This window comes from Pseudorasbora parva, chromosome 15, assembly GCF_024679245.1.
Source record: "Pseudorasbora parva isolate DD20220531a chromosome 15, ASM2467924v1, whole genome shotgun sequence".
Lineage (NCBI taxonomy): Eukaryota > Metazoa > Chordata > Actinopteri > Cypriniformes > Gobionidae > Pseudorasbora > Pseudorasbora parva.
In genome coordinates this window covers 30,108,431-30,252,609 of record NC_090186.1, presented here as the reverse complement: position 1 = coordinate 30,252,609, position 144,179 = coordinate 30,108,431, and the positions used below count along the sequence as shown (strand labels likewise).

Here is a 144,179-nt window from a genome sequence, read left to right as displayed (position 1 = left end):
CGTATGGCCCATACAAGGACCTTCCGCTCTATCGACGTCAAGCCGACCCATACTCGAAAAAAAACTCTCCGAAACTTGTGAGAAACCGGAAGGAGTATTTTTGATACAGAAATACTCCATCAAACGTCCAACATTAGTTTTTGAAACTTTGTCTATGTTTAGGATGGGAATCCAAGTCTTTAACAGTGTAAAAAGCTCAGTATGCATGAAACAGCATTTCACCCCCCTTTAAACTTTCATTAACTTGGAAAGTGAAAAAGTATTTTACATCATCTTTATGAAAATATAGTCAGAAAAAAAAGCACAACATTATAATATATACACACTGATTAGGCATAACATTATGACAGATGAAGTAAATAACACTGATTATGTCTTCATCATGGCACCTGTTAATGGGTGGGATATATTTGGCAGCAAATGAACATATTGTCCTCAAAGTTGATGTGTTAGAAGCAGGAAGAATGGGCAAGCGTAACGATTTGAGCAAGTTTGACAAGCAACAAATTGCAATTGCTAGACGACTGGTTCAGAGCATCTCCAAACCTGCAGCTCTTGTGGGGTGTTCCCGGTCTGTAGTGGTCAGTATCTATCAAAAGTGGTCCAAGGGAGGAACACTGGTGGCCCGGCGACAGGGTCATGGCTCATTTGTGGAGAGCAAAGGCTGGCCTGTGTGGTTCGATCAAACAGACGAGCTACTGTAGCTCAAATTGCTTAAGAAGTTAATGCTGGTTCTGATTGAAAGGTGTCAGAATACATAGCCGCAAACCAGTCAGGGTGCCCATGCTGACCCCTGTCCACCGACAAAAGCACCAACAGTGGGCACGTGAGCATCAGAACTGGACCACGGAGCAATGAAAGAAGGTGGCCTGGTCTGATGAATCATGTTTTCTATTACATCACGTGGATGGCCGTGTGTGTGTTCATTGCTTACCTGGGGAACACATGGCATCAGGAGGCACTATGGTAAGAATTCAGTTTTAATAATAATAATAATTTATTACATTTATATAGCGCTGAACTGCAGAAAACCTAAACAATACCTTAAAACCAATAGTATTTCAACATATTTCATCATAATATTAAGTCAAGAACCCTGTACAGGTGAATACAGTTTTTTTAATTTATAAAATGCATTAATAATGTTTGTTTAGTTTTTTTTGATAGCCATGATAGTTTGTTTGTTCATAATTATACATTCTTGGAAATCAAAACAGTTAAAAAACTTAACAGTTATAAAATCTTAAATTATATATAACTGAAAAATTATTAGTCAGTAAGAGAAGCTATATGTCTATGTTAAAATATGCTGCATTGATTCCAAAAGGTTATTTTGTATAGCTTTCAAAACTGCCCGTCAGGGTGGGTTTTTTCTTTCAGTAATTAAATAATTAAGCCCAGGCTGCTGTGGTGAGAGATAAGTGCTAGAGGGAAAGTTTTAGCATATTAATTAGCAATGATTTAGTATCCGCTCCTGCTCCAATAAAGACCTGAAATCAATCGCCCCTCACAGAGGACATACTTAGTGCTGGTCCTCCCTATACGCAAACTACCGTACGTGCCCCAAACCACTAGGGGACCACCTTGCTCTCAAAGAATAAGTAGCCTGTCACTATAAAATGTAAACAGATTTTTTATGACATGCAAATATAAATGCAGATTCAACTTTTATTTTTCTCTAATACTTAATTATTTATATTTAATAGCTGTTTTGGACTAGAATCATGCAGTGTGACAGATACTGATAAAAAAAATAAGAAAAAAGAAAGAGTATGTGCCTAAGTAGATAGCATATGTATTTTTGTAACATTTTAAATTCTCATTTAGCCTTGACAAACCAATAAATAAATAAACAATACCCCAGACATTACAGGTCTCCGGGTTCAATATTAGTGTTTGGTTAGAAAGGCTCCATGCTGACATGTAATTTTCAGATGTGTCAGTATACATCAATAATCAAAATGTTCTTGAGCATGGTTTAATGAAATAAATTCCTGCATAATAATCGGGGAACTTTGCTGCCTACCATGTGTGAGGCGGCGCAATGATATTACGCAGCCCTTGAAAACAGGCTAAATTCAGTCAACGTGATGACCTGCTTGCATGACGGGGACTATTTTCAGGCGCTGCTGTAATATCATTCTTTACTCGCTTTCACCCCAGACTCTCTTATTAAATGTTGTTTTTCTGCTATGCGGAGCATCTTAATTAATATCCCTGATACAGAGAATTTGTTTAAGCATTTAATTACTCATCAAAACATATGTAAATGACTGTTATTCTAATGCATGCTTAGGCCAGAGTGCCTATTAGCACTCTGCCCCCAAAGCAATGCTTTATCTAAAAAGCCAAGTGTGATGGCTGTTTTGTACTCGCATGATATGAATGGAGCATATGTTTCTAACGGAGGCCTGATTGTCTAAGAACACTCATGTTGAAGTTAACAACTTCTACGGTTCCCTGCTTTTCACAGAGAGTGAGACTTAGTTGGCCCTTTACACATTCACAGATCACAAAGCTTCACGAGTCTGTTTAGCCTGGCTCACACTGCATAAGCACTCCACTTGCCAGGTACAATTTTTGGGGAGGACGCAGCAAGGAGTATAGTACAATTTTAGGCTTTTTTTTAAAACCCTGAATCCCTTGCAATTACGCCTAATCAGCCATTCGCAGTGTGAGAGTGAGCTCTGTCCCATGGTAATCAATCTGAAAAATACCTCACTGCTGGCATGCTGCTTAGCTTGGGACTCATGCCGTCTCTCCCCCTCTCTTTTGTGAAATTGTATTTATCATTTTCTATAGCGTTCCTCCCAACCACTTTGTTGCTATCCATCTCTCCACTACAGCACGACACCTCTCTTAATTTGAATTTTCCATGCTGTTTTCTGGCTCTCCGCATCCTTTTTCCTCGCTCTGCATCATCATGTCCTTCTCTCTCTCTTTTGCTATCAGAGCTGTCATCTCTCTTTGTCTCCAAACGCACTGATAGTGTTCCCAGTATGTTTCCTCAAGCCCATTACACAGTGTATGTGTGGGTGTGTGGAGAGATGTGATATGAGAATGCAGTTGCCCTGTTTGGAGGGTCTAACAGCTGAGACGCTGTTAGATAGGCCATTTGGGGAGGGCGATGAGAGCTAACTGGTGTTCATAAGATGTGGCTGTCAGACAGGATGTTGATGAATGAGTGTCTACAAGAGGTGGCTGAGCAGGATAGGTTTTAGGCAGTTGATAGAGAATGTTTGATGCTTGCTAAGATTGAGTGCAGTTGTTTCAAGACGATTGTTGATCGGTAATGGGTTGGGTGGGCTGATATGACTCAAGCAGACAGAGTTTAAAGATAGAGAAAGGCCCAGCGGAGTTATTTGCAGTGTGAAAAGGGCAATAATGAATGTGAAACCGGACCGATAACTAGTCGGGTGAAACCTCACTAACAAAACGGCGTGCATGGAAATGCTATGAATACTGAAGAAGGTAAATCGATCAACACTTATTGATGGGGGAATTAGGCCTATATTTAAACCAATTTAATGTGCACAACTTTATCAGGATTTAAAGAATACAAATTAAGAGAAACTTTTGAATTCTAAAACAATTGGACAGTCCAACCATCGAATAGAAGAAAACAGAATGTTCTCTCTCTCTATTAGAGTTCGGTGTGTGTGTGCGTGTGTGCGTGTGCGTGTGCGTGTGCGTGTGCGTGTGTTTCTCTTCATCAACAGATCCGGAAAAATATGTATCATGGTTTCCACACAAATATTATGAAATATTTTTTTTAATTGTGATTATAATAATAAGAAATGTTTCTTGAGCACCAAATCAGCACATACAGGTGCTGGTCATATAATTATATAAGTCATATAATATCAAAAGTGCATTTATTTCACTAATTCCATTCAGAAAGTGAAATGTGTATATTATATTCATTGATTGCACACAGACTGATATATTTCAAATGTTCATTTATTTTAAATTCCCAAATTCAGTGTCTAGGAAAATTAGAATATATTGTGAAAAGGCTCAATATTGAAGACACCTGGTGCCACACTCTAATCAGCTAATTAACTCAAAACACCTAAAAATGTCTTTAAATTGTCGTTCAGTAGTTCTGTAGGCTACATAATAATGGGGAAGACTAGTAACTTGACAGTTGTCCAAACAACAACCATTACCTTGCACAGGGAGGGCTAGACACAAAAGATCATTGCAAAAGAGGCTGGCTGTTCACAGAGCTCTGTGTCCAAGGGAAGGAAAAGATGTGGTAGAAAAAATTGTACAAGCAATAGGGATAACCTCACCCTGGAGAGGATTGTGAAACAAAACCCATTCAAAAATGTGGGGGAGATTCACAAAAGGTGGACTGCAGCTGGAGTCAGTGCTTCAAGAACCACTACGCACAGATGTATGAAAGACATGGGTTTCAGCTGTCACATTCCATGTGTTAAGCCACTCTTGAACAACAGACAGTGTCAGAAGCGTCTTGCCTGGGCAAAAGACAAAAAGGACTGGACTGCTGCTAAGTGGTCCAAAGTTATGTTCTCTGAAGAAAGTACATTTTGCATTGCCTTTGGATATCAGGGTCCCAGTGTCTGGAGGAAGAGAGGAGAAGCACACAATCCATGTTGCTTGAGGTCCAGTGTAAAATTTTCACAGTCAGTGATGGTTTGGGGTCCCATCTCATCTGGTCCACTTTGTTTTCTGAGGTCCAAGGTCAATGCAGCCGTATACCAGACCCAACAATGCATGAAGACCACTATCAGAGCAACCTGGGCTCTCATAACGCCTTTGCAGTGCCACAGACTGATCATGCCACATTGCTGCAGTAATTCAGGCAAAAGGAGCCCCAACTAAGAAATGAGTGCTCATACTTTTCATGTTCATACTTTTCAGTTGGCCAAGATTTCTAAAAATCCCTTCTTTGTATTGGTCTTACGTAATATTCTAATTTTCTGAGACACTAAATTTGGGATTTTACTTAGTTGTCAGTTATAATCATCAAAATTTAAATTAAAAATATCAGTCTGTGAATTAATATAACAAGTTTTACCTTTTGAATGGAATTAGTGAAATAAATCAACCTTTTGATGATATTCTAATTGTATGACCAGCACCTGTACAAATTGATGTGATCATGTGACACTAAAGACTGGAGTATCACACGAAATCACATTTTAAAATAAATTCAAAGAGAAAATAGTTATTTAAAAATGTGTACGTTTTTACTCTGTCTGACCAAATTATTGCAGCCTTGATGAGCATAAAACTTTTCAATATTCTTACCAACATTTTAACGGCAGTTTATTTTTAAATGACTGTTACAAGGCTGACATTTCAGACCAAATTGCTTATAGCATTAGCAGACGTTTAACTAGTCTGTTCTAAATGCTTCTGTCTCTCACCTTTGTTCTCACAGTTGATCATGGGTTAGAGTTACTGCAATGGGAAAGGTGTGTTATGGCGAGTGCTCAACCTAAACAGCACACATTACTAGCCGTTGTATGCCAGCATAGCACATTTTTCACAGCTTGCGTATCAAGGGCCTTTTAAGCTGTCAGAGCACTTTTTCTGTCCAGCAGCACAAATCTGCAGAAAGGCTGAATTCTAACCTCAGTTTGACATGTCTAGTGTGCTAAAAGAGATTTAAACAAGCCCTATTGGCCCTATGGCCTCTCTCTCTAGCGCACAAAGGCGCAGACTTCTCGAGCAACCAAATATACCTGCCTTCTTCCTTCCTCCAGATATTTTCTCATCAAATGCCTATTTGGTAGCATGGATTACTCAGTTCCTCTCAGGTGTGTGTATGTGGTCACACACTCGCAAGCAGTTGGGTGTGTGTGCATCCTTTTGAAGTGTCATGTCTTTTTGCGAAAGATTTGTGAGAGGAGGTGAAGATATTTAGCAGGGTCATATGTAAAGGGGAATGGTGCTCCAGAGAGACACTTGGCAGGCAATTGTAAGTCAATGGGCCATGGCAAGACATTGCAGAAATTCACAGACTTGGCTACACACACACACACACACACACACACACACACACACACACACACACACACACACAATCTTCATTACAATATCTAAAAAAGGCACAGAAAATCTGAGATACACAATATGGTGTATGGTCAAAGGTATGTGAACACCTTATTCTAATTACCGAGTTTGGCTAGTTCAGATATAAGGTGCAAAAATCAGGCATACAGCCATACAGTCTCCTTAAACAAACATTTATAGTAGAATGGGGGACTTTACTTCTCTTCTGTGAATGAAACCAGGTCCTTAAAGAAATGCTTTACTGGGTCTGGTGTGGAGACCACATCTAAACCTCACTGAACACTTTTGCAATGAATTGGAGCGGTCAACTGTGAGCCAGACCCCATCAACAAACATCAATGCCTGACCTCAGTGATGCTCTTGTGTCTGAAAAGAAGTAAATGCCAAGCCATGTGAAACTGGAGGCTGTTATAGCAGCAAATGGATGACCAACTTTCCTCTTCATGCCCATGGTTTTGACATGAAATATTCAAGAAGCATGGGTGTGTTCAGGTTTACACATTCTTTTGAATATATTGCAATATATTAAAATTCCCATATCAGCCAATGGTTTTCAGCTCAAGAGTGTTTAATGTTACAAACATAAATTATACTAAAGGAAATGAATGATCAATTAAAGCATTACAAGTGCTAGAACTTTAATAATCCATATACTCCCTGAACTGAAGCATGGGGCTGTTATTGGTTAAACTGTACTTTACTGTACAGTTTTATTATACATAAAATGGAATGGATTGCAATTGAACAATGGTACAATATTTCTTGTTCGAATTCAGATTAAGATTAAATGCAGCTGGCAATACTTGGAGTAAATTTAGCTCTCTTAAACCCTAATGTTCAAAATACTTAAATACCCTCTTGGGACTTCTCAGTAGTTTTAAGTGCACTGCAGAGGGCCCCATTTGAGCCTTTGCGATCAGTAGATGTTAAGTTCTTGTCAATGAAGACAGCGCTCCTGACCGCACTGGCCTCCATCAAGAGGGTAGGGGACCTGCAGGCATTTTCGGTTGACGAAGCGCGCCTGGAATTCGGGCCGGGCGACTCTCACGTCATCCTGAGACCCCAGCCTGGATATGTGCCCAAGGTTCCCACCACTCTGTTCAGAGACCAGGTGGTCAACCTGCAAGCGCTGCCCTTGGAGGAGGCAGACCCAGCCTTGGCACTGCTCTGTCCAGTACGCGCCCTCCGCGCTTACGTAGACAGGACGCAGTGTTTCAGGACCTCAGACCAGCTCTTTGTCTGTTATGGTGGGAAGCTGAAAGGGAAGGCTCTCTCAAAGCAAAGGTTATCTCACTGGATAGTGGACACCATTGTTTTTGCATACCAGCAGCAGGGACGCCCATGCCCCCTTGGGGTCAGGGCACACGCCACTCGGAGCGTGGCCTCCTCTTGGGCTTTAGCGCATGGCGCTCCGCTAACAGACATCTGCAGAGCTGCAGGCTGGGCGACACCAAACACATTCGCCAGATTTTACAATCTCTGAGTGGAGCCTGTATCCAACTATGTACTCGCCTCTACTAGTGGCCGGTAATGGATTGGCTCAGGTGTCCTCGCTTGCTCGCCATTCCACTCCACGGACTGGATACGTGCGATATTCTTCTCAGGTGAGCTTCTCCGAAAGCCCTGAGCTCCTCCAGCACTGGCGACGCCGACGCCAGTAAGTCTGCCCTTAGCCCAGACACTCGTGTCCGGCCAGGTGCCCCATGTGCATGGTTCACCTCTGGTGACCCCCACATGTGTATTTCCACCGTAAGCCTCCCTGAGCGGGTGTCTTCCCTTGGCAAGTTTGCCACCTCCTGGGGTTAAAAATCCACCTGCGGCTGGTACCCCAGTGATCTTCTGTATGCAGCCCTTAGCGGGTCATATGTGTATTCTTAAGTCCTCCCTACAGGTAGGCACTATGGCGCATATCTCCAGCTGGAATATGCCTCCCAGTGTACCTTGGTATTCCTGCGTTAAGTGGAGGCCTTTGACCGTCCTATCTTGCATCAGGGCACTCAGGCTTGCACAGAGCACAGGAAGACAGCTGAGTGGCGTGATTACATTGGGACCCCCATTCGTCATTCACTGACGTTACGTCAGAGTGACTGAACGAAAGGGAACATCTCAGTTACGTATGTAACCCTCGTTCCCTGAGGAGGGAACGGAGACGTAACATCCCGCTGCCACATCCGCTGTACCGCTGGAACGGCCGAGAGTTCAGTCTTGGCTCCTCAGCAGGTAAACATAATGCGATCATGCCAGCAACTTCCTTATATACCCATGTGGGTAGGCGGAGTTACGCATGCAAATCTCGCATGCCCATGGCATTGGCATTGCCATTGGGCGTTTTCTAAGATCTCGAAGATAATTGGCTTCTAGGTGAAACCCCCATTCGTCAGTCACTGACGGTACGTCAGAGACGTTTCTGTTCCTCTCAATTCCGATTTCGTTTGAACTCCTAGCTGGCCGATTTAGTCCAAGATTAACACGACAATCCCCCTTTTCACATTTGACACGGTGGCATCGAGTCTTAAAACGCGAAAGGCGAAGCTTGAATTAACGGGTATGTCCCTCTTAAAAGAAGCTTTAAAGTTAGGAACAATTAACATGCATGAGTACTACAAACTCAAAAAACTGTAAAAACTGTAACTGATTACCTCACACTTTTTGAGTTAGTCCAACTTATTTGTGTTTACAGTGCGTTAATTGTGCATATAAAATAAATAATGCTAAATATATTGGCCAGTTATGTTTTAATATGACCTTTTATAAAATACACTTAACTGAACTTGACACACAATGTGGTTGAGTAAATCAAACTGAACTAAAAATTACAATCATAATTTAATTACAGAAGCCTTCATAAGCACTGTACATTATTTTAGCCTTGTATTCCAGCAAAAATATAGTATCATCCTTAGAATTACCTTTTCTAAAAAAAAATGTACAGGCTTAACCTTTCAGAAAAAGACCCTACACCGCACAACTAACATAATTTCCCAAAAGTGCACACCATCCTGATCATGTCCTCGTTTTCATATGTAAATTTGACACTAAAAAGCTGACAGCCAACACAGTGTTTTAAGCTCAAATCTTAATGTCCTTTAAGTAACTCCCAGACCACAGAACAAGAATACTAATTTTATGACTTGGAAATTCATTGGGGTTATTTCATCCATGATCCCAAACTCCCAGCCCAGGGATCGGCTGTTGGGAATAAAATGAGGCCTACCTCAGCCACCACCACTGCATCACTCCCGCAGGCGCAAAAGGCAAAAATTGGAGGCTTAAAAATTGTACCTGTCATTCTCACACATGTAGAACACCTCTTTTTTGGCATTTCAATTAAGCTGGAGATGGGGAATCTCACCTAAGCTGTCGGTGTGATCGTCGCTTGGTCTCCGGGAGGATTTCAGCACTATCGCTCAGTAGTTGGACATTCCTCGCAGACTTCATTATTGAACTGCTGCTCTGTGGCTTACAGTCAGAGCATATACATAATGACAACCCACAGCTGAATCTTGCCCTCTATAGAGATGGTATTAAAATGTCATATCTGTTTGATGAAATAATGACAACATCATATTTTAATGCTTGTTGCACTGATAGAGTTGGCTTCATTCCCTATGCAGCTGTGAGACTAAAGTGAAACACTGTGCTATATTTTAATAATGTAATGTAGTCAGTATCTTCTGTACACAAATACATTTTGAGAGGTTTTTATTCAAACAAGTACATGCATTTAATATACAGATAAATACAGAAGAATAGCAGTGTAAAGACATCTATTGCCTCTATTGCTCTATCACAATTATGCATTAAATACCAAAGACACATTATAATAATGCAAGTTCCATTTTTATGTGCATCATGTAAATTTTGTCCCTCTAAGCGGTTCAAAAAAGACAAAACTGCATAATTTTTTTGTGGAAGAACATTGTTTTGATTGTGCTTTGTGATGGTGTGGATGAATATGGTTATCCTAGTGCGGTATAAAAAAATAATAATTCAGGTCTCTAATTGAAATTTTCTAGTGACTGATCACATCTAAATTTTTCAGTTGGCCAAATTGATTTTCTGTTAATTAAATTGTATCAATTCACAGAAATTAAATTTGGCCAACTAAAAAAATTAGATGCGATCAGTCACTAGAACATTTGCAATTGGAGACTTTTTTTTTTTTTTTTTTTTTTTTACAGTGAAGACATTACTGTAGCTATTCCGCAATATGTACAATAACCCAGTAGACATGGTACTTCCATGAAAATAAATCCCTGCATAGCACTACAACAACAATAATGAAAGAAAAAACATCGCCATGTCGCTTTTACAACATTTCAAAATCAGTTCTTGCCATCTCCAAGAAGCCAAGCCCATGTTGATTCTCATTTTATTATGAGCTCAGTCGCATTCTTTTTTTCTTTTCTTTTTTTGTCAGCAGACTGACTGTCACGCTTGGGTCCAAGGAAGAAAACGAGGATCAGGTAAAGGTAAATACAAGGTTTATTTACAAAGAAGAAGGCAAGGTGCGAAACAGTGTGCACTTAAGCACAGACAATACCAGACACTGGACAGAAAACAGGCAGGAACTAAATACATAGATGAATTCATTCAAATGACAAACAGCTGATGAATGTGTCCATGGTGACTGACTGTGGCGGGAAAGCAGAACAAAAGGAAGACATGTGACTAATGATAACAGGCATAATGTCCAAGAAGATGAAACCAAACTGAACATGATTGTGACACTGATATTTAGCAGCTCCCTATCAACCTTTCTCACTCATTGTGAGAACTAACCTATGCCACTCCCACACCATACATGCGCCAGTAGTAGCCAGAGCAACTTTTCCAGAGATGGACTTATTATTGGGAGATATGACCACTGGAAAAAAAACCATAACGGCTTACTTGGATCACGTGTGCCTTGTTGACCAATCACATTACAGCCTTGATGTCAATGAGTTGTGCGACTGTCAATCACTATTTGTGGATTGAATCATACCTGTCATGCAATTGTTCATGTTATTTATCTTATAAAACGGTATTTTTTTGGCGTGAACGCTAAAACTAGATCAATCAAAAACAAATGTTTAAGAGGCAAAATATTTTTATGGGCTGTCAATTAATTAAATGATAAGCTATGTCCTCACAAAAGTGGTTTATTTCACACAAAAGTGAAAATTGGAAAGAACTTCCCAATTTTCAAGGACTTTGCAAGACGGCAAGCCATTCTAAGGTGATCCCTGCAACATCCGGTTGTCCAGATGAAGGCCAAAGGGATGACCCTTTCAGCTACTGCAAGAGAAGTTGGTCATTCCAAATCTCAACCCATTCTCACTTCTAAGGGGTCAAAATCCAAAGCATGGTCAAGTGCCTTCCGCGTCTCAATGAAGACACCCTAGCCGTCATTTTTCGATGCGATGAGTGCTCCATTCATTTCAATGAGAAACCTTTGGCGTCATACACAGACGCATTTAATACTTTGCATTTATAAAAGCAGACATGATTTTATTAATATTTAAAGGCCACTTTAATATTTTGGATCAACCTCCTAAAACCTACACCTACCCACTTCTCAACAATATAAAACACATAACAGGCAAATAAAAGTACAGGTCACAGGTATTTATTGCAAAAACTGACCAAAAAAAGTATAAAACTATTAACTCATGTTGCATTCCAAGTCTTCTGAAGTCATACAATGTCTTCACGTAAAGAACAGAGTTGATCTTAATGGTTAAATCATTGAAATGATGATCCCGCTGCTCCATAAATGTACTCATTCTTATCTCATTCAAATGATACACACGATTCTTGAGCATGACGCACTCAGTCACAAGACACACGAGAGCCAATGACATTTTACAATGAAAGCTGACGTCATGGTGCAGTTGGTCATGAGACATACGAAAGCCAATGCAATTTGAGCGATATATGAATGAGTTCGTTCACGGGGCAGCGGGATCATCATTTCAGCAATTAAAACATCAAGATCAACTCTGTTCTTCACATGAAGACATCGTATGACTTCAGAAGACTTGGAATGCAACATGAGTTAATACTTTTATACAGTTTTGGTCAGTTTTTGCAATAAATACTTGTGACTGTACATTTATTTGCCTGTTAGGCCTATGTGTTTTATATAGTTAAGATGTGGGTAGGTTTAGGGTAGGAGTTGGGTTAGTTGCTCCAAAATATAAAAGTAGCCTTTAAATATTAATAAAATCATGTCTGCTTTTACAAACACAAAGAATTAAATGCGTCTCTGTATGACTCCAAAGGTTTCTCATTGAAATGAATGGAGCACCCAGCGCGTCGAAAAATGACGCTTAGGGGCACCTTTAGCGTCTTTATTGTGACGCTGAAGGCACTTGACCATGCTTCGGATTTTGACGCCTCGGGAGTGAGAACGGGTTGCAAATGACGTAACGGGCGGCAATATTTGAAATTAGATATGCATGATCTTCTGCGGATGGAGACGCTGATCGCTTTTGGTCTTTTGGTCTTTTGATCTTAAAACTTGTCTAAATAGCGTAAATAAAATAAATGTAAATCAAATTATGCTTGCTGATTAAATTGAGAATCAAACTCCAACATGTCCTAATGGCAAAATCATAAACCAATAAAATTTCATCATGACGATAATATTGCCATACCCAGTGCGTCTGTGTATGACACTAAAGGTTTCTCATCGAAATGAATTGAGCAGCGCGTTGTGCTTCACATGCTTCGGATTTTGACACCTTGGGAGTGAGAATGGGTTGCAAATCAGTCATTTCTAGGATATTGAAGCTTTACAAAGACACTCATTCATTCAAGTCACCCAAAAAGGCTGGTCGTCCACGTAAGACCAATGCAAAAGAGGACAGGACAATGCTGAGACTTTCAATGGGAAATCGGTTCAACACTGCAGCTGGAATTGCTCTCCAGTTCAGAGCTGCACAGTAAGGATCTTTCTCGGCATAGTGTCTCGTTGTTTAAAGGGTTACTTCACCGCTTTTTCATATTAAACTATGTTATTCCCTTAACTAAAACGAGTTGATACATACCTCTCTCGTCTCAGTGCGTGCACTTAATCTCTCTGACGGGCAGTGACGATCTGATAGCATTTAGCTTAGCTCCCTAAGCCCAGTTCATTCACTATGGAACCAAACAGAGATCAAGTTAGAAGTACCAAACACCTCCACGTTTCCCCTATTTAAATACACTTACACGAGTAGTTGAACGATCAAGTATGGTGACAAAATAAAACGTGGCACGTTTCTAATCGGATTAAAAAGGAGAACTATAATGTATGGCGGAATAGCACTTCTGAGAGTACTTCGGCTCGGCGCAGTAAAAAGTCCCGCCTGAAACATCTTTCCTCACACCTCCCCCTCACTCTCTCATTTCTGTCAATAGGGAGATGTGAGGGAAGATGTTTTGGCATACAGCTAAATGGCAGGGTGAATGCAAATGTTTATCAGAACCTCCGTCGGCAACGTACAGTTCCTTCACTGCGAGCATCTCCCAACACAATGCCCCCTGTCACACTGCAAAACGGGTAAAGCAGTTCCTTGAATCTGAGAACATTGAAATAACGAAATGCCCAGCCCAGAGTCCTGATATAAAACCCGACTGAAAATAAATTGAAAGTCCTTGGCGACAAACGTATGATTAAGAAACCCACTACAGTTACAGAACTGGAAGAGACTGGAAAGAAGTGTGGATCAAGATCACACAAGAGCAGTATGAGAATCAGTGTAACAGTACACAAATCTGACAGTTCGGTACATAGCTGCTGCTATTTAGGGTTGTGACATTCCTCCATGTTAAAAAATTCTGAGATTGTGAGAAAAGAGATTTTGTGAAAATTGTGAATTTGTGCTGGGCAAACTCCATATGCCTCCAAAAATGATAGGTAGTTTAGTGAGATTATGATTACTATTTCAATACAATGTCTGGATATTTGCCAGTTTAGAGTAACAGATTTTAAAATTAATAAGAAATTTAAATCTGAAGTGAACAAAAAACTGTTCAGACATCTGAACTTTTAGCATTATGAGAGAATAATTATCATTTTAAAATTAAGCCAAAGCGATTGCGAAACTGTAGTTAGTTTACAGTAACTGTAAATGTTTAAGTAAAGCGTTAACTGAACTAAAGGGTGCATATTAGTATTTTATTGTAAAAGGGACAGATTACTAAGGGTCTTTTTTTAATCTACCCTCATGTTGTATTCTGAAGAATATTTTTACACATATAAATACAGTCAATAGGGTCCAGACAAACACTGGTCCACCAACATTTATTGTATGGACAAAAATACCCTTTTACCCTTTAGAGTCAAATTTTGGTACAAAAGTGTACCTTTGAGTATGCCTCCTTAGTGACAAGCTGAAGGTCACATTTTTGCACATTTGTCTTCCTTACAGTGTACCTTACCAAGCTTCCATAAGTATCTTTAGTAGTATCAAACATCCGTGTGTTTCCAATTCCTTTGGGCTTCTGGTCCTACCAGTGGTGAGCGAATTTGCTTTCCGGTTCAACCTGATGAGACATTTGAATGCGTGGGAGTGCAGAAAGTGTAGATGTATCTGTCAGGCCTGGAGCAGCTGTAATGTAATGTTAATGTTAGAAGAAAACTGTGCAGCCATCAGTCAAACCCTGGTAACATCATAATTTCAGCCCAACAGACGGCACAGTTTCATGCCAAATCTGAAGGAACAGACACACAGAAGTTCTCCTGCCCCTTTCTCACTCACTTCACCTGCCATCTTCTTTGTAATCACGTCTCGATTTGGTTGTTTCCATCATTTGGTCCTTGGTGCATGTAATCACAACAAAAAGCCAGGCTCTGGTGAATAGAAACATATTGTGCATACATGGACTGATCTCAAAGCAAATAGGCAAATCACAATCCATCAATTTTTTTACATCCCAACTCTTCCCTGAGCCTTTCTTTTTTTCATATCACATTGTTGCATGTTCTTCTGCAATTGTCGAGAGAGAGAAAGAGAGAGAGAGAGAGAGAGAGAGAGAGAGAGAGAGAGAGAGAGAGAGAGAGAGAGAATGATGAAGCAGCAGCAAATAAAAGTGATCTATCTTTATTTCCTGAGGCAAAAGGGATGTCTTACAAACTATTTCAGAATAAAATGATTAATCAAACAGGATTTAGAGGAACCCACAGGGAGGGCACGACATATCCCACTCTCCTTCTGTCAAATCCAATCAGCGACTTCCTTTTTTCTCATCTGCTGCTGTCCCCCCATTTAAAAACATCTCCAGAAACCTTCTACTCCAAACGGATGGGGGGAGATGAGAGCTCGTTATGGTTTTCGAGGCAGACGGAGATGTTTCAGTATCTTTATGTGACATATTTGTGCCAAAGTACAGCTTATCTCCTCTCGCCCTAGAGAGATAAGCTGTATGTACATGAGGCACGTCTTCAGTCGGTCTTCTGACACTCTGCCATCATTGAGATGAGCTCATTTGAGTCGGCAGATAAGACTACAGCACTCTTCTAAAAGAAGCCTGTACTGCTGTTGGCATGTTTTTCTCAAGACGTTTCTTTCATGTGTTAAGACAAACAGCGAGGTTCAACAGTCAGAAACTACACTGATTATCAGGTTTTAAAATTAATCTAAAACTGGACATTAAACGTACGTAGGCTATACTAGGCCTACGCCATAAAGTGCATCATGTGCACGCGAAAAACCGCGTACCATATGCACTCAAAAACTTATTTGCACACTCGTACTATTTATAAGTGCCAAAAAAAAGTGCCATTTATTTTTTTCTACAATATTCTATAAAAAAGTATTTTTTTCCATGCCTTTGGGGTGGATATTTTTATATTTTCAACATTGATTTAAGAGCTTCTCCAGTATTTGGTTTTCCGTTCAGAAACACTTGGCCAGAGGCTTTTTGTTGTTGTTGTTGTTGTTCTTTGTGTGTGGGGGGTGGGGCTGATGGTGTTGTTGTTTGGTGTTCTACTGTTCCATGTTGAGAAGCTTCTGAGTGCTTCCCCTTTAGCACACACATTCATTTAAGTTGCATCTGTTCCAAAAAGAATTGAGCGCGCCTGACCTAACCTCCCTGATTCGTGTAATCTTGTGCGTGGGTGCTCTTTGATGCCATCAAAGTAACAGCCTCAAAATAAACAGACAATAATAAAAAATAATAATGTGAAAAAATAACAACTGCACTCTTGATGTGCATTCTTTATAACTTGCGGTCAGGTTAAACCCACCCTGCCATGAAACAGGCAGTGAATATCAACTCATATCTATTGTACTCTCTCCTCCAGAAAGAAAGAAAGAAAGAAAGAAAGAAAGAAAGAAAGAAAGAAAGAAAGAAAGAAAGAAAGAAAGAAAGAAAGAAAGAAAGAAAGAAAGAAAGAAAGAAAGAAAGAAAGAAAGAAAGAAAGAAAGAAAGAAAGAAAGAAAGAAAGAAAGAAAGAAAGAAAGAAAGAAAAAAGAAAGAAAAAATAACCACAGCTGAAAGCTTTATGATTATCATCAGGTATGGATTGATTTAAATTGCAAAATAATTACAAAAAATATGATTGCATATATTCAGCTTACCACACTTATCAACCACTGGGTGGTCCTTTTTTATTATAGTTCCAAAACACACCGGGGGAGTTTTGTGTAATTTGTGAATTTATAAATTGGAGGCGTATGATATTCGCCCATGTTTTGTTATTGTTTTAACATACAGCACATTTAAGATGCAATAGTGCCACCTACATGTAGAGGACAGTCAGCACAGCACAGCACAACACGACAGGTAATAAAAGGCAGTATTTTAATTTTCAAGGTGTAACATAAGTTTTGTTTTACGGAGGAATATGATTGCCACAAACCAATGTATTAATTCAAAAATTTAATACAAAAATATAATTGTTTATAGTCAAACATGTATCTAAACTGCATTTATTAATTTATTATTTTGCTGTTACATTTAACTACCTATATTTTCTAAATATTTAATAAATACTTTAAAATAATTTTTTGAAAACATTAGATGTTTATTTGTTCACTGCAAAATGTGTCACTTGTTCAATCAATAAAATGCACATTTGTTCCCTCAGCGTTAAGATATAGCCTGTTTTTAGTACCTTTCATATCTTCCTCTCTTTTTATCATGAACATCACAATAATTTTAATTTGCCAGTTGATGGCAATATTAGGTGGCTGAGATGGTCATCTTTTCCTTGAATACAAAATGTACATTTGTGCAGGATATGAGATAAGTATTTTGTAAAATGAAAACTGTAAAAGAAATCTGAAATTACCTTGAATATGGATAAATGAATGGCTATTATGACGATGTATGAAGTTGAGGAGGTGTCGGCACATTCTACATTCTCTCAAGTCTATAAAAAAAGGCTTAATTTGGAAAAGTTTAAGAATGGCTAGAACATGGAGCAACATTTGTAGCCTATGTATATAGGGGCAGCGCGTGTCATAAATACGCCATAAAGTGCGTATCATATGCACGCGAAAAACAGCGTATCATATGCACGCCAAAATGAGTTTTGGCGTATACATTCCACGACATTGCACACTCGTACTATTTATACGCATTTATGTGTGATCGGGTTGAGTGGGGTAAGATGAGCCATTTTAAACTTATGTGGTCTTCAAGTTAAGCTAAAATAAGGCAGAAGTACAATGAAAGTATCTAAAGTAATTTTTTAATTTAAATGATCAGAATACATCTATGACAAAGGGTTCAAAAAATATGGCTTCTTATAAAAAAAAGTGTTCCTGTGGCTCAGTTTACCTCAGGTTAGGGGTAAGTTGATCCAAGTCAGTGGGTGAGTTGCATCATTTGGGTGTAAACAGACCACCTGAATCTGAATCAAACCTATGTTAAATTGTAAAGATAATGTAACATCTTATAAGCACATTTTCTTTTACAAATAGTCATATTTCTTTTCTTGTTGTAATCTTCCCCAAAACAGCCTAAACAGTAGCCTGACAAGCCAGACCCACATCAAGATGTTTGGTCTGGAAACTCACCATAGACAGGGCTCAATCCGAGGGGCGGATAAACGGTTGTCTTTCAAACTCCCTCTGCACGCGATAGGATAGCGCTACACCAACCAGAGCAACGAAGGTGAAACAGAGCTCGTTAAACATTCGCCGGTCAGCAAAACTCCGAACACATCTTCCATTTTTAAGAATGACTTCAGTGCCGTTCTTTGTTCTTTTCTCAGAGAAAAGCTTAACTCCAAGTCTTCCAGAGTCGCGGTCAAAGCTGTTTTGAAAGACCGCCGTTCGCCAGTTTCTGTGTTTACTAGAAGCACACAAACGCAACTCGGCCGTTGTCATTATGTCCCCGCCCACCGATTTATACACGATGTGATTGGCCCGACAAGAGTTTGGCGTTAACAGCTCAGAAGTGTATTGAGAGTTGCTAAATGACACTCGCAGGCAGATTAGATTTGCTGCCGCTAGGGTGCGTCTAGATTTCTAGCTACCTAAACAGAGTTTGTTGTTTAAAATTAAATAAAAATGTAATAAAATGAAACTCAAACAAAAATCAATCGTATGTCTTTGTTTTTTACTCATAGTGGCTCTCATAAAAAAAAAAAAAACATTGACATGCATTATACGAGCAACGGTTGGAGTTAAAAATCTTCAATTTTGTTCTACTGAAGAAACATACACACGTACATTTTGGATCCCCTGGGGGAAAGCAGATAAACATCACATTTTCATTTTTGGGTGAACTATCCCTTAAAAATGCTGGTTCAATTTACACCACAGCATTTGGCTTAGCCCATATAGCTGCCGTTGATGAATGACAGTAACGTTTATACCGGACTTTCAAACTGTCTAAATATGTCAATTTCTATACAATAAGGAGTATTAACTATATAGTTGCTAGACTGCAACAGTTGCTAGACTGGTTCCTCTAACAATTCTGAAGGATGCAGCCTCTGAATTGGGACGCAGCTATAGAGTGGTGCAGGATGAAATATATCTTAGCACTTCCGGTTCCATCATTTTGGTAAAAATTCTGAAATAAGGTCTGTGGTGTACACAAGCTCAAGATATTTCAACATTTTATTGTATGACATAAAACACACTCTGGAATATCAGCCTGGATGCCAGCCGAACTTAGCCCCGCCCACACATTTTTTAGGTCGGGCAGTTCGGTCTGGCCTTGCTCCATAGAGGAGTAATTATCTCCGAACACAAAGAAATCATCAGGACGGGCTTTAGATGATGACGGACAGATGATCAACAGTAACGTAATCATGCACGTCATCAAAGGGGCTTGGATTATATTTTTTCGAATCCTAAACGAAGAGCTTGTTTGTATGCATTCACCTTCGCAATTTCTCTCAGAAATGATGATCATGTTGGGTAAGTACTCTGTGTATCATTAAATTATTTTATTTTTTTACAACACCGGCTAAGATCGTGTATTCCAGCCTGATTCCAGCGCGTGTGCATACAGGGTTGGCAAGTTTTTGCAACAAAACCCTAAACTTAGGGTGCGTTCACACTTGTCATGTTTGGTTCGATTAAAACGAACCCTGGTGCGGTTGCTCGGTTAGTGCGGTTCATTTGAACATATGTGAACGCTGCCATCGGAACCCTGGTGCGCACCAAACAAGCGGACCGAGGCCGCTAAAAAGATGGGTCTCGGTCCGCTTCCAAAAAAAATCTGGTGCGGTTCGATTGATATATGAACGCAACACGGACCAAAGACATGTAAACGAACCAAAAACCGGACGTATAATGTCACAAGATGCGACGCATAATGCAGCTGATTTGACGACGCGGAAAGAACGGTGTATCCAAAATGAGTAACTTTAACGTTAGAGGACAAACGTGGAGCAACGAGGAAGTGCCTAATCAATATTTGGTCGGACGAGCATGTTTCGAAAATGCTAGAAAAAACACACAAAAAGCATACCTTCTTCTCATCAAAGTTCCTGTGTTGCCCATTATTAGCAGGTACAGACGACAGAACGGCCGTCTCTGTTCTGCACAACGGTGGAAATCCTGCTGCTGTTTTGAATGTTTTGAACATTTTATGAGCTCTTCATGAGTTCTCAGCGGGTAAAAATAATGCCACATGTACACACATAAAATGATCGCGTTTAATCCGCACACAGCGTTGTTTTGAGCATTTCATGAGTTCTCTGGTAAAAAATAATGCCATATGTACACGCATAAAATGATCGCGTTTAATCCAGCACACAGCATTGTTTTAAATGTTTTGAACATTTCATGAGCTCTTCATGAGTTCTCTGGTAAAAAATAATGCCATATGTACATGCATAAAATGCCTGCGCGTGTAATCCGCACACAGCATTGTTTTGAATGATCGGTAAGCGAGCTCCTACGTCATATAAGCCGACCAATCAGGTTGTTACCGTCTCCCTATGCCTTTGGAAAACAACCCGCGGGGGGGAAAACGCGGACTTGGCAACAACGTGCAGTTAAACTCTGTTGACATTTGGCAATGCACCGCTTCGTTGCTCTGATTGGTTGTAGGTCTATCCAATTGATGTCTTTCCTGGTTCGGTTGAAACACACCCCATAATCACAGTCCAATGGAGCTAGCCTGAGTGGTCATACTCAATTATAGTCAGAATATGAGTCTGATACTGCTCCATTGGGCTGTGATTATGGGGCGTGTTTAATAAAAATATAATCCAAGCCCCTTTGATGACGTGCATGATTACGATACTGTTGATCATCTGTCCATCATCGTCTAAAGCCCGTCCTGATGATTTTATTGGTCCGAACAGTTTATGTTCGGAGATAATTACTCCTCTATGGAGCAAGGCCAGACCCGAACTGCCCGACCTAAAACATTTGTGGGCGGGGCTAAATTCGGCTGGATTCCAGGCTACACAAATGTATTTACATGTGGATTTATGTTTTGAATCTTTCTTAACAGATGACAGCTTTACAGCTAGTTCCAGCTTTGGAAGCACACTTTGTCCCCTCAGGATTAATCCTCACTAAAAACTTGTTGAGCGAATCAGACAACAGCCATTTCAGAAATGGAGTAACAAATCAAACAGTTCAGAAAAAACATACTACGAAACAATATAAATAAAAAATAAAATGCACAACTGTGGCAAACTCATTTTACATTATTGCACATGTACCTTTCAATGAGTTCTAATGTGGCACTGGCTGACTCTTATTGGTATTCAATGTTAAATACATAGAAGACACTGAAAAACACATGCAGTGCCACTGAGAAATCCAACTGCTCATCAATGCAATGTGTGTCACTTTCATCCACTTAGATGAATTTAGAAGGCTCTCTCGTGAAATTTGTTCTCACCATAAAAACTACCAGAACACATTAATTATTTACCATATATTTTATACTTACCAAGCAAGATGAGCCTTGGTGTAGATCATTTTCCATTCCGGTTGAAGTTTTCTTAGGGAAAATTTCTTTCCAATGTTGGTGTTGTTTTGTATAAAAAAGCTAGTTGGTGAAAAGGCAAATTGCAAAGTTTGCATCTGTACCCTGTGGCAAATCCTGACTAACTAAGAAAAACGAAAGCAATGATAAAACAAGTTGTTAATCTTCATTGAACAAGAGTTCAATTGCTGATAAATGCAGTTACTCCAGGAAAAAAAATTCTACACAAAGGGATATTACTTAGTGAGGAGTTGCGAGGAGAGGAAAAAAAAACTTGCTAATCAGGAAGCTATTTCAACCCATGCAAACCATCTAACTTTACATTATGTATTTTAAAAACACAGATATCTGAATTGTTTACTTGTAGCTGTGCGATTCGTTTTCAGTCTAAAACATATAAATCTACTGTTGGAGTTCTCAACACAGCACATAGCAGTAGCAAACAAACTCCAAATGGGTGACACCTGCTCGTTTAGGCTCAAACATCCAGCCCTTGTGTGTGTATTTGTGTGCTCAGCTCACATGCATGCGTATGTGTGTGTTAATGCATTAATCCTTGTTTTCTGACTGAAGTTGTAAACATTTTGAAATAAACGGTGACGTAATGCATCATGGGAATGTAGACCAGTAATTTACCAGTAAATGTTACAGTTATTTCCCTTCATGGGCGCTGAAAGTAATGTACTGTAGTTTATTATTAGTGCAGCAAAACCTCACCTCATATTACAGTAAAATACCTTCCAATGATATTAAAGCGAAATACTGGCGATTTTACAGTTATTTACCCAGAAATCTACAGCAAGTTTTAACAGTGCAGGTTTGCACACACTGAAGGAGGGATTTTGGCCCACTCCTCCACACAGATCTTCTCTAGATCAGTCAGGTTTCTGGCCTGTCGCTGAGAAACACAGAGTTTGAGCTCCCTTCAAAGATTATCTATTGGGTTTAGGTCTGGAGACTGGCTAGGCCACACCAGAACCTTGATATGCTTCTTACAGAGCCACTCCTCAGGTATCCTGGCTGTGTGCTTTGGGTCATTGTCATATTGGAAGACCCAGCCTCAACCCATCTTCAATGCTCTAACTGAGGGAAGGACGTTGTTCCCCAAAATTTTGCAATACATACCCCGGTCATCCTCTCCTTAATACAGTGCAGTCGCCCTGTCCCATGTGCAGAAAAACACCCCCAAGGCATGATGCTACCATCCCCTTGCTTCACAGTAGGGATGGTGTTCTTGGGATGGTGCTCATCATTCTTCTTCCTCCAAAAACGTTTATTGGAATTATGACCAAAAAGTTCTATTTTGTTCTCATCTGACTACATGACTTTCTCCCATGACTCCTCTGGATCATTCAAATTGTCATTGGCAAACTTAAGACGGGCCTGGACATGTGCTGGTTTAAGCAGGGGAACCTTCTGTACCATGCATGATTTCAAACAATGACGTCTTAGTGTATTACAAACAGTAACCTTGGAAATGGTGGTCCCAGCTCTTATCAGGTCATTGACCAGCTCCTCCTGTGTAGTTCTGGGCTGATTTCTCACCTTTCTTAGGATCATTGAGACCCCACGAGGTGAGATCTTGCATGGAGCCCCAGTCCGAGGGAGATTGACAGTCATGTTTAGCTTCTTCCATTTTCTAATGATTGCTCCAACAGTGGACCTTTTTTCTAGCCTAGAAATCTAGACACACCCTAGCGGCAGCAAATCTAATCTGCCGCAAGTGTCATCTAGCAACTCTCAAACACTTCTGAGCTGTAAACGCCAAACTCTGGTCAGGCCAATCACATCGCGTACAGAGTCGGTTGGCGGGGCTTAACATAATGACGGCCAGGTTGCGCTTGTGTGCTATTAGTAAATGCAGAAGCTGGCGAACGGCGGCCTTTCGAATCAGCTTTGACCGCGACTCTGGAAGACTTGAAGTTAAGCTTTTCTGGAAGACTCTGGAAGACTTGGAGTTAAGCTTTTCTCTTAGAAAAGAACAACAGTTGCCACGACTGATTACGTTTCTGATTATACACTCACCTAAAGGATAATTAGGAACAACTGTTCAATTTCTCATTAATGCAATTACGTAATCAACCAATCACATGGCAGTTGCTTCAATGAATTTAGGGGTGTGGTTCTGGTCAAGACAATCTCTTGAACTCCAAACTCAGTCAGAATGGGAAGTCAGAATGGGAAAGAAAGGTGATTTAAGCAATTTTGAGCGCAGTATGGTTGTTGGTGCCAGACGGGCCGGTCTGAGTAAAATCTGCTCAGTTACTGGGATTTTCACACACAACCATTTCTAGGGTTTACAAAGAATGCTGTGATAAGGGGGAAACATCCAGTATGCAGCAGTCCTGTGGGCGCAAATGCCTTGTTGATGCTAGAAGTCAGAGGAGAGTGGGCCGACTAATTCAAGCTGATAGAAGAGCAACTTTGACTGAAATAACTACTCGTTACAACCGAGGTATGCAGCAAAGCATTTGTGAAGCCACAACATGCACAACCTTGAGGCGGATAGGCTACAACAGCAAAAGACCTCACCGGGTACCTCTCATCTCCACTACAAATAGGAAAAAGATGCAACAATTTGCACAAGCTCACCGAAATTGGACAGTTGAAGACTGGAAACTTTACGCCTGGTCTGATGAGTCTCGATTTCTGTTGAGACATTCAGATGGTAGAGTCAGAATTTGTTGTAAACAGAATGAGAACATGGATCCATCATGTCTTGTTACCACTGTGCAGGCTGGTGGTGGTGTAATGGTGTGGGGGGAGTTTTATTGGCACACTTTAGGCCCCTTAGTGCCAATTGGGCATTGTTTAAATGCCACGGCCTACCTGAGCATTGTTTCTGACCATGCCAATCCCTTTATGACACCATGTACCCATCCTCTGATGGCTACTTCCAGCAGGATAATGCACCATGTCACACACTTGCAGGGAAGACGTTTTTAATAAAGACTGAAAGAGTTGTCAGAAGCTTAAAGGTGCACTGTGTAAATTTTAGCACCATCTAGTGGTGAGGTTGCGAATTGCAACCGCTAACTCCTACCTTTCGAAGCACATTAAGACACTATAGTGGCCAACACAGGATAAAGAAGCAGAGAATAGCTAGTGCTCTAGAGCAGTTTGTCCGTTTAGGGCTACTGTAGAAACATGGCGCCGCAAAATGATGACCTCGCTGTAAGGGGACCCGCGGTGTATGTACACAGAAATGGCTTATTCTAAGATAATAAAAACATAACAGTTCATTACATAAGGTCATACATCACTGAAAACATGTATATCATATTGCATTTCTGTCAATAGATCCTCATAAATATTACACACTGCACCTTTAATTGTGGTTGATTGTATTTAGGCTTCATAATTGTTCTTGCCAATGAATTCATAAAAGTTGTATTCATTTGTGAAAATTATCTTGATGGACAAAACATAAGTATCATAAACTTTTTTTAATCACAGAGCTTATTTCTTTGTGATAATGCAAAAAAAGATCATTTAAAAAGTAATCCCTGGACCACTCTATAGCCACATATAGATTTACAAATGGAGTTCAGTATAGGGTGTTCATAATGCTTTATTCTGACTCTTTCATAATGCTCTATTAACCTCACAAACAGACACGCAATGCAGAGCCTGTCGTCAGTCACGAGAGTTCACAACACTGAAGCCTATCTGAAGAAATAAAGCAAACCAAACATAAAATCGTATGCATAAAATCATTATTCGTTAAATACAGTCATATTATAGCACCAACATGAATGGTCCGTGTTGAAGTCCCCCTTTTTCCATTAAAACTCTTTAGTGAGCTGACAAATCTGTCTTACATGGGACGATCATCAAGAGCAGCATTCATAAATGTACACTTACATTTTCCATTATATCAAAAATGACAAGGAATGACATGATGCGGAGGCAAACGCAAACCTGAGCACACAAAAAATGATCCAGAACTGAACTAAATAACATATTATCCCTAAAAGCCCACTCATATTCCTGACACAAACATTGGTAATATCTAGCCAGGAACATCGGAGCCTGTCAATGTCAGCAGAATATCTGTGCGAGGTCATAAACAGTCCAAAACCTTATTAAAGATTGTTATGAAAGTGTCAAAGCTTCCTACCTGAAGTAGGATTTAGTTAAGTGCAGCCATAGAAAAGAGTGCTTGCAAACATATTTAAAAGCTCAGTGTTGCCGTTACTCAGTTAAAGGGCTTTTAAAACTAACAAGATATTCCCACTGTTTGAGTACACAAGTGGCAATCAAAACTGTCTGCTTTTAAAGCTAATACAAGAGTTTGAACATCAGACATGGGTAATATATTTCTATAATCTTGGGTCTCTGTGTAAAAAACATCACATGACTCAAACCCAAACCCTTTTGTTTATACTTTTTTCCAACCAATTCAAAGAGACGGTTCATGAAAAAAAAAATTACACTACTTTTTCAAATCAGTAGATTCACTTATAAAGAACCCAACCTCTTAATGCAGGGCCAGATTTAAGAGCTCACTGATCAATTCCCTTTATTACTTTCTGGTGCCAACATTTTTTACGATTCTCCTCTCACACTTTTCATTGAGAAAGCTATTACCCAGGTATTACTGGTGCTACATGAAAACATTTTTTTGAAAAAAAAAGATTAAAAGGGAAAAAACAGACCACTCAAAAAGCCTCCCTGTTGCAAGATAATAGACAATGATTCTGTACAGATGCTTAAGTTAGCATAGCAGTCGCTTTAAGAGGCAGATCGTACAACAGTGAGGTCTAGCACAGCAAAGCTGGTAGCTGATTACATGTTAAAGCTCTATGTGTTCATCAGATGATTGAATCTAAACTGTTTTACTTCATTTTGCTCTTTAACTTATGAAACTGTAGATTTCATCTGTGACTACTACATAAATTATCATATTTACACATGATTGCAGATACGGAAATGTTGTACACTTGGGTGTAATCCACTTTGGGGGATGTATGACATCATCAGAGCAGATTTAAAGGGATAGTTTATACAAAAATTTTAATTCTGTCATTAATTACTTTATTTTTTGTCAGTCATAAATAACTGGAATGACACCACGTTTAGAAAATTATGACAGAACGCTAATTTTTCATGAACTAACCCTTTATGTTCACCTAAAAAACAATACAGTAATTTTGAATGCCTTTTGTGCAACAACAACAAAACCAAAAAATAAAATAAAATGATTTCCTGAAATACCTCAGGAGACTAAAATTACTCTTTTCACACTTTTTCACACATGAAAGCAAACTGTAGTAATTGTTTGAAACCTAGCTAAAATGTATCTGTTAAAATAACATAAGATCAGAGAAGTACCTCTAAAGTACCTCAGCTTGTGTTTACATATACACTGTACATTTATGAAAGAAAATCCACGTCTAATCCACACAGTCAAAATGTTAGTGAAATCAAGAAAATTTACACAAGTTAAAAAAATGGGTTGAAACATGTCTACAAAATTTGTGACGACGCTACGATAAAGTTCAATTTGTTTACATTTGTTAATGCATTAGGTATCCTGAACTAATATTTTTTTTACAGCATTTATTAATCTAGGTTAATGGTATGTTCACCAAGGTTGCATTTATTTGATAGCATTGAAAAAGTAATGTTGTAAAATATTAAAATGTAAAATAACTGTTTTTTTATTTTAATACATTTTAGTGTAATTTATTCCTGCGATGGTAAAGCTGAATTTTTTTCAGCTTCATTACTCCAGTCACATGATCCTTCAGAAATAATTCTAATATGTTGGTTTGCTGCTCAAGAAACACTTTTTTTATCACCAATGTTGAAAAAAAGTTCTGTGTAATACTTTTGTGGAAACAGTGACCATTTTTCAGGATTATTTGATGAGTAGAAAGTTACTAGAATGTATATATATATATATATATATATATATATATATATATATATATATATATATATATATATATATATATAAAAAATATTTGTGTAACAATGCAAGTCTTTACTATCACAGTGTACTGTTGGATCAAATAAATGCATCATGTAAAAATTATCATTAATCTAGATAAAAGTATAGTTGATACCCAATGTGTTGAATCAATTGAACCTTATTGTAAAGTGCTACATATTTTGTAAGTAAATCACAAGCTGACATTTGTGTAGTATCAGAGCAGATTTTAAATGAGGCCTCTGCTCCGAAAATACATTTTGGGACTGATGAGATTTTTCAGTGTATTTGGTCCACAGTATGAAACATATAATACCAGTATATTTGTGTTTAGTTAAACTTGACTTGCTGGTTGAGAAACAGCACCTGGTGTGCATTACTATGTTAGTAACGCACCATTTTTTACTGTTGCAGTAACTGCCTTATAGTGCGTCCTGTGTTGTTCTGACTCTGGTTGGCTGGGAGGTTTTCCAAAGACATGACTGGTCCATTGCTGAATTGAGTTGCATTTGTGCCTGTTGTTTGCTGGTTGCAAAGTCTATTCAAAACTGTTCGTAGTTGTACCCTGCCAAGACTGTGTGCGAAATGTATTTGTTCAGTCAAAAGCACAATTCTGTTAGCAACTGATCTCCCAGTTTATCGGCCTTCGAAGTAGCGCTCTGAAAATAAAAAAATCAATAGTTCCTGGTTACAACGATGGTTAAGTGTCACAGAGTTGCAGTGACTCCACTTCACCAGCAGGTGGCTGAAGTTCACAGGGTTTTCGCCATCGTCCATGGCTCTGTAAAACAGTTTGTGACCTAATCCGTTTTTTACAACTGTCCATTTGAAGAAGCATGATTTACAGTTATAATTCATCTGCATTCTCGCTTGAGGACAAAAAACTCAAATCCTAGAAAGCAGCTGAGATGACTTGCCTTTTGATTAGTGCAGTGTTCATATAACAAGTAATCATTAAAAGCTTTTACACTTAAAATTAGAACAAGGAAATGTTCTGGTCAGTGAAATGTCCCACTATACAGGCAGACAAACCACACAAGTAAAAAAATGGTCTGGTGCTTATCCTTGAATGACCAAAAATGCGGAATAAAAACATCCTGTACACCAAATAAGAGTGAGAGTAAATACTGTGAGTGATTCCATCTGCGTGTGTGTGTGTTTGTAAGGTGCAGGGACCGGTCAAAACTTGTTCTGTTTTAGCTTGTCGATGTGGTAGCAGAGCTTGAGAGCCGGGCCCAGTTTGAGTCCCAGGTACTTCATGATCATGTCACTCTTCAGGAGAAGAAGAGCGTCCCCATCAATCTCCTGAAGAAGTAATCACAAAGTCCACAACAGAATGCTTACTGTACACATGAGACAATGTTTTACAATGTTTTAATTTTTAAAGATATTAGAATATTCTGAGTTGGAAGAACATGTACACAAAAATCTGGCCCAAAAATGACAGATTTATTTGAAGAAATATTCCAATAGCAGAAACGGAGTGAGCGGTCCAGTGCGGAAACAGCTTAAAAACAAATATATTGATGAACTTTGCAGTGAAGTAGTAATGGTACAAATGGTGATTACAGAACTACTTACACTGTCCCTTCTACTTGGATAATATTATAACATTCTCTATTTCTATTATAATAATAATCTCTATTATCTCCCCCACTATTTTTTCACTTGTAGCAAACGTGGCGAATTGCATAATGTGAAGCTAAAGTGAACCTGCTGTGCTTTCCAATTACAAATCACATGATAAACCATGCAACCACCAAACTCAGAGCCCCAAAAGAGATGGACTTATTTCCATAATTAATTAAATCACAGCCTTTTTTGCATTTTAATAACGGACAAGGCCTTAATACGTTTCCAATTTGACTAATTGTGTGGCCCTATTTATAAGAGTAAAATTTCTATTTCATTATAGAGTCTTAAATTGTACTATGCTTTAGTTCTGTTTTAAATGAGCAATGTACAAAGATTTGAAATATTTTCCATTGAACATTTAGTGCAGGTGGTTATATCAACGGTTATGGGAACTTGAACTGATTCTGATTCTGGAGTTGTGAAGCACACAGCTGATCATTTCAAAACTGAACTAACCTTATCTAAACAGGTATTTGTTATCTGACAACATGTTCAACACATGGTGTTTGTTTGCCACTCGTAAATAAATGTGTCAGTCAAACTCACGTGTTTTCTGAAGAGATCCACATGAGGGCCCAGCGCTTGAGGGTCTGCATCTTTGATAAACCACACCACCTCATCTACGCTCCACCTGGAGGGATCCTTGCTGGGTGGGGGCTTTGCCTCCCCTGCCTCTGGGGATGGACTGTAGGCTAGATAGAGAGAAATCAGGTTCAGACAAGGTAAGGATTATATTCTTGGTTGAAACTAGAAACCTCATATATGCAACACTATATGTGCAAAACCAGTGTACACAAATGAGCATCACATTTTGGACACATTTATGTGCAGTATGTTAGCTGGGTAAAAAAAGTAAAAATAGTAAAAAGTTTTAGTAGTGTTCTCAACGGTTTTAACTCCAAGGCCCTCAGTGACCACTTTTCCAGTTATTTGTGACTTACTACATCAAGATTAAGGAGAAAACATTTTTTTAAATATGTTTTCTCACATTTTCATATTGATGCCCCCTAGCAGGCTCCAGAGAACCACTGGTACTTTATATTCCATTTCGTTTTACATTTTTTATTATCTCTTCTCGCATACATCTCATTTGTGAACCTGGACCACAAAGCGTTATATGGGTCTTTTTTTTTTTTTTTTTATTGAGATTTATACATATTTGGCTGAAATACAATTATTCCATGAAAATCTGGAATCTAAAGGGTGCAAAAAAGTCTACATATTGAGAAAATCGCCTTTAAAAATTGTCCAAATTAACTCCTTAGCAACGCATATTAATACTAATAATACATTTTTTATATATTTACCTTAGAAAATTTACAAAATATCTTCATGGAACATGATCTTTACTTAATATCCTAATGATTTTGGCATAAAAGAAAAATCAGTAATTTTGACCCATAAAATGTACTGTTTGCCATTGCCACAAATATACCCGTGTGACTTATATGACTGGTTGTGCGGTCCAAAGTCACATTTGATTAATATAGTTTTAAAATAGTGAGGAAACTCTATTGCTGCTTTAGTGAATAAGTGGAAATTTCCTGTTTCTTACCACTTCTGTTTCCTTCCTGGAATGTGCTGGGACTGGCTGCCTGCCTGCACACACCTCCAGAGTAGGCAGGGCCAGAACGAAAACCATATGCAGGTTTACTTGCCGTGTACGGTGAGGACATCACTCCAAAGGCAGAGTCGCTGGGGTCAACAGAATAGCGCTTTGGGTCCATTGACTCGGCATGGTAATCATCCACCATCGAGTCTGCAGCACAAAAAGAATCAATTTACGCAAAATAATGCATGTAAAGCATGCATGTCATTTGGCTCAGCATTATATATATATATATATACACACACACACACACTCACCTAAAGGCTTATTAGGAACACCATACTAATACTGTGTTTGCCATCAGAACTGCCTTAATTCTATGTGGCATTGATTCAACAAGCTACTGAAAGCATTCTTTAGAAATGTTTTCCCATATTGATAGGATAGCATCTTGCAGTTGATGGAGATTTGTGGGATGCACATCCAGGGCACGAAGCTCCCGTTCCACCACATCCCAAAAATGCTCTATTGGGTTGAGATCTGGTGACTGTGGGGGCCATTTTAGTACAGTGAACTCATTATCGTGTTCAAGAAACCAATTTGAAATGATTCGAGCTTTGTGACATGGTGCATTATCCTGCTGAAAGTAGCCATCAGAGGATGGGTATATTGTGGTCATAAAGGGATGGACATGGTCAGAAACAATGCTAGGGTAGGCCGTGGCATTTAAATGATGCCCAATTGGCACTAAGGGGCCTAAAGTGTGCCAAGAAAACATCCCCCACACCATTACACCACCACCACCAACCTGCACAGAGGTAACAAGGCATGATGGATACATGTTCTCATTCTGTTTACGCCAAATTCTGACTCTACCATCTGAATGTCTCAACAATAATCGAGACTCATCAGACCAGGCAACATTTTTCCAGTCTTCAACTGTCTAATTTTGGTGAGCTTGTGCAAATTGTAGCCTCTTTTTCCTATTTGTAGTGGAGATGAGAGGTACCCGGTGGGGTCTTCTGCTGTTGTAGCCCATCCGCCTCAAGGTTGTGCGTGTTGTGGCTTCACAAATGCTTTGCTGCATCCCTCGGTTGTAACGTGTGGTTATTTCAGTCAAAGTTGCTCTTCTATCAGCTTGATTCAGTCGGCCCATTCTCCTCTGACCTCTGGCATCAACAAGGCATTTTCGACCACAGGACTGCCGCATACTGGATGTTTTTCCCTTTTCACACCATTCTTTGTAAACCCTAGAAATGGTTGTGTGTGAAAATCCCTGTAACTGAGCAGATTGTGAAATACTCAGACCGGCCCGTCTGGCACCAACAACCATGCCACACTCAAAATCACTAAAATCACCTTTCTTTCCCATTCGGACATTCAGTTTGGAGTTCAGGAGATTGTCTTGACCAGTACCATACCCCTTAATGCATTGAAGCAACTGCCATGTGATTGGTTGATTAGATCATTGCTTTAATGGGAAATTGAACAGGTGTTCCTAATAATCATTTAGGTGAGTGTGTGTATATATAAAATGCTAAGCAAACACATCTTTCTACGTTTTTCTGCATTCAAAAGCAAACATTTAGCAGAAAGACTAGTGTCTTAAAAAAATCTTAAAAGCCAGTTTTTTTAGTGAATTACATAAATGCAGTTAAGAGATTGAATCTGTCTGATGAATTCTTCATTGACTCTCAGAACAAACTCTCAGAATACTTTGTCATGTCTGACACAAAATATTATGAAAAACTACATTTTTTTTAATAAAATAAAAAACAATAAATTAAAAATGATATTACGAAATAGCACTGTTTTTATATTTATGTAGTTAGAATAAATTACAGAAAGCTGTTAGACACTGCAAACACTGCCGTCTGTAGGAAACACTGATATACATAGTAACGTAGCCTCCCTCTGAAGAAGGTTTTCCTCACTTAACCGCGTTAACCATTGACATGGGATTAAGTCATAACACAACATTTGCCTGTGTAGCTGAGCGGTATGATATTGTGTCATACTGAAGTTAATGCTCTAATCTCTAGCGCTCCCAGACCACATTCACAGGGGAAAAAGAGAGGGGGAGGAGGGAGAGAGAGAGAAGGAGACAGAGAGACAGAGAGAGAGCGGCGGAGCCAACAGAACTCAAAACACTCAAAACACAGGCCACTCACAGAGGCACTCAACCTTTCACTGCCACTTAAACAGCTCAGCTTGGCCTCCTCTGCATTTTCAGAAGGGCAAATTGGACAGCAACAGAAAAGAGTGTAGATCCAATCAAACAGCAAAATTACAAAACATCCAAACCAAAAAGAGACAAAAACAAAAATGGCCTACTATAGAAAAGTTTACTGTGCAGGCTGTATAGATAGATGGACATACAGCTCTAGAATTTTTAAAAAGGGTAGAATAACAGAACTTGATGAGCACGCACTTGACTTGGGCTGTCCGTCTGAGTGCTTTTCATTGTGGAATGAGGAAGAGGAGGAGGGGGACGATGAAGGAGCGATTGGCTGGTCACTGAAGAGGTTCTCACACATCAGGCTTCGGCACAACTTCTTGAGGAAGCGCAAAACATAACCTACACTGTTGACCACTGGCAAACTCAACAGATGCTGTTTACCATCAAAGGTGGCTGATGAGGAGAAAGAAAGACGTGTTTAAATTCAAGTAAATTGCACATTATTGTAAATACCGTTACAGTAAGACTTTATTTTGCACAATTACAAGTAGCTTCACAAAATAATTATATGGCAAGTACATGTAATTCAGTAATATGTCTCAGTGTTCACTTATATACATACATTCATACCTTTACAGTATATACAAATATATAATATATAAAAATATAAAATATAATATGTACAATTTCCAAGTCACATTTCAGTCACATCAATTCAAATTAAACAATTAAATCAATTAAACATTTTTATTTTAAAATATGATTTATTCCTCTGATGGCAAAGCTGAATTTTAAGCAGCCATTACCCCAGTCTTGAGTGTCACATGATCCTTCAGAAATCATTCTTGTATTGCATTGATGTTGAAAACAGTTGTGCTGTTCAATATTCTAATACATTGCTATTTATTTCAAATATAAATCTTAAAATGTCACTTAATGCCACTTTTGATCAATTTAATGCATCCTTGCAGAATAAAAGTATTAATTTCTTTCAAATAGTCGTACTGGCTTTACAATGGTACACTGTAAAAAATTATTTAGAAAAAAAGTTGAGTTCATTGAAATTAAAATTTTGAGTCAATACAATGAACATTTTTTGAGATTCGACAACCTTTATTAAAATATTATTTAAAGATTTTGTAAGCATATTGGGTAATTGTGTGTTTTTTATTTCTGATTAAAAAAATGATTTATCAAATTTTTTATGTGGTTCAGATACAATAATATTTTGAGTGTCTGTTTATTAAACAAATTTTCTTCATTATATCAACTCAAATGTTTTATTTCAATAAACTCAAAATTTTAAGGCAACCAGGTTACTTACTTTTTAAAAATTAAACCAACAAAAAAAAATTACAGTGTAGTGCACATAAAGTATACAATGTCCACATACAATGGACTGCAGAATGCAGAATGAGAATCAAAATGGTGGCACGTTAATTTGAGAATGAACCTGAGATCTTTTCTCCTCCATAGCCTTCGGTGAGTAAGGTGAAGACGGCTTTCTGTTGAAACGCGCTGTCGATGCATCCCTGCACCGCCTGCTGCAGCACCACAGAGGGTCTGGCGGGACCCAAGTGATCCGGCAGCTGCAGCACCTTCTGCCTGTCCAGATTAGGACCCGTGTTCACCTGCTTATTCACGTAGATACACACTAGAAAAAGATGGACAGAGAGAGAAAGAGAGATTTAACACCAAAATGTGTCAAATTAGCACACTCTGCTTTAAGCATGCATTATAATGGAATAAGCTCAATATGGAACTGCTGTGTTTGCAAATTGTATTATCAGTTCATGTTAAGGTCATTGTCTGACTATCTTAGAGAAACAAAAAATTAGCAAACCAACAATCAACAAGACAGTTTAATTGCAATGATATTGTGAGTATATTGTTGGTTTTGTTCTGCTCTTGCTTTTAATAGTTTTTGTATTAAGTTTATACTGTTTGCTTAAAGGGATAGTTCACCCAAAAATGAAAAGTATGTCATAATTTACAAGTTGTTCCAAATCTGTATGAGTTTCTTTGTTCTGCTTTACACAAAAAATATATATTTTAAAGTATGTTTGTAACAAAGAAGAGAGAACAACCATTCACTACCATAGTATTTTCCCCTACTATGGTAGTGAATGGTTGTTCTCTCTGCTTTATTACAAACTTTTTCCAAATGAATATTTTTGTGTTTAGCAGAACAAAGAAACTCATACAGATTTGGAACAACTTGAAGGGGAGTAACTGATGACAGAATTTTTATTTTTGGGTGAACTATCCCTTTAAGTGTAACAATCAGTAACTTTAAAAGCAAATGCAGAAAACGTACATGCAGCAAAATAAATAGCAACAACGTTTCACCATAATAATCCAAAATTAAACCCTGATCTTTAAAGACAATGGCACGGTTTCACAGACAGGGCTTAGATTAAGCCAGGATTAGGCCTTAGTTCAATTAGGACATGTAAGTAGCTTTTATAAATGTCACTGACATATTTTAAGATACATCCATGCAAGTTGCTTTCAGTTAAAACAGCTCAAACATGCAGTTTAATCTGGAACTGGGGAAGAAACATACACATAGGCAGTGCACACAGTACTTCATCCTCAAATATTTGTCAAGGAAACATTTGAGGCCACATTTACAATATAGATCATTTCCAGAGGCCAGGAAGGGAGAAATTAATTTAATATCTAAGAAATACCCAAACAGACAATTATACACCATCTCCTTATCTTAAAATAATGTCTTTAAACGAAATCAGACTGTAAATCACACCTAAAAGCATCTGCGGTTTTATGAGCCAACCGGAGCCAATCAATTTTTGATTACCCTAAATAAAACAAACCCCCTTCAATAGAAAACATTTCTGTGCATTTATTTATCCCAAGTGACTTACAAACGAGGAAAAATACTAGCATGAACGATTTATCTTAACAAAAACAATACAGGTTACAGAAACATAGAAGAAATAAACAGAGAGCAGGAAAAAGAGCGAGAGAGCAGTGTGTGCAGGAATCCACCAATCACTCGCCCCCCTCCCACTTCCTCCCACACAATCTGTCCCCACTGACTTCCCTCGCTCGTCTGCAGCATGCGGATGCTTTAATCTGACAGATTGCCATGCTGAGGGATTTCCTTCGTCGTCTGTCATCTAAAAGCACCATGACCAGGAGTCAGACACACACACTGAATGCACACAAACACTCCCCTAAAATAATTGCAAGAAGTAGCCTGTTTGAGAATGAGTAACGGGATAAAGTCAATGAACAGCAAGTATGTGAGATGACACACAAAGTTTAAAATAGATAACTGATAGCAAGATCACTGACATGACATGTAGGCTTACAGATTTAGCACACTCAGGAAAGGCAATATAATTGAATTGCAAGTATGCACATACGAACACATTTCAGGATAAAACAAAACACCAAAGCTGTTGACAATGACCTCGGGTCATTAAGGTCATGACCTGTACAACAACTCCCTCGGTAACACCCACAACATACATCACTCACATCGGAACGCAGGTTTGCGAGCACTTAGATGCTTTGTCAAAAAATGTTTTTAAAAGAATCAAAGGCAAAATGCTGGTGTCAAACATATGAAGGCATGAATCTGGACAAAATGAACATGGTTTTTGAAATACAGGAGAGGGACCAAAAGAGAGCATGACTTTTCCACTGCACAAAGAATTAAAGTCTAGAAACCTGGTGGGCAGACAAAAGCCTCTTGTTCAGCAACTGCTCCCTACAGCAAACGGATTAAGCTTTGAGAACTCAAGATAGAGTTCAGCCATACCGTCACAACTTCTCATGTTTAAAGTAGACCATGAATAGCATTGAGATGCAGTCTCCATTCATTTTGAAAGGCAGAATTGAATTTACGCATTGCTATAGTTGTGATCTGAAGCTCGTATTTTTTAAATAGCACGATTTATTTCACTAAGAAGGCAATATACCAGAACAGAACTGATCTCACCATTGTAATGAAGAGATAAATTGGATAATAATGCCTCTAAGGCTAGAGCAGTCAGGTCCCTCAATAATGTCCCTTGAGAATTTCACATCTATTAACCTTTAAAATAAGAGCTGTAACTACTTTCTCTCTTCCCTTTCCTTCCCATGGATGTTATTACCAAATTGGTGGGCAGATCTTATGGACTTAAGGGTCCTGACCCCAAAGATTGAGTGTGTCTGTGCCGTATGAAATCTTTACAGGCTACATTCATACGTATTGAGTTTAGGCCTGACAGATCTATGACTGAAGTCTTATCACAACTAACACAACAATATTTGCATGCTTAATTTCTACTTGCACAGACAAGCAGCTGATCAAAAGTATATTGGAAAAAAATGCATGACAATTTGCACAAAAATATTAAACAGCGGTTTTCAACATTGATAATGATAAGAAATGTTTCTTGAGACAAATAGCATATTCAGCTCAGTAATAACAGGAAGAAACACATTTTAAAATACATTCAAATACAAACAGTGTTAAATTATAATACTAATTTACAATATTACTGTATTGTGAATCTAATAAAAGCAGCTTTGGTGTGAATAATAGACTTCTTCAAAAACTTTTTTAAAAATCATACAGAATCGTACTTAAACTTTTGACTGGTATTGTATACTGTGGAAATACATTTCTTCAATAAATTTAAAGGGAGTATTGAATTTTAAAGAACTTTCTGTAAGATAAGAAAAGCACGGCGAATGAGTAAAAACGAAACCAAAAAGTCAACAACAAAAAAAATTAGAATAGATAGTTCACCCAAAAATGAAAATTCTGTCCTTACTATGTTCCAAACCTGTATGAATTTCTTTCTCCTGCTGAAAACAAAAGAAGATATTTTGAAAACTGTTGGAAACCAAATAGCTGATGAACCTCATTGACCTCCATCATTTTTTCAACTATTTGGTTAACCATACTCTTCAAAATATCTTGTTTTGTTCTCAGCAGAAGAAATAAATTCACACAGGTTTGGAACAACTTGATGGAGAGTAAATTAATGTTAATTTTTTGGGTGAACTAACCCTTTAAATAATAGATAAGGAAAAATATCTGGTCTTGTTATTAGAAAGAAAGTGTTCGTTGACTTCTCTCACCCATGAGACATCCCATCATATAATTTAGATAAAAAATAAACAGTTATCATAATTCTGATATATGGGTACATTTACAGTCCCTACTGGCTACTAAAAGAGAATAAGACGGCACTGAGTCATAATGTGACTCCTCTGAGGACAGTGATTTTTCTTATGCTCACATTTTATTATTCCCTTAATACTTAGACCTGGTTACTAGTTTCTGGGAACCGCATGGCTGCACTTCAGACTGCAGATAGTAAAACTGGATGAAAAGGATGTGTGTGTTCATTACCTGTGAGGACCTGTGGGGTGGCAGAGTGGGGGATAGTAGCAGCGTCCTGGGGGATTGAGCTCATGTCTGGCTCTGGGGTGCTGCTGGGAGGAGAGATAGCCAGGGGCGTCATCAAGCGAGACTTCAGCTGGGAAAAAAATAATATTTTATTATTATTATTATATATTTAACTAATAAAAGTATTTTAAGATATGTATCATTTTTGTATTATTATTAAAAGGGGTCATATTATGCTCTTTTATGAAATCTTGATTTTGTTTTTGGGGGGTATTAGAAAATGTTTTTGTGACAAGCAGGATGGGCAAGAGCCATGAGAGGGTTCAAGCCCGGTGTGAGGTCCAGGTGAAGCTCATCTGCAATCATGCCACCAGGCTCGCCCTGCTTGTCACAGTTTTCATGCTTGATTGTTCACAAAGCACATTATTTGTCACATATTTTACATTATAAAAGCAGCTATCTACTTAGTGCAGTGAAGCCCCTTCTTACGAAATATGAAATGTGCTGTGATTGGTTAGCTGGTGTTGTGATGGCCACCACTTAGCGCGTGTTCCGGAAATATCCAACTGAGAGTTAATCTAAATTTCTCTAATGTAATAACTGATAATATCGATTTCAAACTAATTCAAGCCCAAGACCCTGACAGCACATATTTTAGAGTGGATTGTTTTTTTGTAATCATACATATAGATACAATGTTATCCTAGCCTAGAAATCTAGACGCACCCTAGCGGCAGCAAATTTAATCTGCCCGCAAGTGTCGTCTAGGAAATCTCAATACCCTTCTGAGCTGTATTCCTCACAATCTGGACGGGCCAATCACATTGTGTATAGAGTCGGAGGGCGGGGCCATAATGACGACGGCCGAGTTGCGTTTGCGTGCTTATAGTAAACACAGAAACTGGCGAACGGCGGCGGTCTTTCGAATCAGCTTTGACCGCGACTCTGGAAGACTTGGAGTTAAGCTTTTCTCTGAGAAAAGAACAAAGAACGGCACTGAAGTCATTCTTAAAAAGGGAAGATGTGTTCGGAGTTTTGCCGACCAGATACGGTGAATGTTTAATCTGTCAACGAGCTCTGCTTCACCTTCGTTGCTCTGGTTGGTGGTAGCGCTATCCTATCGCGTGCAGAGGGAGTTTGAAAGACAACCGTTTATCCCACCCCTCGGATTGAGCCCTGTCTATGGTGAGTTTCCAGACCAAACATCTTGATGTGGGTCTGGCTTGTCAGGCTAATGTTATCCACCATTTAATCATGATATTTGTGGAAAAACTAATACTGGTAATACAAACATGAATTGATCACAAAACCATGTTTAATTTTTCTAAAGAGCGATGAACCGCCTTACAAAAGTGAGAAAACAAGCTGTTCTCCATAAAATGTGCAGCGCACAGATCAACATCGGGGTTATGATTTTCAGGAACAGTGCTTCAGGAACTTTAACCACTCTCTATAGCCTTAAGAAGAGTTTGGAGTTTTGGAAACGTTTGGAAAAAATAGTGTCTCTTTGACAAAGCATCAACTGTCTGCTTCTAATGCAGCTCAACCGTAAGATTGTGTGGTAGTCCAAACAAATCAATCAATAAATCAATCAATCAATCAATCAATCAAGATTTATTGCTATAGCACTTTAAAAAACAACATTACCAAAAAGACAAATACAAATTAACAATACACCCAATACAGATCACTACTCAGACTCCAAACCCCTAAGGGCAGTTGTAAGCAATAGAGTAGAGTAAAACATTCAGACGAGTCACAGGATCTAAAATGTAGAGGAAGACTATTCCAGAGGCATGGCGCTGCCACAGAGTGGGCATGATCTCCTTTTGTGTTCAACCGTGATTTAGGAACATTAAGAAGGGGACTTAAAGGTCTAGCAGCACAGTGATGTAACAGGCTTGAAATATACTCTGGAGCAAGTCCATGCAAACCTTTACAAACCATTAACAAGACCTTATATTGCACTCTAAAATCAACAGGAAGCCAGTGCAGAGAAGCCAGCACCGGAGATACACTAGAGCATTTCCTTGTGCCAGTCAGCAGTCTGGCTGCTGCGTTTTGCAGCAATTGCAACAAAGCAAGCACATTTTTAGACAGCCCCAGACATAAAGATTTGCAATAATCCAGTCTGGATGAAATAAAAGTATGAATCACAGTCTCCATATCTTTATAATTCATAAAGCTCTTTAATTTGGCAATGCCTCTCAGTTGAAAAAAAACTACCTTTAATCACAGCATTAATTTGTCTATCAAATTTCAGCTCTGAATCAAATATCACCCCAAGTTTCCTCGCTTGCATGTTGACATTAGTGGCTAGAGGGCCATGGGGAAGTGCAAGCTTTTTGGTCACCTTCGATAGACAGAAGATTACCACTTTCCATTCTGATTCTGAACCCATTAAGCTGCAAAAAAACTAGAGCCATCCAAACATTTATTTTATCCAGGCAATCAAGTAATAATGTTAGTTTGGAGTCCTCATCACATTTCAGAAGTAGATACAGCTGGGTGTCATCTGCATAACAATGATATGCCAGATTAATCCCAGTGGGAGCATATATAAGGAAAACAGGACTGGGCAAAGTCATGAACCCTGAAGAACCCCTGATTGGACAGGCTGAGAGGATGATATAGAGTTCTCTAGTTCCACTTACTTTCATGTAAGTAGGAAGACAACCACTTTAGAGCATGCTCCCTGATATCCCCCACTGATTCAAGCGGTCCTGTGATCAAGAATCCTGTGATCCACCGTATCAAATGCTGCGCTTAGATCAAGAAGTTCCCTTCATCTACATATCAACAAATCATTTGTTATTTTGAGATGGGCAGTTTCAGTGCTGTGCAGAGACCTAAAACTAGATTGAAATGTATTTTTTTTGTTAATAACATCACAAGAGCAGAAGGCTGGTTTCAGGTGATGAATAAATTCTAACAGATAAAATGATGTAACAGACTCAGGCATAGCTAGTTGGCCAGCAGTAAGTAAATCAGGAGGGGCTAAAGGATAGCCAGGATCCAGGACAGGATTAGAGATACACTAGCTCTAATAGTAGTAAATTTATCCATAAAAACATTCAAAAGTTTTTACAAGCCCTCCCAGAATTATCAAACAACAGTGTGTTATACAGGATTTAAGACTATTATTACACAGAATAAGACTTTTGGACTATGATGGTTCTTTGAGATTAGATTAGAAAAAAACTGCGTTTTAGCGCGATTTAATAAAATGTTCTTCGTTGTAGTTCTTGGAAAGTGGATTGTGTTAAATAAAATATCTCTCTTTGGAGTGAACTTTGAGCTTTGTAACCTTGCAGATGTTTTTTTTTTCCTGCAAACAGCAACATTACACACTAACTAAAGTAGAAAAAGTGGAAAATCATAAAAGTGTTTTTTTGACATTTTCAAAAATTCTCTATAAAAAAAAAAAATTCTAAATGATGTATGTTTTTTTTTTCAATCTAACAAAAAATGACCGAGCTATTACCAGCATAGTACATTTTGAGAACATTTTCTGGAGTTTCCCAAAACAAAAATCACCTATTGAGCATCTGTGGGATGTGCTGGACACCTGACAACCAACATGACCTGAAGAATCTTGGTGCCAGATACCACAGGACAACTTCAGGGGTCTTGCAGAGTCCATAACTGCATCTCCACTGTCGGGCCAGTTTAAGCCAGGGCTTTCATCGGGTCGGGCTGGGCTAATAATCAAGCCCCGGGAGTGATAGTGGAAACGCGGCTCATGCCTCGGTGGGTCGGGACTGTTTTGGCAGCACACGGAGGACCAACAGCATATCAGGCGGGTGGTCATAATGGTTTGGCTCATCAGTGTACATTCGATAGCAAATTTGTCTTTTTTATTTCAAAGTTTTGCAAGGATGTTTACTGCAAATCTCCTAACATGTACACACATTGTGGCAGTGTGTGTAGCTGCTCAGCAGCAGAGACATCATGAGGCCTGTGCTCAGGCACATGGCTAAAAATAACTCAGCAGCAGCAGACTGCAGATACATCAGTCAAAGAACAACTACCTTCTCCCCTCCTTCTCGCATACAGTCAACATCAGACGAGCCTACCTATATACAAACACACACAAGACATTACTCTGCTCCTCTAGCTAAACAATCATACAAATAAATGCTACACACGTACCAGTATGTATTCAAATGCACCACTTGATGACATTTATGCAGACACTTTTAAACAATGGAAAGGCCTACAAGCGCATACTCATATTTTAAAAAACACACATTACTCTGATATTTACTGACCTTAAAGCCAGGCTTCCTCCCTCTTTTCTTAGGCACTTTAATGGGTGGAAGGGATTCTGGATAGCGACTCTGATATTCCGGGTGCCTCTTCAGGGGTGGGCGACCCCTCTTGCGACCAGGAATTTTTCCACTTGGGGGCGGGAGGAAGGAAGGGCTAATGGCCCCAGGTGATTGCATATCTCCACCCCCTGACTGAACTGATGCAGGAGCAGGAATACTCATCAGACCTGAGAGAGAACACCACAATGTCAATGTCAGAATGTTGAACTGCATTAACAGTGATATTTAATCATTTTTAAAACTATACGGTGATTGTTTCTTTTGACTGTATGTAAAACATACTGACATGTATACTGTCAACTGCATCATGTGAGTACACATGTCTACTATGTGAACTTTCTGGTTTGGGTTTCATTTGATAATTCACAGTTATTAACAGCAACAAAGACGCAAACCACAACTCTTGTTACTCCCAACCATCAATTCATTATTTAACTCTCCAACGCACTCACCAACTACAACACGCACACACACAAATCTGTGTAGTCAGTAAGAAATTTTGGGTTCCCAGACCTTTCGACCAATGAATTTCCATGATTTTTCACTCGTCAGTCATTCGTGATTACTGGATAATTTTAGTAATCTGAAAGAAAAAAAAATAATATAATATAGCAATTTTACCTGATGAAATTTTTTAAAAAGAATAGAAATTAACAAATAGTACAAGATGATGAAAAAATAGAATCATTTTATTTTACAGTCCTGTTCCTTAGGTACTATTACAGTATTTATAATAACTGTTTAAAGTACTAACCCTGAGCCAACCCCTAAACCTAACCTTAAACTAAGTAGTTACCTTGTATTGCCCACTTTCTAAAGTAAACATATACTCTCAAATAAAAGGCAACTGAAAAATGTATACAAATATAACAATTTTAGCTAATGAAAATTTTAACTTAGCATAAATACAGCAATTGATAAATAGAAAATATAATATATCATTATTATAAGCTGCTAAAATAGTTTAGAAATGGGCATAACTAGAAAATAATAAATTCATTTCAATGGCTTTTCCATGTCTAATTTTAAGATTCCCTGATATTTAAAGTATAGGCTTTCCATGACCACTGGAACCCTGCAATTTCAATTTAATTTAATTCACTGAAAATAAAAATCAAACCAAGCAAAATAAAACAGTATGAATTCAAATTACAGTCGATGCCTTCACATGTTCATTTTGAGAAAACAAAACTAACAACACTAGAAGTTTAACTCAAACATATGACCATGACACTGCAACCTGCAAACTAGCTGCTGTTCTAGGAAAAAATACTAATATAAATAAACAATGCAAAAAATATATAAAACATTTCCATATTTACACAAAGGAACTTCTATATTTATTTAATTAAAACCATTCTCAAACCATACAGATATGAAATTGTCAACGAACTGGGCTGGAATTATTTGAAGAACAAAAGCTGTGAGGTGGCTTACGCTGTGCAGACTGTGGAAGGAAGAAACAGACACTGTGCCACATAAAAGCATCTTCACTATCCTCTGCTCTTCCAACTCTCTCTCTCTCTCTCTCTCTCTCTCTCTCTCTCTCTCTCTCTCTCTCTCTCTCTCTCTCTCTCTCTCTCTCTCTCTCTCTCTCTCTCTCTCTCTCTCTCTCTCTCTCTGTGTCAGTCCCCCTCCCCCAGCCCTCATTCACTCTCATCCCCTCCCCCTCCAGCTGTGGCGCCTGGCCTCAAGATCAGCCCTGACAGACGGCTTCCCCTGCTCTCCTCCTCTCTCATCCTTCCTTTTTAACTAAGTATTCCCTGGAACTCCGCAGAACCTAGACCTTTTGAGGTGAAATAAAAAAAATTGGATTTATTTATGATAATAAAAATAGTAGGACACATTTTTATCTCATAACTACAATTATAATAATAACAACAATAAATTACGTTGATTCAATTTTGTTGATTTTACTTTATTTTAATGTTATTTATATATATATATATATATATATATATATATATATATATATATATATATATATATATATATATATATCATGGTACATTATAATCTTCTGAAATTGAATACACATAGCATGCTACTTTCATTATCAGTTTTTTTAAAGGGGTGCAGTAAATATGCCATGCAATATGCGAAGTGTGTACAGACAAAAGACATTCTGAAGCTCGGCTGTGAAATTAAGAGGTAATAAGAAAGGCATGAATCTGCTTTTCCAGACAAACATTCATAAAACTAAAGAGCAAATAGTAAGAATACATAAAGTTATTTACCCAAACATCACATAACATATGCTATGTGACATATTATGCCGAAATATAAAGAAATTCATCTTTTAATTATAATTTGTCTACAAGATAAATAGGCATGACCCTAATTCTAAGTTATTTTCCTATGCACTTTCTAAACATCAGATTATTTCCGCTCACCTGCGCGCTCTCTCTCTCTCTCTCTCTCTCTCTCTCTCTCTCTCTCTCTCTCTCTCTCTCTCTCTCTCTCTCTCTCTCTCTCATATGCATCAGCCAGGCGCATTTACATTAATCTATTTCTCAAGCACTGTGTTGTGTTTCCTACAGCTACATACATCTATTCTTATTCCGATGAATTTATGAACAGGTGCACGGCAAACCGTTCAAAAAGCAGCCTGAGAGAGAGAGAGAGCGCGCGCGCGCGCCATTAAAAATAGAGCGTCAAAAATAGAGCACCGTTCCTCGTGTGCGAGTTCATGTTTACGAGCAGTGTTGCATTGCGCGAGGTCTTCCGTTCTTATCTTCTAATCTCACCGCGAAATCAGCGGCACGCAAACGCATTTTCAATGTATGAGCACTCACCGACCACTCGGCTCTGGAGCGGATTCGTTATCAGCAATGTCAAGAATAGCGTATCACACGCGCTTCCGTGCCTCTGTCGCTCCACAGACCGGCCGCTTCTGAAACCCCCGCCAGCCCTGAGAGCCTCCACCGCGCGCTCTCGATACCACCGCGCGCTCCGCAGTCGCTACATCGTCCCCTTTCTGTCGTCATGGCAACTGGGCGCCTAACATCCTCCCTTTGCCATAGTCATATGCTGATGCAGAGCCTGCGGAATAATTTACACTACAGCAGCGTTTATAGCAGCCAAGAAGACTCCCAAAACGCAGTGCCCACTGCCAAGAGCTAATGGACTGTCTGAAATTTGTTTGCCGATTTAAAAAATATTAAGCTTATTAATAATAGATATATTACTAATTACATATGTACTCATTAATATACTGCATAATTAATAAATAAATAAGTGATTTTAAAGAGCTGGTGAATGGTTTTACAAAAAAATTTTTTAAATGAATTGGGGCAATAACGTTTTAAATGCATAAAACTTACTTTTTAGATTCTCCCTGTATGTTAAAATCCACATGCTAAACGATAATAAATAGTATAGTGAGGCATTAATATAACATGTAAAAAACCTTAAAAATTGACACAAATTTGCATGCGTTGTTCTCATATAATTTAGACAGGAATGTTTTTTTTCTCTCTCTCTCTGTTTAAACAATTTCAGATATAATTAACCTTGCAAAAATGCATATATATATATATATATATATATATATATATATATATATATATATATATATATATATATATATATACAGACAACGTGTTATTTTATTTATATTTAAAATACTGTAAAAAAAAACAATTAGACTGTAATAAAGAACATTTCATCATTTAACAAAGCAATATATATATTGATACTGATAATTACAAGATTTTTTTGAATTAGCATACAAATCGTAATTTCAACTATATATATATATATATATATATATATATATATATATATATATATATATATATATATATATATATATAGTTGAAATTACGATTTGTATGCTAATTCAAAAAAAATCTTGTAATTATCAGTAGGCTACATTTTGCACAGACATGTTTTAATAGCTTATAGGGTGGCATTATATTATTTAGTGACCCTTTTCAGTAATAAAATCATTATGCAAAGTGTTTGTTTGCATTTTAGAGGCTAACAAACAAACAATAAATAAACAAATATACATAGTCTCCAGCTCTTAAATGTTTAGTCCATTTCAGGTTAATTAATAATCTTATTCAAAAGGACGTCAGACCCACTTTATATTAGGTGGCCTTAACTACTATGCACTAACATTTGAATGAATCATTTGATACAATATACTTATTGTGTACATACATGTTTTTATATTGTACTTACATTTGATAAATAATCTGCAATCTAAAAATCTAATTTCTGTAGTTACATTTATAATTATACTGTTGACACATACACCTTTTTCAATACAATATGAACACAGAAAGTACATTGCACTTATTTTTTTATGTAAGTAGTAGTTAATGCCATTTAATATAAAGTGGGACCTGGATTTCAAATTTGATAGTTTAACTGTTTCCCTGACAGCATTTTCTTTTTAAGTTACCAGCCACTGCCAGCATTTTTTATCTTTTCACAAAATTTTCATGGTCCCAGAATATTTTGTTGTATGAATTTCGGAACATGCAATATATCAAAAGAACAGACCCTCTGCTTAGTTCTAGCTTAAACAAACATGCTAGTTTCATAAAAAAAGCAACATTTTAAGAAAAATCACATTTTTGTCAAAGACTACATCCAGATTCAGAAAGATGATCAAAACATAGATGAAGTAGATCGAGACAATCAACACCCCCCAAAGTTTCACAGTCCTAGACCTCATCCTGGGTCGATATTTCATTCAGTAACAATAGGCAGCTTTGATTTATATGCTGTTTAATGTTGATGATCACGTTATTTTTAATAATGATTTAATAATAAATATTTCACAGAAAGCTGGAAATTTCCGTCAATGGTGTGGAAGCGTTGTTTCATAAATGACAGAAATTTCCGTCAATGGTGTGGAAGCGTTGTTTCATAAATGACAGAAATTTCCGTCAATGGCAGGGAAAGAGTTAAACACACTCTTTTAAAATTTAGATTGTTTAAAAATGTAAAATTCATTAAAAATGAAGGTGATTTATTGTAAATCACTAGCCTGGGAAAACCCAGACAACTTCTGACAAATTTAAATTTGCTCAGTAGTCTGAGCAGTAATCAATCCGAGAAGTTTCAGTCGGTCTGAGATGGTATTTAGGTTTTCCAAATTTTGCAAAATTGTTGATGGAGTGGGGGTGGAAACTAGCTATTATCATATTTCTTTTACAACAACGGCAAAAGTCATCGGAAGCCATTGCATAATCTTCCTCGAAATCACAAACAGAATTGCTGTCAGAGTTTCAGATGCTTCTCCATCACTCTGCAATCGTCATTTCTTTCATAGCTCTGATTGGTTATAGGTCTATCCAAAGGCATTTGAGCAACATCTGTTGGTGACGCCCCTTTGGAAATTATTTTTCTATGAAGCTTTGCCAGACCAGACCATAACTCAGTTACTACTGAGGATGGTCTGGTTTTAACCAGGCTAGTGAATCACAAAAGTCCTACAACCACAATGTAAAAAATTATTTAGAAAAAAAGTTACCTGGTTGCCTTAACATTTTGAGTTCATTATAATTAAAATTTTGAGTTAATACAATGACAGTTTTTTGAGATTCAACAACCTTTATTAAAATATTATGACAAGATTATGTAAGCATATTGGGTAATTGTGTGTTTTATTTCTGATGATGCAGTGAAACATGCCAAATAGTGCTACTTTCATGATTTATCAAAAATTTTATGTGGTTCAGATACAAAAATATTTTGAGTTTCTATTTATTAAGCAAATTTCCTTCATTGTAACAACTCAAATTTTTAATTTCAATAAACTCAAAATTTTAAGGCAACCAGGTTACTTACTTTTTTAAGTTACAACAAACAAAAAACAACCAATTTTTTTTTACAGTGCACCACTTTGCATTTCTGACATAAGTAAACTACTATAAAAATGTCAAAACAAAATGTTACATAAGAGTCTAAAAAACAGTGATTTTAATAACACAAACAGCAACACAAAAAAATCCAAGATTAAGAGCAAATGAAAACCATCACATCAGAAAACCCTTTTAAGCTACAATATAAGGCAAACAAGAGGAAACCGAGAAGGTATCTTTTTTAACCAAGAAATGCATGCAATGCACACTTTCAACCATAGACGAACCCAAGCAGATGCTTTCACGAGGTGCAGTTGGATAAAACCTCCCCATTCTTGGCTTGATAACTAAAGGAGTTAGAACCTCTGCACTGTTCTGACAGACTGAGTCCTAGCACTGTACAGAGCTGGAAGAAGCTTCCTCCGTGCCTTTCGACCGCCTCAAAAAAACGCTGGGAATGTGTAGAGTCGGAGGTGGGGAGGGTGGGGGTCTGGCTCGTGTATACCACACACACTCATACTATCACATGCTGGCGAGTGTACAGAGAGCGTGGTCATGTATCTGCTGACTTGCTCTGTGCAGGAGAATGTTGTTAAATACACAGGCGAAAGATTAAGCACTAGCTGGACAGGGAAATAAGATTCAGGAAAAGTCTCGATATAAGAAGGTTAAACCATTGGGCAGCGAGGCAATAAATTACATTTTAGCCCCTTCTATATCAGCACTTTGCTGCTACAGTAAGACTACAAGCACTATAAAAGTACACTTTCCATTACACAAAAACGCACAACATCCCCACAACTGGGACTTCTTCACATACATCTACCAAACAGGCCTGTCCTTGACCTCCCACTTGGATACTTGCATGTGATAAACTGCTTCCAGGTCAACAGAAGGTCAAGCCAATCGTCTTTCACAAACACACACACTCACACACACACACACACACACACACACACACACACACACACACACACACACACACAGACACACAGAACAGGAACATAACTACTTTAAGTTAACCGGGAAAAAATCCGGAAGTCACATAGAAATGAGCAATTATAGACCAATAACTAAGTATTCTTCCTGTAATGTCAAAAGTCGCAAAAAAATGAGTAGCGGAACAATTAATTACATATCTTAAAAATAGCACATTTTCTCTCCACCCACCTATGCAATTTGGTTTTAGACAAAAATACTCAACAGAAACTGCAAATTGTCTTGTGTTGGAAAATATTCAATCAAAGATGAACAAAGGAGGCATAGTTGGTGCTTTGTTTTTGGATTTCAAGAAAGCTATTGAAACTGTAAATCAGCATTTTACTCTCTTGAATACATTTTAACTTTCAACTGAGACAATTATGTGGTTTAAATCATATTTAAAAAAGAGAAAACAATGTTATAAATGCAACATCAGAATATATATATTATAATGTTGGAGCTCCACAAATTTGTATTTTAGGTCCATTGTTGTTTAGTATGTATGTAAACGATTTACCAAATGTCTGTCCTCCAGATGTTGTATGCCACATGTATGCTGATGATGTTGTGTTGTATGTTGTACACACACGAAAAACAACAAGAGGCTGCAAAGAAATTAACTAATACAATGAATATTGTTTCAAAATGGCTTATCAAATCACATATATATCCACAACCCTTTACAGCAAAGAGCCACATGCTTTGAACACAACAAATGGAACACAGCAAAATGGATGAACACGTGAACACAGAAACAGCAGCCCCAGCAAAGTTCAAACTACAAGAGACATACACAAAATCAAATGGGTCATCAGCAAGATCAATAACCTATGTGGGTTGCTATGACAACGACATTTGCCAATGCAAAGATAATAGTGAGCAGAAAGAGAAAGAAAGAAAGAAAGAAAGAAAGAAAGAAAGAAAGAAAGAAAGAAAGAAAGAAAGAAAGAAAGAAAGAAAGAAAGAAAGAAAGAAAGAAAGAAAGAAAGAAAGAAAGAAAGAAAGAAAGAAAGAAAGAAAGAAAGAAAGAAAGAAAAGAAAGAAAGAAAGAAAGAAAGAAAGAAAGAAAGGTTATTATCTTTGGGACTTGTAAAGAATCTTGCTGGCAGTCAGACTCGGAGGACTAGCTGCTATCACAGAAATCACATCCGCTCCCATGGCTGAAAGACAGTGGTTTCTAGGGAGCCGTCTTACTGGCCACTGAGAGGAAACAAACCAAAAACAATGAGCAGACTCATGGAAACTATGCTAGAGACCCAGCTTATTCATTATACAAATCATTATACAAATCCGAGCAGTGGTTTTGATTTGGTTTGATTTCAACATTAGTAAATATAATCTATATATATATTATACACTGATCAGGCATAATCAGACTGATTATCATGGCACCTGGTAATGGGTGGGATATATTTGGCAGCAAGTGAACATATTGTCCTCAAAGTTGTGTTAGAAGCAGGAAAAATGGGCAAGCATAAAGATTTGAACAAGTTTGACAAGGGGCAAACTGCGATGACTAGACGACTGGGTCAGAGCATCTCCAAAACTGCTGCTCTCGTGGGGTGTTCCCGGTCTGCAGTCAGTATCTATCAAAAGGGGTCCAAGGGAGGAACACTGGTGAACTGGCGACAGGGTCATGGGCATGCAATGCTCAATGGTGCATATGGGGACCGAAAGGTAGTCTGTGTGGTCCGATCAAACAGACGAGCTACTGTTGCTCAAATTGATCAAGAAGTTAATGCTGTTTCTGATAGAAAGGTGTCAGAATACAGAGTGCATCTCAGTTTGTTGAGTATGGGGCTGCATAGCCGCCGCAGACCAGTCAGGGTGCCCATGCTGAGCCCTGTCTACCGCTGAAAGCGCCAATAGTTCACATGTGAGCATCAGAACTCGACCACGGAGCAATGGTAGAAGCTGGCCTGGTCTGATGAATCATGTTTTCTTTTACATTATATGGATGGCAGAGTGTGTGTGCGTCACCTACCTGGGGAGCACACGGCACCAGGATGCACTATGGGAAGAAGGCAAGCCAGCGAAGGCAGTTTGATGCTTTGGCCAATGTTCTGCTGGGAAACCTTGGGTCCTGCCATCCATTTGGATGTTACTTTGACATGTACCACCTACCTAAGCATTGTTCCAGGTTTGAGGAGCACAACAAGAAGTTTGAGGTGTTGACTTGGCCTCCAGGTTTCTGCACTGTAAAAAATTATTCTTGTTTTTTGTTGGTTTAACTTAAAACAGTAAGTAACCTGGTTGCTTTAAAATTTTGAGTTTATTGAAATAAAAAAATTGAGTTGATACAATGAAGGAAATTTGTTAAATAGAAACTCAAAATATTATTGTATCTGAACCACATAAAAAATTTGATAAATCATGAAAATAGCACTATTTGGCATGTTTCACTGTGTCATCAGAAATAAAACACACACAATTCCCCAATATGCTTGAAAAATCTTTTAATAATATTTTAATAAAGGTTGTCGAATCTCAAAAAAATTTCATTGAATTAACTCAAAATTTTAATTTCAATGAACTCAAAATTTTAAGGCAACCAGGTAACTTTTTTTCTAAATAATTTTTTACAGTGTGTGGGATGTGCTGAACAAACAAGTACGATCCATGGAGACCCCACCTCACAACTTACAGGACTTAAAAGATCTGCTCTAACATCTTGGTGCCAGATACCACAGCACACCTTTAGGGGTCTAGTGGAGTCCATGCATTGACAGGTCAGAGCTGTTTTGGCAGCAAAACAACACAATATTAGGACGGTGGTCATAATGTTATGCCTGATCTGTTTATATATCAGGGGTATTTCCTCTGAGTAGGCAAGGAAGGTAGCCTGACAAGCCAGACCCACATCAAGATGTTTGGTCTGGAAACTCACCATTGACAGGGCTCAATCCGAGGGGCGGGATAAACGGTTGTCTTTCAAACTCCCTCTGCAAGCAATAGGATAGCGCTACACCAACCAGAGCAACAAAGGTGAAGCAGAGCTCGCTGACAGATTAAACATTCGCCGTATCCGGTCGGCTAAACTCCGAACACATCTTCCCTTTTTAAGAATGACTTCAGTGCCGTTCTTTGTTCTTTTCTCAGAGAAAAGCTTAACTCCAAGTCTTCCATAGTCGCGGTCAGAGCTGATTCGAAAGACCGCCGCCGTTCGCCAGTTTCTCTGTTTACTAGAAGCACGCAAACGCAACTCGGCCGTCGTCATTATGGCCCCGCCCACCGACTCTATACATGATGTGATTGGGCCGTCCAGATTTTGAGGAATACAGCTCAGATGAATATTGAGAGTTCCTAGACGACACTTGCGGGCAAATTAAATTCGCTGCCGCTAGGGTGCGTCTAGATTTCTAGGCTACAAGGGAGGCAGTGTCTCAAAAAAATGGATGAGAAAATATAAAATTTAATATAGATTAAACCATCACAAAAAGTACAAGATATGGCATTAAAAAGTTTAAAAGTCACTCTTGTTTCTAAAGTAAAGCTATCCAACTGTGACATTGACTTAAAACAGACCCACTAATGCATGCGGTGGGTTTAGTTGGGGTTAACTGAGAATGAATGCGGGGAAAGTCATGTGAGAGGAGGCCTTTTCTCCATCTCACTATAACTGGATATGATCATCAAGCATGATGACTATAGGGTTTTTAGTGAGCATTCAGCTTGGAGTAATTCAAGTGTTTACAAGCTTCATGACTGATGAAAATAAGTGGACTATTATTTGATTTGTGAACATTAGTTCACTAATCAAATAAATTGTTTTGGAATAAACGTGTAAAAGACTAGTTTGACTAAATTTATACTTGGTTTTAATAAACAGTATATTACATAGTGTAAACAAAAACTTTAATTGTACTTGGTCTCTCTTTTTTATGTTTATTTAACCACAAAAAAATTAAGTGTAACAGGGACATACATTTACACTTGATATATAAAAAACACCATTGCATACTACTGATAATGTATTATAAATAAAAAATTATTATTATTATTAATAGATATTATTTGCACATTATTGCATAATGAAAAAATGAATGTGACATAGGCTAAATGAGAGATTTTTATCCATAAGATCATTTACAAACATCAGGCATTAACACTAGACTAAGGGTACGTTTACAAGACAAAGATGTAGTAAAAATGGAAAAGTTTTTGACAACATTGTCAAAATGATCCCTGTTCACACAGATCAGCGAAAAAGACTAAAAACACTATATCACCAGGCAAGTAGTTGGCAATCTTTTTTTTTCACAATTTTTTTTCCAGTTTTATTTTCACAAATTTGTGTTTTTGTGGTTTACACAGAGATGATAACAGTATCGTTTTCAAAAACGTGCACACTGAAACACGTTTTTCAAAAGGCCCCAAACCACTGTCGTCATAAAAATTCTGCTTTTATCTGAAAACCGTGTCATGTAAAAGGCCCCTAAATATTGTATTACTATTTTCCATATTACCAAAACCCATCAATTGAAAACCAGTGAAATCTAAAACTCAGAAATGGGACATTCACGGCTGTGTCATTGGAGACTGCACTCTGAAATACATTTAGACAGCCCATTTCACAACCTGACACAGAGTCAGGCGCCATTCACCCATCCAGCTGATCACTATATTTAATTTCTAATTATGCCTGGAATACAGAAGCCAATAAATCAAAAGTTAATTAAAGTCATGGATTCATCTTTAGCGGCGACTCAATCATCTCAAACCCATTAACACTGCAGAGGGACAACTACTGTGTGAGTGTATGTTCATGTAAATGGAGAGAAGGAGAGGAAGCTAGACAAAAACCTGAAGCAGGGTACATGACCTTAGTTTAAAAGGTTTGGGATTTTAATTTTTTTAATCACCATGACAAATGCAGCACGCATAATGTCAGAGTGTACCAGAGCATGGCTAGAAATAAATGATTTTCTATCAGTATTCACATTATTTTCACAATTTTCACATTATTTTATTGACACTATTTTCACAGCAATTTATAATGATGTCACAAAATGTCAACAAATTGCTGCTTTGACTGAAACAAAAGCTCTAGGTGAACCAAATAGAGATCGATCATCAATTTCTGGTTTCAGAGCCTGCAGCCTTTGACTGGAAATCATACCTACAACATTCCCACTGATTGCACAAAACATGCAATACAATGTTCAAACACACACACACACACACACACACACACACACACACACAAAATCTACTAACTCAAACCAAAATAACAAAAGAAAAATCAAGCATTGTTTGCCAAGTCCTCCAGCCAACGCCTAACATAGAGGAGGGGTTTTGTGAAGAAAGAAAAAAATAAATTGATGCGTTACCCCTTACAAACAACAGCAATAAGTTATTTACTTCATACAAGGCAAGTTGCCATAGCAACAGACAAGGGGAAGCCTGATACTGAACACTGAATGTGATCAAAATCTTTTTAAAAACACCAAAAATTTGGGTATGTTAGACAAGTACCACAGTGTATACTAGTTCACCCGAAAAAAAGCAACAACAAAAAACTATTAAAAAAAAGGAGGAACATCTGCCATCTTCCTTTACACAGCATGAGAACAGGGACTGCAATAATTAAGAATGACACATTAATCTCCATTAATCTTTTTGGAGCCAAGCAGCGCAGAATCCCAGGGTCCAATGTAATGAACGGAGGATCTTCTCACTCTTCCATTCTTTCTGTCTCTCTTCTCCTCTCTAATACTGTATTTTTCTCTCTTGTGCCCAATTATTCTTTTCTCATATCTTTGCTCTCCTTTTCACCAGCTGGTGAACCATCTAAATCCCTATTAATGATTGCAAGACCCTTAGTATTACACAAACAGATCTCATATGCATATATATGCATTTTATAAAATTAAAAACTGACCTTTTTATTCATTAACAGGAAGTGAGGAAACAGCATCAAAAGGGATCATAACAACTAGTGTAACTCCTAGCCATCCACATAAAGTTTTTGTCATTTCAAACAACACCTTGGCCATTCAGGATCATAAATGGATTATGTGTGATGTTCAACTGTAGTTATCATGAATGAATGTCTTACTTTGTGAACAAGTAGGAGGTGTCCTATCACGTATCCGCTGCCCACTCTGCGCTTCCTCTCCCAGGTCAACCAGTTGCCAAAAGCCCCTCCCCCTGTCGTCACGGCGATCGAGGCGAAGGCGGAGCCTGACGCTCTGCACACCCAGGACGCTTGGTATCCAGGAGACAGTGGAATCCTCCAAATCCCTGCCACGCAGTCTCATTCCCACAGCGACTCACGCATCGACCAAAACATTACACTGGGAGACACAAACACACATAATTGAGAGCATTAGACTAGTGTGCATCAACTCATTGTCAGCTGTATCTAACAAGTAGCCGAAAATCTAATGTAAACAAAATGAGAAATAAATGTTAAATGGCTTCCTTCGCTCTCTGAGGAGAGGAGTGAAAAAGCAGGCTACGCCATTGACATGTCATTCTCAATAATAAAACACTGGGAACTTAAAGGTCGATATGCAAATCTTTGAAGACTTTTTTTTTTTAACTACTTTCCCCCCCAAAAAAAGTAGGTTGAAAAAACCCAAAAACTGTCTAGAAACGGGTTTTCTGGATAGACAGCTGTCAGTGACGCCATCTTGTCTCGGTGTACAATGAAAAACAAATAATGAAAAAAATAAGCAAGAACAAAAACGACTGACAAGTCATTCTTGACAATATGTGTTTAATGTGCATTTATACTTATAGGGGAAAATGTGGGGTTTGTTATATATTGAATGATTTCAAATTTTCTATTAAAGAAGTTAGCGCTTTGTTTTTAGTGTGAATATATTGTTGTGCTTCTTCAGTTTTCCTCTGGGTGTAAACAGACCTCATTATCTTGAAAGAAAATGCAGAAAAGCATTTGCATCAAGGTGATCCAAGAAACTTTTGGGCAACATCAAGCTTCAAGGCATGTTTGTCAGTGCAATAAAAAATAAATCAGACCAAGTGCTTTTTCTGGCAAAGGAATATATCTTGGCAGCCATTTCTGAACCACCAAAAGAGCATACTTGTTATTCCGCAGATTGGGGATACAATACAACTTCAAAGTAAAGATGACCTAAAGTGGTCAGGACATACCACAGACACACACACACACACACACACAAGTCTGGTTCACCATCTCTGAAGAACTCTCCATAGATGTAATGTTTTTTTTATACGGTACAAACTGTATATTCTTTCCCCTTACACCAACCCGACCCCTAAACCTACCCATCACACAAAACTTTCTGCATTTTTTCATTTGGAAAAAATTTAACTAGACACGAGTCTTCATGAGTCAATGTGCATTCAGATTGAAGTCCCCACTGGGATAGAAAAACATGTGCGCGCACACACACACACGCACGCACACACACACACACCTGGTTCACTATCTTTGTGGGGACTCTCCATAGACGTAATGGTTTTTGTACCGTACAAACCGTATTTTTTATCCCCCTACTCTGCCCCTGCCCCTAAACCTACCCATCACAGGAAACATTCTGCATTTTTACTTTCTCAAAAATACTCATCATGTATGATTTATAAGCCTTTTGAAAAGTGGGGACCGCTGGCTGGTTCCAACAATGTAGGTAATCTCAGGTTTTACTATCCTTATGGGGACATTTGGTCCCCACAAATGTAATATAAACAAGGGCACACACACACGCGCGCATTGGGTTTTCCTAAACCCTTACATAAAACAATTTATTTTTTAAAAATCTATAATAATTTAGTATGATTTATACGTTGTTTAAAAAAAAAAAAAAAGTCCCCACAAATTCAAACATTTCTGATATTACTATATTTGTGCACTGTAAAAATTTAGAAAAAAAGTTACCTGGTTGCCTTAAAATTTTGAGTTCATTGAAATTAAATTTTTGAGTTAATACAATGAAATTTTTTTGAGATTCTACAACCTTTATTAAAATATTATGTGTGTGTTTTATTTCTGATGATGAAGTGAAACATGCAAAATAGTGCTATTTTCCTGATTTATAATTTTTTTTTATGTGGTTCAGATACAAAAATATTTTGAGTTTCTATTTATTAAACAAATTTCCTTCATTGTATCAACTCAAAATTTTAAGTTCAATAAACACAACATTTTAAGGTAACCAGGTTACTTACTTTTTTAAGTTAAACCAACAAAAAACAACCCTTTTTTTTTTTTTTTTTTACAGTGTGGGAACATTTGGTTATAAGTTTTAACAGGACAAAAACACACACTTTACAGGAAACTGTGGATTTTCAAACTGATCAAACTACACATGTAATGTGCATGAGTTTCTCCACTGCAAAGCTACATTTCCCATGAGGAATGAAGTCACTTACTGCACTAAGTCAGTCATATAGGGTGAATTGTGGATGATTAGAACACTTTTTCTCATCTCAATGGCAAAAAGTGTCATAAAAACATCATATTTTATTTACTGTGCTTTATCTTTCAGAAACTTAGACTGCAACAAATTCAGAGGATACTGGAGCCATAAAACCAACTAAAGAGAGTCTAACCCTCAAAGTACCCAACCTGACTTAAAGGTATAGTTCACCAAAAAAAATCCAAATTTACTCACGCTCATGTCATTCAAATTCTATACAACTTTCTTCTGTGTAACACCAAAGAATATTTAATGAAGGATGTTCATACAAACAGTTTTGATTCCTGTTGGCTTCTATTGTTTGGTAAATACATACAATAAATAAGTCAATAGGAACCTAAACTTTTTGTATACCAACATTCTTTAAAATATGTTTTTAGCAGAAGACTAAAGTCATACTGGTTTGTAATGACACAAGGTCATGTAAATTAGGACAGAATTTTCACTTTTTGGAAAACAATTCCTTTAAGCTTCACCAAAAGAATTCCTTTCTTCAGAATTCCTTTCAGTCCTCAGATTCCTGTCCTTTATAACCACAAATAAACTATTTCCATTCCTTCTCAGCGTCAAAACAAAATGTGCATCATGAAAATCAGATGTTGGATTTGGGTTTTAAAAAAGCAATGACTTCTACTGACCAAAAGAAAAGTAATCATAATAAAAATGAGATGCAAATTAGCCAACATGTGCCAAACAGTAGAGCTATTGTTAGGAAAAATTGGACTGAATGAGAATAGATGACATTTTACCACACAAGACAAAAAAAGTAAAAGTCCCTTCCTCTCCTTCTTCCTGCCTTTTAATTTCTAATTTAAGCATCCTTTGAGCCATTTCTTTACTATCTTAAGAGGATATCTAAGCATTTAAAGCATTCAAATTCATGGTGCATCAGGTTTTTTCTGTCACGCATGTGAACCATTAAATGAACCAACCTAGTTTTCATGAATTCACATTTTACTGGTTGTTCGTATCCTTTGTGGCTTTTTTGATACATGCATTCACTAACATAATCCTAAACAAGGGGATTGAGTTCAACCGTTTCCATAGCTAACTCATGCAGTTTAAGTTATGCTTTTATTTGTCCAGTTTCCCTGCTAAGAGAAACATTTTATCTTACAGTGCGCTTCAAATCACTGCTAAATTTGTTTTAGAAGGTAAGGATCGCAGCATTTGATAAGAGTACTACACTGTATTACATGTTTGAAGTAGACGTTTAAATTGTGCATTATGGTGTATGGAGTTCACAGACTCATTTTAATTTAACAACCAAATCAATGTGGTTGGCCTTTGAATATTTTGTAAGTGAGCTAACTCCAGGGAAACACTAGTGTAACAAAGGGTTGTAAACAGTGACCAACGGGTGATGTAAGTCAGTTTATCGGGGGGGTTAAGTAATCACTACTTATAATGAAGCATTCAGTTTAATGAGAGTAATGGGACCCAGTAATATTACACCTTGACAGCAGGATTACATTCGATACTACCTTAGCCATCAGCACAACAAATCAGTGCAAAAGAAAGCTCGATTTCACTACCACAAAAGTAGAACGTGAACCCTTATTCCCTTTTAGTTCTTGTATAATAAAGAAAAAACCAAGATGAGTAATCTGGATGCAGAAGTTTGCATGCTTTGCTCTCACGGCAGACCGGCAGCTGCCCCTGTAATAATGTCTGCCCTTTCAGATAATCCTTTTAGTGAGGGCCACACTTGGCCAGTGCTTTATTAGCATTCATCCATATTTTATCATATTTATTCGTATTTGCCCTTGTGCTCTGTAGGCTGAGAGAGGCTTAGCCTCCCCTTGAGAAATTACTTTAGCAGCAAAAGACACATTCAGAATTTAAACATTAAAATTCACTTGTGCCCAGGACAAATACAAACTGACTCTTGATTCACATTCACCACGCGCACACACACACACACACACACACACACACACACACACACACACACACACACACACACACACACACACACACATACACACACACACACACACACACACACACACATACACACACACACACACACACACACACACACACACACACACAAACACACACACACACACAATTATAATTCTGGAATGTTAAAACGCTTAAAGGTTAAAAATGTTTAATAAATATAAAATATGTTTAAAATCATGACAATCACGGATTAAAACTCAAGACATATCAGTGGCCTAAAAAAGCTCTTTTAATTTACAGTGAGGGGTCACATGAGGTTGACATGTTGAGACAATATTGGCTGATTTTTTATTTATTTCTTATTGTTCATTTCATGCTTAATTCCCCTATTTCTACATTTAGAATACCATTGCATAATCTAATGCTCACGTAACATTCATTTAATAATTAAACACTAAATTAAAAAAATTATCATTAAATATTAACTAACATTGTTAAATGCAATCAAATCTCAAATTTAATATGCCTTTTTCATACTGTAAATTATCATGTGGTGATGCTTAAATTCATGTATAATATTTACAATCTATTAAATTTTTTAATGTTCTATTATTTATTTATTTGACAAAATATAATAGAATTCTAATATCGGCCACTGCATGAATATACATATTAAAATAGAATTATAATACACTAATAATGACTATTGTTCAAGGGTTCAGTAAGCTTCTTTTTTTAAAGAAATTAATACTTTTATACAGCAAGGATGCATTTACCAAAAAAGACAATTAAAACTATTTCAAATAAATGCTTTTCTTTTTTTCTTTCTTTTTTTAAAAACTGTCACAAAAATATTAAGCAGCACAACTGGTGTGATTATAATTTTTTTTTTTTAATCTTGGGCACCAAATCAGCATATTAGAATTATTTCTGAAGGGTCAGAAAACTTTTCAAACAAAGTTGGGAGCATGAAATTGTCCAACATGTCTTGGTATGCTGAAGCATTAAGAGTTCCTTTCGCTGGAACTAAGGGGCCAAGCCAAAACCCTGAAAAACAACCCCACACCATAATCCCCCCTCCACCAAACTTGGCACAATGCAGTCAGGCAAGGTGATGTAAGGCTTGGATACAACTGCTCGGCCATTGTTGTTGTTCTTAATTGCTTCCACTTTGTTATAATACCACAGTTGACCGTGGAATATTTAGTAGTGAGGAAATGTCATGAATGGACATATTACACAGGTGGCAACCTATCACGGTACCGTGCTTGAATTCACTGAGCTCCTGAGAGCGACCCATTCTTTCACAAATGTTTGTAGAAGCAGTCTGCATGCTTAGGTGCTTGATTTTACACACCTGTGGCCATGGAAGTAATTGCAACACCTGAATTCAATGATCTGGAGGGGTGTCCCAATACTTTTGGCAATATAATGAATTTGAATATTTTAGTTAAATCTAGGAGGTGGAGCCAAGGGGCAAAAGATTTAGAAGAAAGCCACATATAAAAAAGGTAACTGGGAAAGTACAATCAGAATCGGAGAGGGTCTAACAATAATGAATGGTCAAGCGATGTGGGGAAGGTCTTGTAAACATAAAAATAAGGGAGTTCTTGGTGAGGATCATCTAAGTGACCTTGAAATTTCACCCAGCTGTAATCATACTCTCAAGAATCCCTTCAGAAAATTGCAGAGCTCATATCGGCACTTGGAAAGGTACTCTTTCTACTCTACGGCAAAAAAGATTAGCCACTTTTGGGCCAATCAAGTCTTATTTCAGGTCCATTTTCAGACCGGGAACAAGGGTGAATTTTGAAGTACCATGTGTGGCGATCTATTATACTGCTGATATCTCTGATGCCTCAACACAAGGTCAACAGAAAATTATTTATCTATCTATCATGTAGTGGTATTTCCTCACATAGAAAATACCATAAAGTGTAAAAGGGCAGGGCTGTTTTTGCATGACCCTGAAGTGCTCTGTGACGCCAGCATGTTTTTCTAACCTTGTAAGCAAACACACTTTCACACAGTCCATCTCTAGCGGCTTATTTGGTTCAATAATAAAGAATGTGTGTATCCACTTATTCACTCTGACACAGTGCCTGAGGGTCTGTTAATACACACACCACTGCATTGTGTATGTGTGTGGGGGTGTCAAGGGGGAAAGGGACCTTCACAGGAGACATTTCAGGCGTACTTAATCCCTGAAGTTGCTTTTTTTCCACACAAAAAAACCAATACATTACTGGGGGATTAATAATTATTCCCAAATGATGACTACAAAGTTTCATGTCATTAAAGCCCAGAAGAATAAGAAATGATGGCCCACAAATGGTTCTGACAATACTTCATCATTTCCTCCTGCAAAACGTAGTTTATATATCTGAATGCAATAAAGCAAAGCAAACCAGCTTTCTTATTCACAAATCACACTATCAGGGGCGTGGGACTGGGGGGATAAAGGGTACTGAGTAACCAGGGCCCAAGGCAGGGAAGTCCATTTCCTATACATACACATACATGGTACGGGGGCCCAGCAAGATGGTTTGTACCCAGGGCCCAAAATTTGGTGCTACGCCCCTGCACACTATTGCCCGAAGGCTGATGCACTGCAGGCCTTTAGTACTTGAGGGATTGGCAGCAAAACAAGAGCCAGCCAGCACAGGTGGGGCAGATAGGATGTCCCAGTGGAGTAAAACACATAAACAAGCCTACCCAGAGGAAATGTTTATTACTCAGAGGTTGCATCTTCCTAAATCAGGAGAGTTAGATATCTCAGTAATGTTTCATTAAAGTATCAACTTGGTCAGATGTTTTCTAATCTTTAGGATAAATAAAAACAGACACAAACAACACTTATTGGACATTGAATTATACAATCTTTGAGTTCATAATCCAAATCTCTGGCTTTTAATCGCAGTATTTGCCAGTTCCGAGACATTACTGATGAGATCTCTTCTGAAACTCTTGTGAGATTGATGGGGTCATTTTCTCTTCAGATAATCTGGAGAGCAGGAGGTTTAAGCATTTATCTCCATTTAATCTCATTACTAGGATAAACAGTTAGACATTAATCACATCTCATCTTTAAATTTTATTTCCTGTAGGTGTAATTAAAACGGATCTAAAAATAAAATATAATGTCATATTTTATAAATGCTATTTCTTAGTATTATTATAAGTAAATAAAAACATTTGCTAGGCTATTCTGCAGATTCAAAGTTGCACAAATTCAAAGACTACGTCTAGTTTGTTACAGAGCTCCAACGTAGATCTCAGTGATATCCATAAGTGCAATCTTATTTCAAGTTCCTCTCATAAACAGACAGATATGTAATGAACAGTAGCCTAAGTTATTAGTCTATGTAAATTAAACACCAATCAGACGACATCGCAGTGACCATTTCATATTTGCATCGATGAACTTGGCGTCTCGAATGGCACTGACAACAGCAAAGATCCACTTGGAAAAAACAACAAATGTCGAAATGATTTACCTCTGCTTGTCGCAGCTGCAACGCTTGTTAGATTGTCGTCTGTCCGATTCGTGCAGAACACTTTACCCCAACAGCAGCAGCTGGACTGCGGGCTCGATTTTCTTCCCGCGCCGCCGGTGCAGAAGTGAATTCGCGCGAGGACCGCGGCCAGGGCTCCGAGAGCAAAAAAAAAAAAAAAAAAGCAGCCGGTTTCGCTTGCACGCAGACACGGTGCCAAACTGATCCGCACCCCGGGGATCTAATTAAATGGCAAGGCACGGGGGCGTATGGTGAAACGTTTATATTTCGCCGAGGTATGCAAAACGATGTAGAGTAGCCTAAAACACCCACACAGGATATCCGACTGTATCCCAAAATCTATTGCATAAATACTGCATATGTGTGTGTGGAGCTGGAAGTCTTGGGTTTTGGAACAAACCCACTTGAACCCACATGAAGCTTGTTTGTGAAATTCCGTGGAGGATTGTGAGCTGTTTCCGATCCGGTTATTTTCGCTAATAAACTGTTCAACGTTTCTGAATTGTAGATTTTTACAGTTGTTAATTGTCAACAGACACGTGTAAGAAAATACAGCAGCAGTGCATTTGATTAAAATGTTTTGCATCAACAACTGTCATTTCACAAGCCAACTATAAATACATTTATCAGTTTCGTTTTTTAACTAGGGCCTACATAAATACAACATTGTTATTTTTTTAATAAGTTCACTGCCATTTTTATTGCAAATTACAGTAAGCTTCATAAGCTAATTTTATCAACCAGCTTCACACCATTCAGCTGTAGGCTACAGGTAGATGTAAAATGTAAAAATAGTTATCACTCAGTATGTTTAAGAATTTAAATTATTTGGAGTGTTGAGATAATCAATTTAAAAAAAAAAAAAAACTTAAATAAAAATCTATAAAAACGGTCTTTCATTTATTGTTGTTGAGTTTATTAGCTACGTCTTTAACTATTTATTTGTTTATTTTATATTTTGAAAATGTATCTCACTGTTCTTTGAGGTCATTTAGTCCCAAGCTATTCAAAATCAGAAGGGGTGAAAAAAGAGGGGGGAAAATTCATGTTGGTTTTGGGTGTTGAATATGTATCGCAACCTGTTCGGGAAGCACAAGGTCAGTGTGACGAATTATGTTGGTTTCTCACTGAGGAAATATAATTTATAACGCTATAGCCTACATGTGATAAAAATGATGAAAATACGGCAAATTTATGAGCATAGACATATCACGGAAATCTGTTTAAATATCAAAGCATGGAGCGCCTTGATACCCTATCTCTTCTATTGCCCTCATTCGGATTTTTAAATCAGTAATAGCATGACGTGTCAACGCGTGACTTGACTTTACTCTAGTTTAACATTTAATTGCTTAACAGTAAATAAATAAATTAAGACTTCAAATGCAAAAGCCTCTAAATGACGTTTTTCTTTAAAATTTGTATTTTTGTCAGGCTTAATCTAGGTTTCTACCCAAGTAGTTCTGAATGGGCTTTACTGGGTTTGAAGTTTAGAGTAACCTATTTGATGAACGTCTACTGTGTGCGGAGAGCATTCAACTCAGTAGCGTTATCTCATTTTTGACCGAGGTGGCTTTTAGAGGCATTTGCATTTAAAGTCTATATAAATATTACGTAAAAAAGTTCGATGAATACAAATTATTCAGGAACATTTACTCACAGGATATTATATATATATATATATATATATATATATATATATATATATATATATATATATATATATATATATATATATATATATATATATATAAATTGAGATACTGCTATCAATATTTAGCATTATTTAGACATTTAAAGAGCATTTGGTTCTCCTTTGATTTAAAAAATTCAATTGCAAATTTGACTGTGTGTGTAGACAAATGTATTATATGGGTGAGCCTCATATAGAAATTATATCTATGAGCCTCATAAAGATGCAGGAAATGGGTGTTTGAAAATAAATGGGATTCTGATGTCTAGATTTCACAGACCAGGGACCCCGGGGCCATCAATGCAGAAAAGGCAGGATTTTGTAGCACTTAACTTTCTTTTAAAGTGTTTATGAAAATGTCATGAAAAATGAAGAAATAAATTTTTTATTCAAGGGCTGAAAACCTGAGTACCTTTAGACAATTAAAGATCAGTCTAGTAAGTTCTTAGAACCATGCATGTAACAAAGAATAATGCATCTCAAAGCTGTTCAATCATGTGTAATCAAAAGGAAAATCATTTAAAAAGTTATTTTATTTAAATACAAATAATATATATTTTCCATTTACAATGACAGTTTTCTTGTAAACAAAAGTGGCAGATACTGTTTACTAGGCAATCACCCCTTTTTCTGGCCGGCAAGTTTCTCTCTTTGTGTGTTTGTGTGTGTGTGTATGCGGAGACATGAATTCTTATAATCTGTGCGCTTCAGTCACAGCATGTATTCTGAGGCTACAATCCTTTTTGAAGCTATAATACTAAAAATGTCTATTTATCTGCAAAACCATTATCATTTTATAAAATTGGTTAAGTGTGTGTGTGTGTTACATGCAGCCAGAATATGACACTTCCCCGTGTCAATAAAGATTACATTGTGTTTATGCTAATTAACACAAAGGGAAATAAGTAAAATAACTTTCTACAGATGTTTGCAATTTTCCAAATGTAACTATAAAATACATTAGTTATTGGGAACAAACAAGAAAACCCAATTTCCTGTCATAAATTCATGAATTGAAAAAAAGAAAATTAACAATAAATGGAGAGATTATCATTTCATATGCATTTCTACATTTCAAATAATTTCCTATAAGTCAACATACCCTCTCCCACTGATTGATAAATAAACGGACCAGACTAGCATTTTCACAACCACTAAATCAGCACTTCCAATACGCTTTCAGACCTCCCACTGGTGCAAAATAAACATTTAAATGGGACGAAAATAATCATATTCAAAGAATTTTTATATCTACCCTTAATTTTTAATCCCTGTTGCCATTCCGCCACGCACAAAAACAAAAGAAAAACTTATAGATAAACACTGACCCTCAATTATTCCCATCACTCATATTGGTGTTTTTGCATCACAAAGCATTTGTGATATTTGTGACCACTTAAAATTCTATTCATTGAATAAGGCATTCATATTTGATGAGTGGAATGTAAAAAATTATTATATATATATATATATATATATATATATATATATATATATATATATATATATATATATATATATATATATATATATATATATATATCTCAAGATAAACTATCTATAATCTATAAACTGACAGATACAGATCCATGGGATACCAAAAGTCCTGAAGCCATTCATTCATTTATTTTTGGTTTAAATTCCACCCAACGATCCTTTACTGCACTTACGACCAACAAATTGATGAGAAAAGATCTGTACTTGTGTACATTCACGATAGAAACATAGGCTCTTTGTAACAACCGCATTCTGCAACAGTGGGGAATTTTCTGTTTCCAGTTCAAAAAGTCAGTGGGAGAAATATATAAGGGGGAGAGAAAAAAAAATTCACATTTCAATATTCAAAAGTTAGAATTTTGGGGTTTAAAAGAAATTAGGCCGTTAATACACACTGGCGTGAAATCAGTCGTATAACTACCTGCTTATTTGTGAAACAGCGGAACGATAGCTCTAGGTAAAGCAACATTAAAAGTTAAATCAGGACTAAACAGTAGACCTGGCTGTGGAATGTCTGCAGTCATTTTCGTGAGGCTGAGACAACCTGCGCTTGTGACGAGAAGCTGGAAGTAGTTAAGATAGGTGAGATTTATAAATGTATTGACTTTTCACACTTCATGACAATGGAGGACAATTTAAGATGCAACCCACAGCAGTACTGCCCCTTCCCCCATAATTCCCGCTCAAACAGCTCTGAGCGCACCGTGTCCTTGTGCTCACTCTAGATTACACTTCACACAGCCTCGTAAAAGTGGAAACACCTGGTAAATCTGATATCTAATAAACTACGAAATGATAAGGTAGAAAACACCCTTGAAGCATAAACGGCGACATTGAAAAATGACAGTCATGAGGTGTGATTTTTCAGCGGTACTCCGGTTTTTATTTTTCCCGACGCATTGGTTGGTCAGACATCTTTTTCGTCAAGTGGAGAGGAATCTGAAACACAGCTGGACTCCACAAATAACCACTGTGACAGCCCACCGATAACGACTGGATGAACGCAGGGAAAGATAACCAACAGTTCCTCAAGTCTTACTTTGATTGGCCAAATAAACGGTTCAGACAGATTTGTGATTCATGAGTGTTTTAAACAGGAAGATGGGGCGTCAACGTCCTTGTCTCCTGTTTGCCTCCGGTGTGTGGCGGCCCAGAAGACGGCAATGGTCTGGGGCTATGTGAGCATGTGGGAGCATGTGTGTGTGTGTGTGTCTGTGTGTGCGCATGATTGGGCACATGGGTGTATGAGCTGTGCTCAAGTCTGCATGAAATGACTGGTTTAGTCGTTGTCTTCTTCATCTTCCTCAGACTCCTCAATGCCATCACTGTCCTCTGGGTCATCCTCCTCTTCCTCAGTTTCTGGGATATCCCACTGTGGGTGGTTATCCAACATCGCCTTCGCCTCGTGAACCTCCAGCTATAACGAAAGACAATTAAAGATCGCAAAGATTCTAATGGCTGCAGAAAAATCAGCTTTGCAATCACAAAATTACTTTTAAAATATATTCAAATATACACCCTTGTGTGCGTGTGTATTGTTGCATAAAATACTTTAGACAAATATTGAAAAAAAAAATGAACAAATAAGGAGCATTTCTAAATAAGAGAGAACGACAAAAAAACTGACCTTGAGTGGCTTGACCTGATCTAATCCCATGAATGAATCTGATCTGAGAATCACAGAATATTGATAGTTTCCGGTTTTGGATGGAGCGGGGAATTTCAGTTCAACCTGAGGCAAACAGGAAGTTTACATTATTATTGGTCACTTCACACAACTCAGCCAAATCTAATACGGAGGAGTAATTTGGAGATATGGGGTGATTTATGACCCTTTTGTTTACATCCTTGCATTCTCATGCTCCTCACAGAGAGGAAGCACTCACTATGTCAGACAGAATTATGACAGGCATCTGGCTGTCCTGTAGCCAGACAGACACTGCAGTATGGAGGTTGCCTGGCAACAGGCTATGGGGAAAACTGCTGCGCAGGAGACTCTGCAGCTACCGCCATTCAGCCAGACACTCTCTCTCACACACACACACACACACACACACACACACACACACACACACACACACACACACACACACACACACACACACACACACACACACACTTCCATTTTATTATATTAAAATGATAGCACACCATATTGCAATTATTTTAGTGATTTGTTTTTCCCATTATGTATTCCAGTTCTGAATGCCTGGGTTTTCCTATTATAAGACTTGCACACACACACAAAAAAAACCCACCTAATTAGCTGACTGAAAATCTTGCTTCGCTCTAAATGGAAGTGCACAATCATAGAATGCCACAACTTACTGCCATAATTATGAACAAATTAGAATAATAAAGAGATTTTTGGGTTCCCACTTTCATTAACAACTTTCCATGACCAGTCAATTATGATTAGTGGAAAAGGATTTTTAAAAATCATTCAGACTGATTCAATAATGAACATTTTGCATACCATTCACTTCAGGTTATTAAAAGTTAACTAAAACAAAAAAATGTATATTATATTATATATATATATATATATATATATATATATATATATATATATATATATATATATATATATACATTTTTTTGTTTTTTGTATATATATATTTATTTATTTATTTTTTTGTGTAAGACCCTGTGAGACCCCTGTTCATCTTCGGAACACAAATGAATTTATTTTTGTTTAAATCTGATGGCTCAAAGGCAGCAATGACATTTCCTCTCTCAAGACCCATAAAAGGCACTAAAGACGTCATTGCAAAGTCCATTTCACCACAGTGGCTCTACAATAATTTTATGAAGCGACAAGAAACATTTTTAGCACAAAAACTAAATCTAAATGATGACTTTTATTCAAGTCTTTGTCTTCTGTCTGGGCCTTTGACGTGAACTCACGAAGCACCACAACACAAGCGTGAGAATATGACTTAGAGCCCTTCATTTTGCGGTTTTGATAAGGCACTTTTATGTGCTTTTATTCGTTTCTCACGGTTCGGGCATCCAGGAAACACACACTTTAGCACAATTTTGAGCACTCAGGGATGCACACATGTATGGTCAAAAAAGAAAGGTAAATTAACCCCCAATTGTCGGCCTGTCTGAGTTTTGTTGACAGACAAGGCGGCCGTCTCGTAATTCTCTATGCAGAAAAAACCCTGTATAACATTATAAACCAACAACAATCTAACCTCCGGTTATCTTACCAGAGCTTTGCCAGTAAGATGGGAAGGCGCAGTGCCAAACTCTGGTCTCAGAGAGAACTGTTTCAGTGGCAGATACCATAGATGGTAAAAGATACGCAGTCAGAAGAGAAACTAGCGGTTCACCCGCACACATTGGTGCTCAGTGTTCTGATTTACTTAGCTCATAATTACTGTTTGGTGGAGGCAATCCAGTATTACTGTTGGTGAAATTATAACACCCCCCCCAAACCAAAACCTGGATATACTAAAATTCCATGACTGTCCAAGCACTGAGCAACATAATGTCCTCCTTTAAAAAAAAAAATGAAAAATTGTGATAGAGCACAAACAGGTGTTTGTAGCCTCACCTCCTCTGTGTCTTTGAGTGTGCACACATGATTGGGCATAGACACCAGCGTCTGCTCCTTCCTATCTGCGATGTAGAGCCACCACCACTCCTGTTTCTCCTCAGGGAAGTACAGGCTGTAGACAGGGTGTGTGACCTTAGACTTGGTCTCCAATAGAGCCCTTTCACGACGCTGAATGCTCTGTTGTAGGGCCTCCCATTCCTACAGAAAAGATGTGCTGGTTATGGAAAGCTGCACTGCAGTAACTACCAACAACAGCCACTCATCCAAGGGATACAACACACACCTCCTCATCGTCCCCGGCAATCTCGTCCAATTCTGTGTCACTCTGCTTGTCACTCTCCTCATCTCTCTCGCTGGGCGAGTCCTTATTTGCCTCAGCTTCATCGGATTCACTGCCTTTATCAGAGAGATCGTCCTCTTCCTCTTTTGATGCAACAACTTCCTGTGAATGAAAACATGAATGTGCAATGGGATGAAATATTAGTTTTTTCTGTCAATAATAAAATCACAGAAAATTTGCATCACAGTAAAACTGACTAAAATGAATGAATAAGACATGTATAAACACTACCATTCAAAAGTTTGGCGCTCGAAAGGTTGTTTTTTTTTTTTTAGGTCTCTTATGCTCACCAAGACTGCATTTATTTAATAGAAAAATACAGTAAAAACAGGCATGTAGTGAAATATTAGAATTAAAAAACAATATCTTTTTTCCTGTGATGGCAAAGCTGAATTTTCAGCAGCCTTATTTTCTTATTTTTCAGCATATTTTCATTCACCAGTCTTCAGTGTCCCATGATTCTTCAGAAATTGTTCTACTATGATGACTTGACACTCAATAAACATTCTTATTATTATCAATGTTGAATACAGTTCTTCAGGATTCTTTGATGACTGGAAAGTTAAAAAAAACAGCAATAGAAATATTTTGTAACATTATATGCATCAATTTAATGCATCCTTAATTAATAAAAGTACTTATTTCTTACTGATTAAACTTACTGACCTTAATCTTTTGAAAAGGAATACATGTTGACTAAGGCTTAGCAATATATCAAAATATGTACATATCGCAATATGCAAATTGCAACCACATGCAATATCTGAATGATTTGTAATAGGCTACTTCAACATTGTGAAAAGTGTACGTTTTAGCTCAGTGCATATAGCAGAGAATCGTCAGGGCACGCGACTGTTATTATGTGACTTGCTTGATGTTAAAAAGAGAAACCGAATGAGTGTCAATAGGATCCGTGCATTAGCTCTTAAAGTGACAGGCGGTTAAAATAGTAAAGCTGCCTGCCAACAACAGAAGAACGAGAGAAAATCAATCAGTGCTCTAGGCTGAATAACCTTTGCAGATTATTATGTATCCGTGTGTATTTATTTCATGTTAAATGATGTTTTAATTTTTTAATCATCCACCCCTGGTTCAGGTGTATTTGTTTACCTGGATGTTCTTGATGATCAGTTTTTTGTATTTGTATTTAAATATTTGCATTACATTTTTTGTTTGTTTACATTGATATTAAAATTATATTGTCAGATCCTGCTAAAACACTGCTGGTAACTTTCAGAAGTTGTAGCAATGCTTTCTTTTCCCAGAAAGAATGTGAAACATAAATTGTATCATTCTCAGTTTTTAAATACTTTTTTAAAATATCATTTAAATAGATTTTACACACTATTAGCAATATCGTATCGCATATCAAATATCGCATTATCTAACAAGATATCGCATATCACATTTTTCTTCAATATCGCAAAGCCCTAATGTTAACTAAAACTAAAGGTAATTTTTATCAAAAGCCAAAAGCTGTAAAAATATACCACTGAAAATATACAAAGTTATAGGTTACTTACATTTCCTGCCACGTTGCCATTGGCCTGTTTGGCCTTGTCTACCTTTGCTTGCTGTTGGATGACTGGTTTCTTCTTAGTTAGTTTCTTCTTTTTGGACTTGGCAGCTTTTTTAGCTCCTTTATTCTTATTTTGCCAAACTTTCGTTTTGTTTTTGGCATCACCTTGCTGAAAAAGGACAAAATAATAATTTTAAACATTCAGACATGACAATGAGCAAAGAGCAAGATGTAAATATGCATTTTTAAATCATTATAATATTGTGTTGGATTAATGTGTAGCTTAAAATAATCACTACCTCCTCTGTATTCGCTTCCTCCGTAGGTAGAGGTGCATCATCCTCTTTCTCGAACATCTCCTAAACACAAACACCAATACAAATTTAGTACAATGTTGTTGTGAGTAAAGAATCCAAATAATAAAGCATAAATACATATAAAATACATCTCCATCTAAATCCACAAATTCATCTTGAGGTGTACCACAAGGTTTTGTCTTGGGCCCTCTACTTTTCACTATTTATGCCAATTGGACAAATAATCAAACAGTGAGTTTAACCTCCACTGTTATGCTGATGACATTCAGATTTATTTCAGGACACCTTCAACCTCAGTATTTCCTCCACCTAACAACTTGCGTCAAGAAACTCAAGCTTTGGTTGGAGGCTAACTACCTTAAATTTAACTCGGGCAAGTTAAACCACCTCTAAATAGCCCCTTTCACACTGCACGTCGGACCCGCAATATTCCCGGAACATTGCCGGGTCGCCTTCTGTGTGAAAGCAACCATGTCCCGGAATTGATTACCGGCTTGAACCCGGGTCGGGGACCTAGTAACATTGCGGGATTCGACCCGGGACGAGCGCTGTGTGAACAAAAGCCAAAACTAATGCCGCAACGTGTACGTAGTTATCGTGCAACGCCTAGAGCTTGTTTTTTTCAATAATACAACCCTGCAGTGCCAGAAGAGCTAGTCGGTGTTTTAAACGCAGAAAGTGTTCATATACAAAAGAAATTAACTAAAATTAAACAAGCAGAAATGTGCTCAAACTGGACACAAGTCGAGACCACGGAGCTCCTTACTATCCGCGCTGAAGCATCCGGATGTCACGTGTCAACTCGATCCGGAACCGTTATGGGTTGTGTGTGAAAGCGCACATATTACGGTATTTCGCTGGCAGTGTGAATGGACAAAATCTAGCGGCCCGGGAACAAATGACGGGTCGAATTATCCGTGTATTTGCCGGAATTGCAGTGTGAAAGGGGCTAATCTGTTGTCTAAATGATCTGCTCAACTGATAAGATTTGGATGGTGAGTTTATAATTGCCCTCTATGACTGCTCGAAATCTTGGTGGTGTTCTCATTGATTCTGCTCTTTCATTTATTGATCACATTGGTAAAGTGGTAAAGACAGCTTTTTACCACCTATGCAATATCGCCCATATTCGATTATCTTAGTCAGCAGGATGCTGAAACTGCTATACATGTCTATCAAATCTCAACTAGATTACTGTAACTAATTTCTTTATGGCCTTTCAGCTAAAAATATTAAGAGATTACAATATGTTCAAAACTCTGCAGCCCACTTGTGTTGACTTGAGCACATTACTCCAATCCAATATCACCTTCATTGGCTTCTGGTGTCTTTGCGTATAAACTTCAAGATTCTATCTTATAAAATATCTCTTATATAGCTCTTATATATTCTATCTTATATATCTCAATTCCAAAGCACTCCACAACCATGGTCCTACATATTTATCTGACTTACTTCAGCCTTATGCTCCTGTTTGCTCCTTCCAATCATCTACCGGGGGATTGTTAGTCACCCCTAAATTTAGTCTGGTGACTATGGGAGCCAGGTCTTTCAGTGTTGTGGCATGCGCTTCCTCGGGACATCAGCCAATCATCTTCCCTGCTCTCCTTCAAAAACCACTTAAATACACACTTTTTCTCTGTCTATAACTCTTTAGCTCTTGCTCTGTAAATCACACCATGTTATGTTTGCATCCCTCCTTGTCTGTATCTCTAACCTAACTTTGTAAGTGACCTCTGTTGTATATTTCCTTGGTATGTGTATTGTGCTTTGATGTTGATTTGTTTCTGTTCCTTAAAATCTTTGTAAAGAGACCTTGTGTGTTGTAAAGGTGTTATTTAAATACAAATTATTATTAGTAGTAGTATTAGTAGTAGTAGTAGTATTAAAGAATTCAAATAATAAAGACTAAAATGTCTATAAAGACTAAAAAAAATTTAATCCAAAAAAACAAACAAGCTCAGCATTGACCTCCTGTGGATGCCTGCTGCAACTGCAAGGTGCTATTCCATGACCATAATCAACATGGGTATACACACACAACACACAATTCAACTACTATAGTCAAGTAGCACTACCCCTTGAAGTGAGATGAGAAATGGAGATATTCTCATAAATTTACTACTTACAGACATTCTCTTCCTTGTCAAGGTAACCGTAACTGTGACAATGGATCCTGCTGTGATGTTATTGCTATCTTCGTCATCCAACACTGTGGAGAGATGAAACATACAGAGTTCAAGTATTTAAATCACATGTAATGTTTTGTTGTTAAATGTATGCATGAACCAACACTGATTAAACCCACCTTGAAGTTTGGTTTCCATGTTGATGTACGGGAAGCTCCCGAGAACTGCCATGACCTCATCATACTTCTCTTCCCCAAGGAATCTCAGCATGTTTCTCCTGTCAGAGTCCTTTAGACTAACCAGATCCTGCAACGTCCGCACCTTATACTAAGAATGAGAGAGGGTAACCATATTTAAAAATGTGGAAAACATATATTTTTCATATTAACCATAGTTTAAATGGGGTATGTAACTATGGTTTGAATTAAACTTGTATTTAAGCAGAGCAGTCTACACAACTTACAAAGTGCACGTAAAACTGATGTAGCAAATTCCTTCACACCGCTAACTATTATTATACATGGATTTACAAAATAAATTGCCACAGGTTTTATAGCTACATTATACTATAGTAAAGCAACAAATTGCCCTACCAGATCCCTTTAACACCTTTGTGAAAGATGTACCTTTTTAGAGATACAGTATCGGAGGTGCTCCTCTTCAAAATGGGGCAACTGCAGCAGAGGAGACTTGGCCTCCTGCAGTCCTTGAACCACCATCTGAGACAGCTTCATGCAGTTCTCTATGGACGTCAGCCTGGGAGCCCGAAGGCCTATAAGATCAAACACAAGCAAAAAAAACACATTTTAATCAGGTTTAATACTTTATATACACAAGCATTCGAATGTTTAGGTTCTTATGCTGACCAAGACTGCATTTATTTGATTAAAATAAAGTAAAAACATATAAAAGTAAAAAATATTTTTCCTAGTTTTATTATATTTTTTCAAATTCAATTTATTCCTGTGATCAGCAGCCATTACTCCAGTCTTCAATGTCACATGGTCCTTTAGAAACCATTCTAACATGTATTATCAATGTTGAAGTAGTTAGCAACTGAACTCAGCAACTGCTTTCTTTCTCTCTTTTTTTGTGGAATCCATGATTCCTTTACCTTTCAGGGCTCAATTACTAATAGAAAGTTCAAAACAAATGCAGTTATAAATAAAAATGCTGTAATAAGTATTTATTGTCATTTATCAATTTAATGCATTCATGTTTATTAAAAGTATTAATTTCTTTCAAATAAAAAAATTAAAAACTTTTGAACTCTAGTGTTAGAAAATTAAGTTGAATAAAATTGTTGAATAAAAATTAAGCCTTAGTCCATGTGTCCATATTTGAAAATTCAAGTTACCTCCTCTACTGGTTGCCATCATAGTGAGTTGACAGCCAACATTGATCATTTCCTGTAATAAAGCAGGGCACTTCTTCACCACAAACCTTTGATCTGCAGAAGATACAAAAATGCCAGTTAACTCACATTAAAGATAGCCTATAGTTCACTTGAAAAATAAAATTATCCCATAATTTACTCACTCTCAAGCTCTTCTTTCAAGTGAATAAAATCAGTTAAATTAAAAAACGTCCTGGCTAATCCAAGCATTATAAAATGGCAGCCCAGAATTTGAAGCCCAAAAAAGTGCATCCATCCATTATAAAAGTAATCCACACGGCTCTAGGAAATTAATAAAAGCTTCTGAAGCGAATCTAGGTTTTTTACAAGAAAAATATCCATACTTAAAACTACATCTGACATCATTAGTTGACACTAGGGCTGGGCGATAAAACGATAACGATAATTATCACGATATAATTTTCCTCGATAAAACGATAACAACAGGTCGATAAATTCTCGATATAATGCTTACGCGCTATGCGTAATGCTGCGCATGCGTATTGCAGACCGGGCGTCTGCGTGCTGCACGCGGTAATGTTTACAGTCTGTGGCTGACCATATGGCTGACAGGCTTGGAGGATCGGAGATAAGTGGAGCGATAAAAATGAGCAATAGTGAAGAAAATGCAGCGCTCAAGGCCAGCTCGGGGGACACAGATATCGTTGACAAGTTAGTTCGCTCAACTTGAGTGGTTTGGAGATATTTTAGCGATCCCATCCGACATATAACAGAGCGACGTGCGTGGACTGCTTATCATAGGTTCACGTTCACCACACGGAATTTAATTATTAAATTATCGTGTTTCTTCAAAGTCCTTCCATATAACATGCAGCCCAACACAGCGGTGAATCTACATTAACTACATTCACACACCGGCTTATTACCTTGTTAGCTGTAGTGGGTGACTTATTTACAACAGGCTAACGTTACCAAACTATAATCACTAAAACATCGGACTTGTACATCGCTATCATAATTGTTTGTCTTTGGTGATGTATTAATGACTCCGCATCGCCTGTATCAAAAGAGAAATAATGTCATCTGGTGTTTAAAATTAATAAAATAGACTAGACAGCCCTTACTGGAGATCCACAAATACTGAACTTTTCTCTCTCCCGACCAGCCCACTGTCGGTGAGGTGTGTTTGTGTGTGTGTGTCGGTGAGATGCACGGTGGACCAATCCACTGTGAGGCAAGAGAAGGGGTCTCAAAATGTTTCTTAAAACGGTTTTTTTTTGACCATTTGCGTTTTTAGTGTTTACTTACACAATTAAATATATATGATGCAATATTGAGCGTTTTTGTTCTATTTAAGCTGCGAAAATCGTTCACAGCAGGACCGCAACGCGTCTCACAACAACCTGTGTAAATGAACGATTCATTGTTTGAATGAATCGTTTGAATGAACGACTCAATGACTCGCTCATTAAGACGGCCACCTGCTGCCACCTACTGGTGGTTTAATTTGATCTTTAAACATACTTTCCAACATGTCTTATTCGTCTATTCAAAACTACAAATCTCAAAACATTATTTAATGCTGTTGTAATTTTTCAGTGTAAATTATTTAATTTGAATGGTAACAGCCCTTATAGTGTTTTATTTTAATTAAATGTATTGATCAAAATTACAAATATAAAATGAAACATGAAGCTTAGCCTATATTTAATAAGATTAAGGGAAAATGCCCTTTATAAAAGGTGAAAATATCACATATTTCAAATGATGCAGATTTAAATATGTCAAAGCTGATTGAACACTGGTGAGAATATTGCTTCAGAATAAATTATATTTACAACACACAAACACACACACACTTTTCCGGACAAGCTAATCTTTTACTTGGACAAGCTTGAACGATGTACTTGTTCGAAGGACAAGCACATGAACATGCTTAATTTCAAGCCCTGTATAATGATATATTATTGATATAAAGTGTTGAGTAAAAAAATGCTGACCACAGTTAAGATTTTAATAAATAAATCTACCTCAGTTTAAATAAATTGTTCATTTGTTTGGGAAGTGTTTATCATGTTTTGACAATAAAGGATAGTTTAAAACCACAGCTAACTGTTTGTTTTCTACATATTTCACTCAGGAGCAAAAATATGCCTTTAAACTTTAAAGAAATAAACATTTTACATTTATCGTGATATTTATCGATATCGACTGATATGCTAAATTATATCGTGATAATTTTTTTGGGCCATATCGCCCAGCCCTAGTTGACACCAATTATGTTTTTGTTTTTTCGTAAAAAGAATACATAAGGCGGTCTGACAGATAGATATTTTACTTTATAACATGTTAAATATGGATATTTTTCTTAAACAAACTCATCAATTCACCTGTATTAACCCCCAGAGCTGTGTGGATTACTTTTACAATGGATGGATGCACTTTTTTGGGCATCCATTCACCACTATTATAAAGCTTGGAAGAGCCAGGACATTTTTTTACATAACTCCGATTGTAATCGTCTGACAGAAGAATGTCATATACACCTAAGACAGCTTGAGGGTGAGTAAATCATGGGCTAATTTTAATAACAATCCCAAACAGTTTAGGTAGCTCAACTAGTAGAGCATGGCATTAGCATGAACAAGGTTATGGGTTTGTTTCCCAAGGAGAGAACATTCTAGCAATTTATAGCTTGAATGCTTGAAATGTAATGGAATTGTATTAGACAGGTAGTTGTTGTGGTATTATCTTACAGAAATAAATGTTGACACTTGAGAGGTGTGCGTGAATGCTTACCCTCCTCTACGTTCTCAGAAACATCCATCCTGGCAAGGTGTGTAAGTAATAAGACTCGAGCCTTTAAGCTGTAGGGATAGCAGAACGGAGGCTCCTTCTTCTTAACATTAATGTTCCCCAGCTCCCGAATCAACTGCAAAAAGAAAAACACCAGGCGTTATATTCACAATAAGAAATTTGGTAACACTTGACTTTAAGGTGATGCAGTTACAAGTTACTACAAGAACATAATATAGTAATAATTATGCATAATTACAAGTAAGTAACTATAAATCAAACCGTTACCATGACTCTATAGTAAATGAATGCAGTTGTAATTAATTGTACTCAGTTCAATTGTAATTACTCAAATAAGTACTGTGCCAAATCTCTGGCACAAAATGCATTTAAATGTTTAAACATTTTACCTGGGGAACTTCTATGTTGTCTGTTGGTCTTATAATGGCCTCTTTATTACTACGAGGATCGAACTCAAATGCTGCTGTCAAGACCATCACCAATCCTGTCAAACAGAGGATAGACTTAGTCTGAGGACCCTACCAAATTCATTAAGGGTTGTCATAAAGTAGTTCTTAATTGTGAACTTACAGCTTTCTAGGTGTTCACTTACGTTTCATGTTCATTGTAGGTGTTTTGTACATAAAGTGCATAAAAAGTTGAGTTGTGTTGATCAGGATCTGATCACCACTGTAGCGGATGGAACGGTACCACCATGTGCCCTAAAAAACAAATGCATATGTTACTATAGTTTATCAGTACATTAATCAATGGAAATCAATAAAAGAGGTTTTATAGTGCAGTTTGCAAAATGCGTGTTTAAAAAGAACCAACAGGTAGACTATCATTTTAAAAGTTCAGGCCAGGGTCAGTGTTTTTTTTTGTTTTTTTTTAAATGAATTGCTCTCTTTTATTCCACAAGGATGCATTAAATTCTATTACAGGTGTTGACTTTCTATTTATCAAAGAATCCTAAAAAATACACTATTCTGTCAAAAGTTTTGGGATGCCTTTACATGCAAATGAATTTTAATGGCATCCCATTCTTAATCCATAGGGTTTAATATGGATTTGGCCCACCCTTTGCAGCTATAACAGCTTCAACTCTTCTGGGAAGGCTTTCCACAAGGCTGTGTGTTTATGGGGATTTTGTGACAATTTTTCTAGAAGCGCATTTGTGAGATTAGGCACTAAAATATTGGACGAGAGGATGTCTCCACTGTAATTCATCCCAAAGGTGTTCTATCGGGTTGAGGTCAGGACTCTGGGCAGGCCATTCAAGTTCCCCCACACCAAACTCACTTATCCATGTTTTTATGGACCTTTCTTTGTCCACTAGTGCACAGTCATGTAACAGTAAGGGTCCATTCCCACAGTGCACTAGGACTGTCAAAATTGCTCAAAAAGGACGTTTGAATATTCCCTCTAAAAAACACAAATATTCAAACTATTCGAACATCTGGTTGGCATTTTGTCAATGACACGCATTACGTCAATTACAGGATAAATTAATACAAAGAGACATAACTACTTGTATAGGTAGCCTATTTAAGTTTAAACATATTTGACTACGTATTACTTACACAAAAACAAGTAAATCAACTAATGGCCAAGACCACAGACAGACAGACAGACAGACAGACAGACAGACCTCTCTCTCTCTCTCTACGCTGTGCCTGACAGTCCTACTCCTGTGACCGGTCCCTGAACCCACATGCGCATGAGCCGACCCATGAGCAAAGCAGACAGCCATGCCTCTACTTCAGCGGTTGTGTTGTAGTTTTTTTTTTTTTTGTTGTAGTTTTTTTAATAAAATTATTATTATTATTAAATATTTGAATATATATTCAAATTTAGAATATTCGTTGACAGCCCTACAGTGCACAGTGGCACAATGCAGTCAGGCAAGTATTGCCAGACAGAGAAGCGTGATTAATCACTCCAGAAAAATATATAGCTGTTAGCTGTATATCTATTAGTATATCTATAGTATATCTATCTATAGTATATCTATTAGCTGTTCTTGAGCTAATCTGAAGGCCACACAAAGTTTGGAGGTCTGTCGCTGTTGACTCTGCAGAAAATTGGTGACTTCTGCACACTGTGCGCTTCATGTGCTGACCCCACTATGTGATATTACATGGCCTACCACTTCTTGTCTGAGTTACTGTTGTTCCCAATTGTTTCCACTTTGGTATAAAAACACTAACAGTTGACCGTTGAATGTTTAAAAGTGGGGAAATTTAACGAATGGACTTATTGCACAGGTGGCAACCTATCACAATACTACGCTTGAATTCACTGAGCTCCTGAGAGCGACCCATTCATTCACAAATGTTTGTAGAAGCGTCTGCATAATCCTAAAATCTTGATTTTATATGTCCATGGAAGTGATTGGAACACCTGAATTCAATGATTTGGAAGGGTGTCCCAATACATGACCCAACATTGATAATAAGAAATATCTTTTGAGCACCAAATTAGACATTAGAATGATTTCTAATGAATCTTGTGACACTGAAGAATGTAATAATAACTGCTGAAAAAAAATCAGCTGTCACCACAGGAATAAAAATATATATTAAAACAGCAAACGCTTATATAGAACAATATCACAATTTTTACTGTATTTTTGATCAAACACATGTGGCCCTGTTGAGTATAACAGACATTTCTCAAACACATTCTAACTTTGAACAGTAGTGTACATGTTCTCTCTTAAATCTGAAGTTATTGATTGCCACTAAAAGACTAGCTTACCACAACCACAGGAAGTATGACCATAAAAGCCAACCCATAGACCAGCAGCACCTGTGAAAGGCACAAGCAAACATGTTGCCAGTTATTTTACTTTTGGGGCATTTATCACATTTTTAGTTTACACTTAGGCCGCATGTCCAGTCCACCAAAGCATTTTTAGCAAGCTGAAAATGCTAGCTGCTCTGCTGAAAATGGGCGCTTAAAGAGACAGCACACCCAAAAATGAAAATTCTGTCATCATTTACTTACGGTTTCTTTGTTCTGCTAAACACAAAAGAAGATATCTGGAAGAATGTTTGTAACAAAGCAGACAGACAAACCATTCACTAACATAGTATTTTTTCCCTGCTATGGAAGTGAATGTTTGCTCTATCTGCTTGGTCGCAAACATTTTTCTAAATATCTAATTTTGTGTTCAGCAGAACTTTAAAACTCATACAGGTTTGAAACAACATGAGGGTAAGTAAATTATGACAATTTTCATTTTTGAGTGAACTATCCCTTTAAGAGCATTTTGGCAGAGCAGCGTTTTTTTCAGTTGAGACTATGCGTGTTATGATCCGGAATATCTGCGCAAGTGTTATTAGTATCTAATTTCACAGGTAGTTTGTTTCTGTATTGATTCTATATAAAATTGGAGATAACATGTAAATGTTTTTCTCTGGCTCTTGATATAATGATTCTATTCCATTATTATGTTTGTTGTTTTCATCTGTTGTCGTTGTACAATGCAAGCAGAATGTGGCGGTTGGACGGTGTTGTATTTGTCCCGCCCCTCCTCCACTGTGATTGGACAGCTGGGTGAAAAGTGACAGTGATGAGCACAGCGTTTTACCCAAAGTTGAACATCCTTCAACTCTAGGTGAACGGTAAATAATGCTGAACGCTCAACGCTTGAGCAAGAAATACTCGCTCACTCAGCCCTTCATTACGCTCATGGCGTTATAAAAACGTGATGCTCCCATTGAAAACAATTGAATACGCCAGCCAGCTACGTGAAAAAACACTCTGGTGGACACACAGCCTTAAATGACATCTGGGGAAAGATAGAAAAAAATAGTAGGTGAACTTACCAGCATGGAATTCTTCTGGTCAACAATCCATGCAGGAAGAGCGATTCCAAAACTTGTCACTAATTTAGAGTGAAATTTTCTTTTAGCATCGGTAACACTAAATGATCGATCAAGTCAATAAGTTAAAGAAATCACCTCTTGGGCCATCAGGGTTGCCATATGTCTCCCAGTTTTTCCGTGATTCCTCATTAGTCAAACTGTGAGAAAGTATGAGTGTGGAAAACAATTTCAAAAACTTAAATACTGTGCCATATTGAAGTAATACAAAGGTGCACCGTGGGTATTTCAAGAAGATTAAGCATTTAATTCTGGCACAGTGGATGACATTTTTATGAACAGCTTTTATGAATTGTATTGCTCTGCACCTATAACAACACACTGCAACACCAACACCAACTCTCACAAAAAAAAATAGTTGCAACAACCATAAATAACACGACATTCAATTTAAAATGCAACTATGAATAAAAAGGGTGGCGGCAGCAGTCTTACGCTGAGTAAGCTTTAGCAAGTTTCATGAACATGGCCTCATCTCCACCTTTATCAGGATGGTGTTTTAGAGACAGAACTCTGTACTGCTTCTTAATCTCAGCAACAGATGCCCCCTAAACAAAAACATAATGGATCTATTAATCTAGAGAAGAAACATTTTAGAGATTAAAATGACAAAGAACAAGATTAACATGAGAGAAAGCAAGAATGGCGTCCTTACTGCGTCCAAGTTGAGGACCTCATAGGGGTTATACTCCTGGTACTCTCGATCTAATTTAGACACCTTATAGGCCAGGAAAAGAAATACTGCCCACCCAAACAACAGGGCTGCTTTTCTAAAATGACATAGAACAACAACAAAACAGTGAATTTTCGTTTGTAACCAAAATTTACAATTAAATAGACATATGCAGTACAATTAAAGGCTACTTCAGTGATTAGCATGTGGCTTTCTATCAGTAGAAACCCTGGAGTATATTCAAATGATCGTGCTCCCCCCTCTCATGTCCCCCTAAGACAAGAGATTTATGCATTTTATTTCTGGAAAAATTACTCCAGTGACGCAAATATCCTCGATTTGAGTCATCTTTGGAATGTTTGGCCAGAGGCTAAAGACTACGGCCAGCAGAGGGAGCTATTTCCGCATGTTTTCAACTCGCACAAGGGGGATGGGTCGCACTCACAGCTCAGCTCGGCTCAGGCATTAATGGAAACGGTGCTGCCGGCGGAGCAAAGTGAGTATTTTAACCTCTCAAGTTAATTCCTATGACAGTTAATCTTCCAAAAGCATGAACTGAAAACGCGCCAGTCACTGAACAAGCGCTAAGAACTACCGCAGCGAGCATGGACGCGTTTACCTCAGCTCTCATCACGAGAGCTCATTCAGCTCATCCCGATGTTTAATCTGACTCCTGCTGCGTGTGTCCTGACACTTCCTCAGCGGCTAAATCACAATATATTGAACAGACACTTTCAGTTTTTAATTGTAGTGTCTGTTCTCTAACTGAACTGATTTTATGAAGATGAACGCTGTGGTGGGAAAGTAAAAGTGATTCAGTAGTGGTGGCTTTGGGAGTGGCCTCACAGGGTAGCGAAGCATTCTGGGAATTGTAGTTTTTCATTCCCATGATACAAAAATACACTGCTCATTCTAGAAAGCACCAAATTCAAAAATAATTTCACATTTCTACTACATGAATGACCCAGTTTAAATACAGATTCATCTTCCCAGCACTGAAGTACCCCTTTAATTAGTATATGTATATGTAATGCTGACTAAATAGCAAAGAGAGCAGATTTAAACCATTAAATATGGGATGTTTCTGAATACTACATGCATCTGATGCAAACATTGAGCTTTAAATAGTTGGTGCAGAGTGTCTGAGATCATTGTTTTGCTGAAAAATTAATAAGTTCATAAAAGTTGATGGATCAAATGGATCTAAATCACTTTCTGAGAATTCAGAAATAAAATGAAATAGTGTGATATCAATATCCTAATAAAAATAAAAAAAGTTACACCAACATGAAATAACTGCTTCCTACCTGCTGGTGATTCATAATAATAAATAATGTTTTCAGAGAACCAAGCACTTAATATACATGTTAACATATAATACAATATATGTTTTATATCTTTTAAAATACTTAGGCATGAAGAGCAAATAAAAAAAAAAAAAAAGTGCATTCTGCATCATCGAGATACTGTTGTTCAAATGCAAATGTTCCCCAGTGCAAAAAAGACTACTGCAATAATTTATGCATGTTAAAAACAAAAAGCTTACAAACTGCAAAAAGACAGCAAAATTCCCCTAAAACACACTAATTAAACACAACAAATCACTTACTTTAGTGTTGGAACAATGCTCTGCTGTGATTTCATAAGCCGAAGGCGATACCACAGACATCTTCCATGAACTCTTCGTAAACTCTTCAACCGCAATTGCTCTGTGAATTAATTTAGGAAACAGACAAGAATGAGAATAGAAATACACAATTGTGCAATCTGATTCTCACTCACCATGCAAACAAACATGCAGGCCATACGAAAACAGTGCTCTGCTTTTGTACACTGATATTTTCAGATAATAATGGTATGTTGATATATTTCATGGTAGATTCTGAATGCATACCATATTCGAATCACAGTATTTACAGTACAAGTGCAAGAAACAATATTATCATTAACATGCCCAAGCATGGTAGCACTACAGTACTTTTTAGTTAGTGGGGTATATCCTCATCCACAGCAGTGCCATCTTTGATTTTTAACGAGAATGAAAATAAGGCTGTGAGGAAATAGACATGCATCTCTTCAGTGGGTTATACTGTTATTATTTATTTGTTCTGCAGACGAAACACTGCAAAAATATCTTTACAAGAAAATTCAGTGGACATAAAAGTCCAGAAAACATGAGCTGTGGAAAATAAGTGATCAAGGAGCTTTAAACAAATGCTATTGGCTCGCTTTGATACCTGTCATGACGCTTCCCAGAATAAGGTCTATTACAAACTCATGGCATTTGATATTTTTATCTGAATGTGACCCATTGTGCCCCTCTTAGATTGAAAGCCAGATTACAAAAGCTGCCTGAAAGTGTGCCAAAATGTTGTTATATAACAGAAATGAACAAAATACAATGATTTTTTTGCAATAAGACTATCTTTACTATCTAGACAGAGGACTTTATATGGACATACACAACAACAAAAATTAACCTGTGGTGTGCTGTAAAAACCAAGAACCTAATGACCCCTTTCTTGAATGTTACTTATGCGTTACACACACTGCATACTTATTTACACAGCTGAACATCTGCACTGTATCTATAGCTGTTTATACTCTTATACTGTTAAATACAAGTATATATTTATTTACATTTGTATTTCATTGTATACATTTCATACTAAATGTAACTTTTAGCTCTGCTGTTTATTTCTGTATTTTCTTCCATGTAGCCTGCAGAAACTACATGCCATTGCCTGCCATTGTGGCTGGATTTATCGTTGCGAATTTTATCAACTTTGTCTTGACTTAATAGCATGTCTATTTTTAAACAACATGTGCATGAAAGATATAGTCATGAAAGAAGGTGAATATACATTTCATAACACGTAACATAACACTGAATGCCATGCAGAGAGAACAGACAAAAAAAAATGCACTGCAATATATTATATGATCAGATCTGTCGATTGAAGCAATGTGTTCGTTTGCACACGTAAACAAAAGAGGACATAAGAAAATAAGCCTACTGAACGGATGACCACTACATTAACGAAGGCGGCTGGTATGAAATGGTAGCAAAGCTCAAGTAGATATTGAACCTGAAAAGCCTTATGTATAAATATCTGCATTGTGATCAATTACTGACACTTCAAAAATACTATACATATCCCACCCAGTCTAGTTGCTTTGAATAAGGGTCAGCTGCTAACCACACATTAACAATCTAGCGAGCCCTTGGTGTCATTACTGGGTGTCATTACTGGATTTACTATTGGCATTCGTTTTACTAAATACTGGAATCTCAACAGATACTTAATCTGGTTATCAAGGCTGATCAGCAAGCGACAGGCAACTGGTTAGCTGATAGTGTATTAGCATACGGGGCCTTACCCGCATTCTGATCCCGGGGCCAGAGGTAATAGGTGGCTGGGATGACTATTAGCCCCACAAATGACGTGAGGAAATAGAAAAAGGTGTTGCCACTGTCGTCGTACTGAAACTGTTGTCCAGCCATTTCGCAGCGGCACTAAACCCCGATTTTTTCTGCCGCCTTGCCGCCGTATCGGTCGCTCCACTAGCACTAGACACATATGCGGGAGGGAAGCCAGCGTCCACGCACTTTCAGCCACGATAGCGATTGTTTTCAAAATTAAAGTCCCCGCTGTTCGTATAATTTTTATTACGACTTTGCCACCCTAAGTTGATAATGTACAAAATGTGTATGCATATTTAAAAACAAATGTTATGTTACAGTACTGCGATAAGGTTGTTTGTAGTATAAAGGATGAATATATTTCTACGCACAACACGACAGACATTTATTGTGGCGTTTTAATAACACCTAGCCGCTTGCTGTCGAGTTCTGAACTACGAAAAACCTGTGCGCCGTTTTTAAGTAAGTGTACGTGTTCTACGCGTGCGCGTTTTACTTGTTTTTACACCGTTTGTTTGGATTTTTTCTTCTTTAATTATTCGTGCTGTCATTTTGTAATTTGAACCCCAATACAAACTTTAGATCAGGGTTTTCAAAATGTACAAACCCCTTACACAGGTTCTCAGCCAAACAAAGGAATCCAATATGCATAGGCCTATATATAATTTAACTAAATAGTTTTATTTAACATTTAATTATTTATTATTAATAACTATCTAAATACATTCCATAATGTTGAATGGATCATTAAATGCATGCATAAAATACATTTAAATGAACCACAGAATGATTTTAAATCATTTTCAGATGAAAACTTTAGATCCTTCATAGAGAATGTGGTTTTATTAGACAAACACTTTATTTTATTCAGTATTTGTATTTTTTATGACATATCACTACTTTGATTTTTGACTTGTTTACACAAAAGTCACCTTAAAATGTAAAGTACGACATTTTATCACCATATTTCATTAATTTTCATATGCAAATCTGAAAAAAAAATTCTAATTAAACATGCATTTTCTTTTTTTAGTGGTTCGCCCAAGTATGGCTGCGATGTCTTGTCTTTTAGATATTCCACCAAGGCTTCCAGAGTGTCCATAAGGTAGTTCATGGAAGGGTTTTTGGGTTTTGTCATCTACCATGCAGTCCACTGGCACATTGTACGTTTCTAGGAACATGTTGTATAAAATACAGCACGCTTTCACGGCCAAGCTGGTTTGACGAATGGAATCCTTCTGCAGAAACTGGAGCCTATGAAAACGAGATCTCAGAGTATGCATGGAGCCTTGCACCACTGCAAGAGATGACTGCACTTTCTGGTTATAACATACTTTTTTCTGTCCGACTGTTCCATAATCAGGGAACGGGGTTAGGAAGTGCTCTGAAAGCGCAAAGGAGGAATCACCTATGATGTGCTTGCCATGTAAGAGAGCCACTGGGTCTTCCTGCAATGCCTTGCCAATCTCTGTAGCTAACAGTACTCTTGAGTTATGCCAGTTTCTTGGGTTCTCTGCAGACACATAAGTAAAACGACCCTTGTGGTTGCAAAAAGCCATGAGTTTTATGGAGTACAACCCCTCTGCATCTCTATATACCTCTGGATTTGGCACGTCAGTAGGCTTCTCAATAGGAATGACACAAGTTCCTACTACACAGAGTGTATCTGGTAAGCCCACAGTAGAAAAGAAGCCCAGAACAGACATGTGTGCTTCCTCTCCCCGAGGCCAGTGAATTTCATTAGCCAAGTTGCTTGTAATAAGGGTGCAGAATTCATCCAACTGATCACAAATGAGTGACTCTGTGATGTGGAAGCGGTTTGCCACACTGTGGTAAGACTCTCGAGTAGAAAGCGCCCAAAGAGCAGCAAGCACAGCATGCCACACTGTCCATCCCTCTTGCCTAATGGCAGTCCATTTACAGGGAGCCAGCAGCCGTACTAATTCCTACAAACACAAAAAGAAACCAATATGTTTACAAAATAGAAAGGAGATTAGCACAAAAAAAAGGTAGGACCATGCATTAACTTAAGTACCTCAGTTTGAGTTGCCGTCAGCTGGAAGTGACTCTTAAACTCACTGATTGTCAAGCTTTGCAGCACAGTTTTGAAAACTTCGCTTTCTTCTTCTCTGATATGTGAAAAAGAATAATTCAATTCACACTTATTTGTATAGCGCTTTTCACAATGCATATCGTTCCAAAGTAGCTTTAAAGAAAATGCATGTCAAAGAGTGATCTGTCCAAGTTGGATTTCAGAAATGTACACATTAGCTATCACACAGTTAGCTAACAATGTAGGCAATTAATAAACAAGCATGTATTAATTGAAGGCAAAACAGTGAGCTCATTGAAGTAAAGAAAACATGTTGTTAACTAATTTTAACAGCATATTTCCCTAACGTCATTATAATATTTATTCTACCAAATGCTGCGTGGACCAATCTTACCTTTGCACATTATCACTTTGTTCAGTATTCAGCTTTGTTCTATTAAAATACAGACATAGTCAAAATAATCATTTGCATCATTGAGGGAATTAAAAATAGGTTTTTGCACTCAACCAGCAAATGAAGAGCAACCACGTTTGAAACATGGATTTTTCAACAGGTTGGGCAACAGAATGAATATTCTATAGTCACAGCTGGTTGTTTAGACCGACTAAATGAAGCAAAAACGGTGATACAGAACACAGATTTTATTCACCTGGCTTCCCGGCGTTTGCGAGTCGCATTTTTTTTGAAAAACATAAAATCTTCAGCATCATAACTGTCTGCTAATAAAAACGCAATACATGTTCCAAGCGCCATGCTTTCCGCGCTTTGTTGCGTTATTATTTCAGGTTATTTCAAACACTCGCTGGGGTTTGAAAAAGTGTTTGCTCTGAAAATTCTTTAAACTGTATTCAATTTTGAGGTTAGCATGGTAACGTTAGCCTGACAATGAAAACATGGGAAATGAGCAGCGGTGACCGTCTCCTGGCTCAGATAAATTCCGTTTTTGTTCATGGCCACACATCAAGCCTGTCCCGCTTTGGAGTTTGGACCAAGATATTCGGCGGACCAAACCCCCGAGAAGTTACGGTCAAGCCCCGTAAATGACAGTGCAAACGCGACTGGACATGACATAGCACACGACAAAAACGCGGCGGCTGATGCTGCAATGTCGCCCTCTTATGGTAAATCCATATGGGTTGGGATGCGTTTTCCTTCTTGAATGTGGTTAATTTTCTGATATTGCTGAGACTATAATCAACAAGCCTGAACATAGCCAGCCCAAGCTGGTCTCATCTCATCTGGTTAAGTTGGTCGCCAGCTTGGTGGCCATAGCGGGCTATATTCTGCTAGTTTAGCTTGTTTAAATGCTGGTTTCCGAGTGACCAGCTAAAACCAGGCTAAAAAAACAGCAAACCAACTTAGTCTGGCAGTGATAGCATGAACACATATCGTGTCTAAATCTATTAGGCTAATTTAATCATAATTGATCAAATTTTGTTCCTTAAATCACATTCCATCGATAGATGGCAGCAGAGTAATACAATCTGATTTATGATTAATCTCCGCAATGTAAATACAAGTATGGTTCAGGTTCAACTGTTAATAAATTCCACATTATTTACAAAAAAAAAAAAATCAAGTGTCTGTGTTGATATGAGAGAGGGAGAGTAAAAACGAGAGTGATCATGCTCAAACCCTCCTCAATAACCTTTGCCCTTTCCTCTTCAATCCCATTGACCTGAATAATGATGGCAGCACAAAATAACAAATAAGAGCTACAGTGATGAGACTGCTTGCTTCAGACTTGAGAGATGCTCTTACCGTCCTGCGTTAATCAGACAGAGTTAAATATGCAGGGGGTAATTGTGTATAGGTCACAACCCTCATCTTAATTTACACATTATTACATGGAGGTTATATGCACTATAAGGCCATCCATCTGTATAAAAATCAACCCTAAGAAGTTGCATGAAAATTAAGCAATTAATTTTCTTTCATGCACAACTATATTACGTATTAGTATTTGGTAACATGGTTATTTTGTGCTTATTTCCTTTTACAGTTAAGATCAATAGATTCAGTTGTAATTGTAAAATAAAGGTCATGTAGCCTATGTATTCATAGTCCCAGTGTATTCGTAGGCTAATCATTTGAATCTAAAATTTGGCCCTAAACATAATTTTCATAATAAAATAAAAAATCTCTGGAATACTTGATTCTGACTGACTGGTACAGAAATGGTGTCACTGGCCGGGTAAAAATGTATCAATATTACTATGATGTTGTAAAACTAAACATACTCGCCTATACTGTACATTTTAATGGACTATTTGCTTACTTAGACGAAGTTCAGTATGAATACGAAATTAAGGATTAGCCTAAACAAACATTATCATTGGCAGACAGAGAGTAAAAAATATATATCTTCAGTGCGTAACAGGCCTACTGGATATGAATATATGGGCTTATGAGTGGAACAGTTTATTTATTTTATCCTGTGCTTTCTGTTATGTTGTACTGAGCTATTCAGATGCCAAATCCATTTTAGAAATGGTCTTGAATGCAGCTTGTCACTGATGAATATGAAAAACCACGGTGGCCACCTATTTCCTCCCTGAAATCGTGTCTATTGTTTTCCTCAAGAGGCTATATAGCCGTCTTATCCAGCTGATGGGCGACGCACTGTACCGCTAGAGCTGAGTGGGCAGGGGTGCCCAACAGGGTCAGATGTTTCTGCCCTTATGCCATAGTCCCTTATTCAAAAGCTCTTATTCTGCCAGACCCCATGGGTCTGTGTAAGCCTTGCAGACTGTGATCCCATTGTCTTATTAAAAGAAGCTACGGGGAACAGAAGTCATCCACCTTAGGTTTCTGACACACCAATGAGCATCTGCCGTGTCTCTTCCAGCTGACCTCTCATATGACCTTTGTAATGGGGACGAAGCATTTAAGAATGATCGGTGGCAAATGGAGGCTGGAATGGAGAGCTCTGTAGCCATCAGCGGAGCTAAGTGAACACTGTGATGAAGTGATTCTATAATCTATCATAATACCATAATCCCATGATCTTCAGACTTTGACCCTTATGAGGTCATAATGGCCCCTTTCATTCTGCAACACATGCTGGCTCTTAAGTGAGAGTTCTCTAATTATAAAGCTATTTTCTTCAACAAAGCACCATATTCAACTTTAGCTAATTTACTAACTGACAGCTTTAAAAGGTTTGCATAACTACCAACGTTGAACAAAATAAGAATATTATGTGTGATGGATGACTTAGCAGATATATATATATATATATATATATATATATATATATATATATATATATATATATATATATATATATATATATATATATATATATATATATATATATATATATATATATAAGGAACCAGAGATACAAATTTGATAAACCATTTTGTGATGAATCCACAATATTTAATGTCCCAGATATTAGATGTTATATATTATTATATTACTCTACTAGGGTTTTATCAGCTAGTTGATGATCACAAACATGCTTTGCAATTTCTTTGTTCTAATGTAATACATTACCTGTAATAACTATAAATTATGTTTTGCAGTATTTTATCCCAGTTGTCCTCTTTTTTTTCCCAAACAAATTTCAAGCAATATTGAAACAATTTTATATTATTAAAAGGCAGAGGGTAATTGATATGGAATCAAATTACGAAAAAAATTAAATACAATGCCCTTAAAGCCAGGGCATTTCTGGAAAAAAGCCAGAGGGGTGTAAGGAAAATAAAACATATACAAAAAAATTAATATTAATGAGTTGTCTTTTTATTATTCAACATCAAATTACAGCTTTACAAAAAGTGAAAATATAAAACTTTGTTAGTATCTGAATTCAAAGCAATCGTCAACAGACAAGAATGATTTTTATATAAATGACAGGCCATCCAAAATCCTAATGGCAAATTTGAAACAAAATGCCACAACTACATTCAAGGTTTGTTGGATTTCAAAGCCCCTGGTGAGTTTCAGGCTTAGGGTTATTTCTTAACGGCCTCATTGCTTAAGGTCCAAAGTCACTGCTCTGATTCTTATTGGGGCAAAACGTGATGAGGGATAATCTCATATTCTCCACCAGTTTCCCCTCAACCTCTCTAGGGTTCTTGTCAGGGAAAGTAATGCTCGGGGTCATACATCTCAAAAAGTATTTCAGCTTTTGCGTCAGTTTGTCGAACACGTGGCCGTAAAATTCGCCTGCTTGCTACATTTGGCAGTCAGGTCAGGAGTAATGACTTTCACCAATGCTTAACGGATAATAGCATTGCCGGGATGAAAGCTGTCATTCTTGTAAGACATTGCACTCATGAGCCGCGTATGAAAAGGCTATTTTTCCCCACATCTTCCTGTACGATCATATGATTGGACAAATCAAGCAAAAGGCGCTTAAAGGGGCAATGTGATAGGCAATGGCTCGGCTCCATAAGACCAAAAAGCCAATGCAGCTTAAACGGATGTGTTATGATTATTCGGCCAAGTAACTTTATCCTACATTTAGATTAGCTGCTAATGACTGAGGAAACAGGCGCTTTGCAATCCAAGTCCATGTAACCATGAAAACAACGAGTCTGTCAATCCCACCAGGAAAGGCTTTAGGCGTTGAGCACAATTAACATATTTTAATAGAGGTATGTGAAAACCAGTGGATTGAAAATTATTTCACAACTGCAAAAGGTATGCAAATGGTTTTTATAACTTACACTTTACATCATATAATACTGTACGCTGAGGAAATAAAATATTCCTCTGATACATCATTATTATTCCAACGTTTTTCATGCCTATCTCTTTAAGAATAATTAGTCGTCCTTTGTTCATCAAACATTTAAATGACAGTATGTGACCATACAATGAGATGAAGACCATAGCAACTCCATTGTAAAATAAAAAGCAAAGCAAACAAGCACATGGACCATCTAAAAGGCTTCATGCCTCTTCCATCCTTTACTTATCTCCTCTACTCACTGCATACACCTTTGACCCTGATTAAAGTATTTGTTACAAGACCTTTCTCTAATGCACATGGAGTGCTTCCAGAAGTAGTACCATTGCCATGTTGTGTGTGTCCGTTACTACCTAGGAAAATAGAGTATAAAATGTAACATGCTCTCTTAGTGCAGAAAAATGCAGCATAACCAGTTTCATCTAAAAGATAAAGCTCTCTCTTCTCAGGATCACATCTCTTTCATACCTTAAATACAATAATTTAATATCAGCATTCTTTGTATTTATTGAAATGCTCACTGATCCTCTCTGAAAAGCAGTAGAATTACCTCTTTTTAACAGCCAAGCAAAAAAAAAAAAAACCTGCTGTATTTAAATCATTAGTGCAAATCACAAATAGTGCAACAAAAAAAACTGACTTAAATAGAATAAGAGAATATGATCACAGCAGCTGGAAAACATCACAGTCTTTGATCCAGGATCTGCTTGAAGCCCAGGAGAATACAAGAACCCCATCCATCCATGATAAAAGTCCCTGTTGGTTTGGCGGGAGAGGTTAACCAAAGATTCAGTGGCCTCTCTTCTGTGCCTCATCTCAGCTGAATTTGTCTTGGATATTCATTAGGGTGCTGCTGGACTTGGCTCTATTGGCTGTGGATCAAGATGAAGGAATAGATTAAACCAGACTGGCAGGAGATGAAGCAGAATATCCAATGCACAGTTTAACCTTGAAGTCAGAGACTTTGCTTAGAGCATTAAGAAGGCGGTTTGTGTTCTACACACTTTGAAAGATTCTAAAACTAGTAGTGTTTATGATCTATGTCTTGAGACAAGTACTGTCTAAAAGTAATTGACCATGAAACCTAAGCATGCACAGTTAACACTGTTGAACACCTCTGTCCTTTTCCTTGAACCTTCTGCAGAGACAATTTGCACAGCTAGGCAAGTTACTCACGGTGTATGAGCTTGCGTTTCTTTTGTTCCGAGTGCAGGAAGCTGCTTAAGTAGAAGATGATGGGGAGGAAGAGCATGAAGCTGGACACTGCGATGACAGGCACCGTCTCTTCCCGAGGCAACAAGCAACCATAGTTTTTACTCCACAACCGCCGTGTAATGTTCATCTAAGAAGTAAGCGAGGTAATCAGTTTCATAGTATCTAATAGCTTCATCTTTATCTACCATTAAATGGTTAGTTCACCAAAAAATGAAATTGATGTCATTAATGACTCACCCTAACGTCGTTCCACACCCGTAAGACCAGCACACTTTACTGTCCATGTCCAGAAAGGGAATAAAAACATCATCAAAGTAGTCCATATGTGACATCAGTTGGTTGATTAGAATCTCTTGGAGCATCGAAAAAACATTTTGGTCCAAAAATAACAAAAACTACGACTTTATTCAGCATTGTCTTATCCTCCTTGTTTGTGTTCAAACATCAAATAAAGATTCAAACGGTTGTGAATCAGTGAATCGTTCAATGATTCGGAACGGATGCCAAACTGCTGAAATCACGTGACACTGGCGATCCGAATCATTGATCGATTCACTGATTCATAAACATTTGAATCTTTATTTGAGGATTGAACACAAACAAGGAAGAAAAGACAATGATAAATAAAGTCGTAGTTTGTTATTTTTGGACCAAAATGTATTTTCGATGCTTCAAGAGATTCTAATTAACCAACTGATGTCACATATGGACTACTTTGATGATGTTTTTATTCCCTTTCTGGACATGGACAGTATAGTGTGCATACGCTTGGATACGCTCTCGGTCTAAATATAAAATATCTTAAACTGTGTTCTGAAGATGAACGGAGGTCTTACGGGTGTGGAACGAACTTTAGGCAGGTGCACGGTACAACATTTTGACCCTAAGATCTTCATCAGGCAAAGATCTTTTTTGGCGCAGAAGAGGCCGTGAGGCGACTTTTGTTCATTCTTTAGTACAGAGGAAAAATGGACATACACCACCAGATTTTCTGCATCCCAATTTAGAGGATGCATCCTTCGAAGTCTGCATTCAAGGGCCAAACACGCCACAGTGGCGTGATGGATGCTGTCCCAGTTAGAAAGTCTTTTTCGAATGTTCTATATTTCCTGGGTCAAAGAACAAGTGGATCCTTTGCAGCTTAGGCTATCCTAAGATTCATTGCAATGGTGACGACTGTTGAGCGAAAATGTCAGATTACACTTTTTATAGATTACAGATTACGCAAGTATTGGGTTTCAATTTACTTGAATATCTAACAATATTAAAGGTGCCCTAGAATGAGTTGAAACAATATGTTAAATTGTTATCTGATATCTACATAGAGGGTATTTACCCTCATTTACAACCCATTTACAACCCTAGATATTGTCCCTAGGATGTTTTTGCCTTATTTGGAAGAGTAATGAATATTAATGTTGAGCTCTGCACTAATTGGCTTATTTCAGCAGCTCACAGCAGACAGCACTTTAGCTGTTCAGCGAAGCGGCTCATGAGTCCTGACCGTCCTGACACAACACAGACCGACTGAATGACACTTTAAGCAGAACATCTCAAATGGAGATTGCTAAAATGCAGATTACTTGTATATTGGTGTTTTCAGATCATCCACGCGGGAGAGAGAGCTCGCGTTCATATGGTTGCCAGATTGTTCATGTTTAGGTAAAACACCGGATAGTATACGGGTTCTTTTCACAGAAAAACTGATTGAAGGATTCAAATTACGGAAATCTGGCAACCGCAAGCATGAACGCTCTTCTTTAACTCCCGACAAAACCAGTGGTTTTTGTTCAAGTTTTTATTTTTTAAACTACATTTTAGACTCATCTTTTTCCGTCAACGATATTGCATGTTTATATAACGTTAGTCACAATGTAGGCTACGCAGTGACTATAGCCCCGTTTCCACCAAAATTACCCGGAACAATTTGTACCAGGAACTTTTTTACAGGAACTTTTCTCCCCCCCAGACCTGCAGCTGTCTGCGTTTCGACCGCGATAAAGTTCCGAGAAGATTAGGCAAATTAGTCCGGTGATGTAGGACTGCACGCGACTGTTCCTCCAAGCCAGTGACGGACAAGGGCTGTCACTTTTTATTCGATATTCGAATATGCATTCGAAGATGACGTGAAATATCCGTAATCGAACTATAAATAAACTATCCGGTTTTTAAAGTGCCATGTAGCGCAATTTTTTTTTTTTTTTTTACTGTCGGTGCGTTTACATGGAGCACTGTAATTTGAAGTCCTTTGAAGGATGCAGCCTCTGATTTGGGACAGCTACAGAAACATGAACTTCATTGCTAGGAGTGGCGTGACAAATTAAAGCAATATGTATTCTAAAATCAGCTCAAAATATCAAACATGTGGAGTCTATGCCTATCACAAAATACAGGATTTTCTGTGAAAAAAGTAAACTTCCTAATATCTGCAGATTCAACTAGCATTGACTGCAAATAGGGGCAAAAATCGGTACAAAAGCAGTGTATGTATTCAAGATTTTAGTTTGTACAAAATGTAGGGCTATAGAGGGTGCTGTTTTACAATTCTCCCAAACTTCCACATGAAAAACTTAAAAGGTAGGGTAGGTAAGAATTGGTTAAAAACCTTTTTTCCAAATTTGTTTAAACTTTCTTTATATATCGATGCATAATTAAAATGTAAGTATAAAAATACTTGGAGTGTAATAAAATGGAGTGTCTGTAGACCTCTCACGACTGTTTTAAAGACAGCTCATTATTTCCATTCACTCCACCTTCTCCCTTCTGGGCTCTTTCCAAAGTCACGCCCCCCAAAATACATGAAACGCTCTACGCTGACCGCTCAGCTGGAAGATGCATTATTTACCCGAGACAAGCAGAGTGCATGTAGTCATATCATGTCAGAATCACATGTAATAAAAAAAAAAAAAATCAAACTTTGTCAGTATGAATATAAACAAATAACTCTTTAAGGACTCACTATCAAGCTAGAATACCGATACCGGTAAAGTTTATTAATTTGTTTGATTTGGTAACGAGCTAGTTATATTTATAAGGCAAAGCTAAAAACGGGTAGCATTGATAAAAACATCAGTAAACATAGGTAGAGAACATAAAAAACAAATCAAAGTCGGAAATAAACGTGCAGGTAAAGTTCCCGGTGAACATGTGTGGTGTGACAGGCAGCGGGGCGAGGGACCGCGAGAGCGGGCCGGTGATTAGTGTTGACGAGTGCCCGCTGCATGGCACACCGGTCTCGTCTCGCGGCCATGTGACGGGAGCATAAAAGGAGGAGCAAGGGTTGCGGAAGACGAGAGGACCAGGCCTGGAGTTTATGTTTAGTTTTGTTTTACGTGTTATTATGTGTTTGTGGGCAGTCGTCCGTGAGGGGCTGCCCACGTTTTATTTTGTGTGTGTGCGGGCAGTCGTCCGTGAGGGGCTGCCCGCGGTTTTACTTTCGTTTTGTTTATTTATTTTGAATAAAAGTTTGTTGAACGTTTGCCGGTTCCCGCCTCCTTCCTTCCTATCTACGAACCGTATTACAACATGGTAAAAGAATTTAGACAGTGGGTAGTAGCTAAAGCTAACTTAATTCTAAAAAAAGTTCCTGGATGTGGTGTACTAGCTTTTACACATGCATTTTGTTATCTAAAGTAACATTTTGCGAAATTCAACACGACAGCGATCAACTTGAGCTAAGCATATTGAGTATTATTCATCTCTACTAATGGCTCGATAAGCGTATAACATTGTAACTTTATGCTAAGTAATGTTATGTTAGCTATATTAGGCAGCTACATGTGCTAGTGATACATGCTTCATGAAAACATAAACCAAAAAAATGTATAATCAAAATGACAGATTACCTGTCCAGCAGAAATACAGCCATCAAGGAGTTGCTTTTCAGCCCCTTGAGGTCCCTTAGTTCTCGTCATCGTTGGAAAGCGACGGCGATATTTACTCGCGTTTGATTTCTTTGTTTATCCAAAGACTTTTTTTGCATTGCCTTTTCTTGTACTGTCTTCCTTTTTTTGCATTGTTTGCCTTCGCTGCCTGCAAATCCCGGCACTGTGAATTTTGAATGCTCTTTCTCTGCCATTATTTTTCTCTGCGCGCATGTGGGCAGATCCTGTACCAAAAGCGGTGGTAGCCAGGGTAGCGAGAGAGAGTGACAGTCACCCAAGCCAATCACTTGTTTCGTCCCATACGAAAATAATGAGCGGTGTTTATTGCAGATTAAAAAGTCTAGAGTCACTCGATTTTTATACTCTCTTTTTCAGCGTACTTAGATTTTAATTATGTATTGACATATAAAGAAATTACCCTACCTTTAAAGGTATAGTTCACCCAAATAATTGATAATTTTGTTATTAAAGGTGCATTATGTAAAAAATAAATTTAAAAAATCAGTAAAATATCCAAAAACCACTGGGGCAGTGTTATATATTTGGTTCAATTGAGTACTTACAATATCCCAACTATTTGTAAATCATTAGAAAATTTATATTTTAACCAATGAACCAGGACGTGTAAAGGAGTCGCCTGTCAATTGCGTCATATCTGCATCAACCTCGGTTTCCGGTTTTTATTTTGCAGAAATGCTTGACTGTGAGCAACAAGTGTCATAGCAGCCGCTGAGCGAACGCATAGAATAACGTAATAATTTCAACACACTCAGATGTATCTAATATGCCAAACAGAGCTGCGTTACCTCATATGCATGACCGGAAAAGCGGAAATGGCACCGGTGACTGTGACATAATAAAAGTCCTGCTTCTCATGAGGCGTGTGTTGGGTTCACCTTATCAACAATCACTCCAGCGGCCTTGCTCAGCTCCCACAACACCCAGTCCTGTTCTGCTTCATACTACAGTAACGTTAATAATAATCATATCCATGAACATGATTTCTGCCCCAACCCTATCCCGGTTCTTTTCCACTGGCTGTGAGGTGAAGCCCACATGTCCCAAGAATCTGCGCTAAAACTTGCCGTCTTCAAACTATGTCTAGAGGGCATAGTTACACGGTGCACCTTTAATTACTCGCCATCCATCTAAACCCGTAAGACTTCGGAAGATCTTCGGAAACAAAAATGAAGATAAAATTGATGAAATTGGGAGAGATTTCTGTCCCTCCTTTGACAGCTATATAACTACCACTTTGCCGCTTCAAAAAGTTCATAAAGAGATCGTAAAAATAATCCACATGAATTGAGCGGTTAGTCCAAATTTAGTCCACTGCCGCTTTATAAAATGAACAGATTAAATGTAGGTTTTTATTAACATATAAACATTCATCAACTAACACATCAGTTATGATAATTAGAAGCTCGAGCATGTTTGCTATACGTGCGAGAATCAATGAGGTTTGTTTGTGCGAGCCAAGCATATATACCGATGAGCTTCTGTTTGCATTTGCTGACCAATGTTTAAATGTAAATGAAAGCTCAAATTCAGTCGGTTCATAATATAAAGCAATCGAGTCTCTTTGGAAAATGTGGACTAACCCCTTCAATTCATATGGATTAATTTTACGATCTCTTTATGAAAATTTACAGCAAAAAAGATTGCAAAAAGATTTTCTGAAGATGAACAGAAGTCTTAGGGTTACGCTTAATAACAGAATTTTAATTTTAGGGTGAACTAACTGTTTAATTTTGGTAATAACTTCTGGACTGTTTTAGTCAAATAACAGGTTTTATGTATATTAGTCTGTACTTACTGCGTCTTCTATATCAATGCAGAGTGTTTGGTTTTTCTCCATTTTACCATAGAGCTCGTTCAACCTTTTGTATGAGGCTTTGCAGTCTTTGCACAGTTCAGAGTGGTTCCTCTGTTTAGAAAACAGGATATTATCAAAAACAAGGATGTTTTAACTGAGATGGTCTTGATCTAAATGAGCCATTCGATATTACCTGATATTGCTCAAAGCAGGATAGTGAATGATTCAGAGTGGCCATGAAGTACACAGTATCATTGGAGAGAGCCTCGTGATCTTCAGTCAGACATTCTGAGGAACAAATATTTGGATTTTAAAAATCATCATAACTTTGAATAAATAAAACAATTCATAATGTTACTCAAAACCTGACACAACTTCTTCTTATTGCAAGAGGGCGAGAAGTACAACGTTCGGTTTAAAGTGAAAATGAAAGAAATGCTTAAGGGAAGGATCCAGTCTAATGCCAGTTTCAATTGAACCTACAAGGTTTCAGGTTATGTTACTTACGCTCGCATGCTGCTGATCCCCAGATCTCATCTAAATTGTTGAAGAGGGTAAAGAGAAGCATCAACCTATCAGAACGCATCAGGCTGTCATGGCAACTGACGTTTCCAGGACCCGGCTATGAGAACAACACATAATCACACAAGTTAAGCAATAACTTTTAACATCTGCAGTCCATAACTGATTTTATAATAACACCGTGTGTACAGTGACAAAATACCCACAAACCAGCATACGTGTTAATAAAAATATAAACGGTATATGCTATTTGTTCAGTTTAAAAAGTACAGTTGAAAAGGTAACTATTCAAATGGACTTTAGTTATTTTAAGATAGCTCTTTAAGCTCACTAAAATATTCCAGTCAGTGTGAGTCAGGCTTGCTGAAACACACTGAACACAATCACGAGACACGAGTGCATGTGACCAGCGGGTTGGAATTCAAACAACCTTCAAAACCATTTATAGGCAGTGTTATAGATGGATATTAAGAGTAAATTAAACATGTAATGAGCACTTACTTGGTCAGATGATATATTCATGTACGTTTCATTTAGACTGTTGAAGTAAGTGTAACAGTTCTGACAGACTTTGACAGGTCGTGCATAAGACACAAGGCAGTTCGCGTAAGTCACGTAGCGTTGACCGTAGATATGAAGCAGTTTAATACAATACTCGTCCATTTCCAAGTCCTCTGGAAACGTAGATGAAAGACTCAGAGAGTAGAAGAATCCCAAACCGTTTGCCTGTGATGGAAGCTTTATTGCACCATCGACAGTCATTTCCGATGGATAAACCGAGCAGTTTGCAACTGTAATGAATGTTATTGCCCATCCTGCAAATAAACATGATACCACACATGTACATTTCGTTAACAAATCCATATCTTTCTGGAGTCCGAATACAACGCTGTTGTTTCGCCAGATCTGCACAGCTTCCTGTTTTCTCCTTTCGTAGGTTCGATCACATGACTAGGGTAATCTCGCGATGGACGGGATTTTAAATGACAGGTGAGGTTGAAAGTGGAAAGTTTCAGCAATTTCCAGTTGTTTTGTTTCTATTCAAGTCATTATTTTAATTCAACTATTCGCTTTAATTTAGAGTCACATTTCACAGTTACTGCTTCATCTCACATTGAAGAAAGAGCTAAATTACTTGATACATGTCAGTGACTTCCTTAAAGGGATAGTTCATACAAAAATTAAAATGTTATAAATACTCTCCCTCAAGTTGTTCCAAACATGTAGGCTATGAGTTTCATTCTTCTGTTGAAACATGAGAAGATTGGCTATTTTAAAAATTGATAGGCTAATGAAACGGTTGTCACAACATACCACATTCTTTAAAATATATTTGTGTGTGTGTGTGTGTGTGTGTGTGTGTGTGTGTGTGTGTGTGTGTGTGTGTGTGTGTGTGTGTGTGTGTGTGTGTGTGTGTGTGTGTGTGTGTGTGTGTGTGTGTGTGTGTGTGTGTGTGTGTGTGTGTGTGAGCCTGTTTATGTGGTTTATGAGGACACAAATTTGTATAACTACATGGGTATTACACTGGTATTACACTATAAATGTGGTTTATGAGGACATATCAAATGTCCTCATAATTCAAATGGCCTTAAAAACATACTAAATGATGTTTTTTTGAGAAAGTAAAAATGCAGAATGTTTCCTGTGATGGGTAGGTTTAGGGGCAGGGGCAGTGTAAGGGGATAGAAAATAAGGTTTGTACAGTATAAAAACCATTACGCCTATGGAAAGTCCCTGTAAACCACATAGACCAACATGTGTGTGTGTGTGTGTGTGTGTGTGTGTGTGTGTGTGTGTGTGTGTGTGTGTGTGTGTGTGTGTGTGTGTGTGTGTGTGTGTGTGTGTGTTCAGTATCACATTTGTGAAATATAAATGTGTAGGCTACCTTTTATTTAGGTCTGTAGGATATTTAGCCTTGATTGTTAATAACGTGGTGAATTGTCAGTTATTAAAATATGTGGTGCAGTTTATAAGTTAGAATTGGAAATACAGAAATGTAGCCGCAGACTTTTCGTCGGTTTTTTGATCATGCCGACTTAATTGCCTGTAGCCTAGTCTGCTATTTAATTCTAGGTCATGTGAATTTTAAAATGTCCAGGACAGGTATAGATATAAAACACAAACAACTAGCTGTATGAAAATCTGGATTAGGCCTACCCTAATAGTAGGCTAGCCTATTTTTTAAATGATTATTAGCTATTTCATTATTTTATTCTGTGTGTGTTTGGAGACAGTGGGTTTATAGCCTACGCGCTGCATCCTCTCTCTCCTCGGTTTTTGACACCGCGTGCAATTTTGCGAATATGTTAGCGCGCGCTCGGCCAAAAAAATAATTACGGAGTCAAGGTAAACGATCTGGGCTCCGATTCTGATTGTGTTAATTGTCGCAAACCCTCGAATCAAGCCACTGCAGTCAATGGTCTTTAATGTGAAATTAGTGCCTCTTGATAACTTGCAGTCCACGGCAATTCTGCAGTCATGAGAGCCTGATGGAAATGGGGGACTCAGAATGCCTCGCATTAAGGGCTATTCTACTGCGTGAGCTGATGTCTGAGGGTAAATTCGCAGGTTTTATGTCGTGGATTGTGGCATTAGCTCTCTACCACTGCAGCACTGTTATTGTGATAGCTTAAATTGGATGATCCAAGTCACCCAGGCAGCTGATTTTTGCAAGCTGAGAGCGGTGTATACAAAATCATACAGAGATAAGGACGACTGAACATAACCCCATATAGGCCTATTTGTTTAATGCCCTGTAAAAAAAAAAAAAAAAAAATACGATTATTGATCGGTAGGAAACTAATCAGGTTTTTATACAGGTAGGCCTACAATTGCCATGTGCATTAAGGACTTCATTTGAATGCACAACGGAGACAGAGGCAATTGAGCGAGGACAAAAATCACTAATTAGGCTGCCTTAGTGAAGCATCTTCATCGACTGGAGGGCTCTTAAGCAAAGGGATGAGAACTTGGAGAACTTGGCTTAAATTTGGAAAATTATAAAAGTGCGTTGCTCTAGGATTGTCCTAATGAATTTTTAAAACGAAAACAGGTTTTCAGGAAACTACAAGAGACATTGATTTCACAGGTCAAAATCATTTGGGAAACTGTGCCTGCGATCGTGCTGACATTAACCCGATCAATTTTGTACTTTCAATTCCTAAAACATTTTCCAGATTAAAAAAAAAAAAGTTTATTTATCGTTTATCTCGTCAAAAAATAAAAATAAAATATATAAAAATAAAATGTAGCTATTAGGTAGGCCTATTATTATTATTTTTGCATTTGTCTTTTTAATAAATATATAGGCTAAATATAATTTAATGTGAATAAACAAATTAAATAGGCCTACATTAAGGTCCAGTTAGCCCATATGAGACCAGTTAAGGGTTAACTAAAGACTGCGCGGTCTGAACCTGGAGAGAGGAGCTGCAAAGTTATGCAGAAGTTATTCTCCATCCTTTGGGCCGTCCCTAATCCCCCAAAACCGCGTTCTTTTATGCGAGAACTGTGCCTCTTTTCTTGTTTTGCGTTGCCTATACAACATAAAGTCAGACTGCATTTAATGCTTATGGCGGGATGTGAGGGGATTTTGCAAATGCGAGGCCCCTTTCGCCGAAATATTGCTCTCTAAACGTCGTGTGAGTCTACCAACCCAAAGCGACCCCCGATTCTCCCCCGGGTGTCTGACTCGAATGACAAACCAGCCTGATTTCACTGCTTCGCTGGGAAATGTTGGGGCTGATAATAGAGATTTCGCTTTCATTTTTTACGGTTGACTTGGTTATTGTTGCTTTTCTTTTGCCCTGATTCCTTCCAGGGATTAGGCCTGACTTCCCCACTAGCTGCGGCCAAAGTGGCCCGAACTGGGGATGACAACTGACGAGGATCAAGGCTTGGGCTATTCTGCCCTCTGAGAGGCAGTGTGAACTGAGAAGAGCTAGGCAGGAGAAAAGCCCTTGGATTGGAGAAACGCGCTCTCAATGTTCAATGAACGGACGACTCTAAATAGCTTATAGAGAGTCCTGCACCCTAATTAATTACAACTAACTTTCTCGTTAAAACCTGAATATCAGGACATCACTTCGCATGCTAATGGCAGTCCAAAAATTTAGAAAATATGCAAATGCAAGGCAAATGCAGTTGCTCAATTTAAAGTATAAAATGAAGTTTTGATAGGCTAGATCTGAGATGGATAAGTGATACAAACTTTTATTGTTGTTGTTGTTTGTAGTGGTCATGAATCACAACCCTCTCAAACATACATTTATCACAACATTTAATATCATTTCAATATACCCATGTCAACATACCTTTATAGGCACTGCAATTCAGTTTTTTTCTTTCAAGTGGTACATATGGGCTTGTCTTAAAGGGAGAGTTCACCCAAAAAAGAAAATTACCCCATGATTTACTCAATTCATGTGCACATTACATTCTTCTTTCAAACGAATAAAATCAGATTTGTATTTAAAAAAATGTCCAGGCTCTTCTAAGCAATAGTGGCAGTAAATGGCAGCCCAAAATTTGAAGCAAAAAAGTGCATCCATCCATTATAAAAGTAATCCACATGGCTCCGGGGTGTGAAAATATCCATATGTATCATGTTATAAAGTAAAATATAGCTAGATCCAGATTGTCATGGGCCTGGTTGCCCGTTGACTGCAACATTGCTCAAAAAGTTGCCCTGTGTATCACCATCTTTCTATAATATGTGTTTACTTCAAGTCTACAAAATAACTTAAAATCTGTATAGCATTTTTTTTTTTAAACAAAACAAAAAAAATTATTACCTATAATTTTAATAATAATAATACCTACAATTTTTTATTTTATTTTATAGATGTATAGGTCTATGTCCCAGCTGTAAATAAAACCAACTCATAACAGCTTGGCGGTGAAAGTGGAACATGATTTGTCACTGACCTCCAAGGTCAATCTCAATCTCATTCCCAACAGTCCAAGCTGATCCATCAGCTATAGATCAGTTTGGACTTTGGCATATAGGAACCACTTTAAGTGCTGTATAGCTTCAAAGCTTAGTGCTTGGTTCTTCAGCGATTCTTCACCGGTGGTGTTTAGCACCGTTTTGTTGAAGAAATAAAATGCAATATGGCACCTCTTATGGGTTCTACATAGCACCATTTGACATTGGTGCAGTAGAGCACCTTTAAAAATAGAATGAATAAGTGATAAGTGGTTCCCCTATGATTATGAGCCGATACAAAAAATTATTTAGAGTGCGTATTTACATGATAGCATCGCAAGTTGCTGCAGATTTGTCGGCTGCAGCTCCATGATACGAAAGATGCTCTGCGAGATTGAGATCTGGTAACTGTGGAGGCTATAGTGAACTCATTGTCACGTTCAGGAAACCAGTTTGAGATTACTTGTGCTTTGTGACATGGTTATCCTAGATCAGAAGATTGGTACACTGTGGTCATAAAGACATTGACATGGCCAGCAACAATACTCAGGTAGGCTATGACATTTAAACGATGCTAATTTGGTAGTAAGTGGTCCAAAGTGTGCCAAGAAAATATCCCCCATACTATTTATTCAAGATACCAGGCAGGATGGATCCATGCTTTCATGTTGTTTACACCAAATTCTGACCCTATAGAATATCATAGCAGAAAATGCGACTCATTAGACCTTCTATTGTCCAATTTTGATGAGCTTGTGGGAATTGCCTCAGTTTCATGTTCTTAAATGACAGGAGTGGCACCCGGTGGTCTGCTTCAAAGGTCTGAGATGCTCTGCAGACCTCGGTTGTAACAAGTGGTTGAGTTACTGGCTTTCTTTCAGCTCAAACCAGTCTGGCCATTCTCCTCGGACCTCTGACATCAACAAGGCATTTTCATGAACTACCGCTCACTTGATATTTTCTCTTTTTTGGACCAACCCAGAAGACCAGCACTCAGGCCAATATTCAGGCTGGACTGTCTGGCACCAACAACCATGCCACATTCAAAGTCACTTAAATCACCTTTTTTGTTCACAGTTCGAACACCAGCAGATTGTCTTGAACGTATTCATGCCTTAATGCTTTGAGTTGCTGCCATGTGATTGGCTGAATTGATATTTGTGGTAACAAGTAGTTGAGTTGTGAGTGTGTGTGTGTGTGTGTGTGTATATATATATATATATATATATATATATATATATATATATATATATATATATATATATATATATATATATATATATATATATATATATATAATTTGGCAGTGTTATATAGATTATTTGTATTTTAGAGCAAATTTGTTGGTGAAATTTTTTATGTCTGCTGAGATTGTTGATACATCCACTTAATAATGATTAGGTGACCCACATTTGCTAAACTTACTCTAAATAATACGTGTCTTCTCCAATAGCACATAGCAATTGTGATATGTTATGCACCCAAGGAAAACACTGTGGGAAAGATTTTTCATTTTTTTACGATTAAAAATGTACTAAATTGCTGTTTCAAAACTTATTGGTAGCACTAATCAATGACCTTTTGAGCTTGTCTCCCTCAACTAGACATGTCAGAAGAAGTTAATCTTTGTTGATGGTGTTGTGCTCTACTGTCGACCCGCTTGGCTCACAGATCCAAGTCTCCGACAAACAGGCGGGATAATTACCAAACATGTAGCCGACGAGCTCGATACACAATGGCGCATTGACTTCCTCACTGTTGGTCGCCTCTGTGGAGCGCCACGGCGAGGCCATCGCTCCACGCAAGTCACCCCAGGACTCGTTCACCCGGAGCGGGAGGCAAGAACGTCTTGTTTCATAACAAGACACGATGCTGACTTCTTTCAGCTCCAGCGAACTGGATATAAAACTCTACTGACAACCTCCAGCACAGGCCAAGCAACGAAGGAGAAGGGGGCGGTTAGAGTGAGCTTTCTCTGGGGAAAAATAGTTAATTAAAACAGTTTAGAGTTTACTAAGTGGACTTAAACAGCATTGACATTTTAACAGAATGTTTTAAAAATTCACTCTGTTGTTTTTTGTTGCATCTAGGACTTATACTGACACCTACAGGCCTGGGTGCACCAAAAAGCAAAAGTCTGCCATTCTTTTAAATCCGTAAAATAACAGAAACAGTACTGGCAGCTTATTTTCTGGACATTATTCAGTAATTTTAAGGACATTTCCGTTAACCCTAACATAGAATGCAATGAAGTTCAAAATTCTAAATACAGGTAAAACACCTGTAAAAAAATAAATACAGAAAGTTACGTTAAATGAATACAGTATATTTGTGCCCAATTTTTTTTAAAAGTGTATATAAAAATGAAAGTGTCCAATAATTTTGTATTGCCTTGTTGCAATTGTATTATCTGCAATAAAAATGTGTCCAATAATGGAGGATAAAGAAGTGTGTGGTATTGAATTGGTCATGTGATCTCAAAATGGCTGCCTCCATTAGGAGACCTGCTTTGTGTGTTATAAAGCCACTTTCATTAGGCTACTGACATTTACATGATTTAAAACATAAATATAAGATGAATATATGTATTTAAAAATGATCCTCTTCTTTATGTAAAACTTTTTAAAAGAGGCAAAAATTACTTTGTGTGCCTTTAAGAGCCAATTTAGATATAGCCCTGCAATGTTTGAACAATTTATCTTGGTTTTTATTTTTTTATTTTTACCATGACTAAAACAAAACATTAACTTTTATCTAACATGATGCAAATACATTTTTGAGGTTGGTGGTTGACAGTTTCACCAGTGATATCGCTAAATGAAAGACCCCCCTACAACTCCTTGTTAGCTGCCAACTCTGAACTTTTTTTGCCCTGAAGAGCAGTTCAGTGCGAGTCGGTTCTCATTCACTGGTCGGCTTTTGTGGGCCGCCCTCGCTTTCATTCCTCCGTGCGTTACACCAATTAAAGGAGGACGTGCAGCAACTGTAATGGCCCGAAGAGTGATTGTTTTTGACAAGCAACAAAACACATAGATCCACCCCTCCGATTAGGACGACCAGGGGGAGGGTGTATTTTAGGGAGGTAGTGCTCAGCCCAGTCAGTGCCCTTAAAGCAGCATGAACTATGAGAGGAGGGATATGGCCTTCAAGGGAAGGTTTTTTTTTTCTCTCACAAAGACTGGTCATGTCAAAGAGGAGGACAGAAAGATACCCAGCCTCCCCCGACCAAGCTTTATACACACTACTCTACTGCTTGTCTGCGTACAAGTGTCAGTATTAGCTTTTACCACACCAGGGCTCAGTTTGAAAAGCCTGGAATTCCAGCATCAATGAAATTCCTAAAGAGCTGGATCTCCACACACAGACCAAATCCCACAATACACAATCCAATATGAAGCTCTGCTTCTATATTCAAATAAGTCATAATCAAATAAAAAGAGCAGCTTGGCTTTATGTGAAGACGGCAGTACTTACTAGAAAAATTTGACGAGTAATGTTAGTCAGTGAGATTTTTGAGGTCACGTGACTTATAAAAGCCAATTAATGCCACAGACTTATCTAGACAATTATCTAATTTTGCAACCCAAAGACAAAACACCATCAGGGTAGCACACAAGATCAATAAACATAAGCTAAAAATAAGAGAAAATGTAACAAAAAACATAAATATAATATGTGCCAGTCAGGGACTTCTGGAGATCAGTTTACTTTTTTTTAACTACAAATTTAAATGTATTAAAATTAAATGTTTTGTTTTACACTGGTTACATAACTTTGACAGTATTTTACTGTAAAATTGGAAATAATGCAATGTTAAACTTTATTATTTTTTTTAAATACGTATATGGTAAGATAATTTACTTTTTTTGTAAAAATTACGTTTTTATGAAGTTAATCAATACATCAGAAGTAATGTTTCCCAGTTTAATTATTTCAACTGGGAAACAAATCAGAAAACATTTTTTTTTTTTTTATCTTTTTCAATTTCACGATGTGATGATAACTGTAAACAGAGCAACCTGTGCGGAAGCCCTTGTTAGAGGCGACTAGATGAAATGATTGTAGTTCACAAACAAGTCAAATGTGATGGACTGCTGTGCCAACAGTTGTCCTGGAGTATGACAATAAATAATACCGATACTAATATTGATCTGAAATGAAAAGCATTTACAGTTCACAGCCGGTCATTAATTGATCATGGTAATACATTGAAGCAAATCCACCCGTGGTGGACCGCAGATGCTAGGTGAAAGCCGGCTCTGATCAGCAGGGGTGCATAGCGTTTCGGTCCTTTAGAGAGAAGGCTTTGGCCCAGATGCAGCCATGTTAACTTTGAGTGCCCCCCCCCCTCCCCTCCACTCTTCCCAAGCCCCCAGGTTGCCTTTGCATGACATCATCGCTGAAGCATGCCCCCAAACCCCTGTGAATCTCCCCATCCTTATTCCCATTGAGCCTCTGCAAGCCATACGTTTCTTTCTCTCCCTCTCCTTTTTTCCCCTCCTTCTTTTTCTCTTCCTCCTCTGCTTCCACCAATCCCCTCCCTTTTTACTTAACCAGGAGAAGGCATTGTTTGGGGCGAGGGCCTGATCAAAAAACGCGGCCCGCCCAAACTGCGGCCTTTCTGTAAATTCAATAAGCCCACCTTAAAGATTTGCCTAATTAATGGATGACATCTTTGGCTGGAGGAGAGGCGAGGTATTTTGCTCGGGCTCGCTCATTGTTGGCCTCCTAATTAACTTTCCCAGGTCAGCCCGGGTCTCAGCAACCTGGGAGTGAAGAGCTTCATTGTGAGAGGAGTTGTAAACTTACTTTTTTTGCCTCGGCACTTAAAAGGGAAAGCAACTATAGGGAACAGAAAATATCCTATTTAAGGCCTTTGTGAGTGAACTGCCTGCACATGGTCCAATAAAGGAAGTCTTTTTAAATAAGCGTTCATGGTCCTCCCCACAGTCCTCCTCTCCCCTCCCTCTCTCCTCTCCTCTTTTCCTTTTTGGAGCAACGCAGAAAGGTTATGAATGATAGTTTGGGGTCTAAGGAGTGAGGGGCAAGGGCCAGTCTTCTGTGTACCATTTGTGTTTGAACCTTTTGAGAAAGTCCGAGTTTGGGGGGAAAAACCTTTCTGGTCTGTCTGGCAACTGTATGATTACGTTTCTCACTAGGAAGACTGGAAATTCCAAGTTTGAAATGTGAACGTATTTGGCCTATAGCCTTATTATCTCCTTCAATTAGGCGACCTACAATGGGAATAGTAATGTGGGGGAGGGGGTGCGATAAATATCGGAGGCGGATATCATTTACATAAACGCAACACACGAATATCTTTAATCGCCCCCGAGGAGCTTAATAAAGATAATGCTGATTGTAAAACATGAACGGATGAACAACACAAATCACTCTTTGAGAAAGCAATGAATCCATCAGTTACACCTAATAACCTCCCCCCTCCACCCCGCCCCGCTCCGATATCGTCTCACCTCCCCTCCCTCTACACCCGCTGTCTGATCCCAAAAAATGAAGTGTAATAAGTGGGGTGTGATCTTCCCACAGTCACTAAGGCCAGCTTCAGCATCATGACATCATTCATGTCCGGCAAGCTCTTTGAGCTCTCTGTGACCTTTACTGTTAAGTTAATAAAATACATATAGTGGCCCAAAGATCCAAAATGTACATGTGTAAAATTTAAAAAAATGCTCATATACAATCCAATAATAAATATTTTAATTAATATTAGATCGATTTTAACTTAATTATAGTTGTTGACATCAGCTAAATTTCTAAAAATGGTGGGCATGAACAAATAAAATTCAAAGAAAAGGTGACTATAATAGATAATAATCATCAATATTTAATTACATTTAATAATTAATTTTTTTTGTATCTGATTTTTCATCTGAATTATTTTTCTTCTCTATTAATTCAATAGATGACAGCAGTCAACTTAACAGAAAAGATGCATTAGTAACCTTGACAAATGAATTAAAATTAATATTGTTACAATTTATAATACATTTATAATACATTTAATACTTTTTACATTTACTAAAATTTAAGATTTAATATTAAGTGTGTGTGTGTGTGTGTGTGTGTGTGTGTGTGTGTGTGTGTGTGTGTGTGTGTGTGTGTGTGTGTGTGTGTGTGTGTGTGTCAAAAACTGTCAAAAATGTATTTATATTTTATTTATAAATGTATAATATTTTTATGTTATTTTCATTTTTATTCTTTGTCAAATCAACTTAGATAACTAATGTAATGTATTTTAATAATAATAATAATAATAATAATAATAATAATAATAATAATAATAATAATAATAATAATAATAATAAGTTTCTATTTACTGAACCAATATTCTTTATTGCATTAACTCAAAATTTTCATTTCAATGAACTCAAAATTAAGGCAACCAGGTAACTTACTTTTTTTAAGTTAAATCAACTATATATATATATATATATATATATATATATATATATATATATATATATATATATATATATATATATATATATATATATAAACAATTTAAAAATATATGAGATATGAGATATATATCTATATATACACATTTAAACAATTTAAAAATATATGATATTATTTAATGTATTGTTATTTATTAATACAATTAACATAATTAAAGGAATTAATTTAGGAGAGAACATACAAGTATAATTATCAAAATTTAACAAATTCCTTCAGTTACTGCAAATATGGAAACTAAAAGCACAAAATGTAAAAGAGATCAATGCTCAGCACCACATTGTCCTTATCACATAAAAGCCATCAAATGATGTGATGGGCTTTGGCAGGCAGATTATTTCTGTGAAATATGCCATTGATGAGCCGTCACCTGAAGAGACAAGTAAACAAATAAAAGAAAGTTGATTTCACAGCAGAATAAAGTTTGTCATTTCGTGCCCCTGAACTGTTTGCCAAAATGGTGTGAACGGTGAAAGCTCCTTTAGCCAGCTGTCATAATTTGTTAACGAGGCTTTTCAAAAAAACAGAATGATAATGAGAGGACCGAAAAAAGAGACAGGCAGCGAGAGAGGGTATGGGGGTGCCCTTCATGAGTGACTGTGGAAGCGCAGAGTCGGTCCCCAGGGAGCCGGGTCGGGGGGGACAACATCAGACCAATTTCAGCGCAGCAACATGATGGCATCTCTGATGTTTTAATATTAATGAGAACGAGCTCCTCGGCTCGGAGCTGCCAGCACTCTCAACAGGTGCCTATAGGCTTCTCTCCACATACAGACCGACAACCTCTCTCCCGTCCCGCTGACGATAACACCTCTAAGTCTCAGGAGGAGCTCTGGGCCTTAAAGAGAGGGAGGGCAGGCAGAAAGGGAAACGGAATGAGTTAAGTCATCCATTTAAAAACTTAGACGATGAGGGGAGAAAGGAGCTCTCTTTTAAAGTCACCTCTCGCGAAGCCGAACCACGAGGTCTCGATATTTCTCCTCTTCTCCCAAACCCCCTTGAGAAAGAAATTGACTTTTGTTTGGAGTTTGTGAAAAGTGGGAATCAGGAGAAGGACAATGGGGCTCCCCATGGAGAGGACCCGAGTGAAGCCATCTCAAATCAGTCAGCCAAGGGACCAATTAATCCGGCCATTGTCAGGCCCAAGCCACTGCCAGCACATCAACACATTCAGAGCCCATTGTCCCGACCCTCCTGCAGTAGGATTTAGTCCGTCCAACAGCCAGTTTTGTCCGGGCCAGCTCAGGCGGAAGTTTCTCACTGACAATTTGCCCCAAATAGATTTGTCAGAAAGCGTCCATCGACCTGCCAGTTAGACAGGGCGAGGTTGTGTTCGGCCTTTATTACTACTTTTATTATGATTATTTTGGAAATGTATGCAGTGTAATAGGAAAATACTATATACAGGCATGTGGAGCATGTATGTGTGACGGTCTAGCCTCATGTAAGGTGTGGGATGAAATGAATACTGCAATGGCTTACACATGGAACATAAAATATATATATAATTTAATTAAATCGGAAAAGTGCTCTCTTTAATTTTAAAACATCTGTGTAAGTGAATCCATTATGTTTATCAAAAAGTAAAACATAGGGGTCATTTAATTATACGTGAAAAGAAAAGAAAAATGATTAAGATGATGATGATGATTATAAGTATGTCATATTTTCTATGGGATGAAATGTTTATATACTCTCTTGAAAGAGCCTTTCCAAATCGATCTGTACGAACAATACTGTACAAAAAGTTGCAAGGACAGTTATGAAATTGCATTCAACCTTAAACTCATGTAATGTAAATGTAGTAATTGACCAAGAAAATAGGGCGCAAGTTAACTCTCTAAATTCTAGACAAGCTAGCAGGTATCTGATTGTTAGCGATCAATGAACAATGAACATAAAAAATAAAGAATCGTGTCAACAGGAAACTTTAAATGGCAAAAAATATAGATAACAGAATAATACTAAACAAAGCAGCGGATGTCCTCTGCTAAAAAAAAAAGATTTGTACATCTAAATACAAAACAGTAGAACAGACATATATGTCTATCATAAACAGATATGCTCGAGTGAGTCTTATAGATATTCTCACAGCACTCTAACATTATGATCTACACGAGATATAAACCTCAAAATGCTTTTTTTCTTAGGACTGTTTTAATTAGTGAATGACTTTTTGGAAAGGAAATTTGTCTTGATGAAGCAAGAATAAAAAAAGGAAACATTTGTTCTCATTGCTTTAGTTTTTATGCTTAAAATCAATTTACTTCTGCTTTAAATGCTATTTTCTTTCCAAAACATGCATTAATTCGCTATAGAATATTAAAATATTTTAGTACCCGTTCGCATTATAAACATTCTTGAATAGTTTCTTTATGCAAGTCAGGGACAGCTCAGAGTGGCCTCCGGCTAGCAGATATCTGTTTTCTGGTTTGCTGCATCACTGAGATACACATGGGTTTCTCTCAGAACAAAGTGCTACCGCAGAAAAGTCTTTTGCAACATCTCCAACATGCTGTTACAGGAGTGGTTAAGGATAAGAGATGGTGTTGCTGTCCCTCTCCACTTTAAGGGCTAAGTAAGCAGTTGCATACTGATTCTGTCAAGCCAACAACTAGATACACAATCAGATGGTTCTTTGTCAGAGATTTTCATTGACTGTTATTGAGAGGAGAGTCACAAGCACAAAAAGTGAAAGCAAGCAGCCGGGGCAACCATGATGTTGGTTATGTTTGTGTAAAGACTATCTATGAATGACAGGATTAGGGCGAGTTAAGCAGATTACTACGAGCAGACCACCCCACCCCTAAGACACACACACACACACACACACACACACACACATACACACGTATAAACACATAGATAGTGGTTGGGGGGGAAGATAAAGTCAAATCAGATTTGTTCACAATGCATGTAGCCTACTTTTTTAAATGAATAATGCTCTTTACGTATAATATAATATAATATATATAAGTCATAAGACTGATGTAATAATCACTTGTGGCCCAGAGTTTGCTGGTGATGCCCCCAGAGATATGCAGTATGAGTCTTCTGTCACACTGTTTTTCAAAGTCTGGCACCCAAGGTCCTGGAAAACGCACATTTGAATATGCAGTCATTCACCTGTCAAAAATCCTAATTTCTTTTCAGTTGCACTGAGAACACCGTTTAAAGGAGGACATGACAATCACTAATTGCGATTAGATACGCCCCCGTTCGCCACGTTTAGACCGAGATTTAGGGCTCCCATATGGTCCCGAGCTACCGTGGGAATGTTCATAATTAAACCTAAAATATGGGTGTCTGCTGGCGGCGACCACAACACGGCATGCTGTTAAGGTCAAGATGTCATCGCGCACGCTCTCAAAGAGGTACAGTTGTGATTCTCCCAGTCCTCGAGGGATACTCGCACGCATGTGTCCCCTCCAAAACAGAGTGCACTTGTTAACGGCAATTTCCTTTTTTGTTACCTCTCATAAGATTGACCGAGTCTGCGGAGAAATGTATTAAATATTTAAGTTTTTTTCTTTCTTCACAAAGCTCTTTAGCCTAATACATAAAATACAGTAGGCCTATACACCTATCGATATTATTTATCCAAAAATAATAGGCTACAATTTTAAAAATCAGACGAAGAGACGTTGCATTCGCGTGGTTTGTTCACATCAGTTCAAAAGATCAAAAGTAATGATGTTAGTTCTCGAATTAAGTAAACGTTAAGTAAAGTAAAGTAAATGATTTGAAAAGAAAAGCAGCTAAATTAAGTAAAGTAACCCCCCAACCCACCCCCTTGTGAGTTTTTTTTTTTTATTTAAAAAAAAAAATACACAAGAAAATGTTTTCTATAAGGAACAATGCTGTTATAGGGGCTTATTAAGTATACATTATGTGGTTTACATTGTGGAGAAAAGAAAAAGATAAAACGTGCCATCGAGAAGAATAGCCTACAATATTTACTACATTTGCATTTTACCTCACAACAGCTAAATGTTTCCTATTACATTTACCATAGCCTATATATTAAACATAACATAAGGCACATGTTGATTCAGAATTAAAATACAGCAAACGTACAATTACAACATAAATCCGCTAATCTTCACGCCTGGCGAGAGAGCGATGTGAAACAGTATTCGGGCTCGAGGGAGAACAGATCTCTTGCTCGCGGTCGTTCTACCGACGCAACAGGTGCGCGCGCGCGCGATGGAAGGATCCGGGGAAGCGTGACAGAAAGTAAGTTCGTTGCAAAAAAATCGGTTTCTGAGGATTATTTAAATAGAATGCTTTAAACGATTTACTTCAGTCTGGGAGCACTAGGTCACTGAACTCTCAGGGGATGGAAATGTGTTCCTAATCAGTGGCAAACGTTTGATTCGGTCATTTAAACAGCCTCGGTGATCCTAATCAATTCCTACAGAGCCTCTAACAGTGTCTGACTCGCTGTGTGTGGAATATCACTTCATCCGTCCCCGTGACGTCATGCGAGAGCAGGAGTTGAAGCAGAAGGCAGGGAAAAGCTAAGTGGTCAAAGGAAGTTGGGCTCTCCTCCCACCCTCCCTCTCTCCCGCCCTCCTACTCTAATACATCTCATACATATTACCAAACCTTTAATCTGACGGTACACATCACAAAGTCACTCACCAAGACTCTGGGCTGAGACGCATTTCCCAGCGCATGTTGTAGCATACTTTTTAAGCTGGTGTTGAGCAGTGCTGGTTTACGCCACAGTGTTTCACCAAGTTTCCGTGGCGCTGAGAGACCAGGAACCGGCTCGGGCACAGTGTCAGCGCGGCTGCATCCATCGCATCAATCAACAGTCAGACCGAACCTGGATTTTATTTGCTGAAAAACAAGAGGAGCGACTTGGACACACTCAAAGAAAACAGGGACCAGTTGTCCACCGCGAATCGGATGTTTAATTTATGCTTATAATTTTTAAAATCCAAGTCAAAAGTGCTAAGACTCCCCTGGGCCTGAAAAGTGTAACTTTTCAACGCAGTTTTATTGGAGCAGAGGTCTACAATATGAGCAAGCCTGCTGGTTCAACAAGTGGTTGTCTGGATATTTTAAATGTCAAATCCAGTGAGTATTGTTTTTCTTTGTTGTTAGAAATAGCGTGATGGCGAATCAAAATGAAATTTAATGAATTTAAAATGTGGTTATGGCTTAAGGTGACAAAAATCAACTTAACTCCACAGAGCTGTCAAACACAAATCGAAATGTTTACATGCTGTCAAATTGTTGCCTACCTCTGACAATGATAGCACGAATGCCTAAACGAAGCAGTCTATAAAAGAGTGTTTTATAGGCTACATCTCAGATGTAAACGTGCAGGAATAAATAAAGCGTTAAACCCGAAAAAGCTTGGATAAGTTTGCGTTTAGTGCTGCTGCTACTGAGAGTCTTGACAGCCGTGTTCCCCCATTATAGGCTGCTAAAAAACGAACGCCTAATAATATTGTAAAAGCTTGACAATATATTTCATTCAAAATATAATTGTGTCCTAAGGTATGCGTAAACTATGCATAACGTGTCATCAAAGCAGATCCGAGTTTTCCTTAGTATCTCTTTTGCCTCTTAATTAATCACAAGGAAACAAGAATGCAAGTGTTCTGAAATGAGTTTTCTTGACAATTTATTACTTTACAAATGTATTGTCGATTCTCAAAATTGTCTGCCTGGAAAAAAATGTGGAAATATGAAATAGTCAGTGGGATTTGAGAAATCTGCTTGTGGTGATAAAAAGGTGCGCCTCTTGACTTTTCAGATTAGACAATTTAAATGGTGTTAAAAGTTTTAATGTACGTGTTAAATGTCTAATAAATGATCCAAGAAAATGATTCAAGTGAAAGGCTTAAAATTTAAGATAAACATTTTTAATAAATATATTTTTTCTAATGCCCACTAATTAACCTAGTGATTATTTTAAAATAACAGAGGTGAAAATACTTTAAAATTTACCCTTTTTTTTCTTTCTTTTTTACTTTTTTAGTCTAAATTAGTAATTTACTTTAGGACCAGAGAACACATTTCGTTGAGGCCTAAAACTTTTCGTTCATTATTTTGAATGCCTACCCTCCCAAAAAACTTTTTGACCACGCTTTACATGCCTTTCATTCTTTAAATGATGTTCAGCTAATATTAATAATTCACATGAGTATTCTATAAAATTATTTTATTTTAATTTACAGGGGTAAAGGCACTTGCACTGTTTGGGTGGTCGAAGGCCCATTAAGTGCAGAGTTTCTCACAACTGCACGTATAAGCCAGTGCAGCAGGTCCCAGGATTGATGCTGATTACAGTAATGAAATATGCCATATGTCTTTAAACAATTACAGCGCACAATGCAAAAGACTGGGACCCCCAAAGGGGAAAGTTAAAGACGTGTTCCATTCTCTAAAACAAATCCGCCTTCAATTCATGAGTTTCTTATTGAGTGTTGTCAAATTATACGATGATTGTATCTAATCTGAGGCCTTTTATGACTTCCTCGAAATAAGAGCTGTCTGCTCAGATGGGTTTAATTATCATATAGAAAATCGCAGGTGACATGGGAAACAAAAATCAAAAATAAAAAATAATACAGAAACTGTAAATGCAAATTAAAAAGCAGGGGTTCTTCGAGCGCTTCATCTGTGGGGGGGGGGGGGGGGGGTTAATTAAAAAAAAAGTATTGATGCACCATGCAATTCTTAATGTTCTAAACTTCTCCGTGACAAAAGCAACAAGTTGCCTCCATCACAACAGAGTTTCTCTTTTTTTTAGCCATGCAAAGTGCAAGCACCTACCTCTGCTAATGAAATATTAAATTAATCTACAGTGCTGCTACATTTCCCACTGTTCTGAAATTTTAAATAAGTATAAAGCCCTACACCAGCAACTCTTCAGTCACTTTTCCGTCAAAAGTGATCAGCAAGCCTGTAACAAAACGCCATTATAATTTCTAAAAGAACCTGCACGAGGAACATCTGGCTTGCACAGAATAGAAATCTGTTTTTCCATTAAAATACAGCATAGTTTTCCCCCCCTTTTCTTGATTTAAGAAGTCAGAGTGCATGAAGTCGTTTTCCTTCTCCGTCGTTACCGGTCTATATCCGAATTCCCATGCTACCCTTTTTGACGGGTCACTGGAAAATCAATGAGCAGGTGGACATATGTCAGTGTAATTACATAGCCGTTCCTCTAAACGACTCCCCCATATACATGCAAATATACCTCTATTGACAGACTTAAATACGGGGAAAAAAATGTTCTGCACACACAAGAAAAATCACAATTTTCATTTACTCCATGTTCATTTGCATACACTTCATTTGAGTCTCTGAAACGCGCTGGTGCGTATTATTCTCCTCTCCCGTGTCACTCCTTAATCCGCGAGCCCATAGACGGCGCGAAGAAAGCAGTTGTCGAGCTTCATTATGAAGCGGGGCTGGCAGCTTGTCGAGACCAGGCCAGTCAGACGAGGCTCAATGGGGAAATCATTAAGTTAACACTCTCCCTAATGTCGCCATTGTGCGCGTCTACTGAACATTGTTTTATGCGACCTGCAATATGACGCTTCCCACCAATGCGCCCGGGGTTTACACATTCCTATGGACTGACTCATTAAAAGTGCGTCCAAACACAACATTTAGTACGATTGTTTGTTTAGTTATTAGGTCGGAGATTTGAAAAGTGTGCGAATTAGGCCAATGAAACGACTTTCAGCAGGCCTACAACCAGGCGCAATTCGCCTCCCGCAATTTTTTTAGGAGAATCAAAAACTAGGCTAGGAGAATCAAAAACTAGGCTACCGTTTTTAAGCTAAACTAATGTTTTTTTAATGCGACACCCTTGTTTGTGTAGGCTAAATAACAGAGTGATAGGAGGCTAAATTAAATAGCCTAATAAAACTTTTGTTTTCTCAGTGAAACGCACTATATTGAACATTAACGAAAGCGCTCGAGAAGTCTCGTGTTGCTATGGTTACTTCCTATTTGTGTCTATTTATCGGCAGGTGCAAATATGAGCCTGGTCGAACTTGAAATCTTTTAGCTAAACAACTTTAATATCAATGTTAGAGTTAAAGTGAATAGGCCTAAATGTTTTTAAACTATTATGCACAATATAGGCCTACAAAAACGTAAGAAAATCTAACTTTACAAACATGCCAATTTATTTTTATAATAGACAGCCTAAATTCTGCAATTGGGATGTTGTTTTGTCGTCTTTCCCCCCTTAAATAATCGCTATATTTTCTATCGCTGGTAGGTCGGATTCTGGACATTCCATGTAAAGTGTGTGGAGACCGAAGTTCTGGAAAGCACTACGGTGTTTATGCGTGTGATGGCTGTTCGGGATTTTTCAAGAGGAGCATAAGGAGAAACAGAACGTATGTCTGCAAATCTGGCACACAGGTGAGCTACACTAATCAATTACAGCGAAGTGTTTGAACCATAACAGCATCAGCTAATTTGATCTAAGCAAGCGCGTCTAAGGACTAGATTACACCTCCAGTGATTTTCATAATTGAAAGATTATCCCAGAAGTGAGCCCCCTCCCGCGCCTTTGAGAGCCCTTTGCCCCGTCTAGTGTAACAGGTGTAATCCAATCTAACGCACCGGCAGGACTGGGTGGATTTGGAGAGCGGTAGGCGGGAATGAGACTATTGGCCGTGCGGCGGGGGAGCGAGTCAATAGCCGTCATTACTCTGCCATTCCCACATACCTGTGGAGTGGAGATCAGTGGAGCATATAGCAGAAGAAGAGGCTGTTTGAGTGCCATTGCTGCTAAACGAAACCAAGCCTACTGTATTTCCTTATTCCTTCGTTCTTTTTTTCCTCAGGGCGGCTGTCCAGTCGACAAGACACACCGAAATCAGTGTCGCGCATGTCGTTTGAAAAAGTGTCTAGAAGTGAATATGAATAAAGATGGTAAGTGCTAAACACATTCGTTTTCTTTTAAACATAGGCTACATTTACAAGGTTTAACAGAAATGGGTTTATGTTGCCTGCAATCCCCTTTGATGGATGCAGAAAAAAATAAGATTTTTTATAGGCCTACGGTAAAGAAAAGTAGATTGCTTTAGTAGAAGTATTTAGCCTCTACTTGATACACTTGTATAAGCGTATGTTATAAGTGTAAGTAGCCTAACTTGTTTTTGTTGTTGTTGTTGTTTTTGCTAGATCTATAAAAACTAAAATGAAATTCATGCTTAAAATGCATGGGATCTGAAAAACAAATGCATTGCAGTTTGATATAAGGCATATTTCTTTCTTTAAAAAAAAAAAAAAAAAAAATTGGGGGAGCCATGAAGTAAATTTGATTTTAAATACCTATTATTACATTTTTTGTCTGCCAGTTTAAAGTTTAGGTTATCCAACATACTGAATGCCAGATTCTCATGTGACCAGAAAAAAATAAAAAAAAAATTAAAAAAATATATATATATATACTCTCTAGACCTTCATGCTATACGTTATAGGCACCGGTCTTTGAAAAAAATCGGAGTAATAGGCTACTAATAAAATATAGGTTGGCTACTTATAGCCTAGCTATTCGTTCAATTCGTGGGGGAAAAAAAGTCAGCACATCGACTTTTGTGTCTCAATTGTTCAAGTAAAGCAATTTGATACCTTTCACTTGATTGTTAGCCTATATAGGCTACACGATTCATATTTTTTGTCTTCTAGAAATAATCGATTTTCAAAAATGTATGAATTAAAAAAAAGAATAAATATAAATTTCCACATATTTATAAACCCTGTTTTTTAAAAACTTTTTCTAGCCTACGTTTTATCCTGAGAATGCTTATTTATCATCATGTCACTGATCCTTACATCAATACAGCCGTGCAGCACGAGAGAGGACCGAGGACGTCAACCATTCGAAAGCAGGTGGCACTGTATTTCCGAGGCCATAAAGAGGTAAACGGTTCGTCGACCCATTTTCCATCCACGTCTATCCCGGGCCCGCCGTTTTTCACTACAGTCACGCAGCTGGAGCCTCACAATCTGGAGTTAAACACGGTCACGAGCACACCGGAACGGCAGGCCATTGTCGGACTCGCCCAACCCACACCGAAGGTAAACATGTGCCATTACATTAACGTAGTTTAACCGTCGAATTATCAATTTTAAACAGCTTTGAATACATACAACCCCGCTTATTTGCTATGTAATAACTTTTCAGTATCCTCACGAAGTTAGTGGCACTCCCATGTACCTGTATGAAGTGGCGACAGAGTCTGTGTGCGAATCAGCCGCGCGCCTGCTCTTTATGAGCATTAAATGGGCCAAAAGTGTTCCGGCCTTCTCCACACTCCCTCTACCTGATCAGGTAAACAAATGTTTAATATTTTCATGTATTTTGTTCATGTAACCAAACCAAATTCTAGTGTATAATCATCAGTGAACACTTATCTTTTTTTCTTTGTAGTTGATTCTTTTAGAAGACGCCTGGAGGGAACTGTTCGTGCTGGGCATAGCGCAGTGGGCCATTCCAGTGGACTCCAGCACTCTCCTAGCTGTTTCAGGTAAGCCATACAACATTTTACGATTGCTTAATGTTATATTGATACCCAAGTGTAAGGTTTTATCACGTTTTCTCGCGAATTAGGAATGAATACCGAGAACACAGATTCCCAGAGGCTAAATAAAATCATCTCGGAGATCCAGGCGCTGCAGGAGGTCGTGACGCGTTTCAGACAGCTCAGACTGGACGCGACGGAGTTTGCGTGCCTCAAATGCATAGTCACCTTTAAAGCAGGTAGGGCTCGGTAAAAAATAAAATAATCACACTTAAAGTTAACATATTAGTTGTTAGTAAACGATAATAACAACAGACTTGCTCTATTGGCCAAACAGTGTAAAATTAGCTAAACAAACATGCTGTCTCTCTTGTACAGTTCCAACACACAGTGGTTCGGAACTGAGGAGCTTTCGTAACGCCAGTGCCATTGCAGCCCTTCAGGACGAAGCCCAGCTGACTCTAAACAGCTACATCCACACCAGGTACAGCAAATACTTACTGAAACATAGGGAAATGTATAAAAACGTATTATTATGCAAGACTAATGGCAAATTCGTGGTCTAATGGTTAGCGAGTCTGACTGATAACTCGAAAGTTGCGGGTTGATTCTCAATACCCGTAGGATATGAGCACGGCTCCTAACCCCCAGTTGCTCTCCGGACGCCACAGAAAAATGGCTGCCCACTGCTCTGGGTGTGTGTGTTCACTACTCCTAATGTGTTGGTTTAAATGCAGAGGAGAAATTCTGAGTATGGCTTGGCCTTCACATGTCACTCACTTACTTGCCATTTCAAGTATTTAAACCGAATGATTACGTTTCAGGTACCCCACTCAGCCGTGCCGCTTTGGGAAACTGCTGTTGCTCTTGCCTGCTCTGCGTTCAGTTGGTCCATCCACCATCGAAGAGGTGTTCTTCAAAAAGACCATCGGAAATGTGCCCATCACGCGACTGCTTTCAGACATGTACAAATCCAGTGATATATGAGCTACCGAGAGACAGACAAAAGAAACTAAATGTATCTTTGACCTTGGCATTCACATGGACGCTGTGGATGATACCAGATGCCCTAATGTGATTCTTCACGCACTTGTTTGGAGAATAAAGCTCTACCAATGTCAAGATGTTGTAACGCAGGGAAACCATAAAACAAACAGACTGCATCTCTAAAAGTCGAGCTCACCGCTTAGAAAGACAAATGAACGCTTAACCAGTCATTTTCTAATTGATTTACTTTTAATCTATTTAAGGTTGTTTATGGAAGTAACTTAACAAGCTTAATCTGTTCTTGTTCTATCAAGACTTAAATACAAAATTATCTTAGTTTGTAGTCATATTTGAATGGAGTGTCTGTTATGTACAATCATTCATTTGAAAATGGGACTTTTATTGTGTCCAATTGACCAACTACCTTTATGACCAATGCTGTTTTGATTTCAGCTACACTATTATTCGTTTGTCCACAAGAACTTTGATGGAAACCAAAAATACAACAACAAAAAAGAAACCATGAGGTATGTTGCAGGGAAGTAGGTCGCTGTCCCTTTGACATAGTGCTGAAAACCAAAGGCCCATGAGTCAGAACTCAAGAGCAAGTTCATTCCTGTCCTACCTTCCAACAGAAGCTCCAACTTTAATCAAAAACACTTGAACCAGCTAATCGGGTTTACTTGAAATGCATTCTTAAAGGTTGGAATTAAACTTAGCAGGAAGGCAGCAGGGCTGAGCATTACTGACCTAATGCATCACATAATTGCCTATCGAGGTGACTGGGAGGCCACGGCACCCACACCTTGTGACCTTAACGTAACATTAGGGTTCACAGGCAGGGCATTTACAATCCTCTGGATACATTTCTGTCGGCATTGTGCGGCCACTCTGCAAATGTAATTTTACTGAATGATTTTTTTTTTTTTAATTGAAAGCCGTTTCTGCTCAAAACCCTTGTTTGACTAGCTACTAACCATGGAAAAGAGACACGATCAGCACTTGGATTTTGTTTTTGTAGTCTGTAAATACATTTCTCGTTGTACAGTGATAATTTTTGTGAAAGTTGTTTTAAGATATTAGAATAAATATTGAATATTGATCATCTGGTTCTTCACCAACTGTGTAATTCATGTCTCCTTTAGCTGAATTTTTAGGTTTCTAAAGCCTCCTTCTACAAACAGAAAAAGGTCCATTGCACCCTAAACGGGGTACTGAACGGGGACAGAGAGAGAGGTTCATGTGTCTGCATGTAAGTGCATATTGAACCACTGCCGATACAATACCCCGGACCTTGAGTGAAGTTGCTGTGCCTCGCACGGCTTGGGGTTTCAAGCACTCTTTTTACAAATCAAGGGCTTTGCCCAAATTGCATTTTTTATCTTCATTTTTTGATAGAGAGGATACAATAGAAAGAAACATGATTGCGGTGACAACTTCCAATCCAATTTATCCTAGTTCCTTTTTAATGGTCCGCTCTGACGTGGAGTGAACTCCAAGGTTGCACGAGCCACGCGGTTGTGCCCTTCTCTTTACCTTATACAGCATTGTTGAACATATTGACTCTAGACAACATTTGCATTCCCTCCTAAGTAATTTAAGCACAACCCATCATGCTAGAAACAGAATAACAAACAATTAATACCCACAGGATGAGACAATGCTAGACTCACAAGCAAAAGGTTGAATGTAGACCTGTAATTTGTAGAGCAATTACAAACAATACAAAAACACACCTGTTTCCCAATATTGTAAATGGTTTTATATCTGTTATATAGTCACATACACATACATATTTCTAAAAAGTAAAAATTAAGTGCAGCATTTAATCCTTGTGTTCGGGTCATTTTTGTCCTGTTTTCAGTAAATATATGTTATAAGTACCCACACAAAACAAATGACCCTTACTTGAAGAACCGGTTATGGCCATTTTGCAGCATTGAATCATGTTTGTAAATCTCAGCATTGCGCCTAATAACGGCCCTTATATTATATATATATATATATATATATATATATATATATATATATATATATATATATATATATATATATATATATATATATATATATATATATATATATATATATATATATACACACACACATATATATATATACACACACATATATATATATATATACACACACATATATATATATATATACACACACACACACACACACACACACTACTGGTCAAAAGTTTTGTAAGATTTTTGAAATGTTTTTAAAGAAGTCGCTTCTGCTCACTAAGGTTGCATTTATGTTATTAGAAATAAAAAAAAACAGTAATATTGTGAAATATTATTAAAATAAAGTAACTGTTTTCTATTTAAATATATTTTTAAAATGTCATTTATTCCTGTGATGCAAAGCTGATTTCTGAGCATCATTACTCCAGTCTTCAGTGTCACATGATCCTTCAGAAATCATTCTAATATGATGATTTACTGCTCAAGAAACTTTTATGATTGTTATTAATGTTGAAACAGTTGTGTACAATTTTTTTTATGATTCTTTGATGGATAGAAAGTTCAAACGAATGGTATCTGAAATATACAAACTGATCAAGGGACAGTATAGACATTTATAATGTTGCAAAAGTTTTATATTTCAGATAAATGCTGTTCTTTTGAACTTTCTATTCATCAAAGTTTTTTACACAAGTGTTTCAACATTAATAATAATCATAAATGTTTCTTGAGCAGTAAATCATCATATTAGAATGATTTCTGAAGGATCATGTGACACTGGAGACTGGAGTAATGATGCTCCAAATTCAGCTTTGCATCACAGCAATAAATTACATTTTAAAAATATATTCAGAAAACAGTTATTTTATATTTTAATAATATTTCACAATATTACAGCTTATGTATTTCTAATAACATAAATGCAGCCTTGGTGAGCACAAGAGACTTCTTTAAAAACATTTTTAAAATCATACCGTTCTAACACTTGACCGTGTGTGTGTGTGTGTGTGTGTTTGACATATGAGGACACAAATGTGTATAATGACATGGGTATGACATAGGTATTACAAGGAGAGGGGGAAATATGAGGACACTGGCCATGTACCCACTTTTAAAAATGTTTATAAATCATACAGGATGAGTTTTTTTTTGGAAAGTAAAAATGCAGAATGTTTCCTGTGATGGGTAGGTTTAGGGGCAGGGGCAGTGTAAGTGTAAAAACCATTACGTCTGGAATGTCCCCACATTTCACAAAAACAAACGTGTGTGTGTGTACATGAGTGTGCGTGTGTAGTTTTTATTTTGAAATTATATGAACCCCAGCAGTTCCAAATTGAACCCCAGTCTGACAAGCCCTTATGTAATGTAATATTTCATGTTGTTGATGACAAATGGAATTAATTTAATTAATTTAAATGTGTAATGTGATGGACTGTTACTAACTAAAATGTTTGTCATGTAATTTGGAAAACGGTAACCGACTACAATCTGTAAGTAATCTACCCAGCACTAAATGTAAATATATAAAATGTATAGTTTATAATTGGCCAATAATTCACAAGCCAAGCCCTGTCCATGTTAAATGAAAAAAAGTTCCTTTTACTCTCATCTTAGGATCATGCGATAAAGATCTGACCTTCACAACATGTAGCCTGTGTTCAGGATAAAGATTTCTTGTCTGTATCTGAGCATCCAAGACCCTACGACATGTCCTTCCTTTCTCCAGTCTTCTTTCCAGTCTGAGTAACCACTATTTTCTCTTTTTCACAGCCACCTGCCTCAGTCTTTCTTAAAAGATCAATACAAATACTTTTGATTAAATTCATTCTGACTTCGAAGTATCCGCTTAATGAGTAAGATTAAATTGCCCTAATAACACTTATCTTAATAGCCTGAAATTATAATTCACTTGAATAAAGCATCTAGCAAATAATAAATGTGCGATAACTAATTGAATCTCCTTTAATATAGTTTTGTGTAAAATACTCAAAAAATGTCCAGTGCTGTGGGTGAATGATCAATACCTGGGCGCAATTAGTTTCGCAGTGTAAGGCCAAAATGAGAAAACGTGGTCGTTTTTACAAATCCTTCACACAGAATACTGATACTTTTATCACCTTGTCCTCCACAAGAAATTCTATTTATCAGAATATTTTTTCCCTATCCAACAGATAGGATTTTGCATGATTTAAATGGATCTGAGATCCCTCATTGAGTCTAACAGAACAATACTAATCAAAATATACGCAGGTGACTCACTTTATATGATCTCCTGATGGTCAAAAAGGAAAAACCTTTTAAGGCAGATTGAATGTCTGCTACCACTCTAATGCTAGGATCATCTCTTAAAAGAAATTTTAGCAGAGCCAAAAAGAGAGGCTTTCGTTTTTCAAACCACATCATATGTGCGTGTGTTTGATCCGTTTTATTGGAAAATTCTCATAAACAAAACAATGGCACAGCAGTATACAAATCTGGAAACATGCAATGTAGGCAGAACTCTGTGTTTCTGTGTAACACCATTACACAGTAAAAACGGACTTGTCTGCAGCTAAGTGGGACACATAGCACACGATCAAGGAGGTTCCCAATTAAGTGCATCCTGCACCGTATGTGTTCTTCAGCATTAAAAGCAACATAAGTTGGTAGTAGCAATAACACAGGGATGCCAATGTGGGTAATATAGTGCTTGCATAATTGTGATTTAGCTATTTGGTTTGTTTCGGTTTGATCTTGTACTACAAATATCAAAGTTAGTGGTGCTCTCAGACAAAACTACCATAAATAATTGTTAACCACAAGTAATTACACACAAGAATGTGTTTGATCGGACTTAAAGTGTTGAACAATAAATCTGAGAGACCCAAATTCAATAGTTCTGTTGGAAAAAAATGACTAATTCTAGTTCATTTTTAATCATTTGTTGTCTCGTTGTTCTGCAAAGGTAAATGATTTGGACGCCCTATGGTTCAGGCTTAGATTCTTTTCCAGTTAAGAATGATTCAAACCTTTCTTATTGCTTGTGGGTAATGTTTTTTTGTGTCTGTGCATGTGTGTAGAGTCCAGACCGGTTCAGGCTTGTCTAATTTTGGAAGGGGTGTAGTTTTTATCCACTGACTCGTCCTGTAGGAACATGTGCAGGCAGCGCTCATTTTGGGCCAATGGATGACCAGCCACTCTGAAAAAAATAAATAAAAAATAATCAGACCACAAAATGCACATTAGCCATTATAAAAATATTATGCAAGAATGCACATTGTAAAGCAGAAAAAGAGAGAGAGAGAGAGAGAGAGAGGAGGCGGAAACAACTTTGACCCCAATCAAGATGCAACTCTTAGATATTATTAGGAGGCTGTGACATTTCGTGGCCTTCTTTTTCAGATCATAAATCATCCAGCTTGAATTTCAGAGCGATAATATAAAAATGTAATCACGCATATCTTTTAAAAAGTAGAATGAGCCATCATGCTAATTAAACTCATTATTTCACCATTCAATCTATTCCAGCTTCCAATGGCATAAAAAGGACTCTCACACCTCTAAAATTACACAATGTTACAAGTCAAGATGATAGAGAATCATTTTCAGGTTTGGGAGAGGCAATATAAAGATATGATGTACAAATCCACACATAGTCGTGAAGTATGATGGGCATGCTTCCCCCTTCCCCAGGTGCTATTAGTACCGAACAATGATATTTAATTCAGGAATTTTCGGTTAAAGCAAAAAAAAACCCATCTTAATTACCTCCATATCCTTTCTTTCTTCAAACCTAATTTACAGCTGTTCGTCTCGTATTAAAATTCAAACAGGTAGAGCCGGCACATTTGCACATGAAACAAAGATAATGGCAAAGTCTGCAATCACAGCAAATAATTACAATCGAACTGTAACTTTTATTGTCTCAGCCGGCGGGGGAACGGCACCTCGGATCAAAAATAAGCAGGAGTGCACACAACATCTTGTAGGGAAAAGGTATGCATGCCTGTAATTTCACTCGCAATTATCATAAATTACACATCAAAAATAAAACAAATGTAAAAAGTAAAGCTGGTGCACTTGTGGCCTCTCATCAGTTTCGATCATTCTGTTGGTAATTATGAGAGAAGGAAAAAAAAAATAAAGTGTGAGGGAAGACATCAGATGACAAAAAGGCTGGCAAGTGTATGTTTTTCTCTTTCACTGAAGTACCTTAACCTAAAAACTCAAAATTAACAGAAAAGAGGAACAACTATTGTATTACGTTATCATGATAACCACTTCACTTTTCTTTATAAAAACAGTTCAGACGTGCCAAGGACAAAATAAGTTAAGAGGAAAGACATGTGGTAGAGGACTATGTAAATCTTGTCAATCAACATTAACTCAAACACACTTGAGAAAAAAATAAAAATAAAATCGCAAAGATTAATATTCTCATTTTCACAATGCATACATACATTAATAATGGTACCTTAATTAAATATGCGCAAATGTCTTCACTGTTTATCATCTTGATTTGTCACAAAATATAATCTTTAAAGAGGGGGTCTAATGCTATATTTAATGCATTCTGACTTATTTACACTGTTAAAGAGTTGGATTCTTATGCTAAACATGGCCAAAATTAAAAAAAAAAACAAGCAGGACGTATGAAAGTATTTCTGTGGAAAATACACTCCTTCAGGATAAGTCCTCCTTCTAATACCTTTTTTAAAAAGTTTCCTTTCTTTGAGTATGGCCCTGTATGACGTCAAAAAAGGCGGAATTATGGCTTGTATGGGCACTTCTCCCATATCAGGGTATATACAGCAATCCTTAAGTTAAATTTACTACTTTTTAATACCTTTTTTACTACCTTCAGAATATTTTTTAAAACCATCACAACACTGAATTGCAAGTGTTAATCAGCGACCTTTCTATTATTTACACAGATTTTGACATATATAACATACAAAAAAGAATATTTAGAATCGACACCAGGAGGAAATCTGTTATAAGTTATCATTCAGACACAGTTAAATACATCTCAACATTCACAAAGGTTGGTTAAGGAGAAGCATTACGGCATACACAATTGATTTACATTAATAACTGGTAATTCAGCAATTAAATTATTTAGTGTTTTTTTTCCAACAACAAAACCTGAGCCAAATATTACATTTCTATAACTGTGATAAGTTGTTGAATTGAACAAAATACTAAAAAAAGCGCTGTCAATCGATTAAAAAAAAAGAAATGTTTTTGTACATTTTTAATATATTTTTTAATATAATAATTTCACAGTTAATCAAATTAATGTAGAAACAACATCAAGACAGAATATTTTAAATACTTTTTTAAATGGCATCTTTTTATGAATGAAGGCCAGTATTACTGATATTAATACAGCTACTGATTTTTTTTTATTTTTTAACATTTATTATTAGGCTTCAAAAATATAACAGTTTTTAATTTAAGTAAACTTAAAACAATGCTAACATAAACCCATAATAAATGTCATGTTTACTCCTGATATTTCAATCAGAATAGGACACCTGATAGTCTGAAAAAATAATACCTAATTTGGAAAAAAATAATACCTCTGAGACCACATTTAACACTTTTAATGGCCTTAAATTTGACAATTTTGATTTATCACTTTTTAATACTTTTTAAAACCCCGCGGACACCCTGCATATGAGCGCGGGCACACATCAACCAGAGCGAGAGCATGGCCATCAACAAGCTTCGCTCAGGTTACGGAAGCCGTCGAAAGTGCTGTCATTTTGTTTTTAGACCATGAAACAATGTCACTAAAGAAGTGTGTTTTTGGTTGTGAGGGAAAGATAACCTTTTCTTCTGCTTCCCAAACTGTCTTGCCAGTTACTTTGAAAAAGTAATTTTGATTACTGATTACTCCTTTAAAAAGTAACTTAGTTACTTTACAGATTACTTGATTTTAAAAGTAACCAAGTAAGATTACAAGTTACTAGTAACATTCAGAAGTTGCCGACAACACCCCTGCCGCCTCAACATAGAAATGACCACCGTTTTTGCCAACCCTCATTTTATTGGAAGTGCATTAACGTCAAAAATGTATCTCCTGACATTTTAAATTGAAATGAAAAAATATTTCCTTAAAAAATACTCTCCCCGAGATGCAAGAAGAAAGCAAAAATATTTATTTTTATTTTTTACTAAGGAAAATTACTAAAATAGTCACTAACATACCCCTTTTCCACCAAGGCAGTTGGTTTCCACACCCAAAGCACCAGCTCAGAGCCAGAAAAAGTGATTCTTAAGTAGCACCAAAACATTGCTGGGCAAGAAGTAAGAACTGCTCGCCTCAGCGGCTGTGGGCGGGGTCAACAAGACGAACACAAACTTGTGACCGCCATTTTTTAAATAGCAGCTAATCAAGGATTATAATCCTTGATTAGGATTATAATCTTCGCTGGATTATAATCTCCGTCTATACAAATCATGAAGAGCTGCACAAATGCATTGGATTCGTGGCGTTTTGATGCCGATGTAGGATCATAAAGGCTCATTCCAGATGCATCGGCGCGCGCTGCGCAGACCAATCGTGTATGACATCAAAGTACAGCGAGCGCAAACGACTCCTTATGCGTTTGAATCGCTCACGCGGTATTTTGATATCATACGCGGATCGGTCCGTGCAAAGCCGATGCATCTCGAACAAGCCTGGTGTGTTTATATTTCCCGCTGCCTCACTAGCATTGCTAAAACGCTAGCGAGAATGATGAGACATATAGTGACGTAAGACCTATAGCTCTGTGGTGGCTCTCTTGCATGTGGAAAGCCAAACCAGTTCTTAGCATGAAACAGAATGCTGTTTCATGCATGCTGAGCTTTTTACACTGTTAAAGACTTGGATTCCCATCCTAAACATAGACAAAGTTTCAAAACCTAATGTTGGACGTTTGATGGAGTATTTCTGTGTCAAAAATACTCCTTCCGGTTTCTCACAAGTTTCGGAGAGTTTTTTTCGAGTACGGGTCAGCTTGACGTCGATAGAGCGGAAGGTCCTTGTATGGGCCATACGGGCTCTTCTCCCGGTAGGGTGCGCGCGTGTGTGACTAGAGCGAGAGAGGAAATGCACGCCCCATCAACAATGCTCTCAGTCATAGAGAGTACATAGTATACAATAGTCCATAAACCGAATCATGTCCTCATAAACTGCGAGTAAAGACACACAAATGTTGACAGTCCACTAAATACAGTACATACCACAGAGACGGACGTCCTGCTGTTGCCGTTTCTCCTGTTCAATTTATTTCTGCCTCCGAATGTGATTCTGGATCATATATCTATAAGCTGAGATCGATAGCCATGGGTTTCTCCACGCTTGAGGACGTCACCGCTTTGTTCGCGATCGTCATTCTTTAGCTCCGCCCACACGATACGCCCCCAGGCGCTCGTTTTTTTCTGGAAAGACTCGGTACAGCCTATATTTCTTTTATAAATATAATAAAACTAAAGACTTTTCGGAGATATGAAGGATGCAATACTACTCCAGGGTTTTTCCTACATTAAAACGTTTTTGGCGGCCGCCAAAACATTTTTTTGTCCCGCCAAAGCCTTATTTGATGAATTATTGTGATTTATAAATTGATGTAGATTACTAATGCACGTGACAGGGCGGACGTTAACTGAGTGACAGAGTACGAGCAGAGAGCCTGCTGCCTTCAAAACGATCACCATCTGAGCTCTTTCTCACTCGCAGATATCAATCAAAATCAACAGAACTGACACAATGGTAAAAGGTCGGAAGACTGACTCCATGTTCCATGTAGCGCGGTCGCACAATATTATCCCTGAATTAGCCTACTGCTGGATGTGAATTGTGTTCAAAAAACGCACTTCTTTTGAGAGACGTTTTGCACACGCAGCTGACATAAACCATACTTTCAAATAAACTGAAAAATATCCTTATGTAATGTTTTCTGTGTTGACAAATCTTTAGCGTTGTTTTAACCAACTGGGTTCACATATAACACGTACACTTTTGTCCGATTCGCGAACTAATGACTCATTTGGACCGATTCATTTGAATGAACTGATCTGTCCAACACTGAACTCACGAATCAGTGTGTAATCATTTACTCACAACACCTCTGAAATGAGAATGCAAGAGTGCTTAACCCATTAAACAAGAGGGGTTAGTCAGAATTAGTTTTAATAATCCACAGTATTTTCATGTATTTATTTTGAGCATTTATATTAATAATGTGTAGTAAAATACCAAAACAATGCAAGTTGTTGATAGCCAATAGTTTTATTAAATTGTATATGGTAGAGAATTAGACTATTAGTTACTATTTGACATTTTTAATGCTACTTTTTAATAATTGTTGCCAAAATAATTAATCGGTAAACCATGCAAACTTTGTAAAAAGAGGAACTAAAGAAACAAACATCAAGACATCACAATGAGATATCAAAATTAGATGAGGTCAGCATCTAATTCAGTAAAATGAAACACATTGCATTTATTTTACATTTATTGTCAGTATTGGGCTCACAGATCACACGGGTAGGTATTTTTACTGTTGGTGTATGTGTGTGCATATATGCATGTGTGTGGATGACCATGTCTGGTCAGCCACCACCGAAGACCATTTCTGACCCAGGAAAAACCCTGTACTCTATAGGTACTCAAGATTGACATGAGATTGACTGAAACTGAGTGTTTCACCCCCCCTTTAAAGGCTCTCAAGTCGAACCAACTTAGAACTGACAGTAGCACTGGCTCTGAACTAACACCCGGTTCATTCTGATGGAAAAGGGGATAACAGTGACTTGGATAAATTACTTTAATCTGATTACTGGATTGAAAACAGTAACACGTTATATTACTCGTTACTGGAAAAAAGTAGTCAGATTAGAGTAACTGATTAGAGTTACTGGCATCACTGTTCCCAAATAACTCAGCGTTAAGGAAACAGTGGATGCAGTTTGTGTTTCTGGAGCATCAACGGAGTTCTGCAAGTGTGTTTGTTAGTTCTTGGTCATGAGTCGAAACCGCAGGTGGTGAGTGAAACTGCATCAAATGACTGTTTTTTGGCAATTCGTCATCATACTTGGATTGTTTTAGAATATGAGCCTGATACTGCTCCATTGGGCTGTGATTTTTGGGCGTGAAACAGAAAAGAAAATGCCTCTGCACTCAATTAGATAGACCTAAAACCAACCAGAGCAACAGAATAAGTGACGTACGTTGACTTGAGCGATGCATAGTTGCCAAAAGAACAACCCAGGCTCATTGGAAATACGTGACTCTGCCTACATTTTTGCAACACCCAAATTATGTACCTCCAGGTACGTTTACCTGCACTTTTGGGGTAAACCGTCCACCGGAGGCGCTAAGTGGTAATATTTTTTCTCCATTCCAGATGCGCAACATGACATCATGACTGATCTCACAGAATGAATATTTATAGCCTAATTTTATATTTTGGAGTAACTAACTCCACTCCTACCCTAAACCTACCCACTCTCAACAATATAAAACACGTAAGAGGCAAATAAATGTACAGTCACATGTATTCATTGCAAAAACTGACCAAAAAACTGTATAAAAGTATTAACTCATGTTGCATTCCAAGTCTTCTGAAGTCATACGATATCTTCATGTGAAGAACAGAGTTGATCTTAATGTTTTAGTCGTTGAAATGATGATCGCGCTCCTTTGTGAACAGAACACACACGCACTCGTTCATATATGTCTGACTCAAATGATACACACAAGTTGAATGACGCAATCGGTCACGAGACACACGAGAACCAATGGCATTTTACAATCAAAGCTGACGTAATGACGCAATTGGTCACGAGACACACGACAGCCAATGCTGTCAAAGCTGACGTGACGTGTCTTCCGGCAGCAATATTTGAAATGTATTATTAATCTTTGGTGTGATAAACAAGCATTATTTAAATTACTCTGTACAAAATTGGAGTATCTTTAAACCATTTAGACCACAGCAGACTTGATAAACGAGCATTATTCAAATTATTGTGTATGCGATTGGATAGTCCTTCAAGAAATCAGACCACAAGAGGCGTGATCAACCGGCTACGACCCATCGCTTCTCTATCCGTCATCATGATAAACCCTCCAGTGGCACGCCAGGTGGATAAAAGCAGGCTGGGTTTACCCAGTCTACCCAAACGCTCTTTGGGTGAAGTGGATGATTACGTTACTATTTATCATCTGTCTATCATTGTATAAAGCCCGCCCTGACAATATAATTGGTCCAAACATGCTCTGGTTCGAGCATAGTTGCTCCACAACGGATAAAGTCCAGACCTAACTTCCTGCCCTCAAATGTTGTGGGCGGGGCTAAGATCAGCTGGCATCAAGGCTACTCTATGTTGGCAGTGCATATAATGTAAACTACAGGTACTTTTAGTAAATCGAAAGGGATAATGCCATGATGTATTGCGGGTGTGTGTATCTGTGTCGGTTGTGTGTGTGTGTGTGTGTGTGTGTGTAGCTCCGGCCACTGCACACCTTTACGAACTCAGCTGTTTCCGTAAAAAAAAATCGGTACAATGTATTGTCTTTTATAAATGATAAAAAATAAAGACTATTTGAAAATATGAATGATGCAATACTACTCTATAGGTACTTAAGAATAATATGAGATTACATAAACTGTTTGTGTTTCTCAAGGATCTTGCAACTCACTTGTTGAGGAACTGTTCTAGGCCCTGCCGCCGTTCCTCGATGAAAGAGTCGTCAAATATACCATCATCCCCACGGAATGGGAGCTGCCTGAACAGAGCCTTTCCAGGAAGAGGAGGAACTACCACCTGTTTGAAATACAAGCACTTCATTCACCTTACATTCATCTCTAAATGCAATCATAGCTCTTTTACAATCACTTCAAACGTCATTACCTGAACAACAGAATCATTTCCAATCCAATGACTGAAAAAAACATTACTACTTAAATGTATCTAGTTGAACTGAACCCTTAAAACAAATCTGAGCATTCGTGCGATGTTCCAACCAAACCAACACTACTATTTCACTCATCCATCCTTCACCTTGCTTTCCCTCTCCAGCTCTCCTCTCAGCCACTCAAAGTCGCTGTATCTCCTCCGAACACGTGACTCCTTCAGCTTGAATATGGGGAGGTTTGTCTGTGGAGAACAAGAACAGACAAACATCATCAGAAACATAACGTCCATCTCAGATTAAGAGAGCTAGTTTAAAAAAAGGGGAAAAAAGGCCTACATCTTTCATAAAAGTAGTTTGAAAACCTTGTTAATACTGACAGTGTCGCTGAACAGCATCAATTCGTCAATGAAACCCAGTTCAGTATTAGAGTAAAGCATTACATATATAGGTAAAGTCCACAAAAAGGCCCACTGAGACTAAAACAGGGACACTGGAGAGGCAGATGTTTATGAAATAAAAGAACAGCCTGATGACAGCATTCAAGGAGAAGCTGAAGAGGCAAAAGGCAGCGCAAAAAACGAACACAGATGAGAATAAAAGTACAGATCAATACTCCTACACAGGCTGATTTGCTCGACGCAGACTCAAAACAGATGAATACATGGCGGAGGAGACAGTAAGTTAAACGAATAAATGAATGTGCGGTTTGGGGACAAAGTCTTATGTGGGCCCTAATTGGACAGAAAGAGTTGAAATGTTCATCGATCCTCAGTTACTCCAAGACCATTCCTCTTTCCATCGCTCACTCTCCCTCCATCTCTTTAGCTGCTGCAAGTCATGTTTTTAGCCTTGAGAGGGTCCCTTCAGAAAGCGTAGATCTCTCCACACAATGAGGAACATTGATAATACCCACCACTTCAGCTTTCCCCCATCTCTATTCTTTCAATCTTTATCCACCTCTGTTTGTTTCCCCCTCTATATCAATCTGACTCATTTCTGTTTTTTTACTAGTCTCATTAAACATGTTTCACTTAAGGTGTGCTTATTCGTTTTTTGTTTATGTCATGGTGTTAGAAGTCATCATTAAATTGTTAAGGAAGCTAAAGTGTCCATTAATAAATAAGTTAGTAACACAAAATTAGTTGTATCTAGCTGACCATGTGACACGTCTCATTTGAGTGAATAATTTGCATCATATTATAAACTACTGAGTGCACCTGAACACTACAATCCAAAAGTTTGCGGTCATTGAGATTTAAAAAATGCACTAAATTTATCAAAAGTGACAGTAAAGACATTTATAATGTTATTTCAATTTAAAATGAATGCTGTTATGTTTAACTCTATTCATAAATAATCCTAAAAACTATCAGTTTTTACAAAAATATTAAGCACAAAAACTAAATGCTTCATTGCCACAAAAGGTTATCCTTTACATGTGTTTTTAAGCCTTGCCAACTAAATATTCTGATATTCAAGAGAGCTCAATTTGGTACTCGCTCTGTGAGACGTTTAGTGTGAAAATGAAAATTCACACAAAATCATATCAAAATGCCATCTTGGTGAGTATCCTGGTAAACACAATTGGTTATAGCTTAACAGAACATAAAGAGTTGAGAAATAAAATGGTATATGCGAACCTCTTAAAGTGACACCAGCCTAATATTCCTGCTGCGCTGCTGTCGGTTTTAAATTAATCAAACAAAAGACAAATAAATGTCAAGAGCTTGTTGCTCTAGCTAGCATACCTTAATGAATTTTGCTAATTTAAAACATGATCAAAACAGTAATATATTTGTATGACAAAAGGATATATCGATACAAAATTATCCAATATAGCATTCTGTGCTGAATTCAAATGGATGCGCTGACTTGTCCATTAGTGTTGTCAAAAGTACCGACCACAAAAATCATATTAGTGCATTACTAATATATTTTTAAAAAAATATATATTAAAATAGAAAACATTTTAAATTCTACTAATATTTCACAATATTTTTTTGTTGTATTTTCGATCCCATATCTTATTAAAAAATACTTACTGGATTAAACTTTTGTACAGTAGAGTAACCATAAATCCATTAAAGGGATAGTTTAAGCCAAAATAAAAATTCTACCATCCAATTCTCAAACTTATGGTATTAAAAATCTGTATGACTAAAAAAAAAAAAAAAAAAAAAAAAAAAAAATTATATATATATATATATATATATATATATATATATATATATATATATATATATATATATATATATATATATATATATATATATATATATATATATATATATATATATATATATATATTAACAAGATTAACCATAACAAAGTCAATGGGGTATGATGAACAAAAACTTTTTTTGTGTGTGTTATGAAAAATATATGACGCAATACGACTAGTACGCGCACACACACACACACACACACACACACACACACACACACACACACACACACACACACACACACACACACACAATATCATACCATTCAGCAGGGAAATGAGGGTGATTAGACAATGGCAGAATTTGATTTTTTTTGGGAAATATCCCCTCAAGTGTGTATATCTTCTAATATTTTATTTTAAGTTTCATTATTATCTGCAGTAACCTCCTCACAACCACTCACGGTATAATATCTCTAACCTAATTTGTATTACCCTTAGACATTCCTTCAACCCACGCCGTCATATGAGATGGGGATTAACTCAACGGCTATGAGATCAGGGTAACTGCAGTGCTGAGGAAGCGTTTAGTAGCAACCTTGCTGAGGTGCTTGCTAATACTGTGTGAATGGCTGGACCACTGGATAAAGAAGTTAATCCCTATGTCAATTGATCGTGGTAACAGGTAATTTAATACACACACTGGTTTCAGGACTATTATGTGGTGCATGGTCACACCGGAGGAAGAGTTAGTTAGTTATTGAACAGGATTAGTTCTTAGGCCAAGGGTGAAAACTTCTTAAAACACACACACACACACACACACACACACACACACACACACACACATGTTGGTCTATGTGGTTTACAGGGACTTTCCATAGGCGTAATGGTTTTTATACTGTACAAACCGTATTTTCTATCCCCTTACACTGCCCCTACCCCTAAACCTACCCATCACAGGAAACATTCTGCATTTTTACTTTCTCAAAAAATCATCATTTAGTATGTTTTTAAGGCCGTTTGAATTATGAGGACATTTGATATGTCCTCATAAACCACCTTTATAGTGTAATACCAGTGTAATACCCATGTAGTTATACAAATTTGTGTCCTCATAAACCACATAAACAGGCTCACACACACACACACACACACACACACACACACACACACACACACACACACACACACACACACACGATAAGGACCTATGATGGTGTCAAAAGGTCAGGTTTTGTTTCTTATTTCCCTCTACGGCTTCAGTCGTGTGTAAACAAAGGGGATACAATTGAAAATAAAAATTAAAAAAATAAGTTAGTCATCTATTACACTTATTGCAAAAGAAGAAATGTGTCAACCTTACATCACCTTCTAATAGAGAAGCTATTTTCAAGTCCTTCAGGCCAATGGTCAAAAGTTGAAAACTTAAGGAATATTATTACATTTGAAATATCCCTGGAAAAAAATGGCCATTTAATACCTGGTGCAATACCTTTATTTCACTACAAAGCTCTGGAAGGTATAACTTATTTTAATGTTGTAGCTTTCCCTACTAGTGCATTCAATAAACCAAGATTTGTCACACATGGACTAAGAGGCATGAAATTTGTTTTTCTTGTTCGAACATGAACATGCGCATCAGTGCACAAAGCAAGGTCCATAAAAACATGGATGAGGGAGTTTGGTGTGGAGGAAGTCCTGACCTCAACCCGATAGAACACCTTTGGGATGAATTAGAGCAGAGACTGCGAGCCAGGCCTCCTCCTGGCATTATATACCTCCCAAAATAAGTATGTCTTAAATCTGCTCTTGGTAGATTGCATTGGTCATTATGGAAATTGGAATTGGAATTGTGATCATTTTCCCTGTTTAGTAAATCTGACCCCTTATCTCTTTTTTACATCTTTCTTACATTGTTAGTAATGAAAACATTCCTAAACTTGCAGCTCGCGGTGAGGCAGATTCTAACTACTTTACTGACTAGCACCACTGCGTTCACAAGCTCAACAGATACGATTGTGATGGGCTACAGTGTTGAAGAATGTTTAACTTTGGGTAAAACCCAGCGCTCATCACGGTCACTTTTTACCAGACATCCAATCACAGTGGAGATGGGGCAGGAAAAATACAACACAGACCAACCGCCACATTCTGCTTGTACAACGTCCACAGATGAAAATAAGCAGCATAATAATGGAACAAAATCATTTAAATTAGTATAGAATCAATCCAGAAACAAACTACCTATGAAATTAGATCCTAGTAACACTTCCGAAGATATTACGTATAGAGTCTCAACTTCAAAATATGCTGCCCTGCCAAACCATGCATTTTCAGCAGAGCACCTAGCATTTTCATCTGGCTAAAAACGCTTTGGTGGACACGCGGCCCAAGGGTCAAATGGAATTGCTAACAGATCTGCCAATCTTTGTGTAGAAATAAAATAATAATGCAGCCATCCTTCTGAAGTAATTACCCTACTCCAGTAAATTGGCTCAAAAACTCAGATAAATACTGAAGTACCGACTACTGAAAATTCAGCTTTGCCTTCAAAGGAATACATCGCATTTTAAAATACTAAACAATTATTTGAAATTGTTAAATTGTTTTATTAGTTGCTAGACAAAAATTGCATGTCTGACCAAATACATAATTAATATCACACAAATTAAAACATCAATCATGAGTCAACAATCACCTAGTGCAACCTTCACAAGAACAGATGCTATTGTTTAGTACTTAGGGGTTCATTCACATCCCTCACACAAGTATGACCAATAGTAATAGTGACACTTGCAAGTACCACTAATTACACTTCAACAAAAATGCTGTGACGAGACTAGTGTTTTATTTTGTGTGTGCGTGTGCAAAGAAAAAGGAGGGGTACGTCGCACTGTATACAGCTGCAGATGCAAACTCTAAAGAGTTTGACTGTCCTCCCCTCACTGCTAATGATCTCAATCAAACCTGAGACAAGCAAACAAAACAGCCAAACAAAGGGCCTGATTACCGTGGCAACCAAAGTTAACCACACAGACGGAAGCCCTTACACATCAAACACTCAATGAGCAGATGAAAACAGCCCAATTCATTAAGACAGCAGCCTTGCGCTGCGACTAAGACGGGGCTTTTCAAGAGGTCCATCAATACCTGTGAGCATACTGGAGAGAGGGGAACGGTATGACATGATTAAACTGGCAGGTAATGAGACTCAATGTTAGACGAGACGATCAAATGCTTAGAGACTCTCTGATGGTTAGCTATGTTCTCGTGTTTTAATTCTTAATTCTTTAAGCTCGGTGGGATATTTTAACGTCTGTTCTGGCCAATAACAGGACTTGTCACAAACCAAGCACTCTCATCATAAATCATAACACTGCAGTAAAAACAACAGTGCTATGATAATGCATCATGCATTGTCTTCTATGTTAATGAGTAAAATGAGAAAAAGTTCTTGACAGTTGCGAAATGCAGGAAATCAACATTTTGTTGATCGCCTGGTTTCTATTTGTTTGCGCTCATAAGCCTGCCAGTGAAACGTCATTGGTACATTAGCACAGTGAAACCTCATTGGTACAAAAATCCTGCTCTACATAACTGTATTAAATGTTAAAAATGTTCTATGATATTTAACAAGTATGTGACCAGGCAAATAGCATGTAACGCATGTACGCTGGAAACGTAATGCACTATCTTGTGTCACAATAAGCAAGCAATATAATCATATCATTTAAAATACACTGCAAAAAAATTATTTTCTTGTCGTTGTTTTGAAAGCATTTAACCACTTCAACTCTGCAGACCCTGTACAGAGTCCGGAATGACATTATGAAGTATGCACTTTAAATTTTAAATGTCTGTGGAGGAGCTCTGACCTCATATGTGGTACTATTTGGAAGCTTAGAATGTCTACTTTATGGAGACATGGACATCACAGTTTGGCATTTGTTTTATACAAAGTAACTTATTTACTCTGGGACCATTTTCTCTTGGATATGGCCTACCCAAAATGAAAAGCTTCCCAATCCCATATACAGTGGTCTAAATATAAAATTTGGTGTCATTTTACAGGAAACCCTTTGAAGTTACATTAAACACTGCTAAAAGTGATAAACATTTAAGTATATGTTGTTTGTGCTGTAATAACTCCCCCAAAAAAAGAGACGCTGTTTGATTTTTTTTGGTAATAAATATAATTTTTGAAAGTGTAACTCAGGCCCTGTGTGCTCTAGCACCCTATAGACAGTTTTGGCTGTTTCCACTAGAATGATGTTCCAGAAATGATTGGAAACAAGATTTTTGTCTGGATCATGTATGCAAGATTATATATTCCTCCATTCAAATGGGGGGGGGGGGGGGGGGGGGAGTAGAGCACAGTCTCGGGAGTACCCCCCGGCCTGCGAGGGGTGATAGGGGTATGTGGCAAGCAGCGGGGCGAGGGACCACGAGAGCGGGCCGGTGACGAGTGGTAATGAGTGCCAGCTGTGCGACACACCGGTCTCGTCTCGCGGCCGAGTGACGGGAGCATAAAATGAGGAGCGAAGGCAGCGAAAGGCGAGACAGGACCAGGCCTGGATTTGTTGTTTTGTTTACGTATTGTTGTGTGTGTGCGGGCAGTCAACCGTGAGGGGCTGCCCGTGTTTTATTATGTGTGTGTATGGCGGGCAGTCGTCCGTGAGGGGCTGCCCGCAGTTAACTTTCGTTTTGTTTATTTATTTTGAAGTAAAGTTTATTAAACGTTCGCCGGTTCCCGCCTGCTTCTTTCCATCAACGAACGCGTTACAGTAATATTCATTCCTTCAGACCCATTTGAATAAATCCTGCATACAACAAGATAAAGACAAAAATATTTTCCATATACTTAAATGTTTATCACTTTTAGCTGTGGTTAATGTACCTTCAAATGGTTTCCTTTAAAATTACACCAAAATTGTGTATTTAAACCACTGTATGTGAAGCTTTAAATTTGTGTAGGCCAAATACAGATGGAAATCCCCAAAAATGGCCCCAGAGCATAAGTGGTTTAATATTTTTAGTCAGCAAACACAATTAAAGCTATACTGTGTGATATTTTCCCCCATCTAGCGGTGACCATCAAGTTTCTGTTCCTCTCAATTCCAATTTCGTTTTAACTCCTATGGTGGCCGATTTAGTCCAAGATTAACATGGCAACTCCCCTCTTCACATTCGACACGGTGCCATCGAGTGTTAAAACACGAAAGGCAAAGCTTGAATTTCCGGGTATGTCCCTCTTTGGCTAATGTACTGTCAAGAGGGAGGGCCAACATGGCGACCGGCATTCGAACCCCTCACCCGTATGTATTTTTAATGACATATTATTAACTCACGAGAATTCTGTATTACTAGAAAGAAGTAAATAATACATTAATGAGCACGTATATTTTTGAAAGAACTAAGTGTTTTTAGCTAAGAATAAACTAAAAAAAGTTACACAGTGTAGCTTTAATTGATCAAAAGTAAAGTGACAGTAAAGACCCTTACAAAAGATTTCTATTTTAAATAAATGCTGTACTTTGAACTTTCTATGCTTTAAAGCTTTCTGAAAAAGCAGCTATTTTCAACATTTGATAATAACAAGCAATGTTTCTTGCATACAAAATCAGCATATTAGAATGATTTCTGAGGATCACATGACACTGAAGACTGGAGTAATGATGCAAGAAATAAATTAAATCAAATTTGTAAGAATATTTTACAACATTTTTTTGACCAAATAAATGCAGGCATTAGAAACTATAAGAAAACAGTAAAGATATCTTACTGACTGCAATGTTT

The 144,179-nt window shown here is 37.7% G+C and overlaps 6 protein-coding genes across 11 annotated transcripts in view; 1 reads left to right on the top strand and 5 right to left on the bottom strand.

Moving 5' to 3' along the window:
* Window positions 1-27,389: 27,389 nt before the first annotated feature.
* Window positions 27,390-63,366, bottom strand: scml4 (Scm polycomb group protein like 4). Of its 6 annotated transcripts, none has more exons than XM_067417660.1 (9): window positions 63,037-63,366; window positions 55,285-55,522; window positions 42,367-42,593; window positions 38,099-38,225; window positions 34,175-34,375; window positions 32,974-33,174; window positions 30,549-30,752; window positions 29,540-29,685; window positions 27,390-28,663 (listed from the first exon to the last, which is right to left on the bottom strand). In XM_067417660.1, the coding sequence occupies exons 2-9, from the start codon at window positions 55,484-55,486 to the stop codon at window positions 28,538-28,540; spliced, it is 1,434 nt and encodes a 477-aa protein (XP_067273761.1). In that variant the 5' UTR covers window positions 55,487-55,522; window positions 63,037-63,366; the 3' UTR covers window positions 27,390-28,537. The 6 variants fall into 6 exon arrangements, with proteins under 6 accessions (XP_067273761.1, XP_067273763.1, XP_067273764.1 ...); XM_067417662.1 differs by lacking the exon at window positions 63,037-63,366 and adding an exon at window positions 42,940-43,009 and having other exon boundaries at window positions 55,285-55,423; XM_067417663.1 differs by lacking the exons at window positions 55,285-55,522; window positions 63,037-63,366 and adding exons at window positions 42,940-43,009; window positions 48,533-48,593.
* A 3,735-nt stretch (window positions 63,367-67,101) lies between these two features.
* Window positions 67,102-86,636, bottom strand: sec63 (SEC63 homolog, protein translocation regulator). Its single transcript, XM_067417658.1, has 20 exons — window positions 86,212-86,636; window positions 84,440-84,539; window positions 82,813-82,927; window positions 82,593-82,705; window positions 82,236-82,297; window positions 82,101-82,159; window positions 81,028-81,078; window positions 78,881-78,989; window positions 78,678-78,772; window positions 78,271-78,403; window positions 75,472-75,564; window positions 74,741-74,886; window positions 74,294-74,441; window positions 74,115-74,197; window positions 71,968-72,027; window positions 71,673-71,837; window positions 70,093-70,251; window positions 69,807-70,007; window positions 67,872-67,976; window positions 67,102-67,661 (listed from the first exon to the last, which is right to left on the bottom strand). Exons 1-20 carry the CDS (start codon window positions 86,333-86,335, stop codon window positions 67,524-67,526), a joined length of 2,259 nt encoding a protein of 752 aa, XP_067273759.1. The 5' UTR covers window positions 86,336-86,636; the 3' UTR covers window positions 67,102-67,523.
* Window positions 86,637-87,091: 455 nt separating this feature from the next.
* Window positions 87,092-89,715, bottom strand: si:ch73-257c13.2 (uncharacterized). Its single transcript, XM_067418613.1, has 4 exons — window positions 88,958-89,715; window positions 88,702-88,740; window positions 88,290-88,383; window positions 87,092-88,200 (listed from the first exon to the last, which is right to left on the bottom strand). The coding sequence occupies exons 1-4, from the start codon at window positions 89,059-89,061 to the stop codon at window positions 87,259-87,261; spliced, it is 1,179 nt and encodes a 392-aa protein (XP_067274714.1). The 5' UTR covers window positions 89,062-89,715; the 3' UTR covers window positions 87,092-87,258.
* A 2,321-nt stretch (window positions 89,716-92,036) lies between these two features.
* Window positions 92,037-101,403, bottom strand: ostm1 (osteoclastogenesis associated transmembrane protein 1). Its single transcript, XM_067417657.1, has 6 exons — window positions 100,949-101,403; window positions 100,433-100,547; window positions 100,119-100,213; window positions 99,926-100,036; window positions 94,187-94,352; window positions 92,037-93,882 (listed from the first exon to the last, which is right to left on the bottom strand). Exons 1-6 carry the CDS (start codon window positions 101,309-101,311, stop codon window positions 93,827-93,829), a joined length of 906 nt encoding a protein of 301 aa, XP_067273758.1. The 5' UTR covers window positions 101,312-101,403; the 3' UTR covers window positions 92,037-93,826.
* A 14,902-nt stretch (window positions 101,404-116,305) lies between these two features.
* Window positions 116,306-124,416, top strand: nr2e1 (nuclear receptor subfamily 2, group E, member 1). Its single transcript, XM_067418612.1, has 9 exons — window positions 116,306-116,936; window positions 120,106-120,251; window positions 120,680-120,767; window positions 121,684-121,919; window positions 122,026-122,172; window positions 122,272-122,368; window positions 122,452-122,601; window positions 122,741-122,846; window positions 123,187-124,416. Exons 1-9 carry the CDS (start codon window positions 116,777-116,779, stop codon window positions 123,347-123,349), a joined length of 1,293 nt encoding a protein of 430 aa, XP_067274713.1. The 5' UTR covers window positions 116,306-116,776; the 3' UTR covers window positions 123,350-124,416.
* A 3,319-nt stretch (window positions 124,417-127,735) lies between these two features.
* snx3 (sorting nexin 3) overlaps window positions 127,736-144,179 on the bottom strand; it is a 28,363-nt gene continuing 11,919 nt past the window's right edge. The window contains exons 2-4 of the mRNA XM_067417656.1: window positions 136,363-136,458; window positions 136,001-136,125; window positions 127,736-128,503 (exon numbers count right to left, since the gene is read on the bottom strand). Of these exons, the coding sequence (XP_067273757.1) occupies window positions 128,398-128,503; window positions 136,001-136,125; window positions 136,363-136,458 (327 nt within the window). The 3' untranslated portion in view covers window positions 127,736-128,397. The remainder of the gene's footprint in view (window positions 128,504-136,000; window positions 136,126-136,362; window positions 136,459-144,179) is intronic.

Coding starts and splice junctions, on each gene's coding strand:
- si:ch73-257c13.2 (XM_067418613.1), bottom strand. CDS start 89,061: ATGGCGCTTGGAACATGTATTGCGTTTTTATTAGCAGACAGTTATGAT. Junction 88,741..88,957: donor CGCAAACGCCGGGAAGCCAG/GTGAATAAAATC, acceptor GTATTTTAATAG/AACAAAGCTGAATACTGAAC. Junction 88,384..88,701: donor CAAAGTGATAATGTGCAAAG/GTAAGATTGGTC, acceptor TTCACATATCAG/AGAAGAAGAAAGCGAAGTTT.
- ostm1 (XM_067417657.1), bottom strand. CDS start 101,311: ATGGATTTGTTAACGAAATGTACATGTGTGGTATCATGTTTATTTGCA. Junction 94,353..99,925: donor GCATTGATATAGAAGACGCA/GTAAGTACAGAC, acceptor CTTACTTCTTAG/ATGAACATTACACGGCGGTT. Junction 93,883..94,186: donor GAAACGCAAGCTCATACACC/GTGAGTAACTTG, acceptor CTTGATCCACAG/CCAATAGAGCCAAGTCCAGC.
- sec63 (XM_067417658.1), bottom strand. CDS start 86,335: ATGGCTGGACAACAGTTTCAGTACGACGACAGTGGCAACACCTTTTTC. Junction 74,198..74,293: donor CATGGAAACCAAACTTCAAG/GTGGGTTTAATC, acceptor ATCTCTCCACAG/TGTTGGATGACGAAGATAGC. Junction 71,838..71,967: donor AGGAAGCGAATACAGAGGAG/GTAGTGATTATT, acceptor GTCCTTTTTCAG/CAAGGTGATGCCAAAAACAA.
- nr2e1 (XM_067418612.1), top strand. CDS start 116,777: ATGCTTATAATTTTTAAAATCCAAGTCAAAAGTGCTAAGACTCCCCTG. Junction 121,920..122,025: donor TCGCCCAACCCACACCGAAG/GTAAACATGTGC, acceptor ATAACTTTTCAG/TATCCTCACGAAGTTAGTGG. Junction 122,369..122,451: donor CACTCTCCTAGCTGTTTCAG/GTAAGCCATACA, acceptor CTCGCGAATTAG/GAATGAATACCGAGAACACA.
- scml4 (XM_067417660.1), bottom strand. CDS start 55,486: ATGAGACTGCGTGGCAGGGATTTGGAGGATTCCACTGTCTCCTGGATA. Junction 42,594..55,284: donor ACCTCCTACTTGTTCACAAA/GTAAGACATTCA, acceptor GTTCTCTCTCAG/GTCTGATGAGTATTCCTGCT. Junction 29,686..30,548: donor CCAGGAAGGAAACAGAAGTG/GTAAGAAACAGG, acceptor CTCTCTATCTAG/CCTACAGTCCATCCCCAGAG.